Below are 144,179 nucleotides of genomic sequence, written 5' to 3' on the forward strand. Positions count from 1 at the left end.
CTTTGCGACCCCATGAATCGCGGCACGCCAGCCTCCCTGTCCATCACCATCTCCCAGAGTTCACACAGACTCACGTCCATCAAGTGTGTGATCCCATCCAGCCACCTCATCCTGGGTCGTCCCCTTCTCCTCCTGCCCCCAATCCCTCCCAGCATCACAGTCTTTTCCAGTGAGTCAACTCTTCACATGAGGTGGCCAAAGTACTGGAGCTTCAGCTTTAGCATCATTCCTTCCAAAGAAATCCCAAGGTTGATCTCATTCAGAATGGACTGGTTGGATCTCCTTGCAGTCCAAGGGACTCTCAAGAGTCTTCTCCAACACCACAGTTCAAAAGCATCAATTCTTCGGCACTCAGCCTTCTTCACAGTCCAACTCTCACATCCATACACGACCACTGGAAAAACCATAGCCTTGATTAGACGGATCTTAGTCAGCAAAGTAATGTCTCTGCTTTTGAATATACTATCTAGGTTGGTCATAACTTTTCTTCCAAGGAGTAAGCGTCTTTTAATTTCATGGCTGCACAGTCACCATCTGCAGTGATTTTGGAGCCCACAAAAATAAAGTCTGACCCTGTTTCCACTGTTTCCCCATCTATTTCCCATGAAGTGATGGGACCGGATGCCATGATCTTCATTTTCTGAATCTTGAGCTTTAAGCCAACTTTGTCACTCTTCTCTTTCACTTTCATCAAGAGGCTTTTTAGTTCCTCTTCACTTTCTACCATAAGGGTGGTGTCATCTGCATATCTGAGGTTACTGATATTTCTCCCAGCAATCTTGATTCCAGCTTGTGTTTCTTCCAGTCCAGCGTTTCGCATGATGTACTCTGCATATAAGTTTAAAAAGCAGGGTGACAATATACAGCCTTGACGGACTCCTTTTCCTATTTGGAACCAGTCTTTTGTTCCATGTCCAGTTCTAACTGTTGCTTCCTGACCTGCATACAGATTTCTCAAGAGGCAGGTTAGGTGGTCTGGTATTCTCATCAACATATTTTTTTAATTTATTTATTTTAATCAGAGGCTAATTACGTTACAATATTGTGGTGGTTTTTGCCATACATTCACGAGTCAGCCATGAGTGTAAGAAGAGGTGGCAAGAATACACAGAAGAACTGTACGAGAAAGATCTTCACGAACCAGATAATCACAATAGTGTGATCACTCATCTAGAGCCAGACATCCTGGAATGTGAAGTCAAGTGGGCCTTAGAAAGCATCACTACGAACAAAGCTAGTGCAAGTGATGGAATTCCAGTTGAGCTCTTTCAAATCCTGAAAGATGATGCTGTGAAAGTGCTGCACTCAATATGACAGCAAGTTTGGAAAACTGAGCAGTGGCCACAGGACTGGAAAAGGTCAATTTTCATTCCAATCCCAAAGAAAGGCAATGCCAAAGAATGCTCAAACTACTGCACAATTGCACTCATCTCACACGCTAGTAAAGTAATGCTCAAAATTCTCCAAGCCAGGCTTCAGCAATACGTGAACCGTGAACTTCCTGATGTTCAGGCTGGTTTTAGAAAAGGCAGAGGAACCAGAGATCAAATTGCCAACATCCACTGGGTCATGGAAAAAGCAAGAGAGTTCCAGAAAAACATCTATTACTGCTTTCTTGACTATGCCAAAGCCTTTGACTGTGTGGATCACAATAAACTGTGGAAAATTCTGAGAGAGATGGGAATACCAGACCACTTGACCTGCCTCTTGAGAAATCTGTATGCAGGTCAGGAAGCAACAGTTAGAACTGGACATGGAACAAAAGACTGGTTCCATATAAGAAAAGGAGTCCATCAAGGCTGTATATTGTCACCCTGCTTATTTAACTTACATGCAGAGTACATCATGAGAAATGCTGGACTGGAAGAAGCACAAGCTGGAATCAAGATGGCCGGGAAAATATCAAGAACCTCAGATATGCAGATGACACCACCCTTATGGCAGAAAGTGAAGAGGAACTAAAAAGTCTCTTGATGAAAGTAAAAGAGGAGGGTGACAAAGTTGGCTTAAAGCTCAAGATTCAGAAAATGAAGATCATGGCATCCGGTCCCATCACTTCATGGGAAATAGATGGGGAAACAGTGGAAACAGGGTCAGACTTTATTTTTGTGGGCTCCAAAATCACTGCAGATGGTGACTGCAGCCATGAAATTAAAAGACACTTACTCCTTGGAAGAAAAGTTATGACCAACCTAGATAGCATATTTGAAAGCAGAGACATTACTTTGCCGACCAAGGTCCGTCTAGTCAAGGCTATGGTTTTTCCAGTGGTCATGTATGGATGTGAGAGTTGGACTGTGAAGAAGGCTGAGTGCCGAAGAATTGATGCTTTTGAACTGTGGTGTTGGAGAAGACTCTTGAGAGTCCCTTGGACTGCAAGGAGATCCAACCAGTCCATTCTGAATGAGATCAGCCCTGGGATTTCTTTGGAAGGAATGATGCTAAAGCTGAAACTGTAGTACTTTGGCCACCTCATGTGAAGAGTTGACTCATTGGAAAAGACTGTGATGCTGGGAGGGATTGGGGGCAGGAGGAGAAGGGGACGACCCAGGATGAGGTGGCTGGATGGCATCACTGACTCGATGGACGTGAGTCTGAGTGAACTCCCGGAGTTGGTGATGGACAGGGAGGCCTGGCATGCTACGATTCATGGGGTCGCAAAGACTCGGACACGACTGAGCGACTGAACTGAACTGAACATGAGTGTATATGTGTTCCTCATTCTGAAACCCCCTCCAACCTCCCTCCCCATCCCATCCCTCAGGGTCATCCCAGTGCACCAGCCCTGAGCATCCTGTCCCATGTATCAAACCTGGACTGGTGATCTATTTCACATATGATAACATACACGTTTCAATGCTATTTTCTCAAATCATCCCACCCTCGCCTTCTCCCACAGAGTCCAAAAGTCTGTTCTTTACATCTGTGTTTCTTTTGCTGTCTCGCCTATAGGGTCATTGTTACCATCTTTCTAAATTCCATACATATGCGTTAATATATTGTATTGGTGTTTTTCTTTCTGACTTACTTCACTCTGTATAATAGGCTCCAGTTTCATCCAAAAATATGGAACACTTCATAAATTTGCGTGTCATCCTTGTGCAGGGGCCATACTAATTTTCTCTGTATCGTTCCAATTTTAGTATATATGCTGCTGAAGCGAGCACTCTACAACATATTTTTGTAATACATCTTATTTTGGGTTGGTCTTGATACCAACTGGAGTCTGAGGAATTGCAAATTTCTCCACAAGCCTAGTGGAAGATGTTTCTAATGGGTCCTAAAATATTTACTGTGAGTTTCAGCACTTGAATCATCTTCTGGGATTAAAACCTAAACCCATTATTTCTTCCTAACTGTACAGTTTTGTACAAATCAGTGAACCTGCCAAAACTTCTATTTTCTCATCTATGAACTGGTGATAATGTTAGTACTTGGCTCTTAGGCTTGTTATGAAAACTATGTTTTTATAAACTGCTTTGTAACCAGCCTTTGTACCGTCAGGTGGCTCAGACGGTAAAGCATCTGCCTACAATGTGGGAGACCCAGGTTTGATCCTTGGGTCGGGAAGATCCCCTGGAGAAGGAAATGGCAACCCACTCCAGTACTCTTGCCTGGAGAACCCCATGGATTGGAGGCGCCTGGAGGGCTATAGTCCATGGGGTCGCAAAAAGTCAGACACGACTGAGCAACTTCACTCACTTCACTTGTACCCAGCCTAGCACAGGACTAAGTTCCTAATAATTTACTGATTAATATTGTTTCTGTTATTTCTATGAAATCAGTGGAGGTTATGAGGAGGTGCCACTGGTACTTGAGAGGAGGGCCATTTAGTAGCTACTTGCCCAGAAATGAGACTTTGACTCTCCTTCCAACAGATGCAGCTTTATTTTATTTCTTTAGCATAAGGGAACTTTTTTTTTTTTACATTTATTTTTTATTTATTTATTTGACTGTGCCAGGTCTTACTTGCAATACATGAACCCTTAGTTGCAGCATGCAGGATCTAGTTCCCTAACCAGGGATGGACTCTGAGCCCCCTGCATTGGGACCATGCAATCTTAGCCACTGGACCACCAAGAAGTGCCCAGATTCAGATTTAATGGCCTTGCCAGGCATCCACACCTGGCCATTTTGGAGGGCACTTGACCTTCACCAGGATCACCTGGCAACCTAATGCCACAGTGCCAAAGCCTGTGTTAGCAGGAGACACTGAGCAAGCTGGCTGCCACATGGAACAGTGATGGGACTTCAAAGCCTCTCTCAGAGATGACTCTCACCCTGCCAATATAAGGGAAACAAATTGGTCCTTGGTGGCTGTGGCTGCCCCAGGTCCTTCCTCCTCAGGGGCTTCATGGTTGCTGAAACTGCAGAAAGCTCAGCCTCTTGATCCATTATCTGTCACCATTCTAATGATCTGGCAGGAAAAGATACCTGCCCTCAGTCCCCCTGGGACAGACGCACATTCATTTATGAGCCAGCAGAGCACCCCTTCCTCACAACTTAATATGTTTAACAGCTAATTGCATCTGTGTAGGGATTACACTTTACATTGTGCAGCTTTATGGAAACAAACTCCGGGCTTCCTCAGATTCCCCTAAACAACTCCTTATCTTGGAGAGTGAGATCCTTATCAGGGCCATATGTTAGAGGGCCTGGGCTGCTTCCAAATGACCCCAAGAGAGTCTGGGGCCTCATCAGGCTGCAGGGGACTGAATAGAGTCACAACCTGAACCAGCTCAGAGCCCCAAGCCAAGGGAGGAGCTTCTTCCCTGCCTTCTGTCCTGCATAAACCTGTCGAAGGCCACTCAGGACCGGGGTGGCCCACATCAGCTCCTCTCCCCAGGTGATTTCCTGTACTGTCAAAGTCTGGGGGATTCATGAGCACCTCATGCAAAAATCACAGTGAAGCCTCTGCCTGTTCCTGGGGTGCTGTGGAAGCACTAACACATGGCTTTTTAACTCACTTAGGAGCTAATCCCTCTAACCCGTGAGGAAACTAGTTAACACTAATGGCTTCCTTTTGCCAAGATGGCAAGGTGGGCTCCAACCAGAGAACCAACTTTTTTCACACAGTTATCACAAGTCTTGGGAGATTCCTGGCCTTGGCAGACACTAAAAACACTCCTTCCCCTGGGTTATAACAATTCAGTGAGAGACCTTGTCTTAAGGAACTCCTGGGGGAGGGGGGTCGGCAGAGCGCAAAGAGCAGGAAACGTCTCCCAGTGAGAGAAGCCTGGAGCCAGAGGGGCCCTGCTGGAGTTTTCCAGCCTGTGACTCACGGGGCTACTTCCCTACTTGACCTGGCCTGGACTCCTGCTCCTCGGCCAGTGTGTCTCAGAGCCTCTTCCTGTCTCCATTCCGCCCAGGCCCCTGAACAAAGCAGAAGTCTGGAATCCACAGCAAGGACTGAAGTGTTATGTATACAGTTGGGCGTCATCTGTGGAAGCAGCTCTTTTGAAAACAGAAAATAACTTCCCTACCCTGAGAAGAACTTGTTGAGCTCTTAGAAGTGTCTACTTTAACAGTTGGAGACTGAAACCTTGATTATCATCTCTTGAAAAAAGAAGACCTAGTACATTCTTTTTCATTGATTCACGGCAATAAGTAAGGCACTTGTTGAGCACTTAGGTGCCAGGCACTGTACTAAATGCTTTACATCTATTACTTTATTTAATACTCACCACAACCTTTTGAGGTCTGTACTGTTGTTATCTCCATTGCATGACTGAGGAAACGGAGGTTCAGAGAGCCTTGTACATGTACTTTTTACGTGATCATTTAGCTACTACATGGTGGAGCCAGGATACAAACACGGGTCTGTCTTATTCAAGCACTCAACTTCTTTGTCTGTAATATTCTGGGCAGAAAGGGAACTTGGAGACCAGCTGAGTCAATTGGTACTCTGATCCTCAACTCTTATAACTCCTTAACTCCTTTCCAACAACCTCACAGAACAGTCTCTGCTTACTACCCAAAAGGAAGACCCTGGGAGGCACAAAGGAAAGAGCATTAGACATCAGATGACCCAGGGTCTGCTGTTCTCATGGTTTTTATCCATTGGTCTAATTGCCATTTGGAAACACAGAAGAATGTCAGAATACTCTCCATGGACACCTCTTCATATATGAAAAGAGAGCCCTTGCTTAGCCCCTTCCGTCTTCTCCAGTCCAGCTTGTTCCAGTTTGCCAGCCGTTCTGTAAGTAAGGCCGGCGCAGGCACTGTCAAGTTAGAGTTAAGTTGGTCTCATCAACTTGGAGACAGTGGGAACCCTCCCTTCTTTATCTCCCCGTACTCACCTAGTTATACAACTTAAAATTTCCTCACCTCTTTGGAAACCCCAACATACCCTGAAAATGCAGTCAACAAAAGTCCTTAAGGTGTTTTGCTCTTGCTGATGCTTAGGAAAGCAAGCTAAAATGCCAAAACTCAATTTGCAGAGAGTCAATTGGCTAAAGTTCTATCTACCAAATGATAGATTTTATCATTGCATTCCACAGATACTGAGTACCTACCACTGTCTGGACATTGTTCTAAACACTGAAGATGAAGCAATGAACAAAATAGACAGAAATTCTTGTCCTGATGAAACTAACATTCTTACTATAATGGAATTGCTCCAGCCACCTTTAAGTTCTTCTGATTGCTTTGAAGGTCACTTCACAATACCTCAATGGGCATATGAGCATTCATCTAGTATTTCTAGCAGTCAAAAAGAAAAATTCAGCATTTCACATCAGTGTGATTAGTTTGGATTCCTTTACAGAATTTACATATAAATGGCAAATAAATATTATAATTTTATGCCAAAACTGATGAATTTGAATGAATCATTGAAAATGATTAAATGTATTCATGGGAAATGTAAGCCTATGTCCATCAATTTCTGAAAAATTGAAGTTTCCATAAAATTCTTTTATGAAGATAGAGTGAAAACCAATCCATTACAACTTCACAGAAATTGTCACTACAAATTGAGGTAAACTTTGTAGATAATTTTTTAAATTTGGGGGCTTGTTGATAATTTCTTTTCACTTTTTCAAGATTTTATTTTTTAGAACAGCTTTAGATTTACAGGAACACTGCAGAGAAAGAACAGAGTTCTTCTATACCCCATCCCCTGGTGCTATTTCTTCCATTATTATTTTTTTTAATTTTAAAATCTTTAATTCTTACATGCGTTCCCAAACATGAACCCCCCTCCCACCTCCCTCCCCATAACATCTCTCTGGGTCATCCCCATGCACCAGCCCCAAGCATGCTGTATGCTGCGTCAGACATAGACTGGCGATTCGATTCTTACATGATAGTATACATGTTAGAATGCCATTCTCCCAAATCATCCCTCCCTCTCCCTCTCCCTCTGAGTCCAAAAGTCCGTTATACACATCTGTGTCTTTTTTCCTGTCTTGCACACAGGGTCGTCATTGCCATCTTTCTAAATTCCATATATATGTGTTAGTATACTGTATTGGTGTTTTTCTTTCTGACTTACTTCACTCTGTATAATCGGCTCCAGTTTCATCCATCTCATCAGAACTGATTCAAATGAATTCTTTTTAATGGCTGAGTAATACTCCATTGTGTATATGTACCAATGCTGCTGATGGACATCTAGGTTGTTTCCATGTCCTGGCTATTATAAACAGTGCTGCGATGAACATGGGGGTACATGTGTCTCCATTATTTTTTAATAATTTTTTAACTTTTTATTTTTTACTGCAGTATAGCTGATTAACAAACAATTTTGTGATAGTTTCAAGTAAAGAGTGAAAGGACTCAGTCATACATATACATAGAACTTGATGAGTTAATTATTAGGTAAACCAAGTATCTGACAAACTGATTCTTAGCAAATTGATCACTGGTTAGCTGATTTGGGGCAAACTGATATTTGTAAACCAATGTAAAGTTATGCTAAACTGTGGTACCCCGTCCCAAAATATGTGCAGAAAAATAAAATTAATTTATTTGCGTCTCTGACCAGTGAGTTTTTCTGAATCCTGACTCTGTCACACTTTGGTCTTCCCAAGCACTTGTTATCCAGCAATTTGTTCCTCATGCTGAGTCCTTATGCCAGTCTTCAAATCCAGGGGACCAGGGATGGCAGAAAATTCCACTGGACGCTTCCATCTAGTTTGTCAATGGTAAGTTAATTAGCAATCTCTGAATCATTCAACATGCTATAAATTTAACTTCCCTATCGCCAGCATCATCATAGGAAAATAATTACCTTTATTAAACACTTTCCACTTATCAGGCAGTATGGTGGATGTCTTATATACATACATCATTTAATCCTCATCAGGCTGAGGAAAGGGAGACTCAAAGCAGTTAAGTAATTTGCATGAGACCATACAGCTAGTAAGTAACACACTTTCTTCCCTCTGGCAATCCGATGTTTATTGTTACACCAAGCTTTTACATTTAATCAAAATGGTTTTATTTTATAGATAAAGCTGCCTGAAAGATGGGAATCCTGAAGGCAACCATATATTAACTGAGACAGTCTTCTCCTGGTGGCTCAGTGGTAACAAATCCACCTGCCAATACAGCAGACACAGGTTCAATCTCTGGTCTAGGAAGATCCCACATGCTGCGGAGTAACTAAGCCTGTGCACCACAACCATTGAGCTGTGCTCTAGAGCTGGGAAATGCAACTACTGGAGCCCGCATGCCCAAGAGCCTGGCTCTGCAACAGAAGAAGCCACTACAATGAGAAGCTCAAGCACCTCAACTAGAGAAAAGCTCATGCAGCAACAAAGACCCAGCACAGTCAAACATAAGTAAAATTATATTAAAAAAAAACTAAGACACTTAAAGGTACCAGACTACCTTCACATGTATCTTTTCTTTGGTTTTGATTTATCAGAAGACAAGTCGGTGCACTGCCTTCCATCAGGATTCCATCCTGATTCCCATCCCAAATATGAGCATGTCCTCAGGATATAAGTAGACAAGATCTAATCCTGGCATGACCTTGCCTCCTGGGGCTTCAAATTTTAACTGCCAGTCTTCACTTGTAACCTGGTGATGATCGCACCTAACATAAGGGCCATGACAAGGATTTAATGAGATAGTATATGTGGAGTGAATAGTTCAATGCCTGGCATATGGTAGACAATCAACAATCAAGGTTATTTCTCTGTCTTTCAGGCTACTCAGGTCTGAGTGGCTGCAGAGCTAATTGAAATGTTTATCACCATGAAACAGAAACAATGAAATTGGAATCCCTAATATACGTTTATCTAAAAACTCTATTAAACTTGCTCTAATATATATATGTCATCCGAAATTAATACTTATTGGTACTTCCTTTTAAAGTGAACATTGCCAATTCTGTAAGTTCTGACTCAGGAATGGTTCCTGGCATGACATTTTTTTTTCTTGTTCATCAGTCAGAGAAGCAATAAGCTCTCCTGCAGTGCCGAAGACTACAAGAGTGAAAGCTGGGCAGAACACTGAAATTTACCGATAAATGAGGTGATAAGGGAAGAATGAGGATCTTTTTTTCTGTCTTCATGACAGGTCCTCAAGGCAATTTGCCAACCATATTAGACAGCAGAGGTGGGGGCGGGGGAGAAGGTATAGAAATGTATCATGATCTATTCAGAGTGATGAACTAAAAGAAAATTCTATTTCTCTTGACTTCAGGTATATGCTGCTTAAAAGATTCTCAAGTTGGTTTATACAGGAGCACACTTTGATTTGTAAAACAGATATATTTATGAAATGTTGTACCTTACCTGATAGCATTTTGAAATACCCAAGGGGAAGTCACTGTATACAGCAATCCCTACTGAAGAATTCCTAGTAAAACTAATGGCAGTGATGGAATTTACTCTTTCTGTACTTCGAATGTTCACTAACTGGAAAAGTTTAAAATGTGGAAGATTAGTATAAAGGTCAAACAATGTTAGTTATGACAAAACAAAAGATTCCTTCTGTGTTGCCATACAATGCCGGCCAACGTGGAATTCTTTCGAATGCATTATCAGAATCTCCTCTTGCTATATAAGTGAAATGCAAATTTTTCAACACGAGGTGAACCAGACCAAGAAAAGCCTCATTCTCCCAACTTGCTGTCAAAGAGCTTCTTACCTGATTTTTGCCATGAGCATTCTGACTCTAAAGTCAGGATAAGTTCCCCCACGGTAGAATCTATGTATTATAATACCTAGAAATGTCCTTGAATTCAGATCTTTGTTCAAAAATGACTGAAAGAAGAATGAGCCAATAATGAGAAATATGCTCAATTGGTTAAAGGGATACCACAAGAATATGTAGAGAATTCTGGGATAAGATTGAAATTCCTCCTTTCCAGGGTTCTGCTAATAACTTTTAACCCAAGCAGCTAAGAAGACAGTTCTGACCACTAACTGTTAAGGTGCCTGGCACATAGTAAGTCCCTAACAAACATTTGTAGAAACCATCAATGAGCTCCTTTAATGTCTCCTACATGGGCTTGCCGCCACGTCTACACTGTGATGCTTATATCTTGCTTTAGAGTCTCTATTAGTTAAATGGGTTAATATTAATAAACTCTTTTCAAAACAGCATCTGGCACAATGTAGCATTTTTAAAGTACAGTTAAATACAAACAAACCAATGTTACTTACTTATAATTGAGTATTAAAGGCTGAGTCTTTGGTCCTGATTTCTCTGGAAGGCCTGCTTTCCCACTGGTGGTGGTGATGAAGTCGCTCAGTCGTGTCCAACTCTTTATGACCCCATGGACTGTAACCTACTAGGCTTCTCCGTCCATGGGATTCTCCAGGCAAGAATACTGGAGTGGATTGCAATTTCCCTCTCCAGGGGATCTTCCCAACCCAGGGACCGAACCCAGGTCTCCCGCATTGTAGACAGACGCTTTAACCTCTGAGCCACCAGGGAAGCCCTACAGGCTGCCAGTTTTCTCGTTAGCTTAGGCAATGAATGTGGAATGCTGTTGCCCACTGTGCATCCAGCCTGAATTGTCAACATTGGGTCTGGGCTTTCATAAGCCCATTTCTGCTCTTTCTGTGGCAATGAACAGAATGTTTTCAATCCCCTTTGTCATGATAAGTCATTTTGGCTTAACGAGATTCCCTATGCAAAGCACCAGGCTCCCATGAAATCTCTCTTCCTAACAATGGCTCAGAGGGTTCTTGATGAGTCATTTCTTACCCCATAACCTGTGAAAGGCGCATGGGATCAGAGTCAGTCAGTGCTACTATCCTTCCCACTGAAGAACTCAACCCCCTTTCCTGTGTTTATTCCCCCCAAATATTACTCCTTGAAGAAGGGAGAGGACAAAGAGCAACGAATGGGACAGAACTGGAGCAGAGGTCAGCTTCTCATTCCCTGCCTTTTTCTTTTTGTAGTGCGTCTAAAAGTGGAGTCCTTCAAACAATCCAAGTATAGGGGTATGCTGTCGCCAGTTACTAGTAAGTATGCTGCCATAGGTTCTAAAGTATTTAGTGTAAACAAAACGTGAGACTAACATAAAAAGAAAAAACCGTAAGTTTTCATTCTTTTATTTTTAAACCAAAAACTATGAAACTACCTAATGTAATGCTGTTCTATAGGCATCAAGAAATTACAGAAAGGTCACATACTGTGCTGTAAAAAAAAAAACAAAAACCTAAGATACAATTTGATGTCTTCTCATTAACATTCACTCGTCACATATCTGTCACAGTTTACTGTAATCCTCGTCTTATCAATAGTCTTCCTTAGAATAAGTCTTCCCTAACTCAGAGCTCTTTCTTATCTCTGAGTCAGACCTCAGCTGAGTCTGTTATGCTCTACCACTTCAGCTCCAGAACTTCAGGCTAACTTGACTGTTATATTTCTCTCCAAGTTGCTACTTCAGATTTTTCTTCTTCTTTTCATTCTGATCAAAACCAGAGTAAATGTCTTTAGTTTACCTGTTTAACCTCTATTACGTAGAAGCATTCTGTAACTTTCCCCCAAAAACATCAGGCTTAAAATTACTTTCACAAAGACTGCGCAGATTTTTACTTATGTCTAAACCCTTTTGTGGGAGAGACTCATGTAGAAAACACAATTTTATAAAAACAGATTGGAAGTCCCTTTAATCTGTGCTCACTCCTTACCTGAAAGCCTGGGCACGATATGCCTACTACCCCTATGGGACAAGGGCACACAAATGTGAAAAGTTGTATATTAAGAGCTACTCTCTGATTATATGCCAATTAAAAAAAAATAGAGAAATTTGTTTTTTAAAGAGAGCTACTCTCTGAAAGGCATTAGCTTTGGGTTTGCTACATTTTACAATCAAGGTGATAAATATCTGAGTGAGACTTCTAAGACACACTAGGGCAGACAGGAAAACTGGGCTAACTACAAAGTGATGGGTTTTAGATTTTTACTTTTCTTCTTTCATTGAAACAAAGGAATATGCATTGATAAGAAAAGCTACTTTATGGGTAATGAACTTAAACCTCCCACCACTCTCCTCTCTCCTGTGGTGTGTTTGGGGAGAAAGGCTGCTGGTGGTGGGGGAGGTGGGAAGGTTGAGAGGAGAGGAAGTTTAGCGGAAAGAGAGAAACAGAAGGTGAAAGGACAGGGGTTTGAGAGGAGGGAGAAGAGCAAAGCAAGTCAATGGAGAAAATGAGAGCGGCCAGGAGCCAAGGGGAGACAGCGTGGCCTCACCTAAAACACACCAAACGTCTCCAGTGAAAATTTTGAAAATAAGGCCATGCAGGAAGCACTTTTAAACGCTACAAGGTTCTTTTCAATACAGGGGCAAATGAGGAGAGAAAACGAGCTAAGAACAAGGGGCATGGGAAACAGAAGAAGGAAGGGGAGGGCTAAACCTCCCCTCCGGATTATTCTGAGTTGCTGAAAGCATTTCTTTATCAAGTGTGAAGTTTCAACTGAATCCAAACCCCTGGCACTGAAACAGTGCCAGGGGCCGCTTATGAGAAACAAAATCTCTTTTTCTTAAAATGAAGAAAATTCTGTTTTTCTGTGAGGTCTTTTCCATCTTGAATAGCCTAGACTCTCCTTCCATTCATTTACTGGACAACATTGTAACAATAGGAAAGATAAGACCAGACCTGATCTACAGATTAGCATCTCTAAGAAGACCCTGCCTCCCTAACTCCAGCCAATGGCTCAACCTGTAAGTGCAGTGCCCAGGAGCCACACAAACCTGGAACTGCCCTCTTTTCCATCATAAAGTTGTACAGAACGTCTGAGTGAAATGATAGGGTATGAAAAATGTACAATGTGTATTTCCCCAACCACAGGGGAAAAGAGATATATTTAATAAATGACGCTGCTACAACTGCTTGAAGGAAACAAAGCTAGATCCCTACCTCAGTCCATTGTTGTTGCTGTTCAGTAGCTAAGTCAGGTCCAACTCTGTGACCCCATGGCTGGCAGCACGCCAGGCTCTCCTGTCCTTCATGTCTCCTGGAGCTTGCTCAACTTCATGTCCATTGAGTCGATGATGCTACCTAACCATCTCATCCTCACTCTCAAATCCCCAAAGGATTTCAATGTAATAAAAGAAAAAAGACAATTAAGAGTTGTGCATTATTTTAGAATTGGGAAGATCTTCCTCAATATGATTTTTAAAACTTAGAAGACATTTAAAAATATACATAGGCATATTTTTTGACTATATAAACATTTCAAAATCTTTTATGAAAAAAATCCCTTTGAATAGGACTACTCTTCAGTGGCAATAATCTTTAGATAACTCTACTCACTGAATTCAAGCGAAAGTAATCACTCAAAATGGCAATGTTGGATCAGAGGTTCTGACACTGTAAGGATGGTGTGTGTTAGTCACACTGTAGTGTCCGACTCTTTGTGACCCCATGGACTGTAGCCCACCAGTCTTCTCTGTCCGTGGAGTTTCCAGGCAAGAATACTGGAGAGGGTTGCCATTCCCTTCTCCAGGGGATCTTCCTGACCCAGGGATCAAATCTACGTCTCCTGCACTGCAGGCAGCTTTTTGCTGTCTGAGCCACCAGGGAAGCCCCGTAAGGAGAGAGTAAAGCGTTATTGAAAACTATAAAAACGCTCCAAGCTTCCCTGCACTGCTGGGTCTGGTCACCTTCCTCAGATATCTCGGTCCCTGATTTTCATGGTTGGCTGTTCTGAGAGGCACGGGGGTTACTAGAGAGCCAGAAATGCTGTTAGAGTACTTATCACGTATCTCTCAGTCCATGCTTTAAGAATCTCAAAAGTGCTCAGAATTTAACAAGAGTATGTGTGTGTGTGAATTATTTGTGCTATGGAGAAGAGGGGGAGAAGCAATTATACCTCAAGCCAGAAATATTCACCCTCAAGACAGCTGTGATGGTATTATACCATTGTATTTTTTTAAACTAAGAATACATTTGTTTATAAAGTATATAAGCATTTTATGAAAATATCCTTTATAAGAAGAGTAAGAGAACAAGCAAAAATAAAAAACAGCCACAGGAAACGCTGTCGGACTCTCCCTCTTCCATTTTAGAAGTGAGGGAAATGGTGGGTATAGTGATGCAACCTTGCAAAGGATTCCTTCAGGTTTTTCACTTTTTTTTTTTTTAATAAAATGGCATCAATTGCTAAAAGCATTATGACCTTTGTTATGCTACATAATACTGATACAAAATGTGAATAGTACAAAGTTCGTTATATATAATATAAGGTTTTAATATATTACATTTGTTTCTACATAAACAGACTATAAATATATGTGCCATAGCATGTTTTATAGTCATTGCTCCCAGCTTCTCATACTATGGTACCAAACAGAAAATACATCTTTTTTAAAAAGAAAAGAATAAGGGCAGAACCAGTAGAAAGAGCTTTACATGTTAAAAGTCTAAATAATACAATAGGTATTGTTATAACTTGAGCTACAAGGTAATTTTGAAATCTGGCTAAGAATTACTCAGAGAGTGAACAAACCAAATCATATTTTACTAGGACATACAGGTCAAATGACTAGAATACTGACTGGCTGGGAGCGGGCAGGTGGGGAAGGGACAGTCAGGAAAATACTGAAGGGAGGGGGGAAGACTCGGAGAGGGGAGAAGGCATAAGAGAGTAAAATCCTTCCTGAAGCTTTGACACCACAGCTCCACACCGAATCTACTGCATTCAGGCTCAGACATATCACATCAAGACAGATAGGTAGGTGTCCATCCAGAAGAAACCAGAAGCTGGTTCACACAGTCAGAAATCCTCAACGTGACACGGAGCCTCCGTCTGAGTGTCCTTTTCTGTGGCATCCTGAGTAAAGGATCAGTCTCGAGACAAGGAGCCAGAGCTGCCTCATTTCCTTCCTGGGCCTTGGCCAGGAGACACGTAAGAGAACGGAAGGATCTCTCATTAGGAGTCGGAAACAGCACAAGGAACTCTCATTTAGCCCAAATGGGAAGAGCACGCAACCTTCTAAAACCAGTCACCTTGTCTGAAGCCTTTACATTTCCTCACAAACCCTATGTCCACCACCTCCACACCAGAGCCAACACAAGGCATGCGCAGGTTCCAGGGCACTCCCAAAGCAAGTCAGCGTCTTCCTTTCCATCAGTCCAAACCCCACAGGCAAGACGTGGCTCCAACAAGCAAAGCTTCCTAGATGGATTTAGCTCTAAAGGTCTTTCACGTCTTCAACACCTAAAGCACTTCCATTGCCTGGTTTGTCTTCTAGTTTAATGAGGTGTCCGCTCCCCAGGCGCTGCCACTTCTGAGGGTGAAGTCGTTTCTTGAACTCCTTTTGCTGCAACCCTTGGGGCAACCCAGGGTAGGGTGCATCCACCATGCTTTTCAAATGAATGAAAAAAGAATGAGGCCAACATGGGGAGAAGACACAAACACATTCTTGGGTCGCAAGCATCTCAGGAAATGCCTAGGGGACCGGCTCCCTGCAGTCTGAGGTCCTTTTTTTGAAATGAAAATCAAATGTGGCTACTTCCTGGTGGTGGAAAGAACAACACTTGAAAATCGGAGCAGCACCTCTCGTGTGATTTCCAGGACTGGGGGACGCAGGTGCCTCCTTTTAAACTGGAGGAGAGCTCAGTGTGGTCCCAGAGTCAGGCTGGAGAATCGGAGCTGCACTGCCGACCTGCGGTCCAATCTCCATCAGCTTTAAAAGTTCAGCCTCCTCGCTGGAGTACACAGTGGTGTCCGTGTCATCAGAATGGTATCCCGACTGGTAGCCGCTCGTCTGGTTTGAGCCTTCGGATGCCACAGACTCCTTGCTTTTGCTGGGCATCAGTCCACTGTGGAAGAGATGGCAACCAAATAAGTTGGCAGAGAGAAGGCAGTTCTTGTGTATCTTATCCTAACCCCATCCCCTAACCCGTGTGGGCTGTCAGTTTCCTGGAGAAACAGCCCATCCCTCCCACTTGTTAATCAACATAGCAGGTTTACTCAGACAATGTCTATTTTCAGGTACTAGGATGAAATCTGAATTTCAGATAAGTCCTCTTATTCGGGTCCAAGTCTTTCAAGCCTGAGATGAGATGAAAGGCAGTTCTTTTGGATTATGCAAAGGCTCCAACCAATGGAACCTTTTTATGGCCTTGCAGACTGACAAGTTTGTGTACAAGAATAGGAGCCAAAGGGACTCTTTCATGACGTGGGAGGAAACTGGGATGTTCTGAAAGTCCAATGGTACTTGTCACACACTGCCAAGTAGGGGATCACAAGGCCCGTGTATGGTGTTAATAAAATTCTTGAGCAACTTTAAACTTTAGTAAGCTGAAGTGTGTGTGTACAATCAAGCTAGACATGTCAAAAAACTGCTTTTTACTCATCAAAACCACATTCTTTGGAAGCATGGAGGACTGGATCACTCAGCAGCAACCAGAAAATGTTTTCAATGGCGTGGAATTGTGACAGACGGTAATCATGTCAAAGCTTAGAAAAAAGCTTAAAAAGGCCTTTTGTAGCTGGGTGTAGGCTGTGTGGAGCTTAAGTCATTCTGAAGTATAGTGATTTCGCCCCTTACTAGGTGTTTTACCAATCTATGCATGTTACAAACCAAAAACAAAACAAAAAAAAAGGGTTTTATTAACTCTATGTTCATATATGGTTTAAAAGTTATTTCAAATAACTAGAAATGTATCTTTCCTTTCAATCCAACCTCAATACAATGGACTTAGTGTCTCAGACAATGGAATGGTACATAGTCATTGCTAAGCAAATAAAATACTTTGAATCGGTAAATAAAACATATAATTGGCTCTCACAATTTCTCATCATGGGCCTAGGGCAAATGATAAAATTGCACAATGGCACATTTTAATTTTTTTTTTCTTAACATGAGCATCACTCAATAATGCAAGGGGGCTCCCATTTTATCCAACAGGTAGATTATAGGTAGATCAAAATCTTCTCAATCATACCTAGAGTGAAACTGCCAGAAAATAAATAACCATTCTACATCCCACTATTGTTATAAATACAGAGTTTCTTATTTATTAAGTTAAAAGCAGGTGGAGGTGGTTTAGTCATTAAGTCATGTCCAGCTCTTGCAACCCCAAAGACTATAGCCTGCCAGGCTCTTCTGTCCATGAGATTTTCTAGGCAAGAATACGGGAGTGGATTGCCATTTCCTTCTCCAGGGTATCTTCCCGACCCAGGAATCGAACCCAGGTCTCCTGCACTGTAAGCAAATTTTTTACTGATTGAACTACCAGAGAAGCTACAGGAAGCCAGCTGTAAAAGCAGGTACATCTATTCAAAACAACTACAAATTCCTATAGAACCATGTGGAAGATATTATACTCAGAACCAAATTCACTGTTTTCCCCACAATTAAATACTCAATAATTCAGCCAATAGTATTTAAATAACTTAAGCAAGTAGACGATGGCTTACTTAAGGACAGGTGCACCATTTCTATTCAGGTTTGAAAATTCTTCACTGTAGACTCCACAAAGATTTTAACTGTCTCAAGAGTTTTATTAAAGATCAAGCCAATGACCTTTTTGTCACTTAGCCAATATCACACAAACCATTGACCACAGCAAATATGCTCAGAAATTCCTTAGTATACATAAAATCTGGTAAAAAGCAACCAAATCCTCTTATTTCAGATTCTTTTTAGACTTGCCAGATAATGTGTTTGTTTCTGTTCTTTATTAGTTAGGTTGATGCAAATTTGCCTAACCGATAAAGATATAAAAAAAGGAAAACTCTGCATTTATGCTCAAAGTCCTACGTTCCTTCCAAAAATTCCCTTTGAAATTTGTCTTTTCTATTTGGCTGAACCTTACCTAAAAGATGGGGCTAACTTGGTTCTGTCTTCCAGGGTTTTCAGCTCTTCAGATGCAAGAACCATACCACTGTCCGTCTGGCTGTCCTTTTTAAAAGACAATGAGATGGCACAGTTGATTGAGTGTAATATACTGACCAATCACTTAATCAAACTGATTTCCTAACCCATCTCTGAGACAGCATTTTCATGTTCTGCAGAGACAGGTAAAGGTATTACAGCCAGAAACTGTACTGGCTATGAGAGGAAGCAACTGCTTCCACAATCGACCCAGGCCTGGAAGAAGAGAGGAATTCAGAAAGAAGCTAAGGAGACCCGTTTCTATCCCTCTTTCCACAATAATATTATTTACATTTCAGTGGAATTGGGCATGAAGCTCAGTTGTCTTGAACCTTAACCAGGGGCTTCACTTATGGAAAAAACAAGGTGGCCCAATAATTTCCATCACTATAATGACCCCAAGACACATACCTACAAGGGCACCCTCATAATGAGGCTCCAAGACTCTAATGCTTAGGCTAATATTTATCTAGCTAATGTTTCATCTTTGGTATTATTTCTAAGACTATTTTTAAAAGATGTACTTACATCTGGGATGACTTTTACTTCTGGTTCTTCCAACGGGATATCTTCAAATGTTTTTACACTGACGGGCCGGCTCTTTCGCTTACTGTTCTGCAGATACTGACTGCAAAAGAACAAATATTTATATTTTAGTAGTGGTATAGTTGACTGCAGATTCCACAAGTGATACCTAAGTTCATTATCTTTGAACCACAAGTTTAATAGCGACCTTCAAAACATCCTCTGGAAAAAGAAAAACAAAACAAAAATCTCTGCTAGCACACACAGAAGGCTTAATTTCCTGTGAAAGTCCATTTAAAAGTATAATATAACGGAGGGGCCTAGATGAGCCCCTTTCCTTTGAATCTTACTTCTGAGGTCCAGGGCTGGACTGAAGACAATAACAGCAGACTCAGTGGTCTGCCTACTACTTGGCTTCCCGATTGCCTGCGATTCCTCCACTAAGCTCTCAGCATATTGCCGAGTGTTTCACATCTTTCTGGCCATCTCCTAGGCAAGTTAGCTAGACAACGTCCACAGAGCAACCATTCCATGAAAGATGGGCAGAGGAAACACTCCCAGATTTCACTGGGTTCAGTAAAAGATGCTGAACCCAGCAGACTCTGGAAACCACCTTCTCCTGCTATACGTAATAGAGGCTTAATGGGTAGATGGGAGCTGAATCTCACGATCTCCTGCTTTTGGCCCCCAGAACTGGGGCAGTAGTTTGAGAATCATGAGATATTTTGCCTATTTCCAAGTTTACCATGGATTACACAGACTTGGGAAAGCCATGAATATATTTCTATGTCCCTATTTCCCCATCTTTAAGATGTACCGGCCAAAGCTTTCCTTCCCTCACTCACAAAGATATCTGGAGGATGAATGAGGTGATCAGCGGTGGGCGGTAAAGGATCTTAGAAAGAGTAATGATCCATCAACCAAAGCTTGTTTTCCTCCTTCGAATTCCAAAGACTACCAGTTTCTTTCAAGAGTCCAGAGGACAGAACATGTCAGACAGCACATCACCTGTTCCTTAGGGGTGCTTTTTCCCCTACCACGTGACTTTGGGTGAGTCGGAGTGATTTTGTGAAAATCAGCCCAAGTGGAGAGAAGCAAAGTCTTACAGCAAATTCACTCTTCACCTGAATCCCACTGTACTTCCCATCCTAGCAGCCTTCCAGATACATTGCTTATTCCTTGTGTTTTCTGTGCCCAAGTAAAGAGAGGACTCATTTGGGCAAAGGAGGATAATGGAAACCAAGTCTTCCTCCCCTGCCCGAGGAGGTTGGTTTTTCCTCTACAAAGAGAGAATGAGGTTCACCAGTGACATCCTCACTCAGGAAACCCCACGGGAAAGAGGACACAATGTATTAAAAATAAGGAGACTGAAAACCCTACTTCTCTTAGATCCAGTCCCCCAAAGTGATAGTTCTACCAAATTACTGGTACCATAGTCAATCATTCATTCACTCACTCATTCAGGAACCCTCTATTGAGACTCCCATGTGCCAGGCACTGTGTCAAATGATCCTCAACCACTGCCTCATGGCATCTCCATGGTACTTCTCTAGGTGGGTATCATGAGCCCAGCGACAGATGCGGAACTAAGACAGAAAGGTCAAGGAACTTGTCCAAAATCACATAACTAGACAACCTGGATTATCATCCTGAGGGCAATGAGCAGCCACTGAAGAATTTTAAGCATGAGATTGACAAAGTCAGAAACACCTTTTAGAAAGATGACTCTGGGTTCAGGAAGGTAAGACCAAAAATCATGAGATCAATTAGGGAGCTGTTCCACTTATCTAGGAGGAGGAAGGGCAGCTTGACCAAAAGGTGATGCCCCCAGGTCTGGAGAAGTAGACAGATTCCAGAGGTATTTGAGTTGTAGCATCAAGTAGAGTTGGTGAGCTTGGACAGTAATGCAGCTGCCTTAGAAAGGCTACTTTCCTGATTTCTGAACCCAATAATTTCAAACATTGTTCAGCCAGTCCCAGTTGACAAGGCATTTTCATTGTTGCATCTGTTCTTAACAAATCTACACAGTAGGTTTTTCTTATTTCTTATTTGGAAAAGAGGAGGTGATGGCTTAGGGAGGAAATAACTAGAATTGGAGCTCAAACTTAGGTTTCTAGAGCCCATGCAGGGTTGCTTGTGTTTGTTTTTACCTCACTCCACATTGATGCCCTTGGAATAGCATTAGGAAGGAGAAGGGAGAAAAGGGTACTGGATATAATTGTTCAGTTCTTTGTTAAGCACCTGATGTGCGTGCAGCCCTGCTCCCTTCCATGTGTGCACTGAGCGTGCAGTGATATGGAGTGGAGGAGGGGGAATGTGGGCTGTGAGACAGACAAAAGGTGAAGAAAGGACAGGTTCATTTCAAGCAGTCTAATATCAGAGCCAAATTCAGGAACATCTAGCCAGCAGGCTGTCCCTGGCATCAATCTACAAGGAGCATTTAAATCATCACTAGCAATTAACCAAAATAAGAAAAAAAAAAAAGTATGTGCCAGAACCTTTCTCTGGGAGAGAACTGAAAAGAAGTCTTTGATAAGCTGCTTGGAGTGGGAGGTGAAACTCCCAGGGGAAACAGTGGAACAACCGCAGATGGTCCCCAAACTACCCTGTAAGGAAGATGAGCCCAATTAAGATGTGTTTTCTTGCAGGAAGCATGCAAACTGGGGGCCGGAGCTGATCCACAGGGAAATTAGAGACAAAGCAGAGTCTAGACATTAGTGGTCCTCCCTCGTCACCCTTCCCCTACATACCTCTCAGCCTCTTCTCTAAATAAATGCTGAACAAATATTTTTTAAAATAGTTAATGGGGCAAAAAATCAGGAGGTTGGCTCCCACAGGGATGCCTCTGTCCTGCTTATTTATAACACAATGAAATTGAAAATTATAAGCAGGAAGAAAGTGAGAAAGACACCTCGGCTCTCCTCTTTGACTGGCAACATGAAGATAATGGAACAAGTCCCCTGAGAGGCACCCCAACCTCTCCTCTTGCTCCTGAGGGAAGCAGAACCAAAAGAGAGCATCGCAATGAAGTGTGCTGTGTGTAGACGCCTGGACTTTGCCTCTCTTTTAACCTAAATGATTAAAATGTGACCGTGGTGTCTTATTTTTAGAAAAGGGAAAAAAGTGGAAGGGATTGAGTGGGGATGCAGACAAGAGATTCCAATTTCCATTTTATTTTTCAAATTATGGCTGGATAAAAGAGAAACTGGACTGCAAAGACCAATTCAAAAAGCACAGACAGCAAATAGCAGCCAGGCCTGCACTGGGAGTGTGGTGTCACGTTTGTCCACGCTTCTGGGGATAAACGTTAGCAGCCCTGCTTCAGATCCAGCATCGCATTTGGCACTTCCATCACACATACATGACTTCATCAACTCTCAGCACCATATGCAAAGCACCCAAGTGAGCCAAGAGGCTGCCGGCTGGGTCCTCACCCCACCTGGTCACAGAAAACCCAAGAAACACAGCTCATGATCAAATGGCTTTCTGATCAAGCAGAAGGCAACAGTGTGGCAGGAATAATTACCATACCAGAAGGCCAGTTAAACTTGAACTACGACTTTTTAAATATGAGGGTGGAACTATGGATTTTCAGATTTTCATTTCATTCCCCTTTCTATTTGAGGCCCCCTCCTTGGTATGGGAGAAAACAGCCCTGAATTAGATTTCAGAGGAATGGGATTCATCCCAGGGATGTGTTTTAAGCAGCTCACCTAATAGCTATTATTTATTGGGTATTCTCCAGGTACCAGGCAGTTAGAAACTCATGTCATGTAATTCTCAAAGTCATCATTTTTGTACACCAGTGTCCCAGCCTAGGTCACACTGAAAATTTGCCCTAGATCAGAGCTGCAAAGAGCAGACTTGGGAATCCAAATCAGTTATGAAGTCAAAGTGTTAGTCACTCAGTCATGTCCGACTCTTTGCAACCCCCTGGACTGTAGCCCTCCAGACTCTTCTGTCCATGGGGATTCTCCAGGCAAGAATACTGGAGGGGGTTGCCATGCCCTCCTCCCGGAAATCTTCCCAACCCAGGGATCGGACCCAGGCCTCCTACACTGTAGGCAGATTCTTTATCATCTGGGCCACTAGGGAAACCCAATTCTTCTGACTCTAAAATCTGGATCTTTAACCACAATATCATATTCTTCCAGGTAATTGTTCTGAGTCTCATATTCAACATTTACATCAAAAGATAATAGTATCTACTTTGCCTAACTCTGGCAAAACCTGGTAAGAAAAAGTTCTTTCAAAAATGCCAAAAGTTCTTGACACAGATGGAATGGACAGCTTACTAGCTGGCTTCTACCCACTCTGAGCTTTCCTGTCTCCCATGGCAGCACTCCTGCTGCCCTCCCTGTGCAAGTCCACAGGGCACGCTGACCAGGGTGCCTCCCCACCTGCCATCTGGCACCCTCGCCACAGGCTAGAGCTCCATTCCCCCCAAGCCCCCCACCCCCACCCCTGACCCTGAGCCTGAAGGCGCCCCCTGCAGCCTGTGCGCACTCAAGGGGGCAGGCTGGGCCTATATTGTCAGGGGTGCAGTTACAAGAGGAAAACATCCAAAGGGGTGGGAACGGGAACAAAGTGAAGTGAAGTAGTCCCAGGCTTATGAAAGGCAATTTTAATATCATATTGTAGAAACCGTATCAACTCTTTCCTTATGCGCAGGTGCTGGGAGAGAATAAAAAGAAAGCTGCCTTCAGAACCCTTCTACAAATCAGGAAAATACTGCAGCGCATGTGTTTTAAATAAGCCCAGAAGTCCCATTATGCAAATAAAATGCTGAAAATCAGACTTGGGAGGGGCTTCTGAAGATGTGCTGTCCAGTCTAATTCAGGATGCATCCCCACGGCAACTGTATCCCAGCCAGAGAGGCAAACGTGTGCTTTCATAAACGCATAGAACTCTTCCTTCCTGAATCTTTCCTAAGCTGTTTAATTCACATTAATAAAAGAGTACATGGGGATAATTTAAATACAGATGTCTTTGTAATATTGGTCTCTTTTTCTGGAGATTAACAAACTATGGCATTCCAGCTATTTGCAGCTGCAGGGCTTAGGATTCTGAAAGGAAGAGCTTCGGCCGCAATGTGGACCACAGATGGGAAGAGATTCACCTACCCAGGCGCCCTTCAAGGAGGACCTCTCAGGGCCAAGGGTGAACGTGCAAGTGAAATGCAGCAACTTCATACGATGTTCTTCCTCCACCCACCTCCCTAGGATGACCTTGAAGCCCCTTCCCCCCAGGGGATGTTGACCTTAGACCATACCTGATTCCTGCTGTGTTGTCATAATGGAATTTGGGGTCACATACTTCCTCTTCCTCCATACAGGAAACAGGTGAGGTAGGCAGAGAGAGTCCCGAATCCTCTTCCATGCTCAAAGTCTCTGATATGGGAAGAACAATGTAGTCTTTGCCATCCTGAAACAATAAACACAGAGTGCTATTGTTATGGCTTCAGTCCTTCAAGAGCCTTCACATGAAAAACAAAGCCCATGGGGGCTTCTTGTTTATGGGGAACGTGGCTTTCATATCTGAAGGTAAAACTTTAAGACAAATTTAAAAATGGCTGGTCAAAAACACAAGGGCACTTGAGAGGGATGTGTATATGAGAGTCTACTTAAGGAACTAACAAAACACGAGATGGGCAAAACACAGAGAAGTACGCAGGCTGTGGTTACAGCTGGAGCAACAGAACGGGCAGAGCTGCGCAGGGCTTAGAAATCACTTCTTCACAAAGTCCCATCTACACCAGCCGGGTCCTTTAAAGGGCATGTCATCCAATTTTAGCCTCTACACTTCAAGGCAACGGAAAAACTGATGACAGTCTAAAGAAAAGCAATATATGTGCAGGAAAACGGGTCTTCTGAGAAAAGGTTACACAACTTAACATTATTTCATCAGAGAGAAAGAAATAAAGGGCAATTTGATACTTCTCAGTGTTTGAGAGGTTTATTGATAATGACAGATTTGACACACTGTCCCCCAGCTGTTCAGAAGAAAAGCAGGAGGAAATTGGCTTCCATTCACTGTGGTAAGAGGTGTTGACTGGAGAGTAAATAACTTTCTAAGGGTAAAGACTACAATAAAATCCTGTGATGGAAGTTATGGGGGCCTGGAATTTCATGGAGGGGGGAAAAACAAAACATTTATTTTGCAGGATTCAGATATGTTTTTGCCTGAAGAATGTATTTAAAATTCCTTGAAATTCTGTCCACTGTTGATATTCACCCACTGTTGATATTCACTTAATCAACGAAGTTTTGTTTTTTTCAATTCTGGGGTTTCGTTTGTTGTCTTTGTTTGCTTTTTTCACTTCATAAGAGCACCCGAAGACACCAAAATATACCTCAGTAAAAATAAAACTGATCAGCTGCCAGGTTATGAATTAGGATCTCATCTGTTTAAAGGGGCAATTAAGGCTTTTAGAAAAGCATTTCTGCTCAGATCTGGAATGTGGCTCCTTATTCAGTGGCTGAGAGGACAGTGTGGTGGCCCTGAGAAGGCAGCAAGAGGGCCCTGGACAGCTAAGTACTCTCTGCAGAAGCTTCTTGCATGGAGGTCACAAACCTGTTGAGCATTAGCTTGTAACAGATTTCCCAGATGCTCCACCAGCTCTGAAAATGTGGGTCTCTGATTGGGATCCCCATGCCAGCAGTCAAGCATGGTCTGGTACCTAGGGAAGCAAAACACTGATGTCATCAACTGCCTCCTTCCTCCTGATCTGATGCTGAAAATAAGCACTTGAATGAGTAAACATTTATAAAGAGTCCACCATGAGCCAAGATGCTAAATAGGGATATGAAACTATGTAAGACATAGAGCCCTACACTTGGAGCATGAAGTGTGTATAGAAAAGGAAACGTCATAAATCAACATCTAGTAAAGACTGACTGGTTCGTACAGATAAACTGCTGTCATTTCAAGAAGGATGACTCTGTGGTTGAGATTATCAAGGAAGACTTCAAGGGAGAAGTAAGACATACACTGGGCCACAAAGGAGGTACACAGAATGGAAAGTCTTCTAGGCAGGGAGGATTTTTGTGAGTAAAGAAGGGGGATAGAGAAATAGTGTAAAATCTTACATTTCTGGTGTGGTGTAATCAGGGGCTCTCATTCTAGTTCCTTCTTTCAGTCGCCTACAAAATTCCTCATCAATCTTGACTCCAGGATACGGAGAAGCACCTGAAAGAAAACAGGAATGGGAAATCCCTGAGTCTAATTCACATATATATGAGCCTGACTCACACCTTCTTCACATGTGTATCTTTTCCCCCCTTTCTTTCTCTCTCTCTTTTTAAGATTTTTATAACCCAAAGCTTCCAAGTAAGTTTCATCCAGTGAAGGTGAGATACAGGAGTAACTGACTTTTATCATTTTCTCTGCAGCACAGATGGAGGAACAAGGAGAAGGGACTTACCTAAGGAAAATATTTCCCAGAGCAGGACACCAAAAGACCACACATCACTCTGAATTGTGTACACTCGGTCAAAAATCGTTTCTGGGGCCATCCACTTCAAAGGGAGGCGAGCCTGTAGGGGTAGAAGACGAAGAATGAAAACCCAACTTGGCAAAAACCTGAAGAAAAAACTTCCACTATGCCTGCACACAGCTTCTCAGGCTGGCCCAGGAGAGTTTGGATTCTGCAACTTAATAGATCGCAGGGTGCATCTTTGAAACTTACGTCTCCTTTTCGGACATAATCTGGGTCTTTATAAATATCCCGGGCCAAGCCAAAGTCACAGATTTTAACCACGTTCTTTTCCGACAAGAGGATGTTTCGCGCTGCCAGGTCCCTGTGGATACACTGCAAAAAGAATTGTGTGCATTAGAGTTCAGCCTAGCTGATCCCTTCGACATCTGTTGTGACCTCATGCTTTAAAAAAAAAAAAAAAACCCACATCAGAAAACCAACTGATTAACAAGCACTGGGTTAACATCTTTTATCAACACTTGGGAAAAAAGTCTGTGAGTTTCACTGAGACACACATCTGCTTATTCCATAACAGCCTCGGACTCTGGAACTAAATAATCAAATTATAGCATGCTGATGGAGTCATAAATAGACTTCTTTGGGCACAATTAAGAATGTGTTTCTGGTCACATCCACACATCCCTTTTGCCTGGCACCATATACGGTTAAAATGTGTTATTCCAAGGAGGCCCTAGAATGAATGAATGCATGGACTCAGAAACAAGGGGCTCTCCTTGGTTTGGGGCCATTTGTTGGTTTCTCCACTTCATATGTAACCGAAGCTGGACAAGCTCTGAGAAACAATTCTGAGTGGGGCTCATCCTGTTTTCAAAGTGCTGGCTTATCGCAGAAGCCAATGAAGGCACTCTCAGCCTCTCGCCCATCAGGGAGATTCTCTGATGCACACAAAAGGAAAAGCCAATTCTCCTTGGCTTTCTTTCTACTCTTTTCTGTCCCTCAGTTTCTCTCTTCTATGCATCTCCTAACTTCATCTAACTTCCTACACTAAGCAGTTCTATCTCTACTGGACAGATCTGTGACGGAACAAGAGCCTTGGGGAACATTTAGCAATGAATGAAAGCCTCAGATGAGAAACTCTTAGGTCTGTGGAACAGTGATGCGTGAGCCAAGCATGAGGGACCCCACACCTTGCATCTCTATAGCACTTTTCCTCTGAACAAGCAAGGCACAGGGATATATTTGTATAACACAGGGAATATAGCCAGTATTTTGTAATAACTATAAATGGAGAAAAAATTCTATGCAAATTTCAAAAAAGTTTTTTACAAAGCACATTTTATAGTATGATTAAGCAAGCCAGGAGACTCCAAAAAACACAGTCCTTCCTACTTCCTCCTCCACGCCCTACCAAAGATCTTCCTTTTTTGAAGCAACCAGGTGTTATTCAAGAATCAGCTGGTAGATGCAGGGAAATGAAAGAATCCTCACCTCCACCCCCCATTCCCTTCCCTGTGAAAGGAGCCCTGACTAAATGGCAGGCTCTGGCCTTTAAAACATGGTAAAATAAAATCATCAAGAAGGGCAGAAAGCCTTTCTCTTTGGGAAAATCCTCTAAGATTCCACTTCTCTCCCTTCTCCTTGGGAGCGAGAAGACAAGAGTTCCCAGGCAGAAACCTCTGGGATCCTGAGGCTCTGAAAGCTGTGACAAGCTTTAAACTCCAGAAAAAGACATGGCTGAGGGATTTCACCCTAATTTAGACACAAACAACAAAATAAAAATGTTAAGTCCTTCTTCTGCAAGTAGGCTGCAGCAAATGCATTCCGTCAAATGATCATTTTTCCTGAAACTTGATTTGAATTTGTCTTGTTTCATGTAAAACCAGCCACTTTACTCTTTTCAGGGTGGTGACTTCAACCTCACTCCCTCCACGATGTTTACAACCTTTGGAATGTTTGTGACTTGTCACGTACCCACCTCAGCCTTTGTTCAGCCTACTTTTCTAATTTTAGCTCTTTCAATTGCTCTCTCTAAAGTCTGTCCTTCCTGGTTTCTAATTATACTACTAACAAATACTTTCTGATGGATGGTGATGAATGTAAAAGAAAGGAAAAATAGGCTCTCTTACGCCAAGATATTTGCAAGGCTCAGCCCCTCACCTCTTCTAGGCCATTGCTCAAATTCCGTGTTTCCCTCAAGCCATGTCCACTCAGTTTAAAATCAGTGTTCAGACAGAGGCAGTTGTACATACAAACATATAGCTCCTACAGACTCTATAACTCTTTCTTGCTTGTTTTTCTACACAGCACCTATTCTCATCTAAACCACTAGGTATTTCACTTGTTTCTATTGTTCGTTTCACCCACTGGAACATAATCTCCATGCAGGTAGACAGTCTGTTTACTTGCCCACACAGTGTCCTTAGTGCTTAGAACCCAAACTTTCTGACACCAGGGATCACTTTCGGGGAAGACAATTTTTCCATGGACTGGGAGTTGGGGGATGGTCTGGGGATGATTCAAGTGCATTACATTTATTCTGTCTGCACTTTATTTCTATTACATCAGCTCCACCTCAGATCATTAGGCATTAGATCCCAGAGGGTGGGGACCCCTGGCCTAGGAGACTGCTGACACTTGGAAGCTATTTATCACATGAATTAATTTCATGAGCTCCTAATATCTCTTTAATGAGTAGAAATGGAACCTCCCCAATAGACTCTCTTAACAGTCCCAAGAGTGGTGAATGAATTACTGTTCCAGACAAACACAAAGGGCTGGCATTGGACATCTCATTTCTAAATCTGTGACGTAAAGAGATACTCTGTCTCACCTTCCGTGATGCCAAAAACTCCATGCCCTTAGCCACTTGGAAGCTGTAACAGATGAGATGCTCCAAGGTCAGGAAGTTCTTGTACAGATCTTCAGAAACTGTCAGAAGATACAGGAGCACAGAGATTGGTATTTCAGTCAGAAAGTATTTGTTTCTAAGCTTAATAGAGTAATCTTCATTTTTAAAGTTGGGAGTTAAATGTCAGGAATGCTTCTCTTTTCTGTAAATATGCTGAATCATGGTATATTATTAGCCCTCATCAAACCCTTTAGCAAAAATATTGGTTTTTTCCATTTTAGCCAAATTGGGCGAACAAATCCAGGAGGCAAAATGGAGGTAAAACTGGCATAGATAACAGGGAGGTAGAAGAGGGCTTTTACAAATTTGCTGTTTTAAACTTGTTTTTTTCACGTACCCAGAGGGATAAACAATAGCTTCATATCAAGAACTCTAAAAATAAAACAACAATCTCCAGGGTCATTGAATCTATTCTCTCTAAGCTTTGTCCTAGGATAAAGGCCAAAGGTCAAATTATAATCTACAACGGATAACTAAAAATACCAAAAATATATTTACTTCTCTCACTTTCAAGCTGAGAAAATGCTATAAACACATTAAATCAGGCCTGTGAGGATGCTTTTGTTTCCTTCAAGGATATGAACCAGAGATGACAGGAACATCGAAAGAAAGATAAATTTATATAAACTCATGTTATTTACTTCCGGGCAAGTGGTACAAATAAACACTAAGACATTACTGGGTGTTTCAACATGATCTCTTAACTTTGGTCAGATAAGATAAGGCATGGCTTCTCTCCTGGAGACAAATACCAGAGTAAATGAAAACTCAGATGTAATACTAGCCTTGTAAGTAATAAAAACACTTGAATCTTTTTCTCACTGACTTTCTATGTTTAGGGCTGGAGGCCTCTCCATGAAAAATTAGTGAAACCTCTTCTTTTTCCAAAAAGCTGAAGGCAAAATTCCAGGCCAACACCCCCTCTACTCCAATGGTCCCCTCAAGCTCTTGGGTTTCCCGCTTACTGGCCACCATTTTGTGAGAGAGAAGATGGGGCAGAGACTGCTGCACTCAGTGTGTGCTGGGTTATATGAGCTCTAGACAACCCCACCATGCTTTTCTAGACCACAGTCTACCTCACACCGCCTGCTTGGCTTCTATGGGAAAGAGGTTAGTTTAATGTTCTGTGGCCTAGTATCAAAGGGAAGAGAAGTGGGTTTCTTCCACTGTTTCATAACAGAACTACTCTATGCTCATGCCTCAAGAAGAGCCAGATGTCAAGAAGCCCAATCTCTTCCTCCATGGGGCTGTCTCTGCTCCTTCTGAGGGAAGCAGATATACAGGGTATCGTGAAGCTGGAAGAGGTTCTGGAAGTTAGGCTGGGAGCACAGCTCCACTCATATGGCAAGAATACACAGAACTGTACAAAAAAAATCTTCACGACCCAGATATTCACAATGTTGTGTGATCATTCATCTAGAGCCAGACATCCTGGAATGGGAAGTCAAGTGGGCCTTAGAAAGCATCACTACGAACAAAGATAGTGGAGGTAATGGAATTCCAGTTGAGCTGTTTCAAATCCTGAAAGATGATGCTGTGAAAGTGCTGCACTCAATATGCCAGCAAATTTGGAAAACTCAGCAGTGGCCACAGAACTGGAAAAGATCAGTTTTCATTCCAATCCCAAAGAAAGGCAATGCCAAAGAATGCTCAAACTACTGCACAATTGCACTCATCTCACATGCTAGTAAAGTAATGCTCAAAATTCTCCAAGCCAAGCTTCAGCAATACGTGAACCATGAACTTCCTGATGTTCAAGCTGGTTTTAGAAAAGGCAGAGGAACCAGAGATCAAATTGCCAACATCCGCTGGATCATCGAAAAAGCAAGAGAGTTCCAGAAAAACATCTATTTCTGCTTTATTGACTATGTCAAAGCCTTTGACTGTATGGATCACAATAAACTGTGGAAGATTCTGAGAGAGATGGGAATACCAGACCACCTGACCTGCCTCTTGAGAAACCGGTATGCAGGTCAGGAAGCAACAGTTAGAACTGGACATGGAACAAAAGACTGGTTCCAAATAGGAAAAGGAGTACGTCAAGGCTGTATATTTTCCCCCCGCTTATTTAACTTATATGCAGACTACATCATGAGAAACGTTGGACTGGAAGAAACACAAGCTGGAATCAAGATTTCCGGGAGAAACATCAATAACCTCAGATATGCAGATGACACCACCCTTATGGCAGCAAGTGAAGAGGAACTAAAAAGCCTCTTGATGAAAGTGAAAGAGGAGAGTGAAAAAGTTGGCTTAAAGCTCAACATTCAGAAAACGAAGATCATGGCATCCGGTCCCATCACTTCATGGGAAATAGATGGAGAAACACTGGAAACTGTCAGACTTTATTTTTTGGGCTCCAAAATCACTGCAGATGGTGACTGCAGCCATGAAATTAAAAGATGCTTACTCCTTGGAAGAAAAGTTATGATCAACCTAGACAGCATATTCAAAAGCAGAGACATTACTTTGCCTACTAACGTCCGTCTAGTCAAGGCTATGGTTTTTCCAGTAGTCATGTACAGATATGAGAGTTGGATTGTGAAGAAGGCTGAGTGCTGAAGAACTGATGCTTTTGAACTGTGGTGTTGGAGAAGACTGTTGAGAGTTCCTTGGACTGCAAGGAGATCCAACCAGTCCATTCTGAAGGAGATCAGTCCTGGGATTTCTTTGGAAGGAATGATGCTAAAGCTGAAACTGCAGTACTTTGGCCACCTCATGCGAAGAGTTGACTCATTGGAAAAGACTCTGATGCTGGGAGGGATTGAGGGCAGGAGGAGAAGGGGATGACAGAGGATGAGATGGCTGGATGGCATCACTGACTCAATGGACGTGAGTCTGAGTGAACTCTGGGAGTTGGTGATGGACAGGGAGGCCTGGCATGCTGCGATTCATGGGTCGCAAAGAGTCGGACACAACTGAGCGACTGAACTGACTGAAAATATCACTGGAAGCATAAGTGGATAAAGAAACAGGTATTTGCCAAGACTTCTCTGAAGAAGTATGGAAGACTTGATAAGCCACTTGGGATGGGGTAGAAACAATAGATGCCTACGCTGTCTTGGAAAAGGTTGGGTGTGAGTAACTGAAGGACTTCTGTTGTACTGCTAAAGCAAACAAGGTGGGGCTGAACCCCTGTGGACAATGGGGAGGCTGATCAGCCACCAGGGAGTCTCCTTTGCACTGAGCTTCTCCTGCTGACACATGTTGAACCAACTCTTGAAGAGCACTGGTTTGACTGTTGCCAATTGCCTAGCTCTCCCAGAAGACCAAGATTTCTCAGGCTAGCCACGCTCCACTCACAACCTAGCCCACTGCTTCTTTAAACCTTCCGCCCTTCACTTTTGGAGAAACTGAATGGAAGCCTTCTAGAAATTTAGGTCTCTTCCAAATATTAGGTGAGACTTTTCCAGGACAAAATTCTTTGTCACATCCCGTCACCTGGTCTGTTCTCACAAGAGCATGTATTCAGCATGCAGGAAGCAATGGCAGGTACCTTCCTCTTCCTCCACGTCACTGAGGGACTTCTCCTCAACAAACCCGGAGCTGGCTGAGCTCTGGCTGCTGGTGATGCTGTCCAAGCGGCGTTTAGGATCCATGGTGATCTCCCCAACGTATTCTTTCCCTTGCCGGAACTGTGCCCCTTTGGTCTATAAAGAAACAGATGAACAAACTCCTTAAATACCAGAAAATCTCTAAGATATAAACTTATAGAAGCAATTGTAACTATTAGAAGAAGATGAGGGACATCAATTTCAGGATCATGAAATCTCTGAGCTGAAGTTTTGGGCAGGTGTGCTACATAATATATTTTCTTCCATAAAGCCTGGTTCCTTTTTAACTTAGAGATAAAGGCCTTGCTTGCAGTTTCCCTCAGACACACTTCCAACATGAGGGCACTTTGACAGTGAGATTGATACTCGATAGGGCCAAATATGGCCAAGGAAGAGACATAATAATCCTGAGCTGTTCTCCCCTTCTCATTCTTTTTCCTTAGTCACCCACCTTCCCCTATTCAGCATAACCTATAATGGGTCAGTAGATTACACTCACAAAAACAAACACGAGATGTATCCTCCAGAAGGTAAAAGAGAAAAATACAACAGCCAAGAAAGTAACACGAAAAGATTCCTCACAAGTTCCTCGCAGGATTTTACCAAAACAATTCATCTGTACCATTTTGAGTTTTCCTCTGCTTTACAATGTGGCCACAGTCGAGGTTGAAAATGACATACCTTGTAGGGGACAAATTCATTTCTCTTGCTTCTTAAGTAAGTTGACAGGTTTCCAAACTTGCAGAATTCCACAATGACCATGAGTGGCCCTGCAGATAGCACAGCATGCCAAGAAAGAAAAATGTGTTTTCACTCATGTTTCTCACCAAGTGTTTTTAATACATCAATGAGTCAGAAAACATCATAGACAAGGCTACAACCTTTCCCTGGAAGCAGGATCACAGAAATCAGCTGCTTGCCATTCCCTTACATTGTAATTTTCTTCTTTTTCTAACAGGCAATTCCATAAAAGATTAGTCAAGATTTCAGAAGAAAATCCACCCACTTGCTTTTCCACACAATCACCTGAGCTGATTTCATTTTAGGGAGTACTACTCTTAAATTCCTTTGCTCTCAAATTTGGGAAGAAGTTTACTTTTCTCCTCTGAACACCTTTTACATAGGAAGCAAACTGTAATATAGTGATATGGCATTTTTTAATTCATAGGAAGTTCTAGAATAATCTATAGTTCCCATTAAATCTCCATGAAATATATTTATATCTAGGAATCTGCCAAAGTTTCCTAACTTAAGGAAACCAAGGCCATGGGAGTTGGGTGGTTCCCTCAAATACCAGCAGAAAAGTATATGCTGAAATCCCACAACCAGAGCCATCCATAGACACTCACCCCCTGGCTTGGTACAGGCACCAAGAAGATTGACCACGTTGAGATGGTGGCCAATATGAATAAGGATCTTGAGTTCAGACATGAGGGCTCGGTGTTCACTGTGTGTTGCTCCTTCTACAGACACAGAACAAAGATGGCAATCAAACATGAGGGCATTACCTTAGGAGGATGAATGCCACACTGCATGCATCTGTGCAACCCGCCCTCCAGGGATAATATAACTATGGGCCAATTTACAGACTAGCTACATTAAAAGACAAATATAAGTTATATTTTATAATTCTAGATCAGATTCTTTAAATGCACCCACAATGCTTGACATTTGAAGGAAGCCACTGTGAGGTCTTCTTGCAAAGTGGAGAAATATATCTGCAAATGAAATCATGCCCAGATTTTCTTCTTTTACAAAAGTGGATTTTCACATATCAGGTTTACCATGCTTCCTAGGGCCTGATTATTTCAGTGCTTCCTCATAAGGAAGCAACATCATGTATTAAATATCCTCATGTGTTATGGGCTCTGCTGAAGTTCCCATCAATCTGTGCTGAGCAGGAAACTTAACAAGGGCCAGCTGGCAAAGCCAGTTGGCACATGAGGCTGATGAGGCTAAGACTGTGAGTTTGATCCTGTCCAGACGGGTTACACTTCACTATGATTCACAGACATGGTCCACACCTCAGACCCTGATGAGCCACCTCAAAATTACACACCCCCTTGTCCACAAGGCAGAAAAGGCGAAAGGAGAGAGATGGCTTCAAAATGCACAAGATCTACTGGCAGAGGATCAGCAGCACTGTCTCTATCAGTGAAAGCACATCACAATTCTAGCACAGAGCTTTATAGGCATAACCTCCCCCAGTTAAAATGGGAAGACCAGAATACCATTACTATCAGGCTTAACAATTGTTTGCTGTTATTGTTTAGTTCCTAAGTCATGTCCAACTCTTTTGCAACCCCATGGACTGTAGCCCGCCAGGCTCCTCTGTCCATGGGATTTCCCAGGCAAGAATACTGGAGTGGATTCCCATTTCCTTCTCCAGGAGATCTTCCTGACCCAGGAATCAAACCCGTGTCTCCTGCATTAGCAGGTGGATCCTTTACCTCTAAGCTACCAGGGAAGCCCCCAACAACTGTTTATGAAACTTTTAATTCTTAAAATGTCACCCATAATCCTTTTTTCCCCAGCACAATCATTCTTCTGCATATTATCGTTTATATACTCCAGTTCTAGGGAACATGGCTACTATTTTTACTTCTTAGATCTCATTTCTCTTTCTGCTTCTTGATTGTCTATAGTTATCTTGTTAAGGCACCACAGTACACTAAAACACAACTTTGAAGTAACCAAGCTTTTATTTTCCTATGGCCTAGCAACTAAATATATACATAGTTGTAAAAGCCGTTTCTTGTACGGGGGCTCTCAGGCAAGGTGGGGCAGTAGTAGGGTAGCTGAAATGTATCCCAACTTTGCCTGCCAGGCCATGAACCCTAGCATGAGAGGAACTTTTCATCCAGTTTGCCCAAAGGCATTATATAGTCTGGCTGCAAGTTTGGCTAGTGGGGCCATCTAGCCACAAAGCCACTGATACAAGCCTTTCATCATGTTTAAAGGACGGGATGAAACAGATAGAGGGACATATCACCATATAGTTTTGCTTTTACCTTTCAACATTTTGACAGCCACTGTCTTGCAGGTTGCTGTCTTGTCAATTCCAAAGGCATCTGCTTCAATCACTTGTCCAAAGGCACCACGACCAAGAGGCTTACCTAGAGTTAACAACAAAACAGACGTGGACTTTATCACTACTGAAACCATAGGCAGAGATTCTGACTTGATGGGATGACCATACACCCTAGTTTCACGGACAGTCCTGTTGACCCCTCTGTCCTGGCTTAGTAATCTAATACCTCCCTCTTCCCTGGTGGCTCTGATGGTAAAGAATCTGCCTGCAATGTGGGAGACCTGGGTTCGATCCCTGGGTTGAGAAATTCCCCTGGAGAAGTGAATGGATACCCACTCCAGTATTCTGCCCTGGAGAATTCCATGGACAGAGTTGCCTAGCAGGCTACAGTCCATGTAGGGGGCACTGAGTCAGACACAACTGAGAGACTTTCACTTCACTGGGCTTCTCCCAGGTCCTCATTATCTTCACTCTCCAAATGTCCTGCTCTGAGCAATTATACAAAGAGCCTACTTCTCAGTGACTAAATGGATGATTACTCAAATTCGAGAGATGAAATGAATTTTCTAAACCAGAATCTAACACTTGAATAGACTAGATCTATCATCAGCCTAAATGAGGATGAGATGGCCTAGGAAACCCAATATCAAATCAATATAGATTGAAAACACACCTAGTTTCAGCCGGTCTCTGGGGAATTCCCATTTGCTGGCATCATAAGGCAGGCGTTCACAGTGCTCATCCAAGGGGAGTTCGTCTGGATCCATGACGATGGATAAGTAGCCCGTCTTCAGTTCCCCTCCATTGGCCTGGAAAGCATTACTCTTTCCAGTCACACACACTGTTGTTTGGCTGTTGTTTTGTGTGCTTGTTATTGTTGTTTTATAGAAGCCCCATTCTTGGTGTCTCATTTTCTAAATGGCTCATGGAGTGTGAGGGTTGTCCTAGTATAATTCTGTTCCCAGTGTCCCCTCAACCTGCAAATGAGCTCAGAGTTTAATTCTCAAATCTTAATTACACCAGACAGTCCAAGCCCATTTCTTCTCTAGTTGCTTCTATCAATTAAAGCCCAGTGGTCCAGCCAAAAGCAAGTGGGTAAGAACGTTATTGTATAGAAATAAAATTGTGCCTATTGAGCCAATAACAATGGAAAGAATCAACTCAAAGAACTCCAGTCAGCTTTCATTAATCATGAAAACTAATGTGAATGGGACAGAAGGAAAATTATTCTGTTACCCGCTTAACGGTCCGTAGAACGATGACAAGAAGTAGCCAGAAGAACATGGCAATCACTGCAGTGCCTACTAGAATAATGACTTCCAAGTTTGTCTTTTCCTGGGCACCTGGCAACACACAAATGAATGAACATCAACAACTGGAAACTCATACCTTTTGACATAAAACAACAAAGTTCAATCACTAAAGCAAAATTTCACTCTTATGAACTCAGAAAAATCCTAGGCATTAATAGGCACAATCTCTAACTTGGATGGAGCTTATAATATTCTTAATGGATAATTTAAAAGTTTGCAAAACATTGCTCATGAAAACTTCCAACAATAAAATTCTAAAGTAATTAAGGAGAGAAATATTAATATCTTAAAAGGCAAACAAAGTGTTTGTAAGAAGAGCAGACTTTGATGGAAAGAAAACAGATCATGTTCTGTAGAAAAGAAAAGTACCATATGTGGAGAAAATAAACGTCTGATTTTGTGCCGATAGTCTATATTTTGATCTGTATGGAGTTTGAGGAGGACTGTTTAAGAAAACAAGCAGGGAAATAAATGTATTCCTTTGGCCAGAGAACCATTGGTGACCACGCCATTGGTGACACCACTAGGTGCACATCACTTTAAATATGTCATGCCACTTAAGTCTTCTCAATAACCCTCGGTTTTCAGAGGGAGAAGACGCTCAGAGAGAATTAAGCCATTTCATCAAGGGCACACAACAAGTTGCTGGAATGGTCAAGAGTTAAACAAGGTCTGTTTAACACCAGCTAACATTATATTACCCCATCCTCATGTGGTAGTAGCCTCAGTGAGGAAAGAGAGAGAGCTGAAGTGAGTGCATGATTGCACAATCACTCATGAAAGGACAGAGAAGAGAAAAAGCTGAAGGTCAGCAAGGAAGCTGCAGATGCTCAGGACTCCAGAGGACAGCTCTGAGTGGGGGGAAAATTAAGCCCAGAGGAGGCTTTCAACTAAGAGTGATTAGCAAAGTGGTGATAAGGAAGCAATTATCACTTAGGGTCACCTGCCTGTTGGAGGAGTGCAATGTGAATCAAACCAGGCCACAAGCTGTGAGCCTGGCTCAGGCAGCCTCAAGAAGACAGGAAGACAAGTAATTAATTAGTTAGCAAAATAAGAGTTACAGTTGAGAGACAAGCATCAAGCCTGCTTGGAAGCAAGCAGACTTTGTTTCTCTGGTGGTCTTACTGAAGGATTTCTCCATTTATACATAGAGACTGAAACGTCTGTTTGTTCAGAGTAGGAGGTGCAAAGATACAACTGTCTATATAAGTTGGTGCATTAATACTCCCATATGAACATATGGGAAACTAGCAGGAGCGTTAAATACATACCTCATCCTTTCTTAATATTCTCTCCTGGTGAAAAGTAAACATAATCTCAGTGCCTCCCTGAAACCAGCTGCAGAAAGCTAATAGAGTTGAGGCAGGACATGGGAGAGAACTGGAAATCTCCCTTAGGATTTGCCCTAAAGCATAAAGCAGTTTGAATGTGACCAACCGCCATGCCACTTGAGATCTTTGTTTGCAAGTGCAGGTTATAAAATGGCAATAAGCCTACAGATTCAAAAAGAAGTCAAAGTATTGAGATGTAATACTTGGCAACATAGATTAGACAGATTAAAGGGACTAAAATCTAGACCTTGAGAGACCAATTAGGATGAGTTCATAGAAATCTGTCAATTCCTCCATCTATCAACACTCCTTTCCTTTCCCCCTGCATACCATTCCTTCACCCACATAATACAGTTTCATTGTCCCGCTCATGGGTTATTTTTTTTTTTTAAAGATAGGGACACACTTTTGAAGATAAAATATTCTGTCACAAATTACCGTTCCCATCTGAGAAAAATGCTAGATTTCACATTATTCCTGCATATTCATTTAGAAAAGAACCCCAAATTTTCCATTTCAGAGAAGCAATGGTCCATTGTTCACAATTGAATCTTAATTATCTCCAGTCCAATAAAAACTATGAACCTTTGTGACTATCTAGATAGCACTGATTTTCATGACTAGGCAGTAATTCTACCCAATAAATATAGGGGCTTAATTTTTATAACTAGTTAATTGAGCCAGACATATGAAGAAAGAATCAAGGAAAGAAAGACATTCTACCTGCCGGGCTAAGAATTTTTCTACAGTGAGAACTGCAGAGATAGAAAGGTGATGCAAGCAGAATTAAAATAACATTAATTATATTTTCTGGTTAAAATAAATATATATTTATAGTAGAAAACTTACAAAGTACAAAAAATATTACAAACCAGCCATAACCCTCCCACCCAAAGTACTTGAGTACAGATACAAGCTAATTTTTAAAAGCAATCTGATTGTCTATGAATTCCCACTGACCTTCTACTATGAAAAATGCCTCCACTTTTGCACACCCAAGAACACTGCACGCCTGGCAGGTGTACAGGCCTTCATCCTCCTTCCTCACTCTGCGGATAGTTAGGTTTCGGTTCCCATCTTTTAGCACAATGCCTGAGAAAGGGGGAAAATGCAGTTTTTGTTTTATTTTTAAATTTTTATTTGAATATAGTTGCATTATAATGTTGTGACAGCTTCTACTGTACAGCAAAGTGAATCAGCTATATGCATTCATTTATCTGCTCTTTTTCTGGATTTCTTTCACATTTAAGTCACCACAGAGCACTGCGTAGAGTTCCCTGGGCTGTACAACTGTTGTTGTTTAGATGCTAGAGTGTGCCCGATTCTTTTGCAGCCCCATGGACTGTAGCCAGCCAGGCTCCTCTGTCCATGGAGTTTCCCAGGCAAGAATTACTGGAGTGGATTGCCATTTCCTTCTCCAGGGGATCTTTGCAACTCAGGGTTCGAACCCATGTCTCCTAAATTGACAGACGGATTCTTTAACACTGAATCATCTGGGAAGCCATGCTATACAGTAGGGTTTTTATTTTATGATGTGGTCTGGTGGAGCTTTCCAGGAAAAAAAAAATTAATATACATATTTCCTTTTATCTTGGGCTAGTGTCTGACTCCAAGGAGTCAGGGTCAGTTGCTATCTCAGCACCCGTGGCTTCCATGAGAATTCAGCAGGCTCTGGATACTTGGGCTCTGAGTCTACAAAATGAGTCAGAGCCTGGACACTAATACTGCTTTTTGTTCTGCCTAAAACCAATCAATAAACAACATAGATGTTATACTGTATGACCCTTCTACGTGGAATCTAAAAAATAAAACAAGCTAGTGAACATAACAAATAAGAAGCAGACTCACAGATACAGAAAACAAACCAGTGATGACCAGTGGGAAGAGGGGAGCGGGCAGGGTAGGGGATTAAGAGGAACAAACTACTATGTATAAAATAAATAAGCTACGAGGATATATTGCATAGCACAGGGAATATAGCCCATATTATGCAATAATGATAAACAGAGTAATAATCTTGAAAAGTTGAGAATCACTATGTTGTCCACCTGAAACTTAAATAATATTGTACATCAACTATACCTTAATAAAAATAAATAAGTAAATAATTTTTTTAAAAAGATATATTTCAGAGAATGGCATTGAAACATGTATAATATCATATAAGAAATGAATCGCCAGTCTAGGTTCGATGCAGGATACAGGATGCTTGGCGCTGGTGCACTGGGATGACCCAGTGGGATGGTATGGGGAGGGAGGTGGGAGGGGGGTTCAGGACTGGGAACACATGTACACCTGTGGCAGATTCATGTTGATGTATGGCAAAACCAATACAATATTGTGAAGTAAAAAAATAAAAAATAGACAAATAAAAAGATATAATATGGACTTTAGTCAATATCTCTAGGAAAATTATGCAGTCAGAGTGAGATAGACATGCTCTGTTCACCTGAGTCCTCCACAAGCGTTTCATTATCTTTAAACCATGTAATCTGTGGAGAGGGATTCCCAGATGCTGTGCAGGAAACTTCGATGGTTTCACCAATACTTGTCGTCTGATTCTCCAGGTTTCCTGTGATCATGGGTGCCATGCGCTCTATGTACACGCACAACACACACACACACACACACACACAAAATCACAGGACATTTAGTTATGACTTTTGAAGTGGTTTTCACATTAGTAAACTATTAAACCATTTAGTAAACTATTAATTTACTAAGCTGAAAATACACAGAGGTGGACAACAGGAGTGTTGTTCACTGAGCAAAGTTAAATGGAACAAGTCAGTTCAGACAGATTACTGCATCTCTGAACATTCATACTAGTGATTTGACCTGGTAATCAACACAAAATTAAAGCTGTCATTCTTATGGACTTCCCTCCTATCAAACAGATAGATAGATAAATTCTAGCCACTGATACCCAAGAATTCTGCTATGTTTCTCTTGGAAAGTATATAACTTCAGTGCAATTCAACAAAGAACACCTTATATTTATTTAGTATTTTTTACAAAACTCATTTTCCTACTTCTACTGCTCACTGTCAACTCTATGATGGGAGTAATGGTCTTATTTTGAAGATTAAATGGGTTAAACAACTTGTCCAAGTCCCTGTAACTAAGTTAACAGCTGAATTCAGAATCTAGTTAGCCAAAAGGTTAGTTCAATACTATTTCCACTAAAACATAGACAAAACAATAATACTCTAACAAAAGTCAAAGATTTTTTTTTTTAATTAAGCCCATGGGTATTTGTTTAAATGTACAGGACAACTCTAGATTTAACCTTTCCTACAAATCAGCAAAATGCTATGGAAATAATTTGTCCAAACTAACTGAATATTGAAAGGAATTTTGTTGAAAGAATCCACTTCAACATTTGGCAAAACGACAGTACCTCAACAGTGAACTGCACTAGGGCTTAAGCAAATAGACTCGAGTCTATTTCCAAGAATAATTTTTGGAAAGCAATCTGGAAGTCCTTAGGGAAGCAAACCAGCGCACTGTGAGCAAGTGTTTCCTGGGCATGGCAAGCCGGGAGCCTCCTTTACATCTCTTTCTGAAGTTTTTCATTAGCTTGAAATCAGACCAGTCACCAAGATGAACAGAAAAACCATGCTCATATATGGGCTGTGATCTGAAGAGCCTTGGGATGACCACACTCTCTTCTTTCGACACCAGAATCTTAACACTAGCAAAATCTATCCTAGTTCCTTCCTGAAAATATGCCAAGGCCTTTGAAATGTTATTCGTCTGAAACTGCAGTATAAATTAACTTATCTGGGCAGTTCTCCTTAAAAAAACAGAATGTATGCATCCTAGAAACTAAGAAGGGACACTAAGGAGATGAGAAAATGAGGAGAGAGGGCACAAAGAGAAACTCTCTAAATCTGCCTGATTTCCCCAGAGACAGAGGAGACAGAGGCTGCACAGATTTTGTGCAAGGTGAAATGTTAGAGGAGGTGTAGGGAGTGGCTTCATGTGGAACTTACATAGCCTTTTGCTCATTAGAATGATCAACTCATGACCTTGAGCTACACCACCGAGGCACACACTGAGTGCAGCACCCTCCCAGGGGCTCTCACAGGTCTTAAAACAACCCCATCACCATACTCTCCAGGCAGCAAATGTCTTATCAAGCAGTATGTGCCACTCTGTTCTATGTTTGGAGCTCAGCAAGGAGTAAAGCAGGTAACAATCCCAGTCTTCATGGACACAGAGCATTCACTGGACTACGACAGGTTGTCTGTGTTCTCATCCTACCCACTGAGTCACCACTGTGACCTTCCAGAACCCTCCAAGCTCACAGTGGGCATTCACACATACATGTCTATTTAAATAAATGAATGCCCAAGAATGAGGCAGAAATGTCTCTGGTTTAGGGTAATCCCCTGAAGATAGCAGTGAGTGACCCCACCATCAGGGCTGGAAAGAATAGGATTATTTTCTCTTTTTAATACATCACTTCAGCATGATTAGCTTCCTTCTGGCTTGAGGAGTTTTGGTGAGTCAGATATGAGCTCATCTGTCTAACGTATAAGCACATAGAAGACAATCTTTTCATGGGCCCTGAAAGCATTACATTGAAGGCATCCCAACTGCCTCTGGATGGTCCAGAGTGACTGCCCTACCTAGGACTGTGAGCTGCCTGGCCACACAATGTCTTTTCTTAGTCTTCCTGTCCTGAGCAAAGCAGACATAGTCTCCTTGGTCCTGCAAGGATGCATTCTGCAGCTCCATGATCAAGATGTCATTAGTGCTGTTAGAGATCATGGTGGCATTCATTTTCCAAAGAGCATCCAAGTTCTTGCAGACAGGTGTGGGTAAATCGCCCATGTGGATGGGCAGGGCCTGTGGGCCGAGTTTGTACCACGTGAGGTTCTCAAACATAGTTCTGTCCGCGGAGCACCACAGAGACACACTCTCCTGCTCGGTGGGCTGGGTGCCGGGTTGCAATGTGATTTCAGGACCCCCTGAAATGTAAAACCCATGGTTAGAAGATAGTGATTTACCTTGGGCTTTCTGCTACTGCTTTCGTGTTGCCTTTAGTCTGCAATGAAGCACCAAGGAAAGTGAAGCCCTGGCATTCCCAGACAGCAGAATACAACGAGACCACCAAACTGGACAATGTGGTTTCAAAACGTATTGTTTTGCTAAAACACATTATTTGGAAATGTAAATGAATTCCTCAGATATTTATAAAATCTCCACTTGGAGTCTAAGTATGGTTTTAAGATTAAAAAATTCAAATTGAAAGAGGATAATTATACTATGAGATTTACAAACTTAATTCCTCATTGATATGTTACACTCACTGACAGGAAAGCTATGTTTATTACCATGAATTGGCCCAGACCGAAATATTTTATCCCAGTCAGCTAAAGCCAAACCATAAATTGAGATGAACAGACAAAATCGGCAGCATTGGGAGGGCACTGCTCCAGTGTCATTACAACTGTCTCCCCAAAACCCAACTTTGTCAAGTGTTCAACACCAAGCCCATAAATATTGATTGAATCTCGCTAAGCCAAGCACTGTGCTAAGACTCTGATGACAGAGACAAAACCATGGCACAGGACTTGAGGGTCAAAATCAACTGTTCTCTCCTGTGAAGTCAAATGCACTGACTCCCCATGAGTTCAGGAGCTACCTGAGGAGTTCTCATCTGTGAACAAAAGCATCGATAATCCACCCATGTTCCCTTCCTAAGCCATTGCCCCTCATGGGAACAGTCAGGACGACAGAGTATTTATCAGCCAGCCCAGCCCCTGGAGAGCACTTACTGGTCACGTGGAAGGAGATAACCCTCTCTCCTCTTCCAGCTTTGTTCACTGCTTCACATTTATACAAAGCGGACACATTGGCCGCTTGGATAACAAGAGTACTTACAGTCTGTGAAAAAAATAAATCCCAAGCCATAAACAACGGAGCCTATGTTTATGCACAAGCACTCAGACTAAAACTCAGTGTCCCCCCCACCGCTGCGACCTGCCTACTCCATTCATACTCCAGTACTGCCTGCACTCAAATCCGTGCAATTACAATTATGCTGATACTACTCACACGTCATACAAAATGAGCTTTGGAACCATAAAATTAAAAATGTTTCAATACAACATTACATACCTTTTCTCACTTTCATGTTTATGGAATCAGAATTACCATACAACTGATGCACAGAGTTAATGGCATATGTATTTTATGTTTCTCTGATACAGTAATAGCAAGTCAATAGTGCTTCTGAAAGTCAATGGTGTTTTCAAACTGACTTTATATGCTAGTATTTTATCATTCCACTTATCTGACAGTCAATCTCCAACATTCCTCACCTATTATTTTACCCTGCTTTCAGTCCATCCTTCCATAAAAGAGAGACAGATTTTTCAAATTCAAAAACTTAAGACTCACTTTGTTTCTTCCTTCAATTAGGGCAATCTGATTTTTGTTGACTTCGATTTTGTTTCCCCCCTGGAAGTCCTCCACGTTTCTCCATTCCTTACAAGTGTATGGGTTTGTCGTTAAGGCAGTGAGGCTGTAAGACAGAGGTAACAGGTGATGTCATGACTTAATCTTCCTTTAATTCAAATCAATATCAAGGAAAGGAGTCAGACTTTGGTTATTACATTCTTAGAAATAACTTCGAATGCACTCCACCGAGTTACAAGACTTGGCGCCAATTAAAAATAGGCCTCGGCAATGGAGGAAAAGGTTCTAGGTAGATTCATTCAGGATACAGGAGGGAAGCAGCTATTCTGGGAACAAACCTCCATTCATAAATCGGATCGACAAGACAATTCAAGTTAATTTAGTTCAAAGGAAGGCGAGGAAACTAAGAAGCCATTGGGCTTCTTAAAGTAATTTCCCTGGGACTGTAGCCTTGTGTAGGAAATGGTCAGCATCTGAGGAAGAAACTAGAGAGGCCATCTCAAAAACAACAACAGGAAGCGCACTGCTTAGGGTGGTGGTGGGCGACTTGTTGTTGCTGTTTTTCCTAAGGATGTCTGGACTTGTGTGTTAGGACCTGATAAGCCAGGCCTGAGACTCTGAGGTCTATCACTCCCTTGCAAACATCAGCACTTCCTCTGAGATGGACCTTCTCACAGATAAGGAGATTGGGGTATTCACTGGCTGACTGGCATAGGAAGAAAAACCAAGGCCTGGCAATTAACAAAGTGGCAAAGAAACTGCATTCAGAGAGGTAGACATAAGGGCTAATTAGACAGAGCTAATCTCACAGCAGGATACCCCAAGGAATGACATCTCCTAAGAACACAGCACAGAGAAAGATGGAAGGAGATGAAAAGTACTGCTTGAGGAATAACCTTAGAGATAGCCTTCTTGGTTTAGAATAGAATCGTACCATAGCATGGCTATGTCCACCAACAGCAGTGGATAAAGAAGTTGTGGTACATGTTTGCAACAGAGTACTACTCTGTCGTATAAAAGAGTGAAAGATGTCATTTGCAGCAACACGGTGGACCCAGAGATTAGCATGGTAAGTGAGGTAAGCCAGACAAAAACAAATACTGTCTGTTATCACTTATACATGGAATCTAAAGAAAGAACAAATAAATATATATATATATTTTTTAAAGTGCAGAACAGCAGGGGCACAGGGCATGGTCCTACTCACGTGGGCTGGTAGGTGCACTCTGTCTCCAGCTGCCAGTACCAGCGAATGTGACTTGGGGGAGGAACGGCATAGACGGTGCACGTCAGTGTCTGGGAAGTGCCGTACTGGTAAGAGTCCACGGGAGACAGCAGAGATTTCTCACCAATCTGAGGTGGGACTGGAGGTGAGAAAGACAACTTTTGAACTGTCAGTCAGCTTGGAGGTGTGGAAAGTTGCAGTTTTCAGCACCCAAAGCCTGTATTTTGCCAAGCATAGGATTTTTGCCCCCATTTGCTTTTCCAAGAACATTTAGACTTGGAAACAGGGCACCTGACTTCTCGTGATACTCATGATAATAATAATAAACTAGTAAGATGGGTGACTTTGTGCCAGTCTCACTGCCCTATGACTCGCTTTTCTCATCTGCATCAGCGGGAGAGCTCTCCTCGCTCTTCCAATTTCACAAGACTGGGCAAGCCTCCAGAAAGAAAATACTGTAGTTGTGAATAATACAGTAAGCAGACGTATTATGTGCTGAACATTGTTCTAAGTGCTTTACACCAATTTATTCATTTAATCCTCACAGCCACTATTATTGTTCTCCACTTTACACATGAGAAAAATTTAAAAGTGAAATGACTTGACAAGGTCACCTACACTGCCTCCTTCTCCATCTCTCCCTCCTTCTTCACCTTCCTGCCTTCCTTCCTCTCTCCTATCCCTTCTTATCTTCTTGCCTTCCTCCCTCCATTCCTTCCCTGCCTGACCTCCTTCTTTCCCTTTTTTCTGTTTTTGGCTCTAAAGTCATTAATGTGAAACTATCTTCTCATCACTTCCAACTTAAGGCCCAAGATTATACTTTCAAAACTTGACTTCATTTTAATGCTTGTTTTAGAGAGGAGGGTAAATGCTAGGGTGAATCAAATGTGAAATGACTTCCTGGATGAATGAGATGGTTATTCACTGTCCATTCTTACATCTTTCTTTCTTGTTCATTTCCTTCTTCCCATCCTTCCTACCAGCTTCTCAGCTTCTCTCTGCTCCCAAACCCCTATATCCAACTGGCTCCTAAATGACATTTCTGGAACCTGTTTTCTTTAAAATACTCCTTGAAGCTGATGTCCCAGCAAAGAAATGAAGCCAAGCTCAGTAGACATACAGAGCATGGCAGGATGTATAAGGAAGCACTTTAATATCACATGAGAAGATTCTGAAGTTTTAATCTGCTATGCCAGTAGAAAGCATAAAGGATTACAACAGACAGGTATTTCCCAACCTGTGTCTGGAGCAAGATATTAATGGATGTATGGGGGAGGGGTGCACTAGTCAAATGTTTGTGAAACCTCAGCTACTTTGTCTTCCTGCCCTCTCCCACTGGAAGATGGCAATATACCATGTCCATCAACTTAGCATCTCTTGCATTTGCTTAACCAGATGACCTTCTTCTCCCACCCAGAAGACTTATTATAAATAAGCATCATTCAGGTTGGAAAAAATAAAGTTCAAATTATCCTTAAATCCAAAATTTAATATCTCCCCTTTACAGCCTCAGAGTCAGGTCCCAGACTTCTGTTGAAAAAAAGACTAAAACACTTCCAAGAAATGTCCACCTAGAAAAGCTTTCTGCATTGAAGCTATATGTGCATCACTGATACATCAACCCCAAATCAAACTAGAAATTTCCCACAAAATTCAAGAAGAATCTTAAACATTTGCATGCCAGAAGCACAATTCAAAGGTTACTGCAATTGAGCCTGATGACTGTCCCTGCTAGCACTTTTATTTCACAGTATTTAGCCATGGGCTATACCATCTACTTAAGTCTCACATTTGACCAAGGTTCGATCACCTGGCCTCATAAGCAAACATGTCCAAAGCACACTGTTGCCACCTCGTTTCAAGCCACACTGTTCTGGATCATTTTTATACACAGGAGCCTACTCATGATGCCAGTGAGGCAGAGGTGCCCAGCTGCTCAGGAGGGCATCATCAAATTATTTACAGTAGAATTGGGGTAGAGAAGGAAAACTGAACGGACTTACCATTCACCACCAGAGATACCATGTGGCTCTGTTTCTCCTTTGATATGGGATTGGTAAGAATGACAGTGTAATTTCCTGTATCTTTTTCACTCACTTCCATAATAGTCAGCACATGCCCCACTTTAACTGTGTGATTGGACTCAATGGGTCTTCCATTTTTATACCTATGGGGAAAAAATTCCAGGAATTAGTCCAATCTGAGGATTTGCTTTCATGTGGCACAAGGCTCTGCATTTATGTCTAGTTGTTACCATTTTATTTCTGGAGGAGGGTAACCAAGGTACTTGACAGGGACTCTGACACGTTCCCCCACGGTGGCTTCCACCAAGGATTCCATGCCACTACCGAAAGCAACAAACGGCTTTTCTGGAAGAAAATAAAGATAATTTTTTCTCATAGATGGCAACTTCTTAGAAGTGGGCATTTCTAAGAAGAGTTTCAAGTGAAGAGTCAAAAACTGTGGGTCTGAGTCGCTGCGGTTCCCACACTCCTACAGGTCCCATTCCAGCTCCTCTCTCACCCCTGGTCTCTAGCTGTTGTCTCACCCTCAGTCTGCTCTGCAAGCCTACTGAGCACTCCAGTCTCACTTAGTCCAAGCATCTGCTTCTCTGCGAAGCTTTCTCTATGTCCCCCCGGAGCCCCTGGGTGCTCCTTCTCCTCTGGTCCCTTCACACCCTATACAGAACCCCATGTTCTGTATCCACCAGGACTCAGTCCTCAGACCTCTTCTCTCTATCGACACCTCCTCTTGTCAGTTACACTCCTCCTAAATTTGCATCTCCTGCCCCAACTTCTCTGGGATCTAGGTTAACATATTAAAGTTTCCACTTGGATATTTAATGGGCATCTCCAAATGAAGCCACCAAACCCTGGGTACCCAAATCTTACTCCCCTCCTTACCTTCCTTATCTCGGTTAAGAAAATTACCCTTCACTCAGTTGCTCACACTAAAAACTCAGAGGTCATCTTCTAATTCTTTTCTCTACATCCCACAGGCAGGGAATCAACATGCAGATGCTATTGGCTCTATCTTCAAAGTTATATCCAGAATCAGTTCACTTCTCACCACTTCCACTTCCACCAAACTTGTCCAGGCCACCCATCCATCTCTCACCTGGATGACTGCAATTAGCCTTCTAACTAGACTCTCTACTTCTGCCCTTACTTCCCTAAAGTATTTCACATTAGAAAAAAAAAAAAAACAAAAACGTATACAGTGATCCTATAAAAACATAAGCCAGAGTGTGTCTCTCTCTGCTCAAAACCTATCTTGCATTCCCATACTATAAAATCCAAACTCTTACGAAGGCTTGTAAGTTAGATGCCATACAAATTATCATCTAAACTGAGACATTTATGTGAGTGAAAGAGAATAAATGGGAAATTAAGTTATTTTCTCAAAGCCCCACAGAAACTAACTAAATATAGCTTTCACCAATTGCAAGGCTTATGCTTGCAATTCAAGGAAGCCTCTCAGCCTTGTAATTGAACAAAACTTGTAAAATGATCTTAGATAAAAACCCTCTGCTTACTACAGTGATAATAAGAATAGCAGCAACAACAAGTAATATTTAGTGAGCACTAACTACATCAGCTCATTTCCGCTCTAAAGCTGGGCTCTGAACCCAAGCTATGTTCTTGACCCTGAGGTCCTAGCAACAGCTCAAAAGCATCTTCTGACTGAACAAAATAGGATTCACTAGCTGACCCAAACGTATTTGAATTATCTCACTTTTCAAGGCAGAGCATAATTCTGAAGGCAATCTTCGCTTACCATGTACCCGGACGAACGTGCTGTTCTTCTTGGTCATCAGCCCACTGGAAGCTGCACAGATATACCACCCCTGGTCACTCCGGGTTACACCATCTATAGTCAAGGTGCTCAAAAACTTCTTCATTTCAGTCCCAGACTGGGTTTTTAGGTCCCGGTTTATAAGTTTTTTATGCTGATGCTGAAAAAGAGGTTACTGAACTTCCAAAGGCCAGTATAACATTCCCCAATAGCTTCTAGATACCAACAAAAGTCTTGGCCCTTGGTGAACACTATCTAATGCTAATAATAGAGACTTCTGAATTTTTAACATTATGCAGATGACAATTACATTTGGTTTCAGGAGAAATAAATAGAATCAACTGAATTAGGAATTTTAAAACCTCACATAACAGGAATGAGAGAAATATTAACTGCAGAAACACAAGGAAATATGACCACAGTCTAAGGAGAAGAATGTCTCATGCCACTTCCTGCAAAAAAATTTCCTTAAAGGGAAAATAGATCAAGGACTTTGGAGAACGGAGGAATAATGCAAACTGGAAAGACATAATCATCAAAAGAAAACTAATCTTCACAGCTTGGACAGAGTTCTTGATTTTGCCTCTTTCTTTCTATGGGTGCTGTATGTCCTGTAGTTCTTTCAAAATGAATGTGTATGCATGTGTGTGTTAGTGTGAGCTAAGGCCCTTCAACTTTACCTGGCCAAAGAGGTCCCTGTCTCTCTCAATCAAACTTCAGTGGAGCTCATTATCAAAGTATTTGGAGGTCTGGCTTTGAGTTGTTAGTGTTACCTTCAAAGAAGGGTATTCCCAGTGGAAGTCGATCCCCACATTTAGCTCAGTTCTTGCCGTACAGTTTAAGATGAGCTTCTCTCCAACAGACAGCTCGACTCCATGAGAGGGGCTCAGAACCACATCATAAATCTTGTACCCTGGAGCAAGCAAATTGGAAAAAGAGAAAGTGAGAGGGAAACCAAATCTATAACTTGGCTCACATTTTTTCAGAAATAAAGCAACTTCAAAATGTATCACATCATTTTCCCCTGAGGGCCTCCCCAAACCTTGGTAACTCCCAGGAAAAATGGCCTACAGAGATTCACAAAGCAGCTCTAGAGGGATTTCCAAAGTGTTGTAGCCCAGTGGACAGAAAAGCAGTAAAATCTGAGAAGTCAATAGTCACTGGGGCCAGCTTTAGAAAGCTACTGAACTTTCCATAAAATAGGTATACTTAAAAGAATTGATGCCAAGCAAAGCTCGGAACATTGAATTTTTCATAAAATATGCTCCTATAATAGAACTCTTATTCATCCTTGGTCCTGATAAGAAAGGAGAAAAATCTCAATTGCACATAGGTTTGGAGAAGGAAATGGCAACCCACTCCAGTGTTCTTGGCTGGAGAATCCCAGGGACCGGGGAGCCTGGTGGGCTGCCATCTATGGGGTCGGACAGAGTCGAACACAACTGAAGTGACTTAGCAGCAGCAGCACATAGGTTTACTGGATAGAGAAAGAGGGGATGTAATGAACTGCTTAGCACTAAATCTTGAATTAATATATTTCTCAATATCTTTTGTCTTCCAGGATCTTAATATAAGAAGCTAATTTTTATTATCTAATATTAAAGATTAAAAAGGAATTGTCCTCTTACCTATAACCACAATTATGTACATAATAGACTGGTAACTTTCATCATTGATTTTTGCTTCACAGAAGACCACGCCAGCATAACTGATCATATAGCTGGGAATACTGAAGCCTTTCTTGCTGTCCCAGGAAATTCTGTTACCATCAGGAACAAATCTTTTTTCTGGATACCTCTGGGTAGGAAAAGAAATATCAAATATTTAATCGTGTTATCCAAAAGTGAAAACCATGAACACTAAAGAATTCATCTTATTTTAAGATTACAAATTGGTTTTATTTATTGTCATATTGACCCTTTCTAAAGTTTCCTTTAAAATTCAGTGTTGATTTTAATGTTATATAATATATACAATATATAATATATATAATTACAATATAAACAGGCTAACCATCTTAATATTAGCTAAAAATTAAAGGTAAGAGATGATGGAAGAAGATGTAACTTACTGCACAAAGTGACACATTGAGGTCTGAAACAGTCCCCAAACATGGAATCACCACAGTTTTGTTTTTGTTCTCAGTGATGTACACAACTTCATGCTGGTCGCTAACAGAAGCAATAAACGGAGACCTGTAATCTAGATGAGAATGTCATTTCATTCGTTAATGGCATTTACTAGAAAAGCTGGTCATCTTTCAGGTTCATAAACCCTAACCAGAGAAATGAATGACTGGGAAAGATATTTCTCACTAGGCCAGGGAATCTGGAAGTAGGTCGTCTGGTAGAAACCTGGCAGATTGATCACTACAGTTTTTTCAAAGTGAAAGAGCGTATGTCTTTATTTTCATAAACATTTTCATATACGTTACACATCTCTCATATACATAAATTTTAAAATAAATTTAAAGTTAAATCTGTATAGTTTGCCTATCGAGTTTTATTAATATTTTTAAAAATTCACATTATTTCTCTTTAAGCAAATAATGTGTCATGAAATCAGATGAATGGCTCCCAAAGGATCTTTAAAATAAAGAAATAACTGACCATTTTTAATTCAATTCAAGAGAAAGCTTTACAATTGTGAAGAGTAAATATAAGATTCTGTATAAGGTAATGTTTAATAGTTATTGCTTTTAGCTTAAGATTCAGTAGTCATTAATATTTTCAGTGACCAAAACATGAAAAACCATCATGGCAAAGACTGAGAAAAAAAACAAAAGAGATTTTAATGCTGTTCAAACATGGATCATATGATGTTAATATGCTACTGGGAAACCACTCCTTTCCCCAGAGACAGAGTTGGGGTAAAGGCATGCTTGAAATCTCTGAGAGATAATGGGTCATACCAATACCTCCAACACACCTGACCAAGCATTTTCACAGCTCTTCAAGGTTGCTGGTCCAAGTGAAGAAAGAGTTAATTAAACCAAAGGGGGAAAAGCAGCTAATTCCCTGCAACAGCAGAAGTTTGATTTCCTTCCCAGCTGGAAAACACAGAAAGGCAGCCAATCCAGGCCACCACATGCCACAGCCATTATCTTACGAGGCCAAGACCCACTTCCTGGCTCCATCATTGCTGGAGGGAATGGGGTCAGAAGGCTAAGGAAGTAAGGTGGGGGCCACAGGGGATATTAAAGGACTATCCATAGGGAATACTTCAATGTTTTCTTTTCCATTGTTAAACTTCATGACCAAAATCTTGGACAACTCACCTCCTAGAACACTAGGCTTAGACAGGAAGTAGAATTTGATGGTATTCTCAAAGACAGGCAGTGTACAAATAAACAGGGCTGGAGATGGCTACATCTTAGTATTGCCTATCTTTCAGCTACATGCTATGAAATATTACATAGCTTGCTCATAGAGCAAGTCTTTGGAAGCTAAATTAACCCCTTGACGTAAGACTAAAGCTATTCAGTAAATCAATTCTATTTCAGTACCCCCCAAAAAGGAAATAAACAAAAGAAACCCAAACAACCACCCATCCTCTCAAAATAAAATATTTACTGGAACTCATGAAATGAATTTTCGCTTGTCTCCAGGTTTCCTGACTTGGGGAGAAGGAAATAACGAGATATTATGGGAGAGGTTCATCCTAGTAGTATTTCCAGACAGCCTGAAAGCAGGAAATCCTTGCAATCTTCTGAGAAAGCCTGATCTCCCAAGACTGCCAGATCAAAAGGAGCCAGAAATTCTCAAAGATCTGAGCCTTGTCTCTTTCAACTTCTGCAGAAGGGAGGACGACACGAATCTATCCTGGATTGTGCTTACCCTGCACAAAAGTAATTCTCAAATATTGTGCAATCCAGGAGTGACATACATTATTTGATGGTTCTCCACTGCACTGACCATATTGCACTACTGAAATGTAAATGGCAATATGTAAGTGTGCTTCCCAAAGCTGATGAAATCCCCGTTCTGTAAAAGATGCTTCTGGAAAAAAAGTCTAAGCCATCCTTACCTTCTTCAGATTCTCTGGGATGTACAGAGGTATACAAATGAATAAATAAAATTTAGCTCATCTTTACTGAAAAGAAAAATATTTAGTATATCTAAGCAAAATACTATACTATACAGTTAACACCACCAAAGTTACATGATTGGCATCTACTAGTTAAGTCAGTTTTCCCAGGAAAATTAAGTTAATATAAGATTTTTGAAACACAAAGCAAAGAATAATTCAGATTATAAATACTAAATACACGTGACATGTATTGTACCCTACGTGGATGGTAAGCTGGCCTCCACAGTGTAAATTCCAAATTGCAAGCTCTAGGATAACAGAGCACATCATCCAAGACCTTAGACCACACAAGCAAAGGAAAGAAATCCTGTCTTCAAAAGGCTCTTTGAGTCAGTGTCTTCATTTGCGTGAGTGTATGGAAACTTGTTTTTCATAAAGTGTAAGAGGGGGGAAAAAAAGCTCTTATGAACAAAAAAGCTCCAGAGCCCTTGGCTGATTCCCTGTGCATTCTTGGGGAAATCTCTGAATCTGCTGTAGATAACCTATCTCTCCACAGAAACTGCTCCATAATTCATCCCTGAATCTTCCTTTTCAAGGATTTCAGGGTTTTTCCCCCTCAAACATCAGAAGGCTTCTTATAAATCTCCATTGTCAGTTGCAAACATAGACTTCGCTTAGAAACAAAGATCAGAACCGAACTAATTGGGTAAAAGAGGTGTAACAGGGCCCAAGCTGCAGAACAAATCACTGCATCTTGTCCTCAGAGGAGGCCTTCGGAGAGAGGAATTCTGTGGATTCCTGTTGGCCGACAGCCTTCAGAGCGAGCCTTTGTTGTCCTCAATTCTTCTGTGCACCTATTGTGCTTTGTAACTGGTAAATCAACTTGAGAAGTGAACGGCATTTAAGCACTCACCTTGAACATACACATAAACAGTGGAGGCCATGTCAGTGTCCTGGTAGAAGCACTTGTAGGTTCCAGTATCATTTCCAATCACTTCTGAAATTGTGAGCATCTTACAGAAGAAGCCATCACTGCAATCTGTGACCTCCACTCTTTTCTCAGAGCTGCTCTGATTGTTGGGCCAGAGCCAGCGCAAGTCCCTCTGACCCCTGAAAAATTCATTCCAAGCAAGTATTTAAGTGAAATGCCTACGAGACTGTTTCTAAGAAAATAGAAGGTTTAGTTCTCTAACTTATACAAACTCCTCATATTATGGACAATATGACAAAAAGGCAGAGTCTTAATTTCAGAAATTAACTCATTCATTCATTCAACAAATATTTATTAAACATGAGCTATGTGCCAAACATTGGTAAAGACTGAGAATACAGCAGTGAACAAACCAAACCTCAATCAATGCCTTCATGGAACCTCAGTCTAACTGGAAGACACAGGCAAAAAAAAAAAAAAAAAAGTAAATAAACGTCAATGAAGCCAAAATGTTCAAAAAGTGAATAATATTATATAAAAGGTAGTGATAAGTACTATGAAGAAAATTTAGAAGATGCAAACAAACAAGTGAAGGGTTAGTTCTGGAGGGAGGTAACTTGGTGAAGTGGGCAGTATGTATCTTGAAGGGGACAGAGCTTCAGGCAAAGGGAACAGCAATGCCAAGGCCCTGGGGTGGATTCCTATCTATAGTGTTAGGAAAATGGCAGGTAATCCAGAGTAGCTACAGAAGAGAGGGCAGTCGGGAGAGTAAGAGGTGAGGTTAGGGTGGAAGGGAATGCAACTGTCACTGGCACATACAGTACTCTTGCCTAGAAAATCCCATGGAAGGAGGAGCCGGGTGGGCTGCAGGCCATGGGGTCGCTAAGAGTCGGACACGACTGAGCGACTTCCCTTTGACTTTTCACTTTCATGCATTGGAGAAGGAAATGGCAACCCACTCCAGTGGTCTTGCCTGGAGAATCCCACGGAGGGGGAGCCTGATGGTCTGCCGTCTATGGGGTCGCACAGAGTCGGACACGACAGAAGCGACTTAGCAGCAGCAGCAAGGGCCTCACAGGACGTTGAAAGGATAGCATTAAAACACAGACTACTTTCACTGCAGAATTTCTCTGCAAAGCCCCAAAGAAGACGGTCAACGTGAAGACAAATGTATCATCACTGACCCTTCTTTAGCAAACTTGACATCAAATTGCAGCAACATTAATGAAGTTACTTTTAACATACTCCATCATCTTTTTCACGACATAAAGGGAGTACAGAATCTCAGGGGGTTTAAATAACCTTTCTTGTCAAGGGTGGTTAAGAGGGAAATCTATGGAGAAATGTATCTTGAAATAGCAAAGATAGGCCAACAGCTCCTCTTCCTGTTTTTTCCCTAAGGGCTGGTTATTGGTGACCTACCCTTGATAGGGGGCTAGAGTATCCTTTACACTCGGCAAGCTAAAATAGATTGGTGTCACCGTGCTGAACACTTTGCATTCATCACGCTGAAACAATGACAACAAGCGCCCCAAGGTTCTTTGTGGACCCTCAGCACTCTTCTCAGAGGGCAAGGTCGCCTCCACCCATCATTTCTGCCAAAGCCACACTGATCCCAAGAAGCCTCTGGGTCTGACAAGCATAATCACTACATTAAACCCTAAGTTCTCTTACTTTTCTTCCTGCGGTAGGGGCTGGAAGGCAAAATTTAAAAGCCTCTTTTTCTTGTCAAGAAGACCTATTTCCCCAGTGAGCAAGAATCAAGAGCATGACTTCTTGCTAGCTGGTGAGTGACAGACATGTCAGAACCTCAAGCCAGAGCATGAGATTCACTCAGTAATATTAATGACTGAATATTAAATTGCTACTATAGTCAGAATTTTATCATAAAATGAAGTTCTTGAAAAATGTTAAACAGATGTCCAAGAGCCATGCTGAGAATAACAAATATGTCCCAAAACTTCTTTAACTCTAAGGGTACATCCTTGATTTCATTTATTTATTCAACATTGATAGAGTATATATAACATACCACATGCTAGGTGCTATCAATAATGGTTAGTAGGGTGTGTGTGTGTTGGTAAAGGATTATAGGGGAAAAAATATCAGTAAAATTGCACAGAATTTCGGGGAGAAGACCTTTCTCATGTTTTCATTATTACCTTAGTTCTTAGAAACCTCACTACTTATAAACAATTACAATGACTCTATTACAATTCTGCTGTATGAAAATTATTGCTTCTTTAATAAACAATGAGATATTTGACACAGGAAATCTGAATCTAAAAGGAATCCTTACCTGCAAGTAATCTGAAGCGTTGTGTTAGCCATAATTGTAACTATGTCTTTTTGGATGCTGAGCCTGGGTGGATCAAGGGAAACACTAGAAAAACCTAGAAACAAATTAAATAAATGAATGTAATTGCCACTGAGTCAGGGCCAATAGGAAACACCTTCCATAAACAATGCACACTCTATACTTTAAAAGGCCTCTTCAGCAGTTCATTGTGTAAAACTTGTGAATTTACTTTTCACCATTCCCAGTAAAAGTTCACAAGCTGTGTCATAACAGGAAGAATGGGCAGATGGTCATAAACCAACACAACAGTTCTGCAATTCATGGAGTGAGGGTGGAGTTCCTGTTTTCCTGCACTGCCAACTTCAAGGTCTTAGAAAAGGATATGGGACATTGAAACCAAATGAACCTTCATCTGATGACCTCACTCCTTTGGGAAAGGACCCACTGACATTTTTTATAAAACATAGGACGCACACATTTGACCAAACTGCTGATTACTGAGTACTACACAGAGCGACTTCTACATAGTTTATTGATGTACTTTGGTGGGAAATGTCCATGACCTTGTCTTATTTTTCTTTATCAATTTTCTAATGCACTTACTCTGGTAACTGAACTGCCAAGGTTGAACGATCGTACATTAAAACTAGGTGAGAGGAATTGAGAAAAGAAACATTTTCCAATGTCATATAATATGCATGTACTTTTCCTCAGAGAACAGGACTTTAAAAAGGATGATGCTAATGAATTGCAAGTGGGGAATCTCAACTTATTGATCAAAGTGTTGAGCTTGTGTTGACACCAAGCTTGGAACACAGGAAAAGTGTCTACCTAAATATACCACACAGTTTCCGTGCCATGGGTCACTCCACAGCAAGAAAACTGAGTTCAATGCCAACTAAACGCAAACAGCTACCAGGTGTTAAAAAAAGCATCAGAGAAAGAAAAACTGTCCACCATGCTAGGGTCTTAATTGATATCCAGATTTTCAAAACACCACCTTAAAAAGTGATTGATGCTAGGTAAGCACCCAAGCTTCATATGACCCTTAACTCACATCCATTAAGAACAAATGACTCTATAGGCCTAAACTGGGATTCACATCGTTGAGCAAATAAAAGAGTATTAGCAAATATGAAAATGTATGAATAAACAAGTACGAGCAAATATTTAGTGTAAATGTGCAGAGCACTGACTCTGGACCCCAGCGTGAACAGCTGCAGGCAAAACAAACAACTGATCACAGGTGTTCTTATACACTCATTCAAATGTGCAAAATACATTGTTAATAGATTTGTAGCTTAATATCAAATTTTATTTTAAAAACTGGAAATTGTTATATCAGTAAACCTCAGAAACTAACAGGCATTGGACCTGACATGTTTCGGGGGCAGCAGTCTTAACCTTTAGCATGTATCACAATATGACTAGGCCTACAAATCTGCCTTTTAACAAGCATTTCAGGTGAGGTAGGCATACATGGTCGATGGGCTACTCTTGGACAGCTGTGGTCTGGGGGGTCATGTTCAGTAATCAGCAGAGCACTTTTCAACATGAAGGAAATAACCACCCCCAAAGAAGACAAACAGTAAAGCAAAATGTTTAAAAACAAAAGAAAAGTCTTCCAATAACCGAGCCCTGCTGCATCTAAGGAAAGGAAAATGAAAACAATTCATCTGGATAAGCACAGATATCAAGTGTGGCTGAGAAACGCTCAGTTGAGAAATGTGTCAAAAACAGTAACTTAATACAATTCACACGATGACCCAAATGAGAAACAATCCATTATTTGTGCATATGCACAAGAGAAAAAAATGGTAGTAAAGACTAAGCTCTAAATAAGCTACGCTCCCACCATCACCAAAACAAAACATTCTTGAAAATCTCTCGTAAATCACCTCTACAGATTATCACACACTCTGGACACACTTTCCTATGTTTAAAAAACAAAAAGTTATCCATTCATAGAGAACCAAAACAACATCATACTATTCTAGAGACATATCTCCAACAAAAAACTATTCTACAAGGCTATCAATAATGATAACTTTAAATTCATACATGTAGACCAACGCTCAATTTCTTTTTGCACCAATAAGCTTCATTCATTTTCATTGGCAAGTCTGAGTTCTGTTTTTCAGAAAGTTCTAAAGAAATAACTCTAAGAAGTACATACACTGCTACTCAATAAAAAGCTCTTCTATGTTCAAATCCCATAACCAAAATTAATTCATTTGTGCACTATTACCCTTCCAGCTCAAAGACAGGAAGGAAAAACAACAGTGCCTCTGTCTCTAAAATTTGATGGCATCAATTATAGCCCAATCCAATTAAGCATGTCACACACTCCAAAAGGGCAACCTCATCATTATATTCAGGGCAACCAGATTACAGTTCCTACTGCTGTGCTATGGAACACCCTGGGCTTAAAAGCAACTCACATCTTTGGGGAATACAGAACAAACTACAAGTTCCAGAACTTCACTCTCTCCCCCTAAAGGGAGACAGAGAGAGGTCTTGTCAGGGACAAATGAGTGTCCCTGGTAGAGCTGGCATGGATGAACCAAGTCATTATTAAGAAAATTCAGTAACTACAGACAGATGATCCTGTTACTGTATATGCATGTGAGTGTCCTAAAAAAAAAAAAAAGACAGGTGATTCTTTAATTTATAAGGAATTTTAATTTTATAAGAATTTTCCCCTGAATTATGCTTTTTTTGTTGTTTTTTTGCTTTTTCACCCTCTTCCTTCTGGCCCTCGGAAAAGTGGAAATCTGGAAACCAGCAAACTGGCTACAGAGAGATGAGAGAGAAAGGCGGGGTAAAGGAAAGGGGGAGAAGGGAGAGAGAGAAAGGAAATTTATTGCAACAAGGGCATGTGTGTTCCTAATCTTAAAGGAGAGAAATTTTAGACGGCAAGGAGAGTGGCGAGTGGCACCCAATCTAGGTACCAAATCGCTCAGAGAGTTTTCAGAACGTGAACTTCTGACCATGTGCTTACCCGAAAGACCAAAGCGCTCTGAAAGACGTTAAACTGTTTTACAATAAGAAGGTGTCTATTACTTGGAGACACCTTCGGAAGCTGTCACAGCCCCGGTCCAAGGCCCCATTCCCCTTTCTCTCCGCGAAGAGAGTGCTGTCTTGCACCAGGAAGAAGAAAAGGTTTCGCTCTCCCCTGGACCCCACTTCATACAGTGGGTGTGTATAGATGAGCTCATACCAAAAAGGAACATCCGACCATCAGACCGGGGTCCCGCTTCGACTACTACAGAGCCAGAGCTGAGTGCACGGTGCCCACCGGCCAAGCTGGCTCCCGGCTCCCAGAGGGCTTCCTTCCCCGCGCTCGGGCGAGGATGGTGCGCGCAACCGGACAAGGCTTCACCGCCTGTTCCCGCCTGCGGGGGCACCTCCTGCCTGCCAGCCCGGGGCGCCTTCCCACTGCCGCCTCCCAAGAGCCGGAGGGTGTATCGGCTTCTGCAGGACACTCTCCAGCCCAGGTCCCTGTCAGAAAACAGTAGTGGAGGTGGAACTAGGCTCAAGAGACTTCCAACTTTCTGGGTGAACTTGGGTCAGTCACTGAGCTTCAGTTTCCTCTTTGGTAAATGAAAGAACACAAAGTGTCAAGTCACTTTCACCTCTCCAGCTCTATCAGTCCCGATTAGGTACAGCTTCCAGGTCCTCTCCTAATCCCTATCTCTCCGCCCGCACCCGATCTCTCCGTTTTCTCTCTAGGAAGTGGGCTCCTTACCCACAGAGGCAGCCCGGGTCTCCACGCAGAGCCACAGAGCAAGGGCCAGCAGCGCCTTGCTCTCCATCCCGCACCTCGCGCCGGGCGCAATGCCCAGAAATCAGGCGCCCGTTCTCTTTCTGGTCCTACTCCGCGAAAAAGGCGCGGAGATGGAACCTGCGCAGCCGCGCAGGGCTTCGGGGCGCTCGCTGCAGGAGCGTCTGCGGTGCCAGTCGGAGAGGATGATCCCGGCTGCCGGACAGCTCCTGGCTTTCCGTGGCGCGCAAGTGATGCCTCGCGCGGGCAGAGGAAACGCAACCATACACCTCCGGCTTTCTCGGAGTCCCAGGACTCAGTGCTGGGTTGGGGCCAGAGCCGAAACTCTAGAGCGCGGGGGCGGGGCTATGCAGGGCGGGGCTTCCCTTCGAGACCAGCCCCGCCTCTCAGCCGGGTTCGGTGCGTGGATTCGGTGCTTTCCCACGCCCACTCCATCTCTGCATCTCCCCCACTTGCCCACAACTGCGTCTGGCCAGTATGGCCCAAGGGAGAACGTCCCGGGTGCAACAACTCCATATCTGGCAGAAAGAAAATGTAGCCCGCAATGGGTTCTGAGGCACTCCAAGATTTAGTTGGCCGCTGCCTTCCCCAAACCCCCAAGATATTGGGGAGCAACACCGGGAGAGCGGCGAGGGACACTGCGCCGTCAGGAGGCGCGCCAAAGTTTAGGATAGTTTTGGCTCCGCGAGCGCCCGAAGCGGCTGGGGGACTGGCCGAGGCTCAGCGGCAGGTTGAAGCAACCCGGGAGAATCGGATACTGAGCCGAGGCGAACGCAGGATCGCAACATGGTGGTGACTCCAGCCAGACTCCAGAATGTTTTGCTTGGCCAGCACAGTTGTAGTTTAAAAATCTGAATCTGAATGCCTTTAGTCCGCATATTCACTTGCCCAGTTCTCCAAAGTTCCCACTATTTCCTCTTCCACCTGATGGCTTCGCACGTTGTTAAGTTACCTGTCTCGCCCCCTAAAGCATTTAAATCTGAGACCCTCCCGCTGTTATCTACCTTTCACCAAAAACCTATCTCGGGCCTCCCAGGAGCTGGAAGTACCCAGGGCTCTGGCGTACCTTGTTCGTGTGTGAGCGTCTCCTTGAAAAGGAGATTGTCCACCGTGTGGCCTGACCAGAAGTCCCTAGCGTGACACTTCCCGGGCCTTGTCAAGAGCACAGCTTCCAGACAGGATCCCCTTAGGCGGAGGGGAAGGAGGCCGGCAGCGGCGGGCTTCACTGGAGGGGCAATGAAGCAAAGCTCCCGACCCTGGGCACCCGGAACGGTCTGTGCCAAACCTCTCGACTTTCTCGGCAGGTGTAGACTCCTCGCGGCTCTGTTAGAGGAGAACTCGGCTTCCTTTCTAACCACATGTATTCTTTTCTCTCCATTTCTCCCCAAACCTGGGAAGTGACAGCTCATGTCCTCTAACTTCATTAAATAGGATCTTCTAGATCCCTCCATCTCTTACTTTCCAGGAGCTTTTTTTCTATTTTTTTCTATTAAAAAAATTTTTTTTTACAATATTGTGTTGGTTTCTGCCATACAACAATGCAAATCAGTCGTAATTACACACACATTGCCTCCCTCCCTAGCCTCCCTCCCCTCCCCTCATCACATCCCTCCAGGTCATCAGAGAGAGCTAAACTAGGCTCCCAGCGCTACAGAGCAACTTCTCACTTCCCTGGGGCTTTTAAATGACAACTTAAAGGACCATCTTTCAGGAAGATGGAGAGGTAGAAATATTTCATTTCTACATCTAATCCAAACTCCTCCTCCTGAAATACAAAATTAATGTAACATCTTCCTTTTCTTCTATTTTTTTTTTTTTATGCTTACTATATCTGTGCTGTGTTGTGCTTACTTGCTCAGTCATGTCCCACTCTTTGCGACACCAGGGACTGTAGTCCGCCAGGCTCCTCTGTCAATGGGGATTCTCCAGGCAAGAATACTGGAGTGGGTTGCCATGCCCTCCTCCATGGGATCTTCCCAACCCAGGGACCCAACTGAGCCACCAGGGAAGCCCTTCCTCTATCTACCCTTCTACTTCGCCAGGTTGACATTTGAAATACTTTAACTTTGAAATGTAATGCATGTATATGGTTAAAATTATTTTTCATACGGAAAGTTTTAGAATGAAAAGTCCTTCCTTCAGCAGAGGCAAGCATATTTTTTAAATTTTTATTTATTTTTTGGCAGCACTGGGTCTTGGCTGCTGAGCGTGGGCTTCCTCTAGTTGCGGTGAGCGGAGGGTAGAAAGACTGCTCTCTAGTTGCAGTGTGCGGGTTTCTCATTGCAGTGGCTTCCCTTGCTGCGGAGCACAGGCTCTAGGGCACAAAGGTTGCAGTAGTTGTGGCATGTGGGCTCAGTAGCTGTGGCTCCCTGGCTCTAGAACACAGCATCAGAAGTTGTGGCACACAGGCTTAGTTGCTCCAGGCATGTGGGATCTTCTTGGCCCAAGACTGAACCCTTGTCTCCTGCATTGGCAGGCGGATTCTTTACCACAGAGCCACCAGGGAAGTCCCAGAGGCAAGCATTTTTACCTTTCCTATTTTTCCAAGCAAATAAAGGTGTATCATGATCCTTCTTCCAAAGGGTAGCCTTGGTATAAATACCATTTGAGCGTTGGCTTTTTTCACTTAAAAAAAAAAAAAAAACTTGGAGACCATTCTACATCAAGCCTTAGGGCTCCATCTTGTTCTTTTTCATAGTGGCATGGTGTTTCACTATATAAATACACTAATATTTAATCTAGGAGCTATTTGTCAGGGCCAGGGGTATACTTAAACTCTTCTCTTCCTGCAAGTAAACTTAGCAAGGAAAACAGGATGCGCTCTGGCAAAGTTGGATAAGGGGGAGGGAGATGGAACCTGGTTTGGAGCAGGCAATTTTTCTCCATCTCCAAACAATTCTTCTCTCTCAACTTTATTTACAATTTGTGACACTTCCTTTTCCACGTCTCACTTAAGAAGATAGTGTCTCCTCTGAATGCAAACCAGAACCTGCAGGCCCATGGTAATAGCCCCCTTAGAAGTCTTAGAGGAAATGATGCGTCTTTGATGGCCACAAGACCAGAATTTGGCAGGATCTCAATGAAATCAGTCTACCACATTCCCTCCCACACAGCACAAAGAAGTGCCTTGTGTTCATGAAAAATGACAAAGTCTGTTTTTTTCTTTTTTAAGTTTGTTCCACGTGCAATACCCTCCCATTCTCTGGCACTGCTGCAAAGGAGTAATTTGTGAGTTAATCAGGCAGTACAGGTAAGATCACTACCTTTCAAAGTATGCAAGTGTGTTCAGCTTCCCATAAATGGTATTCAGATATCTTTAGGAACCAAGAGTGGTGCTAAGTACACACAGGCTACTAGCTGGGCTTACCTCCCAGGTCTGCCTCTTACTATTCACATGATCTTGACCAACTTACTGGGTGCATATCTAAGAAACTAAAAGATGATAATAGTACCTTTTGCCAAGGGTTTTTGCAGGAATTGAATGAGTTACTATACATAAAGCATGACTTAACAGCTGCTAAGTCCAAGCACCTACTATATAATAAGCACCTAATGCCCTTTGGAAAGCATTCTGCAAAGATTAATTACACTACAATGCCCAGTCTCTTTCATGTTGCCAAGATCTGAATGGCAAATCAGGCTCATTTCTTCAACAACAATTTCTCATCCCCTACTATGTGCTAGATACTACATGAGGAACTAGGGTATAGAAGGTAAAAATATAGACAACATGAACAGAAATGAGCAGTCCTCACACTAGCTCCACCCAGGGCAAATTTTACTTAATCACACCGTGCTCTGCATCTCCAGCTGTTTCACTGGGCTTCGTGCACAAAGAATATAAATGGTTCATATCACCAAAGCATAATGCATCAATTACATTCCATGGTGCCAACTTTGGTTCCATGACCACCAGTATTTTGGACTTTATGTCTTAAAAAGTATGAAGGCTAGCAAAAGATTAATAACTGTGGAAGCTGGATGATGACTAAAAAAGGGTTCATTTTACTATTCTCTACATTTACACGTTTATAATTTTCCATGATTTAAAAAAAATCTGTTTTAATTAACTATAATCAAAGAGCTGCCTGGTCTTGTACAATACCACAGTCAGTTATCTTGACATTACCTCTGGGAAAAGGTTGGAGCAGAGAAGCAGATGGATGGGAACTTGCACTTTTTAATTCATATATTTCTACAACATTTTGTCAAAATGAGAACGTGTGACTTGTACAAATAAAATATATAAATCAAGATCAACTCTCTCTTCTAGCAGCTGTTATATTTTTCAGCCATCGCCATTTGTTGATTACATATTTGCATGTCACTTTCCCCTGTTTACTTCACTTAATTTGTTTCCAATATTTGTTTTTGCTCTAACCTACCAGAGCCCTGACTACCTTGCCAGATGTTTGCTGGACTTCACAGCCCATTGTACTCATGACACTCATGCACTGGGGGATCACGAGCACACTTTATCTCTCCTTATCCATCTTCCTTACACACCCATGTGTATTTTACTCCCTGTGTGACTTATTTTTAACTTACATATTTGTATGTTCAAGAAAAAGAAGATTTTCACCACAAAGCCAGGCTTGCCTTGGATATTTCTATCAGTGTTTCGTTTCCTTCATAAAGTCCTCCATCCTTTTGGGGAGTTTGTGATATATTTATGAAACAGACTTCACTACTTGCCACCTGCATAGGAAAAATCTCAACTACTGTAAGTATGCATGCCTATGTGCCTTCCCCAAGCTCACCCATATAGTTTCTTGTTATATCACACAAGGATCAATATAACAATTTTTAAAAGTGGAAAGCACGCAGAGAACTTAAATAATCAACTGAAAATCCACATGGCACCAGAGAAGGATGTTAGAAAATTATAATAACAGCCAACATTCACTGAGTACAGTCTGTGAGCAGGCACTGTTGTGAATGCTTCACTGCATCTCTCACTTCATTGCTGCAACATCCCATGAAGGCAGCAGGCACTGTTAGCAATTCTCAATGAAGAAGAGTGACAAGAAATCACCATCCTTAAATAAATGTTCCTTTGCCTTCCTCAAAGTCTTCTAAACCGGAAGAGAAGTCATTTCATCTCTCTGCAAACAATCCATGCATAGTCTTCTTACAATTAGTTAATGATTGGCTAAAAGCCAAGAGACTCATTGCTTTTTAAAAATAAAAATAATAACAATAATAATAAGTCAATTTTTGGAGCACTTTATATGTGTCAGGTATTTTCCTTGAATTATGTTATTGTAATGTTTACAATAACTCAGAGGAGAAGATACTATAATTATTTTCATATGGAAGTGGGGGTAAGAGATTTGCATGTTTAAGAAATTTTCCAGCGTGGAGATTCCTTAAAAAATTGCAAATAGAACTACCTTATGACCCAGCAATCCCACTGCTGGGCATACACACCGAGGAAACCAGAATTGAAAGAGACACATGTACCCCAATGTTCATCGCAGCACTGTTTATAATAGCCAGGACATGGAAACAACCTAGATGTCCATCAGCAGATGAATGGATAAGAAAGCTGTGGTACATATACACAATGGAGTATTACTCAGCCGTTAAAAAGAATTCATTTGAATCAGTTCTGATGAGATGGATGAAACTGGAGCCGATTATACAGAGTGAAGTAAGCCAGAAAGAAAAACACCAATACAGTATACTAACACATATATATGGAATTTAGGAAGATGGCAATGACGACCCTGTATGCAAGACAGGAAAAAAGACACAGATGTGTATAACGGACTTTTGGACTCAGAGGGAGAGGGAGAGGGTGGGATGATTTGGGAGAATGGGAATTCTAACATGTATACTGTCATGTAAGAATTGAATCGCCAGTCCATGTCTGACGTAGGGTGCAGCTTGCTTGGGGCTGGTGCATGGGGATGACCCAGAGAGATGTTGTGGGGAGGGAGGTGGGAGGGGGGTTCATGTTTGGGAACGCATGTAAGAATTAAAGATTTTAAAATTTAGAAAATTAAAAAAAAAAAGAAAAAGAAAGTGAGAAAAAAAAAAAAAAAGAAATTTTCCAAAGTCCCACAACTCTAAGTGGTGGAATTAGGACTTCAAAGCAGAGAGGCAGTAAATACACAAGAAGCACTCTTCCAGATACATACAGTTTCTTGAAGGACTGGTCTCCTTCAGGGGATGAGGCTGAGTCAGTAGGTGTCATTGGCTTCCTCAGCCTCTCCATGATGATGGCTTCCGTTTTGCTGGGTGGATGGAAGGCCCAGGGTGACTAGGAGAATCACTCTGGGTGAACAATCAGAGCAGAATTAAGGACACATCACTAGATCTCTCCATCTCCCACTCCAGAACCCCATCCCAGTGGGATTTTCACTTTACCCTTCAAAGAAAAGCAGGTACTCCTGCATACATAATTACTTGTGTATTTGGAGCATTTGTTTTCTACCATGGTTTTAGAGGGGTTCTTTTAGTCTCCAGGACTTCTATTTGTCCTTCAATACCCAGTTCAAATGACCTTCGCAAGTAATGGTTTAGTTCTTTATTCAACTGCCTTCTTCAACTGAGATCTTCCTGAAAGAAATAGGCAGAGGTTAAATCTTACTTGAGCAGGTAGCTGAGTTTAGCAGGATGGTTATTAAGGTATAATAAGAATGATGAAATGCATGATGTTGATGCTTATTTAATAAAATGTACCCTGTACATTACATACTTATCATGTTATGTCTGATTAAATAGAACCATTGTCAAAAATACTGTGGGATTCAAATTATATGTGCTAGCTATATAAAATGTACCTTACAAATCATTTTTAAATTCACATTTATAAAATAGTCATATAAAAATATAAATATATCCAAAGCTATACTGAATTTATACTTTACCCTAGAACAAGTTAGTTTGGACTATTTTGTTATGCATAGAGCTAAGAAATTATTTTCTTTTTCTTATATACACATAGCACTTACACAATATATGATCATATGACTATGTTCATGTGACTGTTTCTCCCTCAAAAGCAGGAATCAATTCAAATCTATTTTGCGTTTTCAATGCCTAGCACAATCTCTGTGTATCCTTCCTTAATACACTGATGAATCTCAAACTATTTTTATTATTTTGTTTTCTGCTCTTCTTTGTTTCTTCGCTTTTTTTCCTCAGAATCAAGTGTCTCTTGGGTATCCATCACAATTACCTTTACAGAAGGCAACTTCCTAGAATAAATAGAACTAAACAACATCAACAGACACAGAGTGAAAAAGTTCTTAATTTATTAATCAGTGAATATCACAGTTTTGTTTTTTGAGTAACAAAAAAAGCATTATAAGATTTGCATGTGCTATACAAAAAAATGTGTGACCCAAATTTCATGTCTGTGTCCTTTGCAGATTGTAACAATTTTCCAGTGAATTAATGCCATCTCCCCTTAAAAGCTTATCAAGCTTTCAAAGAACTAAATAATGCAAAAACAATTGCTTTGTCTCCTAGAGAATAATTATCAGTCACTCATTCCTCACAGGAAGAATATACCCACTTCCAGGTTAGTTGTATTAGTTTTCAGTGCTTTTCACATTTCTACAGAATAAAGACAGCATTTCCCAGTAATGTTGCTTCACCAGCAATGAGAGCTAATCAATGAAAGCAGAAAAGTTTTACATTCTTTGTATATAAATTTAGTTTCCAGAGTTTCCAAAACACTGGTGAGGAATCCCTTGAGGCACAAATAAAAATTTTCTTTCCGTGTGTTTCTGAACATTCATTTCTCACATGTCACTGTTTGGTGTACGTAATAAAACCAAGTGGAACAACTCAGCAAGGAACACCTCACACAGAGGGAAAGTTTTAAATAAAATAAAAAGTATAACTTCAGATCTAACTGATAATCATCCCCAAATTGGTCAGGCTGATTATAGGCAGATGAAAGGCCATAAGGGAGTCATTTCACGCATCTGACCACATAATATAAATAGAAGTTCCAGATGTGGAGAAAATGAGTCTAGTAACAAAGCAACACATCGAAAATATTAGACAAAATGATCTTTGGATTGTTTACAAAAACACTTACATTTCCTTATCCTGAGGAATAAGGACCGTGACCTTGAGTCTCCCTAAGGCTACTTGGTTGTTGGATACTTTTACCTTTCCTCATCTACAAGTTCTGGAAAGAGAAAGGCCAGCCCTCATCCTCTCTTCTCAAACACCGTAGCTTCTTCTCAGACTTGACTCTGCCCACTGCCTGGTAGGCTGCCGTCCATGGGGTCGTGAAGAGTCAGACACCACTGAGCAACTTCACTTTCACTTTTCACTATCATGCACTGGAGAAGGAAATGGTGACCCACTCCAGCATTCTTGCCTGGAGAATCCCAGGGACGGCGGAGCCTGATGGGCTGCCATCTCTGGGGTCGTACAGAATCGGACACGACTGAAGTGACTTAGCAGCGGCAGCAGCACCTCGACCACATCTATCCATTGTCAAGCCCATCTTGAAGCTCTGTGTTTGCTTGAGTCTCATTACACTGTACATGCCTACCTCTCCAGCCAATGCCTTTCATCAGCTTAAGCTCCTTTGCTCAACTCTGAAGTGAAGTGTTAGTTGCTCAGTCGTGCCGGACTCTTTGCAACCCCATGGACTGCAGCCCAGCTGGCTCCTTTGTCCATGGGATTTTCCAGGCAAGGATGCTGGAGTGGGTTGCCATTTCCTTCTTCAGGGGATCTTCCCAACCCAGGGATTGAACCTGGGTCTCCTGCACTGCTGGCAGATTCTTTACTGACTGAGCTACAAGGGAAGCCCTTGCTCAACTCTAGACATACAGAATCCCCAAATCATTCTTGACCATCATCCCTTTTCCCCTCCCATGAATTTCTCAGGAATCTCATTTTCCCTTGTGCCGTCAACTCTCTTCTTTATGGGGATAACATGCAAAGTTGTGCTTTTCAGCTCTGACATCTACTCTAGCTCCAGACTCTAATTCCAATCTGTCCTGGATATATCCATGTGTATGTCCCACCGATCTTTAAAATTCAAAGTGTACAAAACTGAACACTTGTCTCTGCACTCCTGCACTGCCTTGTGCAGGCTTCTCAAGCGCAGAATCCATCTAAATGTTCGTACTCCATGCCTTGCAGCCTTGCTACCCCCTTGCCTTTTTCCTTCCACCCAAACCAATCTTGTCTACTTTCTTATATCTCTCATATCTAACCCCTATTTTGCTTCACAAACTGCCTTGATTCATGACCATTTGCCTTTGTTCTGGAATTTTCCAATCCATCCATCACTCTGCTGCCAAAGTTATCTTCCTAAAACACCAGGTTCATCTGTCCTTTATCTTTGACTGTTGGCACTTGCATACAACATAAAGTCCCAAATACTAAGCCTGGTGCTCAAAGCTTCATTCTTTGCCTGCTTCCTGTTTTTCCAGCTTATCTTCTAGTATACCATAGACATACTCTATATCCAACCATACAGAGTCCACTGATCACTTACAAAAAAATGCTTTATACTCTCTGGTCTCCAGGCTTTTGCCCAATGTTAGTTCTCTTTGCTTAGAATATACTTTATTTCAAAGTCTGCCTATAGGAGACTGGCCTCCCTTCAAAACCAGACACTAAGAAGTCTCCTCAACCCCTCCTGCTACGCCCCCATCCAACTGAATTATTCGTTCCCTTCTTGCAATAGTCAGAAGTCCTTGGATTGTATGTACATTGTTGTTGTTTAGTCGCTAAGTCGTGTCCAACTCTTTCCAATCCCGTGGATGTAGCCTACCAGGTCCCTCTGTCCATGAGATTTCCCAGGCAAGAATACTAGAGTCAGTTGCCTTTTCCTCCTCCAGAGGATCTTCTTGACCCAGGGATCGAACCCATGTCTCCTCTATTAGCAGGCGGATTCTTTATGGCTGAGCCCTCAGGGAAGCCTCCTTGGATTGTAAGCAATAGAAATAAACCAACTCAATCTGGATGAAATGTATTGGATCATGTTGCTATAAGTTATGGGCTGATTTCAGATAATTTTATCTAGAATCTCAGTGTGTCATCCTGCTATTTTTCTGTATAATTTGCTCAATTGCGCCATCAGGCTTTCCTTACTGTTAAAAAAAAAATTGCTGTACATCTCCATACCACAGTATACACAAAAAATTCTTTGCCAGGATCTCTTGAGAAAAAAAAAAAAATGAGAACGACTCTTTGTCTTCAGCAAAAATCTTCTTGCATCTCATCTGCTCATCCCTAAAGCAGTTACAAGGAGGCAGTATCTTAGTCCATTTGGATTTCTATAACATGACACCAAAGGCTGGGTAGCATTCCAACAACAGAAATTTGTTTCTTACAATTCTGGAGGCTAGAGGTCTGAGATAAGGGTGAGGACCCTTTTGGGGGTTGCAATTTTCTCACTGTATCCTCACAGGGCAGAAAAGTCTGGGGAGTTCTGTGAGGTTTCTTTTAAAAGAACACTAGATCTGCCTGGTGGCTCAGATGGTAAAGTGTCTGCCTACAATGTGGAGACCTGGGTTCATTACCTGGGTTGGGAAGATCTCCTGGAGAAGGAAATGGCAACCCATTCCAGTAATCTTGCCTGGAAAATCCCATGGATGGAGGAGCCTGGTAGGCTACAGTCTATGGAGTCAAAGAGTCGGACACGACTGAGCGACTTCACTTTCACTTTCAATGCCATTCATGAGGGCTTTACTCTCATGACCTAATCACCTATCAAAGGCTCCATCTACTCATACATCATCTTTGGGGGTTATGATTTCAAAATATTAATTTGGGGAGGGGGGACACAAACATTCAGACCAGGAAAGATGCCAATAGGGTGAAGTCAATCAGAGTCTGGTAGTGGTAGTGTGTTAGTCGCCCAGTCATGTCTGATTCTTTGCAACCCCAAGGACTGTAGCCCACAAAGCTCCTCTGTCCATGGAATTTTCCAGACAAGAATACTGGATTGGGTAACCATTCTCTTCTCCAGGGGATCTTCCCAATCCAGGAATCAAACCTGGGTTTCCTGCATTCCAGGCAGATTCTTTACTATCTGAGCCACCAGGGAAACCCATGCAATTAAGATTTGGGTCAATAACATCAAAACCGCAACACTGAAATGTGGTAGGGACTATTTCTCAAAGAGAAATCTAAAGGTTTTTGTAGAAAGTAAGGGGATATGAATGTTAAGGAGACAACCAACTAAGGACTACTATATTCTCCATACTCCAATTATTATTTATAATAATATAAAATTATTATATTTTCCATACTCCATTATTCTATATCTGTTGTAGCACATATGATACTCTGCTTTATATCATATTTATTGGGTCTGTATTTGTCTTCATTTAATTGTGAGTCTGAGGAAGTTTAACGTAGTTTTCATAGCTATTTTCTCTAACCTTCCAATTAATTGAAGACAAGCTTTTTTAATCCTCCTCTGAAATATTCCACTATCTTCCAATGTTATCATCAAAATGCATCATAAATATAACTAATTAAAATGTATTAAATCAGGTCTTCTTGTGTACACTTTATATGTGTTAACTCCCTTAATTGCCACTAGTGTCTTACAAAGTAGGTACTATTGTTATCTTCACTTCATAGATGTGGAAACTAAGACTCAGAGAGGTTAAGTAACTTGCCCATTGCCACATAGTTTGCATGTGGTGGAGCCAGGATATGAACCACGGCAGGATGAAGCTGTACTCTAAAGCAGATTCATGGGATGGTCCAGTGGTTAAGAATCTACTTTGCAGTGCAGTGGACTTGAGTTCGATCACTGTTTGGAAAATTGAGAACTAAGAACATGGAGAACTAAGCCATGGAGCAACTAAGTTTGAGCAGGCTGCAACTACCAAGGCTTCAAGCCACAACTCGAGAGCCCATGCACTGCAATGACCTGATGCAGCCAAATAAATAAATAAATAAATAAATAAATAAATATTTCTTCAAAAGTTAATAAAGCAGATTTGTGCTAGTTCATCTCTCAGTAAAATACACCTCTTGATAAAACAGTCACTAAAAAGCTACTTCTTGTCTTTCAGCCCTCCCATTCCAAGCATCACTCAATATTGCCAATTCTTCTTTCCTAACATATTGGTTCTTTCTAATTTACCCTTATATTGAGCTGACCATCGTCATATCTTGCCATCATCATATCTTTCTAATTTATTCTTATATTGAGCTGACCATCATCATATCTTGCCTCAACTTTTAGAATAATATATTTGAAAATCAATCTCGTATGCTGACCCCAAACTATCCTCCTAGTCTCTACATTCTTCTTTCTGACTTGATCTCCAATAACAAACAGCTAATGTTTTTCTCATTATCATGTAGCATGTAGTACCTCATAATCATGTAGGTAGCATGCTACCTCATAATCATGTAGCATGAGGAACTGATGCTGGGTTATATTTGGAGCTGCTTCTGACAATAATTCTTATGAGACTGCCTGCCAACTAACTCCTTGATGCTGTCCCTCCCATGAAATGGAACTCAGAATTATAGGGGCCCTTATTAGATTACTTAACTCAGTCTCCTGTCTTCAGTCCACAGCCATTAGCCACTAAAGACAGGTCTTGATGAGTTCCCTCTTGAAGAAGTATTGAAAAGACTCTCTATAACCACACTCAGCAGCACAGAACCTTTTCTATCGTGTGACAGTGACAGAGGCTTCCCAAGATGTCAACACCATAAGGTCTCACTTCACACTGTGTACCCAGAAACCCTCTTTAGTACCAGAGGTCTGCTCCTTGAGTACAGATGGCAGACTTCTGGGTAATCCCTATTCATTCAACAAATTATTCATTTCCTTTTTCATAGCAAGGGAATTATGACATATATATGCAAATACCAGGATTTTAGACTTTTTAAAAATAATTGAACTACATATACAGTTCATGTTTTTTATTGTATAGTTTTATTATATTGCATAGCTTTATTGTATAGTTTTTACTTTACTTTTGTTTTTAAATTAAATTATTTAAATTAAAGTTTTATTTATTAGAAAATTTATTTATTAACAACAAAACAGTGGTTCTCAATCCTGACTACATGTTAGAATATTCTGGGTCTGGGGAGCTTTGAAAAACTACCAGTACTTAGAATCATCTTAAATCAGTTCAGTCAGAATCTCTGGGAATAAAACCTGACCAACCGATATTTTGTGTGTTTTAATGTGATTCTAATATGTAACCAGAGTAGAGAAACATCATGTTAAACTCTTGTTCATGAGAATAGAAAAGATCCCCAAAACTTTGAAATTAACACATTATAGCTCCAGGACTATTTCATGCACTGGGTACTACAGTCATAGTGAGCTTTCCAAAGAGTACAAAAATTTGTGAGAAATTTTAAAAGTATAACTCATAAGAATGAAATTATTCTTAGCAAACTCAAAATTATTCAGACTTTTAAATATTTTTCAACCAAAAAAATCTAATGTGAGATGGCAGTACCTTTGAATGTATTTGCCATGATTCTAGGTGCATCTTCCAAAAGTAAGCTCATTTACAACATAAAGAGACCTTAAACCCTCCTTTGAAATAGAGTATTTCAAATTAGAATTCAGTATTTAGAGCTTGAAATGTTCTTATCTACTGCTGAAGAAAATATCAAGGAAGTAAAAGAGTCTGAAGTCAACAGTATGGTAACAACCATTCATTTTGATAGCTTTAAACAGAAGATAAGAGGTTTATGTTTATTGAGGCAATTCTTCCATTCTTTCTGAGTTATGTTTTTTGATAAATGGTATTTTGAGAGAAAGAACTGCTTGGGGGAGGTTGTAAAGGAGGAATACACTAAAATGGAGTTTCAAGAAAGATGAATCATCTAAATCACTTTCTCTGATCTAGAAACACTGTTGAACACAATGCAGTTTGTGTTGTCATTTTTCACTCTTCTTTAACTCCTAAAATCAAAAGCTAGATTCCAATGAACTGAAGTACTATGGAGCACTAGCTCTGATAACCAGTTACAAGAATTCTTCAGGGTCTAAAATGAGGACCCTGGACTACAAACATCTCTAAAATTCTTCAGGAGCTTCCAGTTCAGTTCACTCACTCAGTTGTGTCTGACTCTTTGTGACCCCATGGACTGTAGCACACCAGGCTTCCCTGTCCATCACCAACTCCCAAGCTTGCTCAAACTCATGTCCATCAAGTCAGTGATGTCATCCTACCATCTCTTTCTCTGTCATCCCCTTCTCCTCCCACCTTCAATCTTTCCCAGCATCAGGGTCTTTTCCAATGAGTCAACCCTTCGCATGAGGTGGCCAAAGTATTGGAGTTTCAGCTTCAGCATCAATCCTTCCAATGAATATTCAGGACTGATCTCCTTTAGGATGGACTGGTTGGATCTCCTTGCAGTCCAAGGGACTCTCAAGAGTCTTCTCCAACACCACAGTTCAAAAGCATCAATTCTTCGGTGCTCAACTTTCTTTATAGTCCAACTCTCACATCCATACATGACTACTGGAAAAACCATAGCTTTGAATAGATGGACCTTTGTCAGCAAAGTAACGACTCTGCTTTTTAATATGCTATCTAGGTTTGTCATAGCTTTTCTTCCAAGGAGCAAGCATCTTTTAATCATGGCTGCAGTCACCATCTGCTGTGATTTTGGAGCCCAAAAAAATAAAATCAGCCACTGTTTCCATTGTTTCCCCACCTATTTGTCATGAAGTGATGGGATCAAATGCCATGATCTTGGGTTTTCGAATGTTGAGTTTTAAGCCAGCTTTTTCACTCACCTCTTTCACTTTCATCAAGAGGATCTTTAGTTCCTCTTCCCTTTCTGCCATAAGGGTGGTGTTATCTCCATATCTGAGGTTATTGATAATTTTCCCTGCAATCTTGATTCCAGCTTGCACTTTAGGAGAACAACATTATTCTTAACAAGCTCAAAAAGTTGGAAAATGTATGTATGTGTTTGCATACAGAAAACAGACTGAAAACTTGAGTAACTTCTGAGTTTAACAGAGGTTATTCAACAAAAAATAAGGAGAACTTAAATGATCTTCAAGAATCACAGAGTACTTTTTACTCATATATGCAGAAAAGAAAACTGATGAAGGACACATATGAAACTTAAAAATAATTACTCCTGAGAACGAGGATGGGAATAGTAGATAGAAGCAGTTACATGTATTACTCTATCCTCTTTTGTAATTTTTAATATTTTGATTGATAATTTAGAATCATAATTTAAATAATAATAAACACAACAAGTGTTGGGTTCTTAGAAAGCTCTTAAAGGCAATCCTCATCCTCTGTAATTTGGAAGTGTCTTTGTTAACATCTCATTTGCCCAGGTGGATAAGGGGATGTGAACAGAAGTGCTTGCACTTCTCTCTCCTGTTTAGAGAGCATGGAGCAGTTCTCCTGGAATACTCCCTGCTTCCTCGTGGGTTTCATGGAGGTGCCAAAGCAGGAGCTTGATCTCAGAGAAGCCCTAACTTATCAATAATAATTCTTAAGAGCTCAAATGTATTAAGTACCTGCTATACAAAATGTTTCTTACACATTATCTCATTTTCTCTTCAAAACAATCCTATGAGACTCAGAAATTTTAGGTATCTTTGACAGCCCACACCACTAATGGAAGAGCCAGGATTTAAATCTCTATCTTTCTGGGCCTTCCTGGTGGCTCAGTGGTAAAGAATCTGCCTGCCAATGCAAGAGACATGAGTTTGATCCCTGGTCTGGGAAGATCCCACATGCTGTGAAGCAGCTAAGCCCACGCACCACAACTATTAAACCTGTGCTCTAGAGCCCGAGAACCACAACTACTGAAGCCCACACACCCTAGAGTCCATGCTCCGCAACAAGAGAAGCCACTGCAACGAGAAACCCACGCACTGCAACTAGAGAGTAGCCCCTGCTGTTCACAGCTACCGAAAAGCCTGTGCAGCAACAAAGACCCAGTGCAGCCAAAAAAAAAAGTGAATAAATAAATAACAAGTATAAATCTACATCTTTCTGGCTTCACAAACCAGTGTCCTAAAATGGAAAGAAATTAAAATTGTGAGACAACGAGGAAATTTGAACAGTAAGTGGATATCCACCTAAGTTGGTAACATTTCTGTTACTATAACCCTCCTTAAAAACTTTGTAGTTCTGCTACAACTCTTCCTGACTCCAGAGTCAAAGTCCACAATCTTTGAGGCATGTGTTTCTCTACCTTGGGCTTCTGCTGACATGGCTGGGGGACAACGGCCCCAAGTTTCTTAGAAACGCAACTGTTTGACTGAATAATCCTGAATATCTTCGGTCTTTCTGCTAAACTTGCTGCCTCCAGTGTTCAGTGATATTTTCCTTCTAGCCCTCACCAGCAGGCTTCTCAAATGTCATCATGCTTTTGCTAGCAACTTCAATATTATTTTTTACATATATAATTCCTCCCATACATATATATTGTAATAGTTAAAAACTTTTATTTTTTTGTAGAGAAGTTTCAAGATACTAGGTTTGGTCCATATTACTTTTTAAAAATTTTACATTGACTGATTGCAAGTTTTGATCCCTGTTCAATTCTTCAGCCTAGGTCCTTTCCTCATAATAAGCTCCTAAATAACGATCCTAATGACTGAAAAGGGGGAAATCCTTCAAAATACATCTCCCATAACTGTGAAGGGGGGAGACTCCTTAAAATACAATAGGTGATTTTTCATGAACATATATATAATATATATAATAATACCTTATGTGTAAAGGCTGCCATTGTTTCTTTTCATCAATTTCCTATGGAGTAACATACTGTATTTAGTTTCAAAGGGCTTGTTCTAAAGATATTTTCCTCTTCCAGTTTCCCATATTTGTTTGAAGGGGAAGTACAATGATGTAGTGGAGGAGTGGGAGCTTTGGCGCCAGATGAACCAAGATTCTAATCTCAGCTCTGCTACGTGAGCAGTTTTAACTGTGCTCAATCCCAATTTTCTTTTTAAAATTTTATTCTACTTTAAAAATGTCACTGTGGTAAGAACACTTAACGTGAGCTCTATCCTTTTCATAATAGAATATAGTACTATTACGTACAGGCACAATGTTGTACAGCAGATCTCTAGAATTTATTCATCTTGCATAACTTAAACTTAATTCTGCCAAACACTTACAGAAGCATTAACACTAAACTTTTCCCCAAAAGATGTAGAGGAGGGAACATTTTCAAACTTATTTTGTGAAGTCAGCCTAACTCTGATACCAAAGGCAGACAAAAAAAGAAAAGAAAACTGAAGGACCGTATCCCTGATGAACATTGATGCACAAATCCTCAACAAAATACTAGGAAACTCAACTCAACAGCACATCAAAAGGATCATACACCAGAACCAAATGGGATTTATCCCTCAGATGCATGGATGGCTCAACATATGAAAATCAATTAATGTGATACACCACATTAACAGAATGAAGGATGAAAATCACAAGATCATCTCTTCAATATCCCTTGTTATGCTGCTGAGTCACTTCAGTCATGTCCAACTCTGTGTGACCCCATAGATGGCAGCCCACCACGCTCCCCCATCCCTGGGATTCTCCAGGCAAGAACACTGGAGTGGGTTGCCATTTCCTTTTCCAAAGCATGAAAGTGAAAAGTGAAAGGAAAGTTGCTCAGTCGTGTCTGACTCTTAGTGACCCCGTGGACTGCAGCCTACCAGGCTCCTCTGTCCATGGGATTTTCCAGGCAAGAGTACTGGAGTGGGGTGCCATTCGGTTTTCACTAACAAGCTTCTCAAAATCCTGACAGCCTCTTCCAGCTGCGGCATTTGAAAGCCACTCCTACATTTTTAAATGTTTGTTGTGGCAACACCTCACTTCCAGGTACCAAGAGCTATGCGAGTTTTCTGTTACCACATAACCAATTATTCCAAAGCCTAATGGCTTCAAACAATAGGCATTTATTATTGCAGAGTTTTTGTGGTTCAGGAGCGTGGGAGCAATTTAGCTCAGTTGTTCTAGTTTCAGGTCGCTCATAAGGTTACAGGCAAGATGTCGGCCTGGGATGCACTCATGTGAAGGCTTGACTGGGGATAAAAAAATTCACATAACTACAGCGAAGGATTCAGATCCTCACTGAAAGTTGGGAGTCTCCATAGGGCTACTTGTGTCCTCAGACAAGGAGGTTGGCTTTCCTAGAGCAAGTGATCCAAGATAGCAAGGTGGAAGCCCCAGAGTCTACCATGACCTGGAACTGAAAGTCATACATGATCATGTCCACAATATTCTATTAAGCAGTTCAACCCGATTCACAGTCTGAGGCCATTAATACCCAGGGATTAAATACAGGAGACAGGGGTCACTGCGTATCATTAAGGATTTGGCTATAATTTCTCTTATTAGTGCTGCATCATTTTCAGCATTCAAATCTTGACCATATTTTAACAGATTTTCCCCAAAGCATTTCATATTCATTGATGCCATTTTAATTTCTATCTTCCAATCAGTTTTTGCCATTATATAAAAATACAATTAATTTTTTGTATTGTCCTAGTAACCTGTGCCCTTGCTAGACTCACACAGAAGTTCTAAGTAGCTTTTTGGTAGATTCTCTGGGATTTTCTTTTTCCATGTAGATAACATTTCTGTGAGTAAAAGCAATTTTGTGTTTTCCTTTTTAATCTGTATGCTTTTAATTTGTTGGCTTCTTCTATAGGCTAGAATCTCCAGTATACTGTCAAATAGAAGTGATGAGGGTAGACATCCTTGTCTCAAGTCCATGCTTGAGAAGAAAGCAAGCAGTCCCTCGCCATTGCTATGAAATTGTAAGTTTTGCATAGATTCCTTTCATCAAGCTGAAGAAGCTCTAGTCCTAATTTATTAGAAGTTAATATGAATGCTGAATGCTGTCAAATGCTTTTTCTGAATCTGTTGAGACAATCCTATGGTTAGTCTGGTAAATCGCATTTATGGATTTTTTTGGAGGTTGAACCAAACTTGCATTCCTTGGATAAAAATGCAATTCCTTGCATTCACTTGAACATGATGTGTTACCTTTTCCATATTTTACTAGATTTGGTTTGATAATAAGGATGTTTTAAAATCCATTTTTAGGAGGGATATTTGTCTATAGTTTACTTTGCTTGTAACGACAGTTTCTGAGTGCTTTTTGTTTTTTTAATCATGGTAATGGTAGCTTCATAAAATTAGTTGAAAAGCGTTCCCTTCTCTTCTATTTTTCTGGACCATATATATTTACAGGTGAAATGATACCATTATCTTGGATTTGCTTAAAAGTAATTTGGAAGGAAGGGAGGGATGACTGTGAATATGGATAAAGTGAGATAGGCCAGGAGTTGATAATTACTGAAGCTTAGCAATGGGTATGTAAGGATTTGTTAAACTTTGCTCCTCTGTACATGTTTGAAATTTTCAATAATAAAATATTTTCTCTTAGAAATGAATGTGTCCTTTCCACAGCTCTCCCCTACTTTCCAATGAGTATGCTAGACAAAACGGTGCCCCAAGTTTCAGCAAAGAGTGAAGCAGAAGCTCAGACACTGAGGGTTCCCAAGTGCTTTTAAAGACTACACTGATCACGAACACCCAAATGTGCACTAAGAGGAGAGTAGGATAAAATTACAGCGTCAGTTTAGACGTAGGATTTAAAAGTCTTAATTTCTTGGCTATTTCTCCCATTTAGCTTTGAAAAATTCTATCCTGTAATGCAACGGTTTCAAAATCTAATGTACATGAGGATCACCTAGAGGGCTTCTTAAAACACAGATTGTTTAAGGCAGTGAAACTATTCTATGTGATACTGTCCTGGTGGATCCATGTCATACATTTGTCAAAAACCGAGGAATGTACAGCACCAAGAATGAGAGTAATATAAACTAGGGACCTTGGGTGATAATGATGGTCAATGCAGTTTCATTGACTATAACACATGTACCACTCTGGTGGGGGCTTTTGATAGGAGAGTAGGCTGGGTAGAGAGGGATATATAACAACTCTCTGTACTTTCTGCCCAATTTTGTGGTGAACCTTAAAGTATAATTAAAAACCACCAACAAAAACACAGGTTGTTAGACTCTATCCTCAGAACTTTTCATGCAGTAGATGTGGGGGGGAGCCCCCAAATCTACATTTCTAACAAGTTCCCGCGTGATAATGATGATGTTGACCCAACAACCACAGGAGAACTTCTCCTTTAATATAAAACCTCAGATTTAAGAAATTCCAATTTTCTCACAGTTTAAACTCAGAGTCCAATCCAAGTAGAATATTATTTAGATCACAAACCTCAGTGACTCTAAATTTTGTTTGTTCCGTTTTGGCAAACTTTCAATATTAACCATGTACCAGGTCTTCTGCTAGCCTCTGGAAATACAAGGATACATATTAATGCATTGTCCCTGCCATTGAAATTTTATAGTCCAGTATCCTGGAATGTGAAGTCAAGTTGGCCTTAGAAAGCATCACTATGAACAAAGCTAGTGGAGGTGATGGAGTTCCAGTGGAGCTATTTCAAATCTTGAAAGATGATGCTGTGAAAGTGCTGCACTCAATATGCCAGCAAATCTGGAAAACTCAGCAGTGGCCACAGAACTGGGAAAGATCAGTTTTCATTCCAATCCCAAAGAAAGGCAATGCCAAAGAATGTTCAAACTACCGCACAATTGCACTCATCTCACACGCTAGTAAAGTAATGCTCAAAATTCTCCAAGCCAGGCTTCAGCAATACATGAACCGTGAACTTCCAGATGTTCAAGCTGGTTTTAGTAAAGGCAGAGGAACCAGAGATCAAATTGCCAACATCCGCTGGATCATCGAAAAAGCAAGAGAGTTCCAGAAAAACATCTATTTCTGCTTTGTTGACTATGCCAAAGACTGTGTGGATCACAATAAACTGTGGAAAATTCTGAAAGAGATGGGAATACCAGACCACCTGACTTGCCTCTTGAGAAATCTATATGCAGGTCAGGAAGCAACAGTTAGAACTGGACATGGAACAACAGACTGGTTCCAAATAGGAAAAGGAGTGTGTCAAGGCTGTATATTGTCACCCTGCTTATTTAACTTATATGCAGAGTACGTCATGAAAAACGCTGGGCTGGAGGAAGCACAAGCTGAAATCAAGATTGCCGGGAGAAATATCAATCACCTCAGATATGCAGATGACACCACCCTTATGGCAGAAAGTGAAGAGGAACTAAAAAGCCTCTTGATGAAGGTGAAAGAGGAGAGTGAAAAAGTTGGCTTAAAAGTCAACATTCAGAAAACGAAGATCATGGCATCTGGTCCCATCACTTCATGGGAAATAGATGGGAAAACAGTGTCAAACTTAATTTTTGGGGTTCCAAAATCACTGCAGCTGGTGACTGCAGCCATGAAATTAAAAGACGGTTACTCCTTGGAAGGAAAGTTATGACCAACCTAGATAGCATATTCAAAAGCAGAGACATTACTTTGCCAACAAAGGCCTGTATAGTCAAGGCTATGGTTTTTCCAGTAGTCATGTATGGATGTGAGAGTTAGACTGTGAAGAAAGCTGAGCACTGAAGAACTGATGCTTTTGAACTGTGGTGTTGAGAAAACTCTTGAGAGTTCCTTGGACTGCAAGGAGATCCAACCAGTTCATTCTGAAGGAGACCAGTCCTGGGTGTTCATTGGAAGGACTGATGCTGAAGCTGAAACTCCAATACTTTGGCCACATCATGCGAAGTGTTGACTCAGTGGAAAAGACTCTGATGCTGGGAGGGATTGGGGGCAGGAGGAGAAGGGGACGACAGAGGATGAGATGGCTGGATGGCATCACCGACTCAATGGACATGAGTTTGGGTAAACTCCAGGAGTTGGTGATGGACAGGGAAGCCTGGCGTGCTGTGATTCATGGGGTCGCAAAGAGCCAGACACGTCTGAGTGACTGAACTGACTGATCCTTATCTTTAATCCTGTTTATAAATTTTATAGACTATTTTGTTCAATTGTTACCTAAGCTTTTCATTTATAGTAGATTGTTTTTAAATTTATCTTGGTAAATTAAATTAACAATTAAGTTCAACTGGTAATATAAATTATTACAGTGTTTTTTTTCTATATCTTGGTTTCAGAGTCTAAGTCTTCCCAAGCTTCTTCCAGAAGAAACCTTAGAAATCTCATTCATTCACCACCTCCATTTCACAGCTGAACAAACAGAAAGTCCAGAAAAATGTGGCAACTTTCCCAAGGTCACTAAGCTAGTAAGTGATAGAACTAGAAAATCCAAGGCATTGGACTCCAAACATGGTGACCTTCCCAAGACATCTAGCCTCATGATTTAAATTCCAACATCAAGGAAAATTATAGATTCCTATATTTAGGAAATATTTCACGCATTTCAGTGGAATTTCATGATTACATTAAATTATTGACAGTCTTTGTGAATTAAAGGCGAAAAGGTGGACAGAAAAGATGAAAGACTGGAGTAGTGATGCCTGGCATCACAAAGTGTGCTGGTTACTGTGACTTTCTTAGAACATTCACTCTTCTCAATAACCCCACAAGATGGGTACAATTATTATACCCATTTTACAGATGAGGAAACTGAAGCACAAAGAAATTCAGTAATTTGTCCAAAGAGACATGGCTTTCGTGCTTGTTGGTGAAACATGTCTGACTCTGTGACCGCATAGACTGTAGCCCACCAGGCTCCTCTGTCCATGGGATTTCCCAGGCAAGAATACTGGAGTGAGCTGCCATTTCCTTCTCTAGGGAGTTTTACATTCCATCTAATGGCCTTGACTATAATGAATCCCCAACTATAATTAAATTCTGCTAGGAGGAAAATTTAAATAATATTTAATCATTGTGTAAAGTTGCATAGCTCTTCAAAGCCCCAAATCCTTTCTGGATAGCTTAACAAATCTCAGTGAGATAGTTGAAAACAAGGAAATTTGAAACTCTTTCATCTATGCTTGTTAGAAACCAATTTAAAAACTCTATTCTTCTGAACAAGTCAAATATTAAATCAAAATATTCTTTGAGTAATTGGAATTCATAAATGGGTCAATAGGCTTCATTGGAGTAGAGCACCAGGTACACACACAGACACAGACACGTACACACGCACACACCCTCATTCAATCACACTTATAAACAAACATTACCTTATACCCTTGGGAATTATTTTCAGCTATCTTTAGCCAAACTGGTTTCACTTGGCAAACTGTAACCACTACAGGTGGCACCTATTCTCTGTGAAGTGTTTCCTTTTCCCAGAACTGAGACATTGGCACCGCACACCTTCTTACCCTTTTCGACATCTGTTTCTGCTTATGTGCCAGCTGAGGCCACCTGACCCATGAAAGGAAACAAAACAAAGGTTCATGGTCATTGTCTACCGAAATGTCGTGTTTTGGTCCAACCAGACCTTGGAAACACAGATTGGGATATGAGATGCCAAGCACTGGGCCACCTTAGGAAGGGGCAGAGGAAAAAATATTTCCCTTACCCATCAGATGGTGTTGGATTAAAAAAATTAGGCAGGACTCTAGAGAAATCAATTTATAAACTGACTCTTCACTACCATTTTCGACACATTGCATTTTGCTTCAGAGGTGCTACAAGGGACCTAGAGAGGACCAAGCTTGCTTTGAAGGGGTTTATTAATAAATCTGTAAGGTTAAGTACATGAGCATGTCAAATTTACAAGACAAGCAGCAAATACCACAGGCATTTCTTGGAATAAAAGTTGAGAGTTGGAAAGGATAGGAAAACCTCAGTGATGGTAAGACTTGAAGAAGAAAAACAATTTATTTTGTGACAACTGAAATCACTTTCTTCTAAATAGTTTACTAGGATAAAAATTACCAAGTCACATCTCTCCTAAGAGTTGAACTAGATGACACCCAAGAAAATCCTTGTCCCTGTTTCATAAATATACTTTTCTGCTTCTATTCTTTTCCTATAGTCAGCTGCAATTATCTGTAGCAGTTGAGGATAGAGACCAAAGAGGATAAATCTAGGGACATGTCATACCGTTTATTTTTGCCTCCAGGCTCTCTTTCTAATTTTCAAAACTTTACTTTTGAAAACTTTGGTAATGAGTGCCAAAATGTAATGATTTGAAGACATATACACACAAATCTGCAAAGTTGCCTATAACAAGGATATTCACTGCAATGTTAGATGATTAAAAGATTTTGAAAACAACCTTAATATCCATCAACAAGGAGGATTTTAACATATTGCAAATCAAAAAGCTAGAGCATTAATGTCTCATATGATCCCATTTAGTTAAGACAAAAAAGGACACCTGTACCCCATGACTGCCCCTCATCCTCCAACCAATTCTAGGAGGCAATGTGAGACATTGTCAATGTGATAACTGTGACATCAGTAGCTGACTTTTGTTTTTATTTAATATTTTCTGTGCTGGTGAAGTTTCTTTTAAAAAAAAGTATCACAATTATACTTTTAAAATAGTTTAATTAATCTACATGTACATATATAATTTCGACATTTTTGTTTTTCAGATATTCTGCTTTGAAAACGAATGAGCTAGAGACATCCACTCAAAGTGAGGCAGAATATTAACAAAAGGATCCATAAAAATGAACCATCAGGCATGAAGAATGGTCACTACACACAGACTTTTCTAAATTTCAGTGTATTGGTCATTCCCTCACAGAAAATTATATCTTCCTCAAGTAAATCTGATGGATAGATGGATGAATATTTTGATTTTGGGGTGCTAATCAATAGTTCAAAGCCTCATAAGCTTGAATCCTGTAGCTGAAAAAGCACATGCTTTTTCAGAAAAGAACTAACCATAAATTATGAGAGGCTAACGTAAGGGTTTAAGAAGTGGGAAGCATGTGGCTATGATGCTGTCTTAGTTGATGCCATTCTGTGACAGCTGCCAGCCTTGAGCAAGACTGAAGACTTCCGGATATCCAAGTGGCCTTTCTCCTCCTTCGCCTGCTGGAACTCCAAGCAGGGCAGCTGGATGGCCATGAACTTTGTGCGTGAGATCAGGAGGTAAGTGGGAGAGGCTCAGCCCGTTCTGCTGATGCACCAGTTCAGAGAAAGTTAGATGACGCAGCCCTTTGCTTTCCTCTTGGCTTGAATAAAATCAGGAAAAGTGGTTTAAATTCAGTACTTTCTCTGCTCTCCTCAGGGTCCACATGTTTCCTGACCCTTGCCCCTTTTTTCTGTCCAGGGGCAGTCACCTGCACATGGGATTAGCTGACAATGACATCCTATTCATCTCCATGTTCTGGACCTATCATTCTGCTTCATCAGGTTGCCCATGTCCTCCGCAGAATAATTCACTTCAAATCCAGCCATCACCTGACCACATCATCACCTAACCACACCATCACCTAACCACCCCATCACCTAACCATATCACCAAGCTGGGATTTTTTGGTTTAGGAGGAACAAAACTTTTTGAAGGAGGTCTCTATAAACCTAACTAATTTACATAGTTAAACATAACCCTCAGGAAATTAATTGGAGATCCTTAATTTTTAAGGAGAGTATAATGGCCATACCTTTGAAACTGGGAATAAAGCATCACTCAACACTGGCTGTTCAGTTCTTTCTTTCCTTCTAGGGAAATTCATGGGATTCTCCAGGCAAGAATACTAGGAAACTTTCTCTAAGCTTTCTTTACTTCCTTTGAACCCCCTTTATTCCAACCTTATGGGGGAAAAAAGCCATCAGATGGAATGCCTCATCTCCCATTATTTACCATGTCAACCTACATGCATCTGTTCCTGTCTTATTTTTGTTTCTTTTGACCCCAAAATCATCTCTTCTTCTATGCTTTGTCACCCATCCTCTGCCACTTTCTTAGGACCCTAATACTAACAATTTGTTTTGCAGTAGCTCAGTTGTGTCTGACTCTTTCAACCCCATGGACTGCAGCACGCCAGGCTTCCCTGTCCTTCACTATCTCCTGGAGTTTGCTCAAATATGTCCACTGAGTCAATGATGCCATCCAACCACCTCATCCTCTGTTACCCCCTCTCTCCTCTTGTCCTCAATCTTGCCCAGCCTCAGGGTCTTTTCCAGCGAGTCAGTTTTTCACAACAGGTGGCCAAAGTATTGGAGCTTCAACTTCAGCATCAGTCCTTCCAATGAATATTCAGGGTTGATTTCCTTTAGGATAGACTGGTTTGATCTCCTTACTGTCCAAGAGACTCTCCAGCACCACAGTTCAAAAGCATCAATTCTACAGCACTAGAGAAGCTAAAAAACACAGGCCTCTGTGTGCTTCTTTATGGTTCAGCACTCACATCCATACATGACTACTGGAAAAATCATAGCTTTGACTATACAGACCTTTGTCGGCAAAGGTCTCTTTGTCTTTGCTTTTTAATATGCTGTCTATGTTTGTCGTGGTTTTCCTTCCAAGGAGCAAGCATCTTTTAATTTCATTAAAATGCAGTCACCATTCACAGTGATTTTGGAGCCTAAGAAAATAAACTCTGTCACTGTTTCCATTGTTTCCTCATCTATTTGCCATGAAGAGATGGGACTGGATGCCATGATCTTAGTTTTTTGAATGTTGAATTTTAAGCCAGCTTTTTCACTCTCCTCTTTCACCGTCATCAAGAGGCTCTTTACTCCCTCTTCACTTTCTGCCATAAGGGTGGTGTCATCTGCATATATGAGGTTATTGATAATTCTCTTGGCAATCTTGATTCCAGCTTGGGCTTCATCCAGCCCAGCATTTCGCATGATATACTCCGCATAGAAGTTAAATAAGCAGGGTGACGATATACAGCCTTGATGTATTCCTTTCCCAATTTGGAACTGGTCCATTGTTCCATGTCCGGTTCTAACTGTTGCTTCTTGACCTGCATACAGATTTCTCAGGAGGCAGGTAAGGTGGTCTGGTATTCCCATCTCTTTCAGAATTTTCCACAGTTTGTTGTGATTCACACAGTCAAAGGCTTTAGCATAGTCAATGAAGCAGATGTTTTTCTGGGATTCCCTTGCTTTTTCTATGATCCAACAGATGTTGGCAGTTTGATCTCTGATTCCTCTGCCTTTTCTAAACCCAGCTTGTACATCTGGAAGTTCTCGATTCACATACTGCTGAAGACTAGCTTGAAGGATTTTGAGAATTACCTTGATCTTACCCCTTCAGATGTTTCAGTGTCCACTCTGTTGCATTTAATACTTTCTGCCTGGCCCCTGAGGTCACTGAAGTTTATGATGCTCATCTTAAATTAATAGTACGGTGTATATCCTTCATACTTTTACACTTACATAATATAAATATATTTACTATATTTAAAGCTCTTAATATTGTTGTTCTACAAAATAAAAGGGATCATGGAGTTAAGATATTCTTTTTAGTAGCTGTATCATATTCTATGGGCTTCCCTGGTAGCTGACTGGTAAAGATACCATCTGCCAATGCACGAGATGCAGGCTCAGTCCCTGTGTGGGGAAAATTCCCTGGAGAAGGAAATGCAACCCACTCCAGTATTCTTACCTGGGAAATTCCATGGACAGGAGGAGCCTGGTGGGCTATAGTCGATGGGGTCACAGAAGAGTTACACATGAATTAACAACTAAACAATAACAATCATATTCTATTATGTGAATGTGCTAGAATTTATTCAGTTATTCCTTGATAGGCATTTGGGTTGTCTACAGCCTCTAGGTAAATAATTCTCCAATATATAACCTTGTCAGTAAATCCATACATCTGGTGTTTTGTTTCTTTGGGCTCAGTTCATAGGTGCATACTGCTAGGTCATAACTTATATCAACTTAAATTTTTAATGAGTACAGACATATTTTAACAATTCCTAGAAATTTCAGCAATTCTACTTACAATAATATATAAGGGTATCTTCCCTCCCCCCTCCCCAGATCTGGCCTATATTGGATGTTACCAATATTTTAAACTTTGACCAACTTAATGAGTTAAAAAAAAAAAAGAAAAAGGCCATTTCGTTATTATTTGCATGTCCTGAGTATTACAGAAGTTAAAACAAAGGCCTCTGGCAAGAAAATATACTAAAATGTTAATCAAAGCATTTTCCATGTTCTCTCACTGGTACCTTTGATCTGGACGGTTATTTTTCTATCACCCCACCCCCTAACACACTCTAAACTGAAACAAAGACTCCAAGATGCCTCAGGCCCCACTGCAGAACAGGAAGAGTTTAATGCCTGCTTTTCCTCTCCCAAAGGCTCTGGCATGAAGATGGAAATTGGAGGCAGAAGATCCATCCTAATTGGGGGCAGAGAAAGAGATGGAAAAGATTCCAGAACACAAAGTAGAAAGGAGAAATATCTTTTGCTAAGAGGACCGGGAAACAGGGCAGCAGGAAGTCACTGCCAGGTAGCTCTCAAGTGTTCGCTTTCCCACATCTCACTCCCCCGCTGCTGACACCCCTCCACCCAGCAGCCTTGGACTCTCTGAACAGAGAGGGTCAGGAGGAACTTTAACATCATGAGAGGTAATGGGGTGGAAGGTGGGGTGGTGGAGAAAAGAAGGTGGGGTGGGGAGGAAGACAAAGGAAAACCAAACAGAACAACTGAGATTTCCCTAAAAGCCTATTTACACCATACACGTTGTCACTGTTACCTATTTATTGTTCATTTGCATTTTATCTTCTGTGAATTGCCAGTATATATCCTATTCAAGCTGACTTTTTTTAAAAAAATGTCATTTTATAAAAGTTCATTGTATAATACAGATACAAATGCTTTTTCTGTCAAATGTATTGTAAATATATTTCCTCTTCAGTAAACACTGGACTTTTAATTTTACTTTTGATATCCTGTCAACAGGAAATTTTGGTTTTGTTTTTAATATTGTCAAATGAATGTTTTTCTTTATTTTTTTTTTTCTGGAATTTCTATCTTGCTTACAAAAGTCTCTCTAATAGAGACTAATTGTTCCTCTGGATTATCTTTTTACAGTGTAATGATGTTACAAAGATGCTCTTTTATACAGTTAAGACTTTTAATCCATCTGGAATGTCAGTTTTCATATTGTAGCATAAACCAGGTAATGATCTGATTTTATAGCCTGGGTTCAAATCCTGACTCTACCACACTCTATTAGCTGTGTGACTTTGGACCAGTTACTAAACACCTCTATGTTTATTTTTTTAAAAATTCAAGTAGGGATAAAAAACAGTCTCTACCTCAAAAGCTTGTATTGAGGACTGAGTTAATACATGAAAATATTATAGACTAGTATCTGGCACATAGTAAGTGCTCACTAAACACTAGCTGTTAACTGATTCAGTTGAAAAATCCTGCCACCATCTACTAAACAATTTTTTTCAATCAAAAAAGCCCATTTTAGCAATATGAAGTAAACATATACTCTTGAGTCTGTTCCAGACTCTCTGTGCTCCATCAATTATATATGAATACTATATTGTTTCATTATTACCTTTACAGCAAATTTTTTAATTTGGTGGTGCAAGTCCCTCTCCCTAATCTTCTTTTTCAAAACTTTCTCAGTGATTTTCCATAGTATTTATCTATATAAACTTTAAAACAATATTATCCTCTAATAGTCATCTATGAAAATTTAAACATTTTAAAAATAATTTTGGACAGAAGAACAGAACTAAGATACCAGCTTCACCCTGTCTGAAAAAGAACTAGTATGAAACTAGTACAAAACTATTACCAAGAGTGGAGATCAAGTCTATCTACTTCTACTTGAAGGCACCCACAACTTTTGGCATGGAATGCAAACTCCAGAAATTGTTGGGGAAAGAAGAGCTATCCCATTCATTCAAACAAATTTCGTAATTTTGCTATGCATCGCTACATTATGGAAATCCAAAAATTTACACCCACAGGAGGACACACAGGCAAAACAAGTCATTTAGAGACAACTGTCACACCAAATTATCCTTAATCTGAAGAAGTGCTAGCTTCTCCCAACACCCTACCCATGGGGCGCAACATAAGGCTTCTTATGTGTTTACTTTAAACTTTGTTTGGCATTCATGCTTTCTAGGATAAAATAGTTTATCTGGATTTGCAAAATCATTTCCTGTCGTTCCAAGATCAAGCACCATCTTGACTGTAAACATGTACTCTTCTGTCTGCCCGAGCAACTTAGAGGGCACCAATTCAGGTTTCCCTTCCGATCGTGACCAGGAAGAGGCCCAATAAATATTTCAAACATGAAAGGATTGTTATAACAAAGGGGTCTTAAAATCCTCCTGGGTTATCTGAACAGCTTTCCGTTTCATTTTGTTTTCACCTCTACCCCACTGAAATTGGAAGAGATTTTTTTTCCCCCTCAGGATGAAACAAAAGTTTATGTATAGAAAGGTTGAGATTAGAAAATAAAATGAACAACAAAGGCAACAAAAGTAAAAGAATAGATATGAAGGCGGAGAGCAAGCTATGTGAAGACGATGATCTGACCACAGGCCAGCCTTGGTAATTCCCAATCAGGATGTACCTCCTGATAGCAAACAATTCCTGCCTCAATGACAACTCCATGTATTTGTGTCATAAACACAATCCCATCAAAGCAAGTCTTACACATACCTTACTGTCACATGGCAGATGCTGCCTGGCTTCTAAGATAAGCTTTATGGAGAGTGAAGAGGAAGGGACAAGAGAAACAGGTGAGAAGCCTAGGGAAAACACTTCCCTTAATCCTTTGATGTTACCAAAGTGATCAGTGATGAAAGAAGCATCATTCTTACTCCTCCCCGCCACTTCCTTAGACTGCAACCAGAGGCCAAATATCATCCAACATGGTTCCCTTTAAGGAGATGACTTTCTAAGATCATCAAACCAAAACCCAAAGCAAAGGACAGTGGATGTGTTACCTGGGCAAGGTTGCAAGGCGTTTCTCCAGCTTTATTTCTTCAAAGTTGCTCATAATGAGTGCCATTCTGAACCAAAAGACTTTATTTTCTTAATCTTCTCTAGATTAAAAAGGGAAAATGATAACCACCTTGGTATTGTTACAGAAGCCTGACAGCCCAAGATAATTGATGAGAGGTTTAACTTTACAAAAAGTATACATTGACAATGGAGGATTTAGCTCAATTAGAGATAACAATATCTGGCCCGATAGAAACAAATCACAGTATAACAAAAGCATCTGGATAATTAAATGAGTTGAAGATATATATATTGGTTGTTGTTATTGTTTAGTTGCTCAGTCATGTCTGACTGCTTTACAGCCCCATGGACTATAGCTCACCAAGCTCCTCTGTCCATGGGATCCTCCAGGCAAGAATACTAGAGTGGATTGCCATTTCCTTCTCCAGGGGATCTTCCCAACCCAGGGATAGAATCCAAGTCTCTTTTGTCTCCTGCATTGGCAGGTGTCTTCTTTACCAGTAGCACCATCTGGGAAGCCCATATATATATATATTCAGTTCAGTTCAGTTGCTCAATCCTGTCCAACTCTTTGCAACCCCATGGACTGCAGCACACCAGGCTTCTCCATTCATCACCAACTCCTGGAGCCTACTCAAATGTGTCCATGGTGATGTCCATGGATGGTGGACATCATGTCCACTACATCGGTCATGCCATCCAACCATCTCATCCTCCATCGTCCCCTTCTTCTCCTGTCTTCAATCTTTCCCAGCATCAGGCTCTTTTCTGATGAGTCGGTTCTTCGCGTCGGGTGGCCAGAGTACTGGAGTTTCAGCTTCAGCATCAGTCTTTCCAGTGAATATTCAGGACTGATCTCCTTTAGGATGGATTGGTTGGATATCCTTGCAGTTCAAGGGATTCTCTAGAATCTTCTCCAGCACTACAGTTCAAAAGCATCAATTCTTCGGCGCTCAGCTTTCTTCACAGTCCAACTCTCACATCCATACATGACTACTGGAAAAATCATAGCTTTGACTAGATGGACCTTTGTTGGTAAAGTAATGTCTCTGCTTTTTAATAAGCTGTCTAGGTTGGTCATAGCTTTTCTTCCAAGGAGCAAGCATCTTTTAATTTCATGGCTGCAGTCACCATCTGCAATGATTTCGGAGCCCAAGAAAATAAAGTCTCTCACTTTTTCCACTGTTTCCCCATCTATTTGTCATGAAGTGATTGGACCAGATGCCATGATCTTAGAAAAATGGAGTAGCCCTCATAGTCAACAAAAGAGTCTGAAATGCAGTTCTTGGGTGCAATCTCAAAAAGACAGAATAATCTCTGTTCGTTTCCAAGGCAGACCATTCAATATCAGTAATGCAAGTCTATGTCCCAACCAGTAATGCTGAAGAAGCTGAAGTTGAATAGTTCTATGAAGACCTACAAGACCTTCTAGAACTAACACCTAAAAAAGATGTCCTTTTCATTATAAGGGACTGGAATGCAAAAGTAGGAAGTCAAGAGCTACCTGGAGTGACAGGCAAATCTGACCTTGGAGTACAAAACAAAGCAGGTCAAAGGCTAACAGAGTTTTGCCAAGAGAACACACTGGTCATAGCAAACACCCTCTTCCAACAACACAAGAGAAGACTCTACACACGGACATCACCAGATAGTCAATACCAAAATCAGATTGATTATATTCTTTGCAGCCTAAGATGCAAAAGCTCTAACAGTCAGCAGAAACAAGACTGGGAGCTGACTGTGGCTCGGATCATGAACTCCTTACTGCCAAATTCAGACTTAAGAAATGGATATATTACAAAATTATTTTAGGCTTAGTTCTGTGAAGGACACGGAGGGGAGGGGCATAAGAAAGATGTACACAATCTCTCTGCTTTAAGGACAGACCTTCCTGTTAGAATAATGCTTAGGCAATAAAATGAAGTAATACAAGGCAATATATGATTACACTTTTAAAACAATGCAGAAACAATACACACAATTAGACTTCCCTCAGGGAGAAAATAGTTCTTTGGATTTAATCGCCATGAGATTATCATGTAGAACTCAACCTACAGGCTCAGTTCTTTAAATTATAAATTATTCTAGTTAAAGTATACTTCTTTGTCTTAAAATACAACTTTGGGCTTTTTCCCTCCTCCAAACTGTTATTTAGTTGTTTGGGGAAGGTTTTCTTTTTCTCTCTCTGTAGAGTTTTCAAGTACATATTTAATATATTTAATTTTATTCAACTATTTGAAAATAATCTAACCTGAAATAACATCAATAATAAAATTGTATTCTCCCCCTTGAACAAAGTCAGTTTGAGCTTAACTGTGAAGCCCCACATTAAACCATTTAATAATGTTTAATTATAGTTCTAAATAAGGTTAAATTAGATATAGGAAATAATATGGAAACAAAGCCAATTATTCATCATTCTAACAGCCATTTTCTACAGAAAAAATGGAAGGTCAACAAGCAATCATGGAGAAAATGAACTGAACAGTTGAAGATGACGTGTTAGTAATATATACCCAACCCTCCCAAAAGTCACTGACGCAATCATAAAAGAGGCTCATGTTATTCAGACCAGCTGTCCACACTGATCAAATCCTACAGACAGCTCCTTACAACAGGAGTCATTCAATAAATATTTATGAAATTGAGCTGAATATTCAACTCTCCACTTTAAGCAGTTATACCCTAAATCATGAGATGAATCAGACAGCACACGGAGGAGTGCATTTGAAATTCACTTAATAATAGCTAAGGTTTATACAAACAATAGTTGATTATTATGAACTTTCACTCAGAAATTGACTCACTTGCCCCTACAGAACCCTGTGAGGTGATTAAGAGGTCATTACCGCCTCACATTAATGAAGAAGAAACTTGAGTCTCAGGAAAGTTAAATGGCTGCTCACCTGAGGTCACCCCAATGTAAACGGGCTGGCTGGCACCGCCACCCATGCTTGCTGAGCTGCAAAAGCCGCCCTGCCTGTGCCCGTGTAACTCAATTCATCAGAAGCACACATACATGAAATGTTTCTAACTTTTCCAAATAACTGCCACCAACTGCTCTGCGGACAACTACCCCCACCCCCTTTTCCAGCCATAAAGTATCTCCTTTAATCACATCTCAGTCCAGTTCCCTAACGTCTCACCCCCTTTCAGTTAATAAAGTCTCATTTCGGCTAGCTCCCTTCCTTCCTAGAACAGGCAGTTAAGGGTGAGCCAGGGCTTGGAGTTGGGGTGCAAAGGGCAGCCCTGCCCATGCATGGTGAGGTGGCCATCCCCTTTCGTGGGCCAGCAGGGTGGCAGGTTGCTAGGACCTTGTGGAGGCCTCAATGGGAGGTGCCAAGGGCAAGTTCTGCCAGGGGTACCCACGCAGGTGTGCTAAAGCCTGGCCTGATCTTGGCAGAGAGTGCCACTGCGGGCCAGGAAACGCACCTCTCCCACATGGCTTTTGCGATGCCCAGTCAGCTGGCAGCCCAGGCTTGGAGGACTGGACCCTGTGGCCCTTGTCAGAGATGAAAACTCCTTCACTGGCCTAGTCTCCCAGCCACCCCATCACTCCACTTCTCCTGGGGCTCTTGCTCGAGTTCCCAGCCAGGACAGATGTCAGTCTTGCCTACTTTCAGACATCCACAAAATTCAGATCAAAATCTTTTGAAGTCTGCGTTACTTCAGGACTCACTACTGATCTTTATCCCCTGAACACCAGCACTGCCAGGTAACCTCTGAGGGTAGAAAAGGAGCTCAGGAATGCCCCCAAGGTGACCATATGCTAGTGTGTGTGGACATGGACGTCAGATTGAAAAAGAAGTGTTTACCTTTCCGTATTTATTGTTTTAGCTTCGCTTCTAGGCTTCATCATGTGCATTGCACAAAACAGGCTCTCAACAAACTATTTTTTTCAAAGCTATGTGACTCTTACCTAGATGAGTTTGGAAAACCTGCTTTTCAAGAATTTGACATAATTGCCTTCATTTTTTATACTCTACATTTTTATCTTTTCACTGTGGATTTGAAGTGGCCTTTACAATAGTAAGTAAAACTTTGCAGCTCTTTAAGTTAAAAATAATTGTATCAGGTGTTATTAAAGTTAGCATAGTGTAAACCACAAGTTCCAGTTTATGTATACAGTCTTACTCAAATGACAGTTATGAGCTGTTAAAACTTCATTGTAATCACAGTATCGTAAACTTTCACTCCCACAGCCCTTACTGTGTGTCAGACTCTATTCTAAGTGTTTCAGCAATGCTAACCCAGTTGTAAGTGTCACATCATGTAATCCTCAGAAGCTGTGGAGATAGACAACCTTATATCTCCATTTTACAGATGAGAAAACTGAGGCTAAAGGTTCATGGCTAGAAAGAGAGCAAGATTTGACTCCAGGGGTTGTACCACTCTTAACCACCACACAATATTGTCTCTCTGACTTTATGTTTCTGGAGAATACAAAACATCTTACTTTAATTTCTATCAGCTCTAGTCATAGAATTGCTAGCATATATGAAAGCTTTACACTTTTACAAAACTACTGCGTAAGAGCTTTAAGAGTGTCATGTCACTTAACCTCAAAGTCTGCATTCCCCAAGCCTACCCACAAGCTACATGCAACCCCACTTTACAAATGTGGAAACCGAATCCCTAAGATGTTAAATTCCTTGGCTAAGTTCATGATATTAGTAAGTGTCAAAGTGAGGCCACAAACCTATGTCAGCCAACACCAGATTCTGTGCTCTAAACCATGACACTTTGGGTTCTATTCAAAGTGAACTAAATTAGGTTTAAACACAACTCAACTCCCAGTCACCTGGAACTGTCACCTATGTTATTATCAAGTCAGTGGTTACAAACGGATGACTCTGGGTTCCAGGCCCTCTGGTGAAGCATATGAGATCCAGCAGCACAGAGCCCATGCTGCACATGCTCATGGCCCTCCAATGGAGCTGAATAGTGACAGTTTCCTCGAATCATGCAAGCAAGTACTCAGGTCCCACCCAGTCCACTTCACCCAACTCTTCCAGCTGCCTGGCACCTGTAGGCATTTGAGTTCCCAATCCTTAACCTAGAGATGCTCAGGCCAGTACCAGTCTCATGGTACTACTGACCATTGCAAACTGATGCAGAATATAAGCTGACTCATTGGAAAAGAACTGATGCTGGGAAAGACTGAAGACAAAAGGAGACGAGGGCACTAGACGATGATACGGTTAGATAGCATCACCAACTTGATGGACGTGAATTTGAGCAAACTCCGGGAGACAGTGGAGGGCAGAGAAGCCTGGCATGCTACCGTCAGTGAGGTCACAAAGGTTGGGCATGACTTAGCGACTGAACAGCAACAAGCAGAATATGAAATACATACTTACCAATTGAGCATAGTTTCCTGCTATATAAAGCAGACATGGAGTGAGGAAGTTCCAATTTCTGTGCCCCTTTGCCATTAGGCCAACTCTGTTTTACAATCCCACATCAAGAGTCTAGGAGATGGCTCCTGGCAACAGATGCACGGCACTAACTCTGCTCTCTGGGGAAAAGTATTCCTTTAACATAGAGCTAAAGTCAACCTGCTTTTGCAAGTGTGGGCTCAGCAGTCTTATTTCTCTCTCTGTAGACTGTCATCATACAGCTACATAAGCCTTCCAGGCCTTCTCTTTTCCTCAGACTGGGAGGGGTAAGGCTATTCTATACTGTCAGCATGATTCATGTGTTAACGTGGGGAGGTGTTCATCTGAAAAGAGAAACTTGGCTTCCACCTTCCACAGAGCTCCAGATAAGACCTAGGATGTGTTGAGTAAAGACAAAAGAGGGAGAAGGGACACCTAGTCTCTGCAAAACAGAGATCCGCTAAGCATGATAAGGCTGGACAGACAGGGGATTTCTACACGAATGCTGGCTATCTGAATATCATGTGCCTGTCAGAAACAGATTTGGGAGCCAGAAAAAAAATAATATGATTCCTCATCCTGACACATTTTGGAAACAAGCCAATAGGGAAACAGTCTTATCATCGAGATATTTTCCTTTTTTCAACACCATGAAAATTAACAGAATATTCTGACACTTCATTTCTCTAGGCTATAAATTTGTATATTGGTAGTCTTCCTTTCCGGGTATAGCATCCTTAGAATTCAAGTTGTTACTGACTTGGACAACAACAGAAGACTTTTTGTTTGTTCATATAACAAACATCCAAGTAGTTCTGGCTTTAAGTACAGCTGGATCCAGATACTCGTATGGTGTCATCAGGAATCAGTATCCGTCCATCCCTGGCTCTGCTCTCCTTTATGTTGGATGTCTTCTCTGGCAGGCTCTCCTCCCGTGGTAGCAAGATGACTTCCAGCAGCTCTGGGCGTGCATGCCGCCAGCTTAGCAATCCCAGCAGAGAGAAATGATCTCTCTCCCAAGCATCTTAGTGAGAGGTTCAGGGCTGTCTCTGTTTGCTCTGGCATCAGTCAAGGGTCAAACTCAGCATTAGTTACTGTGGCCGGAGGATGCAGTGTTCTCATTGGTTGGATCTGAGTTCCCACCAAAGCCAGAGGGTTGTGTCCTTTCCATCCAAACCATAAGAGCAGGGTCGGGGACATGTGATTTCCTTGAAGAAGGAGATGGACCCCCTGAAGAAAAAGGGCACTGGGCAGGCAGACCACAGATGGTCTCTATAACATTCAGGGCTTGGAGAGGCTTCATTAATTCATTTTTCCTCTGGTCCCTTTTTCAAGTTTTGAGTTCCTTAGCTTCTTACTCCAACCCACAAATAAACCAGAAAAGTAAAAATTATTATTTTCATTAGATCACTACACCAAATATAATAAAATAAGGGCCAATATATCAACCAAAGAACTCTTTGCATAAGATTTCCTGGCTAGTCTTACAAACCCCAAAGTTATCTCCAGGTAATAATAAGCATCAAACATTATTCACCCAAACTCCCACATATTAATTCTGAGGCTTCCACATTACTCATACAGAGCCAACTCTTTATTACTAAATGCATAGAATATGAAAAACCATGGATAAAACCCAACGTCCTGTTTTAGCCAACAGCCTCAGCCTCTTTCCCAGATGGACCTTCACCTCAGCTGCAGGGAGCAACCGCACTGACTAATTTGACTTTCGCATCTGGTGGAACTGCTCCCACACATACCTAGATAAGTCATACACTCCTCGACACACTTCACAGAGTTTGATTAATTCCTATCAACTTACCCCCAATGCAAAAGGAGAGCATTTTATCATTTTGGCAAAAAGACTCAATTAACTGAGACTCAAAAAGCCAATAGTGAAAATCAAGTCCAAAGGGTAACATTTTAAACTGAATTCCTTCCTGCCCTACCCCCAGCTCCTACATTCCCAAGCCTCTTTCCTCCCATCCTCATAATATAAAATCACTCCTTTCTCCTCTGTCCTTATTCTCTAAGTTTCTGTAACCACCAAAGCATAAACTGATCATTGGGGAGAGGCAGTAGATGAGAAATGGCAAAGGTGGAAGAGAGAACCTTGAAGGCAGGAGGATGCAGAGGAGCCAACTGTCCAGAGATGCTGGATGGGATGTGAATGGGATTTTCCAATGGAAGGCAACATAGAAAGGATTGCCTGTGGCATCCCATTTAGTGGTTAGTGTTATTTCACATTAAGATTCTCCTTACCCCATTCACTCCAAGAGCCAGACAACCTTGTTTTAATCATGTAGAGGCCTTCTCCATGCTCTCTTTTGGAAGCCTTCGTACATGGAACCGATTTAATTGCTAACAAAATGTTCAGTCTCCATCCTGGTCTGTGCTGCTGCCACTGCTCCCTGCTAATACTGATTCAGGCCTCCAGTGTGCCAGGCACAGTGTCAAATGCTGGGCATGAATTCTTTGGTTTGATTCTCACAATAATTCCACAGAATGGGATAGTTTTGTTATCCCCATTTTCCAGATGAGGAAATTTTCTTAACTTGCTCAAGGTTAATCTATTAACAAATGAGAGGGCAATGACAATACACAAAAATGGAGAGAAGGAAGAAGAAACCTAGAAAATCTGTGTATTGCCTAATCGGTTCTTCCATGATCAGACTGTGATTATATTTTTAAGTACTGCTATGATCTTCTTTTTAGAATGTCCACTAAGCAAATACTTGATAAAATATTGTATAGATTGTATTCTTTGATGTAAGGCTTGTTAAAACATTAGGAATAATTAAAACTATAGGGGGGATTAGATAAAGGTGGTCAAAAGGTAAAAACTCCCAGTTTTAAGATAAATAAATACTAGGGCTGTAATGCACAATGTGGTTAATATAATTAACACTGCTCTATATTACATACTAAAGTCTTAGGTGAGAAAATCCTCAAAGTTTTCATCATGAGGAAAAAATTGTTATTCTTTTATTTTGTATCCATCATCTATATGGTACTATACAGGTAGTAATCACTAAACAGGCAGTAATCATTTCATGATATATGTAAGTCAAATCATTATGCTGTACATCTTAAACTTATAGACTGCTGTATGTTACTTATATCTCAATAAAACTAGAAGGGTTTCCCTGGTAGCTCAATGGTAAAGAATTCACCTGCCAATGCAGGAGACATAGGTTTGATCCTTGCGTTGGGAAGATCCCCTGGAGCAGGAAATGGCACCCCACTCCAGCATTTTTGCCTTGGAAATCCCATGGACAGAGGACCCTGGCGGGCTGTAGTCCACGGGGTCACAAAAGAGTCAGACACAACTTAGTGACTAAACAGCAAAAACTAGAAGAAAAAATCCTATAGGAATCATTTTTCAGGATCAGCATATTCTCGTTACACTGAATTCCAATGAAATACTTGTTTTTTTCCTAGGAGCACAAATCCCTCTCTTATCTGAGACAGAAAGAGACCCTATAACAGTGACTGGCTTGGTGATTTAGGCTTAAATTCTGACTCCCAAGAAGAAACCACGTGTACACACAAAGCCATTGCAATTACACACTAAAAGTTAGTGTACAGTGGGCTTCATACAAGATATGGATTCAGGAATTTCATGTATTGATTAGCCATGGGACTCAGGACACATCTCCTAACGTTTACTGTTATGAGGACAACCATGATACCCATGCATGAGGTTGCTGTAAAGTTTCAGTATGATGGTGAAAGGGAAAATATGCTATCAAAACTACTAGGTGCTCAGAAAATAAATTTAACTGAACTCTGACATACACTATTCTTTGACCCAGCAATCCCACTTGTAGGAGATAAACTTCAGACAGAAAAGCAAAAGGACATAAAACGTAGGTTCATAAAGATGAACATAGAAGTGTTCATTAAGTGTTGAAATTACTAAGAAGAAAAAAATTGGAAAGGCTGACAAATCATGGCCCATCTATGGCACAGTGGCTGCAAGTTGAGCGGGGGACTGAGCTGTATCAGTGATGGAGCTGACTTGCCTGAGCTAGAGTCCTGGATGCACTAATGTTTACGAACCTGGACATGTCACACAGCTTCTCAAGGCCTCAGACTCCTCCCTCCATAAAATGGGAATAAGAAAAGTGGTTACCTCAGAGGTGGTTGTGAGGATTATAGTTAATTCTTGAAAATGCTTAGGAAAACAAATAATAATAAACCAATAAATAAACAATAAAATTTGCTAAATGTCATTTTCGGAGAAGGCAATGGCACCCCACTCCAGTACTCTTGCCTGGAAAGTCCCATGGACGGAGGAGCCTGGTAGGCTACAGTCCATGGGGTCGCTAAGAGTCGGACACAACTGAGCGACTTCACTTTCACTTTTCACTTTCATGCGTTGGAGAAGGAAATGGCAACCCACTCCAGTATTCTTGCCTGGAGAATCCCAGGGACAGGGGAGCCTGGTGGGCTGCCGTCTATGGGGTCGCACAGAGTCGGACACAACTGAAGCGACTTGGCAGCAGCAACTTAGCAGCAGCAAATGTCATTTTGTAACCTTTTATTTTTTTAAAAAAAGAGAATAATTCTAAGTCCTGGTGTAGAAAATCAAGTTTAAAAAAGCAAACTATATCCTGTTCTGTTTAAGAAAGTAGGTGAGTGTGTGTGTGTGTAACTGCACAGTTAACAAAACAAATGAGAAGAATATACAACTTTTTTCTTGACAGTGTTACCCCAGGGACATGGAATGAGAGAGCTGAAGACGACATTTTTCTCACACAATTTGTTTAAGTGGTCAGAATATGCATAATTTTTTAAGCATCTTTAAATATTTTTCAAAGAAATAAAACCATTAATGTGACCTGAATTTATTGCTCCATTGGAAAGGAACTTCCTCCTTTCATAGGAACACTGCAAAACAGATGCTAAGGCTTCTGGTTCTTTGAAGGGTCTGAGGAGCTAAGAAGAGGGGCTCCAAGGGCTTGGTCAAACACGTCACAAAGTCCAGGAAAAATTACGCATCTGTCAGTAAGAAGGCAGCTTACTACAGCTTTGCATTGTGGGTCTCTGCTTCTGCCCCAAATTACATTAATTCAGCGTGATAACACTGATTACATCAGGCTGATGAGATATTCCGAGGGGTAGTTTTATTCTTTACAAATCATGATTAATTATAAAAACAACTCTTGGCTGAATAAATGTTGCTAGTCATACAAAGTCTTTCCAAACACAGAATTCAGAGGATTGAAAGATGGAAGACCAACAGGCCAACAGACCTTAGCTGTCTGCTACCATTTTTAAGACGTTTCAAAAACCTCCAGGATGTTTCCTTTACTGAAGCGTATGAAAGTAGTCTCTCCTGGCTGTCCCTGTCTGATACTAAGAACTCCTTAAAGGCTTCAAGTCAGGCAGCAGTTTTCGCCAATTAACAACTTGATGGTCTCCAGGTCCAATGTAACTGCCCTAATCGCTCACTTATTTTCACCAGATAGGGAATAGTTAGTAATACCCTTCAGCTGAACTGTCCATCTCTCCTAAGTCACCTCTGGCCCCTCTTTCCACCGTGGCCATGGCCTCGCCTCTGCCGGGTAAGCCCAAAGTGTCTGAACGTTTAGTCATCACTTCAGAGCCACTCTTCCAGGAAAAGGCTATTGTTCCTGTACTTCCTGATCACTTACTTCCTGTCATTTTTTTTTCAGAAGGGAAAGAATAAAGCCTTTTCTAAAATCAGAGGATTCTGCTCAATTTCATAATTGTAGTTCATTGAATTATAACTATTTACTTGATTTGGCCATCTAAACACGCCAATACTAGCCTACCCTAATCAACAGTGTCTCTGAGCCACGGTCAACTGCTACATGAATGCTCAATACAAGTATCACCTTTTCAAAAATTCACAAGACCATGTGGCTTACAACTGATTTTGCTCCAAGACATCAAAGAAAGCTTGCAAGAGACTCCACCTTATCAATACTACCCCCTGACCCATTTGATGAGGAAGATAATCAGGTACAGAAAGGGTCAACCTCTCCCTTGGCTGAAAAGGAGGTGGCAGGCACATGAAAACCTGGAAATGCCTCCCCGCCTCTCCGCTCTTGCCCTTCCCCCGACTCACATGAAGATAATAACTGGGTCGTAAAACTAAGTCTCACTGTCCAGAGGGACTGAGTCACTGGGAGGGGAAAAATGAAGAGGTAGGGGCTCAGGAAACCAAGAACCTGGGTTTGAATCCTGGCATGCACACACACACACAAACATACATATAGACATATGCACACAAACACACACTTGATTAAGGACGAGATATATACCATCCCAAATAATTTTGACACCCCCCCTCATACGGTAGGTATTTTTATTCTCCCAACTTTACATATTAACACACTTGTCTAAGTTCACACAGTAAAGCAGTTGACTCACACTTGTCTGATAGCAAAGTTGCACCATTAACCTCTCTATTTGCCGTGTGACTTCTGTGAGTCACCCAACCATGCTGAACCTCAGCATCCGCATCTGTAAAATGGGAATAATAAGGCATACAAAATCTGTCTCCATATTGAGTTGAGAATTAAATGAATTTATGTACATAAAGCATTCACCATACACAGAGGTGCATTTCTCCTTACCTCTGCTTTAGTTTGTGTGCATGCTGCAGTCATGTCCGACTCTGCCCCTCTATGGACTGTGGCCCACCATGCTTCTCTGTTCATGGGATTCTCCAGGCAAGAATGCTGGAGTGGGTTGCCTTGCCCTCCTCCAGGGGATCTTCCTGACCCAGGGATCAAACCTACATCTCCTGTGTCTCCTGCATTGCAGGCAGATTCTTTACTACTGAGCCACTGGGAAAGCTCCCAACTTTAGTTTGCTTCTATGTAAAAGGCTTACATCACCAGGTTATTGTAAGATTTTAATGAGAAAATATACAAAAGTGCCTTGGAAATGATAACTTGCTATATAACATTAGTAATTATTATTCTTAGATATATTTTAAACAAAGATACTTGACCAGGTAGTCTAATCTAATCATGTAGTTTGCCAATTATCAGACTGGCAAAGAACCGAATGCTTACACTACATATATTAGGGAGGTAAGGAGCATGAGCAAGTTTATGGGTGTATAAATAGTCACATTATAAGGAGACAAATGACATTTGTCAAAATTAAAAATGCAAATAAAGATGCCTTGATCTAGCTTATCCAATTGCATCAGTGTGGTAATATGATTATTATGGCATCACCTGTAGACACTAGGGGAAAAAACCTGAAACAACCCAAGTGTCCACCACTTTAGGGCTGAAATATAATAAGCTGCAAATGTGAGCCACATATTAATTTAAAATTTTCTAGTTGCTACAAAGTAAAAAGAAACAGGTAAAATGCACTTAAGAATATCCAAAATATGATCATTTCAATATGCACTCAATACAAAATTTATATATGAGATATTTTGCATTGCTCTCTTTTTAAGTCTCTAAACCATGGTGTGTGTTGTACCCTTAAACATATGGACTAGCTACCTTTTCTGCACTCAGCACAGCTACATACACATTGACCCATACAGCAGCATGTCCTTATTGGACATTGCCGGTACAGTTACCTCCAATAACAACAGTTACCTCCGGAAAGAAGAACCTCTCTGGGAATGGGGGTGAAAGGGAAAATTAATTTTCACTCTATGCCTTTTCATGTTTTCTTAATTTCATGCCTTGGGCATGTATGGCTTTTTCAGAATAAAACTAATAAAACAATTTTTACAGTAATTCTTTACAGTAACTTTTTAATCACCCTGGCTTACAGTTAGGGACAGATGATTCATACGACATGAAGACAATCATTAGTGATGACTGACTCCCCTATTCCTTCTACTCCTGTCATTATTTAGTAATTTAAAGAATCTGTCAGAGAGGTGACAGGAGAGCCTTGGTCTGCTACTAACAGAATGGTGTCAGGCTGGGAAATATTTTTAAAGTGAGTCAAATTAGAAAGGGGGGTTTATTACTAATTTACTGCCTAGTAAGCGAAATTCACAATGATCCTACCTGGTGGGGATTCTCTCAGACAAGCCCACTATGAGCTCAGAGAAACCTCATGGCAGGTCACAGAGCAGGAAATAGTGGGGGGTACATGAAGGGAAAGACAGGAAGAAGGGAACAGGAAGGACAGGTGAAGAAAGATGAGGTTTCCATAAACAGGAAACAACCGTATGGCCTCTTTACCTCTTAAATCTTATGTGGAGACAAGCCGAGAACCCCACTCCCAATCAGGAGAGAGGACTCGACTTCTTCCATCTGGCTTAGCCTGCTAAACACTCAACTAGATTCAAGTGAGGTGAATAAAACTCCTTCAGTTCCTTCACTGTGGGGCAAGGTGGGGTTCTCGGGGGAGAGACAGAGTAGGGTGGATTGGTGGGTTGAAGGGAAAGGGACAATGGATGTGCCATGGGGATTTCACACAAGTCAGAAGGACATGGGTTCCAGGAAAGCAGTAACCCAGAAGACAGCTATGGCTGTTCTCTTAGACTTAGCCACCAGGACATTTACCAAGGCTTTGTTCATGACCCAGAGACACACCCCAGTATTTTCATATGGGGATTACTTGTGGTATAATTTAGGCGGAAAGCAAATTATAGAATAGGACATTGTAATTCCACTCAAAAATAATTCTACATGCACAGATATATACACCTACACGCACGCATGTGACCAGACTGGACAGATATTTATTAAAATAAAAAGGGAAGAGGTGGGACCCTAGATGTTAATTTTCCCTTTTAGATCATTTGTATTTTCCATATATTTCAATAATGAGGACACATTCATTAACAATATAAAGCAGGGTCAGAAATGTACCTCACAGCCTTTAGATATACAGAGAAGAGGTAATTTCCTTATTTGATCTGTAACTAATTCTTTAACCACTTATTAGAAGAGAAACACTACCTTTTCATCCTTTTTACTTTAAAATATAGTTCATTCAGTACATTAAATAGCCTCTCCAATATACTCATTGTCCAGTATGGTAGTCACTAGCCATGGGTGGCTGCATAATTTTAAGTGTTAATTAACTCTTATTTAAAATTCAGTTACCCACACCACTGTATGATTTGATTTCCTTTTTAATTCTTTAAAATAATTCTCACAAAACTACAAGATAAGGTTTATTTTCATTGCCCTTGACTCAGAAATATTTTGGCTTTCTTCCCAGACATCCTTAGAGATAAAATAATTAAAAGCTGATTTTTATCTTGTATGTGTTCAATGATTTTTAAAATGTAAAACTAGATATATTGTTGTTTAGTCGCTAAGTTGTTTCTCTTTTACAACCCCATGGACTGTAGACTGCCAGGCTCCTCTGTCCATGAGATTTCCAGGCAAAAATACTGGAGTGGGTTGCCATTTCCTTCTCCAGAGGACTTTCCTGACTCAGGAATCGAACTCTTGTCTCCTGCATTTCAGGTGGAGTCTTCACTGCTAAGCCACCAGGGAAGCCGAAAAAATAAATAAACTAAATAATAAATATTCAAGGATTATATACAAATAATTTTATGTTAGGGTAGAGTTGGACTCTGAAGAAGGCTGAGCGCAGAAGAATTGATGCTTTTGAACTATGGTGTTGGAGAAGACTCTGGAGAGTCCCTTGGACAGCAAGGAGATCCAACCAGTCCATTCTAAAGGAGATTTGTCCTGGGTGTTCATTGGAAGGACTGATGCTGAAGCTGAAACTCCAATACTGTGGCCACCTCATGCGAAGAGTTGACTCACTGGAAAAAACTCTGATGCTGGGAGGGATTGGGGGCAGGAGGAGAAGGGGACGACAGAGGATGAGATGGCTGGATGGCATCACCGACTCGATGGACGTGAGTCTGAGTGAACTCCGGGAGTTGGTGATGGACAGGGAGGCCTGGCGTGCTGCGATTCATGGGGTTGCAAAGAGTTGGACACGACTGAGCAACTGAACTGAACTGAACTGAATAAGGATTTTAAGTCATATTGCTACCTATTTTAAGTTCTCCATTTATATTGTTGGTTTTTTTAACAAAAATAATGGTTAAAATTGAAAAAAAATTCATTTCCTCAGAGTCTCTAGCCACACTTTAATAGCCACATGTGGCTCATGGCGACCATACTGGACATTTAGAACATCTGCATCATTGCAGAATGTTCTATTGAACGGTGCCACTCCAGATAATGTTCAGGCTCAGATTTCTCAGTCATTCAGCTCCTCCCTGACTGGACAGGGTCTAGGTGAGGTCTCAAGGTGGTCTGCGTGTATGGAGAAAGGGGTGTGACTTCCCCTCCTCCAGCCCTATGACCTGGGGCTGGTCTTCAGTGAGCTCAGGCTGTGTCGAATTTGGGGTCCCTCAGCAGCCGTCAAATAAATGCTCATACAAACATCCCCCCAACTCAGCTTCCTGATTTCAGAGTCTTATGGAGGCCGAGTCTCTGTTGCTTCCACTGACACGATCCTCCAGTCCATGAGGAGGCCTGAGAGGGGTCAGGAGGAAGTCCGCTAGCCTCGCTCAGTTAACTACCTTCTGTGACCTACTCTGCAGTCTCAGTTCAGTCGCTCAGTCGTGTCCAACTCTTCGTAACCCCATGAATCGCAGCACACCAGGCTTCCCTGTCCATCACCAGCTACCGGAGTTCACTCAGACTCACGTCCATCGAGTCAGTGATGCCATCCAGCCATCTCATCCTCCGTCATCCCCTTCTCCTCCTGCCCCCAATCCCTCCCAGCATCAGAGTCTTTTCCAATGAGTCAACTCTTCGCATGAGGTGGCCAAAGTACTGGAGTTTTAGCTTCAGCATCATTCTAGGTCCATGGAATTGTCTGGACTTCCCACCACTCCAGCCTCAGTGGGAGCCCTGTTCCACCAGAGTCTCCCCCAATCTTAAGTCCGAAGGCTGCCCAGGTTTTCCAGAGTCTGGCACCAAGGGAGATGAAACTGTAGTTTCTCTCTACAAACTCTCTCTCTCGGTAGACTACAGTGGTCCCAGACTGCACTCACAAAGCATGGCAGGGCCCCAGCCCTCAGACGCCCTAAAACTCCTCTGGCTGAATTTAACATATATCCTCCCACAGAAGTTTCAACCCAGAGTGGGACAGGCTCCCGTTTCTCTCCTCTCTACTCTCTTCCTTTTCTCTCCGCCCATTTCTCTTCTTCCTGTCACTCCTTGGGGCTGGAAAAGAGTGAGATATTCATTTACAATCCAGTGTCCTGTGGCAGGGGCATTCCGGGTAGCATTAGTGGTAAAGAACTCACCTACCCATGCAGAAGACGCAAGATGTGGGTCCAATCCCTGGGTCGGGAAGATCCCCTATTGGAGGGAGGACGTGGCAACCCACTCCAGTATTCTTGCCTGGAGAATCCCATGGACAGAGGGCTACAGTCCTTAGGGTTGCAAAGAGTTGGACATGACTGAAGCAATTTAGCATGAATGCATGTTGTATGGCAGAGTTACTAACCAGGCTTCCTCATCCCTAGTCAAGAAAGCAAGGCCTTTTCCTTTGAGTATTTTAGGGGGAAATGAAATTTAGAAAAGCCCTCCTGAAAACAACAGCTCTCTTTTATTTGCAACCTCAGGAGGGATTGCTACTTGCACCTTTGTCTTTACATTTTTTTATGTAAGATTTCTAATCCACACCCTCTCCTGGTGTTTTTCCACCCCATCCACCAAGGCAGATGAATGTCCTGCTTGTCCCACCAGGGTCAAGGTTATTTCCTCAGAAAGATGAGCATTAAAAAGCATATAAAGAAGTTCCCAATCATCATACCAGCTATGAGGAGGAGGAAAAATGTTAATTAAAATGTTTTATTACAATTGCTGGCTTAGACTAATCAGAAACTGTCTTTAGAGAGAAGGTAATTACCAAGGCCACATTTCTGGATGTAACTGGGAAGAGGTCAAAGATGCTTTAAAAAATGGATGTTAAAGGGTTGACACCCTAAGTCTTCACCACACTCCTAGCTCTGTGACACTGAGCAAGTTGCTTTACCTCTCTTAGCCTCAGTTTCCTCATCCATAAAATGGAAATAATAATCATGCTATCGTGCATTATTGTGAAAATTCAGTGAGACTGCATTTGTAAAATATGATGTCTACAGCATAGCAGTTGTTCAGGAAATACCCCCACAATAATACTACAGCCAGAGAGAGTAACAAAGCAACATCAGCAGAGGAAATCTTGTAATAGGGAGTAATATTATTAGCCTAAATCCTGCTTTGGGGCCCAGAGTTATGGTTTAAAAAGGTTTTAAGCATAACCATTAAAGTAAAGCTTGTTTATCTCCAGAGAAGGGGAACTTGCTACTCCCAAAGGCAACTGATGTTCTTTTTTCAAGTTCTGATGATTCTAATCCTCTTCCTTACATTATGCATTACTTCCTCTCATTACAACTTTTCCCTCATTTGTTCTTTAAAAAAAAAAATTCACGATAATTCAAACAACACAGCAGTCTGTAATATAAAACATTACAAAAGTTTATAAAGAAAAACTCCCCCACTACACTCTGCCAAATCTACTCTCCAGAAATATATCCTCTTAACAATGCTTTTTCCATTCTACTTACTCAGACATTGTCTGTGTATACACAGTTATATAGGTACGCATTTTTACATAAATGAGATCAAACTCTATACATATTTCTACCACCAGCTTTTTAAAAAGTCAGCAGTGTACTGTAGATGTAGTCCCATATCCTGACACAAGAATTGACAGCACTGTGTGGACAGGTCATGATTAATCTAATCGATTTCTCATCGGTGGGCCTCTCCCTGGCCCTTCTTTGGCCTTCTGGTGCCACTTGGAAGAGTCTTAGTGGTTTTAAAGCACTTAAAGCCAGATATCACAGGACAGCTTTCTCTAAGCTAAGCAGCCCAAGTGCCTAATGGTGCTCCCCATAGAACACAGTTCTAGAAACCTCCAAATATTCTGGAGCTTCTGTGAACCTCAGAAAACCAGACAGCATGTCCAGGACAGCTGCTGGGCTGGTACAGAGTACAGGAAGTCATGCCTCACTTCCTGCCAGGGAGCTTAGGAGCCCACTCATGTGCCAGACGGCCAGGTTCACTCATCATTCACAGTTCTGTGACTTTCTCTTCTAAACCTGAACACTTTTGAGAGTGCAAAGTACACTAACTTGATGAGATAAGGAGAAACAAGACTATCTAAGGTGAAATAGAGAACTCTTCATACAAAAGTTTGTCAGTTAAAATATTATGGTTTTTCTCTGTCATGACAACTGCTTTTAAGCTAAGCTCCAAAGCCACAATTTCTCTAACAGAGACAAACTGGCCTCCATGGGAAGTAGGTTTGATTTTTAAATCTAATCCCTTTTTACAGATGAATAATAAGGCCCAGAGAGGTTATGAAACCTATTTAAGGTCATTTATTTAATTAATGACATGTTTTTTAAGGGAAAAAAAGATGTGGGGAAATAGGACCAAAATTCTAACCAGCACCTCCTATATGCCACTCACCACACTATGATTTTTTTTCCAGGTTTCCTGAGATATAATTGACATTATTGTTGTTGTTTTAGTCACTAAGTCGTGTCTGACTATTTTGTGACCCCATGGACTGTAGCCCACCAGACTTCCTTATCCATGGGATTTCCCATGCAAGAATACTGCAGTGGGTTGCCATTTCCTTCTCCAGGGGATCTTCCTGACCCAGGGACCAAGCCTGAGTTTTCTACAATGGCAGGTGGATTCTTTACTATCACTGTACAAATTTAAGGAATAGAGCATAATGATTTGATTTATATATCATGAAATGATTACCATGAATAAGTTTAGTGGACATCCATCAGCTCATAAGATACACCATTAAAAAAATAGAAAAAAAATTTTGTTCCTTGTGATGAAAAGTATTAGGATTTACTCTTAATAACTTTCACATATAATGTACAGCAGTGTTAATTATTTTATTATGTTGTACATTACATTCTTAATAATTATTCATCTTATAACTGAAAGTTTGTACTTTTTGACTATGTTCATCTAATTCCCCTCTCCCCACCCTCCGCCTCTGATCTCTTTTTGTACGAGTTGCTTATTTTTGAAGTATAATTAACCTACAACACTATGTTAGCTCCTAGTATACAATATAGTGATTCAATATTTTTATACATTTCAAAATTATCACTATGCTAAATCTCGCTATCATTTGTCACCATAGAAAGGTATTACATAATCATAGACTATACTCCCCACACTGTATATTTCACACTTGTGACTTTTATTTTGTAATTAAAGCTTTGTGCCTTGATCTCCCTCACCTGTTTCTCTCTTCCTCCCATCCCCCTCTCTGGCAACCACTTATTTGTTCTCTGCATTTATAACTCTGTTTGCACTTAATTATATTTGTTCATTTGTTTTGTTTTTTAGATTCCACGTATAAGTAAAATCACACAGTATTTGTCATTCTCTGTCTGACTTATTTCACTTAGCTTAAACTCTCTAGGCCCACCTATGTTGTTGCAAATGGTAAGATTTCATTCCTTTTATGGCCAAGTAATATTCCATTATGTGTATAGATATATACCACATCTTCATTATCAATCCATCAGTTGATGGGTACTCAGCTGCTTCCATACCTTGGCTAATGTAAATAATGCTGCCATGAACATAGGGCTCCAAGTATTTTTTCAAGTTAGCATTATTGTTTTCTTCAGATAAATACCCAGAAGTGGAACTGCTGGATCATATGATAGTTCTATTTTTAATTTTTTGAGGAATCTCCACACTGTTTTCCACAGGAACTGTACAAATTGCATTCCCACCAACAGTGCACAACAGTTCCCTTTTCTCCACACACACTAGGATTTTTAAAATACATTTTTATTCAGTTAATATTGATTGAATATTTACTGCATGTCAGCCACTGTGTTATTTGCTTGGGAGGCAATCTCTGTCCTGTGCCACTCCAGGATCTATGGTGATACATAGGCAGAAGATACACGGGCAGAAATGGAGGCTCAGAAAAGTGAACATATTTTCCCAAAGTCACAAAACGAGTAAGTGGGTGAGCAGGATTCCAACTCCCTGCCTTGCATCCAGGAATCACACAATAACTGCTCTTCCCGAGGTGAGAGTTCGGCATTGGGAAGCCTTTCTTACTGTTGCCTTGGAGGTGATTTAAACGACAAGGGCATGTTCCATGCACAGATCTCAGGCTGAGTCACATCACTGTAAGCTGGCCGACTGACTACTCAGGTTTCCTTTCCTTGGTGTTTTCTTATCTGTCTCCTACCAATGGCTTAGCTTCTATGGGTGAGTGGGGTCAGGAAGTGGCACAGAGCCTCTGTTTTTATTCTCTGTGTGGAAATTTTCTAATTATAGGTCACACCGAGAATTTCCATTCTCCCCCATGCACTTCACTCTGTTTATGTAACTTAATAAGCAAAGACCCAGAGCTTTTTTTTTTTTTTAAGACTTAAACCATGAAGCTTTTAATGAGGAATCAAACTCATTCCCTTATCTTTCTGATTAGTAAATAGCCATCATCTGTTATCTGCTTAGTCTGTAGCTGAAATTACGATCTCTCCTCTGGTCAGGATTTTATAGCCTGATTATTCCTTAAGCTTCCTGTGTAAGCCATCAGGGGAAGTAGAAACACTAACTACTCCCACCTCCACCACCAAGAAATAGATTCAAATACAGTCCTTTAAAACACCAGCCTTTACAGAATAAAGAGATGATATAATACAGTATCAAGAAACAAGAGCTCAGGATGGTAGATAGAGCATGGCATTTGATGCAACTGAAGGTCCCCATTTAGAGCATAAAAGGGAGTGAGATTTCAGACAATCATGCTTTGGAGGACACAAACTAAAGACCAACACTTGAATTGCTTTATTTTAATTATATGGCTATTTTTCCCCTAACTTAACTGCCTAAAAATAATTCTAAGTTTGTCATCTCAGTCTAGGATCAACTGGATATCCTATTCAGTAATGGTAACTTGTAGGCAAAACTTGTTCAATAGCAACAAATCAGTTCCATAAAACAAAATGAAAAAGAAGATCCCACAAAAACAAATGTTTAAGCCAAATTTTTTAAAGTCAAAAAACAACAACCTAGGAAAGATTCTGCTCTCTCCCTGCCAGCACTGTGTAAACAGAAATCTTTTTTGCAGAACCTCTTGACAAATGGAAGCTGAAAAAGAAATAAAAAAGAAGTGGGATTTTGGTAGAAGATTCTGACCTTGAAGAGCTACACTAATATTAACTATCATAAAATTAACTTTTTAATTATCCTCTAGAGGCTTTAGAATACACTATAATGAAGGGAAACAAATCTATGAAAAAGGCTGCCAAGTAGGAAAAAGGAAGGTGCTTGCTATTCAGGAAGCAAACAGCACCAAAGCAGGCAAGCAGGGCCCAGAAAGACAAGAGTAACTGACCCCAGGAAAGTCACTGAGCTTGGCTGAAATATCAAAAGTAGCAGGCTTACCACGAAAACATTTTTACCTTCCTCCTTGACAAGGTAGGGAGTAAACGAAGTGTGGTATGTCCCTGGCACAGAATCTGGCACAAAAATCAATGTCATAACTGTTATGGCTGTTGCTATATTTTTGGGATTTCCCAAGCAATGTCCTTTAGAAGATAATTGAAACCAGATAAGCAGATATTTTCCAATCTCTGGGTTTTGGGGTTTTGTGTTTTTTTTTTTTTTTTTTGCCAATTTTCTTTTAATCATGTTCCATTTCGATAAATGGAAAAAATATTACCTTGCTGACTCAACTAGAGTGTAGTATGTTCCCCTCTAAGGGAATAACCCTAAGAATTCCTAAAGAGCCTATCTATCTTCCAGGCAGGAAAATTTTGTTGAGGTTTACTTTTTTGTTGATTATATAATAAAAAGAATCCACATTTTCTATTGTTCAATATAACACAGAATATTTCATGTATACAGTCTTACACTGCTTAATATATTACCTAATATATTTTCAAACTGAATATGATTTTCCCAAGCATACATAGCTATTTTCTTCTCTCCCTAATGCCCCTCACTAAGTCCTTCATAAAAATCACTGCTTTAGAACTCAGACTAGGAGAATTATTCCATTTCTAATACATATTGAAGAGTGGTTTTCTGAAACCAGTAGGGCTTCAGGAGCTTGCTAAATTCCTGTGAACTGAAGGCAGGAAATATCCAGAAACATACGGCTAATGTGGAAATAAGTTGGAGGAAAGGGGGAAGAGGGTTAGATTAGTTATATGGACAGGTAAAAAAATACATAGGCTGCTCTTTATCCCCTCAACAAAATGAAAGTGTTCACCTAAGCCACCAGAGTCTTCATAATGGGTGAATCCAAGTATATTTTAATGTAATTCTCAGGTCCACTACCAGCCCACACAGTGCCTTTAGACAAATTAGGAGAGCACATCCCTTCCTAAAAGCACTTTACTTTCATATTCTGAAAAATCATTGTACTATACTGATTTTTTTTTAAAAGAAAGAAACAACTCCCATCTACCTAAAAAGTATCGTGTAAATTTGCACAAATTACTATGTCTAGGATGTGAATGATGCTCCACAGAAGGCACTTTTTTCAGTCTACAACTCAAGTTCAGTGACACACAGCTTCCCTGGGAATCACTTGTTTAATGTCCATCACCCTAACCATGAGGAGCTGTGTCTGTTTTTTGTATGGCTTCATCTAGCTCAGTTCCTGGTACATAATAGGTTCTTAATATTGAATTGAATGACTTGATATCCATTGAATGATTGAATGAATGAATGAGTAAATGAAAGGTCCCCCTTTAACACAAGAATCTACTAAAAAAGTAAACACTAAGGAAAATGTAAAATGCACATTGTAATGTGCAGCTGCTGTGGAAAACAATATGGAGCTTTCTTAAAGAACTAAAAGTAGAACTACCATATGACCCAGAAATTCCACTCCTGGAAAAAAAAAAAAATTCACTCCAAAAAAACCACTAATTCAAAAAGATATATGCACTCCAATATTCATAACTGCACTATTTATAATAGCTATGATATGGAAGCAACCTAAGTGTCCATCAACAGATGAATGGGTAAAGAAGATACGGCATATTCACACAATGGAATACTACTTAACCATTAAGAAGAATGAAGTTTTGCCAACTGCAACAACATGGATGGATGTGGAGGGTACTGTGCTAAATGAAATAAGTCAGAAAAAAGATAAATACATATAACTTATAGGTAAAACCTAAAAGATAAAAAAAAAAAAAACTAGTGACTATAACCAAAAAGTAGACTCACAGATACAGAGAACAAACTAGTGGTGACCAGTGGGGAGAAAGAAGGAGGAGGGGCAAGATAGGGGTGGGAATTAAGAGGTACAAACTATTATATATAAAATAAATAAGGATATATTCATACATATATTTGTACAACACAGGGGATACAACCAATATTTTATAATAACCACAAATACTCATAACCTTTAAAAATTATGAATCACTACATTATACATCTGTAATCAGTTATACCGCAATTAAAAAAATATTATAACCAACTATACCTCAATTTAAAAAATCAAAAAACTGAAACTAGCTAATATTGACTGAGCTAATATTGACTGAGCATGGCTAATATTGACTGAGCACCTTCTATGCATCAGGCCCTACACTAAGCACAGACGTGTGTTCCTAGGAGAACCCTGTGAGGTAGGTACTATTTCCCTCCACAGCCCTAGAAGCTTAAAGAGGTTAAGTAACTTACTGATGTCATTCTGCTTATGAGTCACAGATCACATAACCACCATAATCACATTTCTCACCACTTCACTAGCAAGTCAGTCTGGAGTCTGCATGCTGCAAGAGGCTGCTACACCTGTGGGAAACAGAGCTCCCTTATACGGCCAGTCCAAGGAAAAGAAGGCACCAGAGGCTCCAAGCTCTGATTTCCTTTGCTGTCTATAGAGACAAAACTATCCTCTAGATGCAATTCAGGCAAGCAATGAGGTCACACAGTGTTCCCAGTTCTTGTGTGCATGCCCAAGACTCACCTTTGAAAGCAGTTAGCAGCAACTCATTCAGCTTCAGAATAACAGGAGGCTCTTTTGTCAGCTATGGGTGCAACACTCAAGCCCACTGCATATTCTGAAATGTCCTGGCCGCTAGATGGCACTGAAGCTCAAATGTCACAAAACTGGAATCCTTCTCCAGCCATATTTTAATTAAGATAATGACAACACAGTAGCAGCATTGTTAAGCACTTACTATGTACAAGGGCTTCCCAGGTAGCACTAGCGGTAAAGAACCCCTGCCTTCCAATGCAGGAGACGTGGGTCCAATCAACCCACTCCCATATTCTTGCCTGGAGAATCCCATGGACAGAGGAGTGGGGGGTCGATCCCTTGCACTCTAGGGACCTACCTAACCTACCTGCCTGGCTTGGATTCGAACTCCTGACCTACGGACCCTAGCCTGCTTGCCTACCTGCCCGCCTAACCGCTACACTACCGAGGCTTGCTGGTTCTGACACGGCTCCTAGGCACTCAAGCCTCGGCCCGCCAGGGCAGGCTGATAGAGAACTATGGGCCCTATAGGCACTCACTTTAACCCGTAACCCTAACGCTAATGCGAACCCTAACGCTAACCGGAACCCTGACCCTGACCTGAACCCGAACCCTGAACCCTAACCCTAACAATAAAACTAAAATAAAAATAAACTTTTCTGGTCTAAGCCCCGCCTCTTCCGGTCCCCCGCCCCCTAAAAGCAAAAGGGGGTGGGTCCCGTCCATAGGGTCTCAAAGAGTCAGACCAGACTGAAGTGACTTAGCACAGAACAGCACACGCTTCTACAAGCATTATCTCATTTAATCCTCTGAGCAACTTCATGAGGTCGATCCTTTATTAATTCCATGTTACAGATGAAGAAACAGCTTTAGAGAGGCGACTCTCTTGACCAAGGTCTCATGGCTAGATAGAAGCAGAGCAGGGATTTTTATCAAAGCACGCAGACTCTCCACAACCTAACATTCTTACCACTGTTCTGCTTCCTCCCACGCTGTCGTCATCCGGTCGCTCAGCTGCTGAGCACAGGTTCAATACGACCACATGTTATATTTGAAACTCCTCTTGGGAAATCCTCTCTCAAAGAGGAAGAAGAAAAACCCCATTCAGGCCACATAAGCATGTCAGGCACAAGTGAAGATTCAGATGGACTTGAGCTGTTTATTCAAGGGCAACAGCCTCAAAAGGGTATCAACCTGGTGACGGGAAAAAAGGAGACATGGCCTGCAGTGCAGTAAAGCAAAGTGGGCTAGATGTGGCTACAGGGTCTCACATGCTAGAGGAGCCCCAACAGTTGGCCTGAAGGTGAGCCCTGTCTCCCCCTTACCCATCACGGGATCTAGAACAGGTCCTTAGCTTCTCCAGCTTCTGATAGTAAAAGGGGTAAATAATGCATGCCTTGTCTTCTTTGTTGGGTAAAAATAGAATGTGTGAAAGTTTTCATTGTTAATGTAGCCTTTGTTCAGTTCACTAACTCGTGTCTGACTCTGCAACCCCATGAGCTGCAGCACACCAGGCTTCTCTGTCTTCCACTATCTTCTGGAGTTTGCTCAAACTAGTCCATCGAGTGGGTGAGGCCATCTAACCATCTCATCCTCTGTCATCCCCTTCTCCTCCTACTTTCAGTCTTTTCCAGTATCAGGGTCTTTTCCAATGAGTCAGCTCTTCGCATCAGGTGGCCAAACTATTGGAGCTTCAGCTTGAACCCATGTCTCCTGCGTCTCATGCACTGTGAGCGGATTCTTACCCCTCAACCATAGGGAAGCCTCGTTGATGTGGCTTAACAGTAGGTAAAATATAATATCATTATAAGCCTTCTTGCTTTCTTTTCACTTAAACGACCTCCTGTTTGATCTTTCTTAAGGCAGTCTTCTCTTTTCACAACCCAAATCTGTTTCCAGAAAACTATTCTTAAAGAAGAGGTCTTACCAGATCCACTCTTCCCACTCCCAGCTATTCTACCTCCAATTTCAAGCATAGTGACTCAGGCCTTGCACTGACCACTTCCAATCAGCCTCTCCTTCCTCAACTCTTCCACCTTCAGTCCCTCCTTGACCTGATGCTCCCAATAAGCCAGATTCTCTGCAATGCTCAAACATGTTCTTTATTCCCTGACCTCTGCATCTCAGCCATTCCATCCACCTGTCTGTGGTTTGTGCCACCCAACTTCTGAGCCATTGGCCTTTTTATTTTTCTTTTTAATTAGAGGAAAATTGCTTTACAATGTTGTGTTGTTTTCTGTAATACATCAACATAAATCAGCCATAGGTATACGTATGTCCCCTCCCTCTTGAACCTCCCTTCCACCCTTCACTTCATCAGACCCCTCTAGGCTGTCAAAGAGTACTGGGTTGAGCTCCCTGCATCTTTGAATAGAGCTCAGAGCTCACGATCTTCCTTTAAGGAATGACTCCCCTGGCATTGCACTGGCCAAGAGATGGACACATGATCCAAGTCATACCTACTAGGCCTTGTTACCTTGAAATTTGTACCTTAAGAGGAGTGACTCAATCCAACGGTGTTGGAGGTGACTCATCATATAGACCATGCTCAAAAAAAACACATCAGCCACCAATCTCCACACATCATCCCACAATGCCTGTTTCCTTATTTTATTTTATTTTTCATCTTAATTCAGAAGCTACTCCACAGTCTCCAACAGATTCCCCTCTTTTCCTTCCCCACTTCCCTTTTCAACTAGCCACAGTCCGTCTCTGCTGCTTGCAGCCGCTAAACAAACCTTTAATATTCGGTTCAAATGGCAACGCCTTCAGAAAGCCTCATTTCAAACATACTATCAGTCATTTGTATACATTTTTATTTCCCCTCTAGATGATTCACTCAAATTCAAGAAATGGGTCTTGTTCATTTTCATATCCCCAACAGCCCCTATGCCTAGCACATGGGCATTTCTTGATAAACAGTACTTGCAGACTTGGCTAGCAAGCCATTTAAGGAGCAGAGTTTAAAGCAACCAATAGGATTCTGTGAAATTTTAATTCTGTGTTCTGTAATGTTCAGACATGTTGTTAGGTAACTGAATTTGTTTTACTCTAGGAATCATCTATCCAAATTCTACAACCATTACCACATTTTTAAGAAATTTAAAAGTGTCACTCAGACCCAGAGATTTCTGACTTTATTGTCCTGCTTCTGTCCCTGTTGAAGTGTCAAGGCTTCAGCAGCTGCCACCATTAGCTCCCAAACAAGCATGTGAATAACAATGGGAAGTGTGACAATTCCCTAGGTTTTGGGTTTGTGTCTTTTTTAAGCCTTCACAGGAAGAGCTTGACTATGGAGGAATCTATGTTTAGACTGTTGTCTTTTATATTTAGTTTAGTAAACTGAATTTCAAGGCCCCTAGGATGCAAGTTATACTCATTATATGCAAAAACAGTTTCCCCTTCAACATGATTTTCATATCAGAATGATAAAGGGTAACAAAAAAGTAATAACCATTGCAGTATAAAACAGACCCACAGTTAATATAACTTCCCTGGTAGCTCAGATGGTAAAGCATCTGGCTACAGTGCGGGAGACCTGGGTTCGATCCCTGGGTCAGGAAGATCCTCTGGAGAAGGAAATGGCAACCCACTCCAGTACTCTTGCCTGGAAAAGTCCATGAACTGAGGAGCGTAGTAGGCTACAGTCCATGGGGTCGCAAAGAGTCAGACATGACTGAGCGACTTCACTTCACTTCACAGTTAATATAAGACCTTAAATGAATACAATTAAACTGTTGAAATATACGTGTACTATAAAGCAAAGTGTGATTGTTGTTATCTCTACCATGAAATGGTGTTTCTTCTCTCTTTCCAGATGTGAGATCATTTTGAAGCAAAGGAAGAAAGAGCGAAAAAAAGAAGTTGACAGCAAGGTTTCTGAGCCTACTTCTTCCCCTTCCTACCAAGAAGTCAACTATTTAGGAAAAGTCCTGATGGCTGCTGAAGCCAAAGCTCCAATTCTTTAGCCACCGGATGCAAAGAGCTGACTCATTGGAAAAGACCTTGATGCTGGGAAAGATTGAAGGCAAAAGGATAAGGGAGTGGCAGAAGATGAGATGATTAGTTAGCATCACCAACTCAACAGACATGGATTTGTGCAAACTCCGGGAGACAGCGGAGGACAGAGGAGCCTGGAGCGCTACAATCCATGAGTCAGACACAGCTTAGCGACAACAACCCGATGGCAGCAGCCATCTAGCAGAAGTATAGGAAAGGGCTTAGATCTACTGTAAATATTAGATCACCCCTGCCCTAAGTTATGTCTTATTTGCTTTCATTAATTTCTTACTACACATCCATAATAATAATGAAAAATCATCACCAAACCCAATTTTCAACACCCCCATATTTCAAAAGTTGTCCTGTAATACAGAAAAGAATAAGGTTGAACTTGACCTAAAGGTCAGTAAAATCCAAGGACATTATTCATACAAAAGCAAAATGCAAAGTCTGGGAAGATGGAGTAGAAATACTTTCCCCTACTCTTCCCATAAATTATATCTAAAAATTCAGAAATTATGTAGAAAACAGATATTACAAGAGTCTGAAAGGTGGGTAGAAGGCAGATTGAGAGAAAGGAAGGAAATAATAAAGTTAAGAGTATTAGTCAATGGGGAGGAATAAAAAGAGCAAAAGTCAATGAAACTGAAAATGAAAAAAAAACAGCAGAGAAAAGAAAACAGAACTAATGCTTTGAAAATATCAGTAATGGCAAACCTCTAGAAAGACTAACAAAGAAAAAAGAACCCTAAAATGCCAATATAAGGATCAGAAATGATAAAGGTTATCACTACAAAATCTGCAGACACCTAAAGGAGAATAAGGGAAGACTGCAAAAAACCCTGGTGGCTCAGAAGGTAAAGTGTCTGCCTGTGATGCGGAAGACCTGGGTTCAATCCCTGGATCAGGAAGATCCCCTGGAGAAGGCAATGGCACCCCACTCCAGTATTCTTGCCTGGAAAATCCCATGGATGGAGGAGCCTGGTGGGCTGCACTCCATGGGGTCATAAGAGTCGGACACGACTGAGTGACTTCACTTTCACTTTTCACTTTCATGCACTGGAGAAGGACATGGCAACCACTCCAGTGTTCTTGCCTGGAGAATCCCAGGGACGGGGGAGCCTGGTGGGCTGCCGTCTATGGGGTCGCAAAGAGTCGGACACGACTGAAGCAACTTAGCAGCAGTAGCAGCAGCACGTCAAGATCTCAATTTTCTCCAAATTGATATACCTTCTTAATTAAATTCCTAGCAAAATCCCATCAAGATTGATTTGCATATAAAGATTATATCAGGCTCCTCTGTCCATGGGATTTTCCAGGCAAGAGTGCTGGAGTGGATTGCCATTTCTTTCTCCAGGGGATCTTCCCCACCCAGGAATTGAACCCGGGTCTCCCGCATTCCAGGCAGACGATTTACCGTCTGAGCCACCAAGGAAGCCCATGGAAAAGCAAAGGAACAAGAATAGCTAAAACAGTTTGAAAAAGAATAAAGTGGGAGGTACGCATATGTAGTTCATTCAGTCGTATCCAGCTCTGCGACCCCACCAGTTTCCTCTGTCCATGGAATTTTCCAGACAAGAATACGGAAGTGGATTGCCATTTCCTATTCCAGGGGATCTTCCTGACTCAAGGATCAAACCTCTGTCTCCTGCATCGCCTATACTGGCAGTCAGATCCTTTACCACTGAGCCACCTGGAAAATCTAAGGTGAGGGGCTTCTGCCCATGTGCTCTGGCAGTCGCCACAGTGATTACTGCACACTTGGGAGGGCCAGCCAAGGGAGAGGTATACTTTACTCAATTTCAAGACATGATATAGCTATTGTAATAAAAACTGCGAGATACCGTCAGAGAGACAGACATATAGATCAACATAACAGAATAAAGAACTCAGAGATCTACATTAATATCATCAATTGGCTTTTGATAAAGGTGCAAAACTAGTCAATTGAGGAAAGATAACCTTTTCAAGATGCAGGATAAATTGGACATCTCAATGAAGGACAGGAAGATAAGAGGGAGGAAGGGAAGGAAGGAGAGGGAAAAGAGGGGAGGGGAGAGAAGGGAAGGGGGAAGGGAGAAAGGGAGGAAGAAAGAAAAGAAAGGAAAAGAAAGAAAAAAGAAAAGAAAAAGATCTTGACCTAAGTCTCCTGCTGCTAAGTCACTTCAGTCATGTCCAACTCTGTGTGATCCCATAGATGGCAGCCCACCAGGCTCCCACGTCCCTGGGATTCTCCAGGCAAGAACACTGGAGTGGGTTGCCATTTCCTTCTCCAATGCATGAAAGTGAAAAGTGAAAGTGAAGTCACTCAGTCGTGTCTGACTCTTAGCGACCCCAGGGAGTGCAGCCCACCAGGCTCCTCCATCCATGGGATTTTCCAGGCAAGAGTACTGAAGTGGGGTCCCATTGCCTTCTAACTTTTATCAAAAAACAACTCAAAATCGATCACAGACTTACATGTAAAACATAAAACTTAGAAGAAAAGGGAAGAATCTGGTACCCAAAAAGTTGACACATAAAATTAACCACTACATTGGCATAATGAAGTAATACAGCTGCTGAAACTCAGCCATCATGCCTCATTCCAAGAAGCAGGAAAGAGGAAGTGGGCAAGGACAAAGGAAGTGTGACAGTTTCTGATTTTATTAAGGAATTTTTCTGGCAATCCTAATCAACACCTTTTGCTTACATCGCAGGTGGAAACTGTAATATTTTAGCTGGGAAAACAAGCAGAGTGCCAGCGTAACTAATTCTGATAAGCTAGGCCCCAGAGTGAAACTTTATATTTATCCTGCTTGGGGTCCATAGAACTCCTGTAACAGTAGCTTGACATCTTCCATCTGTTTTAGGAACTCTGATTATTATTTAAATATTGAGCTTGCTCTATTCTCTCTTTCCTCACCTGACCAGTGAACCAGTGAAGTTGCTCAGTTGTATCCAACTCTGCGACCCCATGGACTGTAGCCTACCAGGCTCCTTCACCCACGGAATTTTCCAGGCAAGAGTACTGGAGTGGCTTGCCATTTCCTTCTCTAGGGGATTTCCCGACCCAGGGATCAAACCCAGGTCTCCCACATTGTAGGCAGATGCTTTACTGTCTGAGCCACCAAGGAAGTCCTCCCCTGACAGTTCAATCATATACATGTTTTCTCTTTTCATTATATCTCTGTACTTCTGTATTATACATGTATATGTATAATCATAAACATGTTATCTCTTTTCATTATTTCTTTGTATTTCTAGGGTGGTTCCCTGGTGGCTCAGGCAAAAAAGAATCTGCCTGCAATGCAGGATACCTGGTTTGATTGCTTGGTCAGGAAGATCCCCTGGAGAAGGGAATGATAACCCACTCCAGTATTCTTTCCTGGAGAATTCCATGGACACAGGAGCCTTGTGGTCTACAGCCCATGGGGTCACAAAGAGTCAGATGGGACTGAGCAACTAACACTTTATTTCCTTGGTAGCTCAGACAGTAAAGAACCTGCCTGAAATGTGGGAGACCCAAGTTTGATTCCTGGATTGGGAAGATCCCCTGGAGAAAGGAATGGCTACCCACTCCAATATTCTTGCCTGGAAAATCCCATGGACAGAGGAACCTTGCTGGCTACAGTCCATGGGGTAACAAAGAGTTGGACATAACTGAGCAACAAACACAACACTGTATTTCTTACATCCAATTTTGTATTTTCCATTATTTCTTCTTTAGATTCCTTAATCCATTATTTTCTTCTGATCTGTTTTTTCTTGCTCTGTCTAATGTACTTTTAAACACATCTATTGAATTCTTAATTTCAATTATTGACATTTCAGTTGTAAAACTACTGTATAGCTTTCTCTCACAGTTTCCAGTTCTCTGTGGAAATTTTCCACCTTTTCATCTAATGTATTTAACATATTATTTTAAACCCTTTGTCTGCTACTTCAACTATCAAGAAATTTTTTCAGTCTATATCTATTGTCTGGGGTTTATTCCCCTTGATTTTTGATGATTGGTTTTGTCTGCTAGTATGCCTGGTAAATTGCCAGAAATTGGAGATAAGCTATAGAGATAATTTGAGGCTCTGGGTGATATCACAGTCCTCCAGAGATTATTTACTTTTGCTTCTACCAGACATTCTGAATAAGAACAGATTATTTTAACCCACTTGAGCTGGCATGATAAAGGATTTTGCTTTTTGTGAAGGTTGCCTACTTCTATTTCATCCTTGCTGCTAGGATACAATCTTTTAGGGATCCTTTGAAAGCCTGGACTATTTCGTTCACAAGAGTCCTACCTTCTTGATAGGCCAATATTGTTTCTTCAGCTATAAAACTGGTAGAAATTTAGCCTCTTAGCCACCATTTTCCATTCAGCTTTTTCATGTTTCATCCTCCATTTATGAATCACCCAATGTCTTGCCACCCAACTGGCAACAACAGTTGGGTTCATTTTTGTGTTTCTTTCCTTTCTAGCATCTTGGCCCCTCAATCTCAGTCTTGGTAACTCTCAGATGCCTTTGAATATGTATTTTTAAAATTTTTATCCATCATTTATAATTGTTGTCATTTGAAGAATTAAACTGCAATTGAGTTTACCAGCAGCATCCTGACTGATGAATTCTGAATGATTGACCCCTTAAGGGCAGGAATTCTGACTTTTCACTGTCAGCCTCAGCTAAAGGTCTACAACACAGCAAACTGTTAAATGAATGAGGTCTTTTAAATTTATACAACTGGTCAAGACAATAAATGCTCTAGGAATTCACAGAAAGACATAAAAATTTGAACTGAAATCATTATGTAAAAACATCATGAAGATGCAGGTTGATGTAAACCTCTGTTTTAACATTTGAGCCAGAGTGGATAGAACTTAGGTAGTCTGTGATATGGAGTAGGATGCTGCAATAGTCTCTATGCTGTGCTGTGCTTAGTCACTCAGCTGTGTCCAACTCTTTGTGACCTCATGGACTGTACCCACCAGGCTCCTCTGTCCATGGGATTCTCCAGGCAAGGATACTGGAGTGGGTTGCCATGCCCTCCTCCAGGGGATCTTTCCAACCCAGGGATCGAACCCAGGTCTCCTGCATTGCAGGAAGATTCTATGCCATCTGAGCCATCAGGGAAGCCATATAAGTCTCTAGATGCTGCTGAAATCAATTGCCACAAACCTAGCAGCTTAAAACAACACAAATTTCTTAATATTATAGCTCTGAGGTCAGAAGTCTGAGATGAGTCTTACAGGGCTAAAATAATTATTTTGGCAGAGATTTGTTCTTTATATAGCCTCCAAGAGAGAATGTTTCCTTGCCATTTTCATCTTCAAAAGGTCACCTGAATTCCATGGTTTGTGGCCCCTTCCTTCACCTTCAAAATGCACCTCTTGAACTTTTGCTTCTTTCATCAGTTCAGTTCAGTTCAGTTCAGTTCAGTCGCTCAGTCATGTCCGACTCTGCGACCCCATGAACCACAGCACACCAGGCCTCCCCGTCCATCACCAACTCCCGGAGTTCACCCAAACTCATGTCCATTGAGTCAGTGATGCCATCCATCCATCTCATCCTCTGTCGTCCCCTTCTCCTCCTGCCCCCAGTCCTTCCCAGCATCAGGTTCTTTTCCAATGAGTCAACTCTTCGCATGAGGTGGCCAAAGTATTGGAGTTTCAGCCTCAGCATCAGTCCTTCCAATGGACACCCAGGACTGATATCCTTTAGAATGGACTGGTTCAAAGGCAGAAAAAGGAGATTTGATGAAAGAAGCATGCTTCTTCTGCCTTTTTCTGCCTTTGATCCTCTTGCTTCCATCTTACAAGGACTGCTGTGATTATGCTGTGCACAGCTGAATAATCCAGTATCATCCCCCCGTTTTAAGAGCCTTAACCACAGCTGTAAAGTCCCTTTTGTTGTGTGTTTGTTGTTGTTCAGTCAGTAGATGTGTCTGACTCTTTGAGACCCCATGGATAGCAGCACACCAGGCTTCCCTGTCCTTCACCATCTCCCAGAGCTTTTGTTGTGTAACCTAACATATTCGCAGGCTCTGGGATGTAGACATACTCAGAAGTCCATTATTCTGTACCACAGATGTTTTAGCAAAGGTTTAATGAAGTGGCCTAGAACCAACAGCATCAGTATCAGCTGGTAATTTGTTAGAAACACAAATTCTCAGCCCTTATCCCAGATCTACTGGATCAAAAACTCTGGTGAGGCCCAGCAATCTATGTTATAGCAAGCCCTCCAGGTAATTCTGATGTATATTAAACCATTTGTGAGATACTGTCCAAGAGTGTGGGAAAAGGCAAAGCAGGTGCAAAGGATTCATGAGTAGACAGACTTCATGAGGATAAAGAATTTCTAGAGCGTAACAACACAGATGGAATCAAGAGCATGGATAGCCTGCAGTGAAGTGTTATATCACAGGCAAACTTTTGTCTCCAAATATGAATTTGCTGGGTTTCTTACATATTTCAAAGAATAAAATACTTAACTGAACATCCCCATTGATTTCATGAGGCATAAAATTAATCTTTTAAAATATACAATCTAACAGATTGACCTAGAAAAATAATTTTTTTATTTTTAAAAATAAAAATCAAAAATTTATTCTAAGAATTTGCAGACTAAAGACATAATTTCTTACACACTTGAAAATTTTTTTTTTAAATACAGAAATATTCAAAGGGTTAATTAATAATATTTTCATTCCAGAACATCTTGCTCAAATTAGCTATAACAATAGCTGTAATATATCAGCAATTTTACTATTTTAATTTTTTCTTCTAACAAGCAGCAAGTGAGGAATTCTTAACAACAGTGTTATCTCTAGAAGACTACAGCCTCCAAAGAATCACAGGTGACTTCCCAAGAGGGTTGATTAACAGCAGAGGACAATTGCCTTTCCAAAGGCAGTGAACTGGGGCCATTTCAAATTGTGCTCTCCTAGAGGCAAACAGGAAACAGGAAGCTCTCTGCCAGCCATTCTTACCCTGCCCCAGAGCAGGAAAAGCAATGGGAGGAGCCTTATCAGTTACGTTGACTCAGCCCAGGGAACAAGATGGCTTGTTCTGCAGGCCTGGGCTGCTAGGTAGCAGACACCTGCAATCCATTATAACTCTCCCTGACAGCCAAAAACTATCCATTCAGTTTTAATACTGGGGAAATGAAAATGAATGTTACTCAAAGCACATTTACTAGGCTTTAAACAAAAGGGAAGATAGTTTTGTCAAGTGGCAATGAACAAGCAAAAGATAAGCTACCTTCCATCAGCAGAAGTCTTTTGCTGGGCCCCAAACTGCTCTGGTGGCTCAGTCAGTAAAGAATCTGCCTGCAATTCGGGAGACCTGGATTCAATCCCCGGGTTGGGAAGATCCCTGGAGGACAGCATGGCGACCCACTCCAGTATTCTTGCCTGGAAAATCTCCATGGACAGAGGAGCCTGGCGGGCTACAGTCCGTGAGGTCACAAAGAGTTGGACATGACTAAGCGACCAAGCATGCACAGGACAAACTCCTCTGGGAGAACATCACCATAGCACTCAGCTACAAAAACTCAAAATGAGAAGAAACAGTAAGACAAGTTATAGTGTCCCCTAGCAAATATAACAGTAATAAGAGAATACGGGAGTAGGTAGCCGTTTTCTCCTCCAGGGGATCTCCCCAACACACCGATTGAACCCGTGTCTCCTGAAGCTCCTGCATTGGCAGATAGATTCTTTTACCACTGAGTCACTTGAGAAATTAGTCCATGCTTCCACACGAATTCCTGTACTGTAGCCTCCTGGACTTGGTACAGTAATGCACCCACAGCTTATTCTGTTTGCATTTCTTTGCAAAATTTAACATACTCTCAAACAAGCCTGAGTTTAGAAGCAGAAGAGACCTAAGTGCTGCTGCTGCTGCTGCTGCTGCTGCTGCTGCTGCTGCTGCTGAGTCACTTCAGTCGTGTCCGACTCTGTGTGATCCCAGATACAGCAGCCCACCAGGCTCCCCCGTCCCTGGGATTCTCCAGGCAAGAACACTGGAGTGGGTTGCCATTTCCTTCTCCAGTGCATGAAAGTGAAAAGTGAAAGTGAAGTCGCTCAGTCGTGTCTGACTCTTAGCGACCCCATGGACTGCAGCCTACCAGGCTCCTCCATCCATGGGATTTTCCAGGCAAGAGTACTGGAGTGGAGCTAAGTGCTGAATGTGCCAAAATATACCAATTTATGAGTATCACCATGATTAAATATTTTAAGACTTCTCTTCAGGTTACTGAGAAGGATCTACAAAGGATCTACATCACACAGATATAGTGTAAGGGATCCATGCTTTGAGATTATATTTGTAGAAGAAAAAAGGAGAAGAATTTGAATTCATATAACAGGTGCTATTAATTAACTCAAATGTTGGTTCTGACTGGGGCCAAGTCAAACCAACTGGTCATATGATTGAAGATACTTCCAAATATGTTTTTTTCTCCAACCTTTCTCTGTTAGCAATGGCATCGGCAACCAGATACCCAAAGGAGAACACACTGAGCCATTCTTATCTTTACCCTCTCCTTTACCATCTCCCCACCCACTTCATACACATATGTAGTTTTAATCACTTGAGACCCTTTCTCATTCCACCTCTGAAATACCCTTATTTCTGTCTCTCTCCATTCCCAGTGCCCAACTTTTGGCTCCAATCATCTTTCTCTCTGGACTACAAACACTGCCTCTTGACCCATGTCCAAATCCTTGAAACCTTGACCAGAGGGCCAAACACCCTCAACATAGTAGGTCAAATGTCCCTCACATGTGCATCTCATTCCCTCAGGAAAAGTCAATGGTCCCCTCATCAATGCTTTCACATCACTCTCTTCTGAATTTAACACAATCATTCTATAAAATTATTTTATTGAGATACAACTTGTAAACAACAAAGGACACCAATCTTAAGTGTATAGCTTGACTAATTTTTACGGATGTGTATGACCTGTATCCACCACCCAGATCAAGACATCAAACATGCCAGCAACTCCTCAAAATTCTCTTTACCCTGCTTCCAGTCAACACGTTGCCACCCAAAGGTGACCACTATTCTAACCTCAAATCACTAGACTAAGTTGCCTACTTTTAAGTTGTATATAAATGGAATCAAGAAGTATGCACTCTTCTATGTGGTATTCTATTTTATGAGTTTATCCATTCTGTGAACAAATATTTGGGATGCTTCAATTTGGAGGCAATTATAAAGCTGTCATGTCATATTATCATACATATTTTTGTGGACATATACACTATTTCTGTGGAGAAGGCAATGGCACCCCACTCCAGTACTCTTGTCTGGAAAATCCCATGGATGGAGGAGCCTGGTAGGCTGCAGTCTGTGGGGTCACTAAGAGTCGGACATGACTGAGCGACTTCACTTTCACTTTTCATTTTCATGCATTGGAGAAGGAAATGGCAATCCACTCCAGTGTTCTTGCCTGGAGAATCCCAGGGGTGGGGGAGCCTGGTGGGCTGACGTCTATAGGGTCACACAGAGTCGGACACGACTGAAGTGACTTAGCAGCAGCACACTACTTCTGTTGGGTGTGTACCCAGAAGTGGAATTGTTAAGTCATAAGATATATATATATGTATGTATATATATGCATGTATGTATGTATGTATGTATTATATATATGCAGGGTGACACATACCTATCCTAGCTTTGTCAACACCTCACTCAGCCAAAGCAACGTGGAATATTCAAATCAGTTCCCTATATCCCTTGGTCCCCACAGAGTTGCCCAAAAGCTCATTTTTATCTATCTGCCTGGTACTACTGGGTTTTAAACTTGCTGATATGTATTTTGTCCTCAATTAAACTGCTGGAAAATTTAACGGGCTAGAAAACCTCAACTGTTCAACTCTTTTTATTCCCTGTAACTTTGTGCAGATTTATTCTGAAATGTGCTAAGGAAACCATGCTCATTAACTAGCCATTCTGCTTTTAAGGTGGAATCAATTAGTGCCAAAGTTCTCCACCTCAACCCAGAGATAGAAAAGGCCTCCCGGAGAAACACCCCCAAAAGATGCATGTCCCTTGATCTGTTTGCGCAGATGGCAGGTATTAGTTACACAAACACATGGAGAGAAGATAGGATTACGGTAGGAAGTCCTCCAAAGTCCTCCAGCTCTCCCTGAAACTGAATTTCTTGCTCTTCCTGTTTTTGCTTCTGAGCCTTAAATTTTCACTGCTCTTGTATTTCTGTGAGTGTCATAGCATGAACCACTTTCTACTCCTTCTCACAGAGATGATTCTCTGCATTTTGATGTCACTTTTAATAAAACATTGGTTCCAGACCGTTTCAGCTACTGCATCCAAAAGAAGCCCTTTGCAAACCTGAAACTGTAACCCTCCCTGAGCTAAAAGTAGAACAAAAGTCCCAAAGATAAAGTTTCATAAAGCTATGCAAAATGGGAAGATATATATTGTTATTATTTTCTTTTATCCTGAGAAGTATTAATAAAATTTAAATGTCCTTTTGATTTTAAATAAAGATCTTTTAACTGAGAGAAACTCAATGTGTCTGAGTTACTCGCTTGTTGCTACCCTATTCAGGAGGAGAGGTTTCATGAAAAAATTCTGATCTGGCAGCAGGCAGCCATTCTGTGCAATTAGGCACCTCATTCTTCTTTCTTAAGAGATGCTTCTAAAATGAGTTCAACAAATAAGTATTTCTGAACACCCTCAGGTAAAATTAACCAGCCTGCACCTCTCACTTCCCCTTCTCAAAATCACAGTAAAATGACAGCTATTAATTCACTGAAACCTGGCAAATACCACGATTCACCCTGGGCAACAGGTCAAGTTAACACTGCTGGAGCAGGATGGACAGTGTAATAATCTGGCTACTTCTTTAGGAAAACCTCAAGAGGTTTAAATAAAGTCATTTATCCTGTGACATTTTTCTTGATTTTACAAATGTCCCACCCAATCCTCTCTGCCAAATGGTGATGCCACTTACCCCTCGGGATTCCTGATAGAGATGGCATATAATACAACCTCAAATACCAACTCAAATATCACCTTTTTATTTAAATATCCAAAAAAAATGGTGTCAAAAGAAATATAGACATTGAGATGCTTCATTTATTGTTTAAAACAAGATATGAGGAAGGACACTACATAATGATCAAGGGATCAATTCAAGAGGAAGACATAACAATTGCAAATATCTATGCTCCCAACATAGGAGAACCTCAATAGATAAGACAAACACTGCTGCTGCTAAGTCGCTTCAGTCGTCTCTGACTTTGTGTGACCCATAGATGGAAGCCCACCAAGCTCCCCCATCCCTGGGATTTTCCAGGCAAGAACACTGGAGTGGGTTGCCATTTCCTTCTCCAAAGCATTAAAGTGAAAAGTGAAAGAGAAGTTGCTCAGTCATGTCTGACTCTTAGCGACCCCATGGACTGCAGCCTACCAGGCTCCGCTGTTCATGGGATTTTCCAGGCAAGAGTACTGGAGTGGGGTGCCATTGCCTTCTCCGAAGACAAACACTAACAGACATAAAAGGAGAAATTGACAGTAACACAATAATAGTAGGAGACTTTAACACCCCACCCACACCTATGAACAGATGATCAAAACAGAAAATTAATAAGGAAACAAAAGTCTTAAATGATACATTAGATGAGATGGATCTCATTGATATCTTCAGGACATTCCATTCAAATGCAGAAGAATCCACCTTCTTCTCAAGTGCACATGGAACATTCTCCATGATACACCACATCTTGGGTCACAAATCAAACCTCAGTAAATTTAAGAAAATTGAAATCATATTAAGCATCTTCTCCAACCACAATGCTATGAGACTAGATGTCAATTACAAGAAAAAAACTAAAAAACACAAACACATGGAGATTAAACAATACATTTCTAAATAACCAACAGGTTACTAAAGAAATCAAAAGGGAAATCGAAAAATGTCTAGAAACAAATGACAATGAAAACATAACAACTCAAAACCTAGGGGATGCTGTGAAAGCAGTTCTAAGAGGGAAGTTTATAGCAATACAATCTTACCTCAAAGAAACAAGAAAAACACCGAAGAGACAACCTAACTTTACATCTAAAACAACTGAAAAGAAAGAAAGAGAAAAACAAAATGAGTAGAAGGAAGTAAATCATAAAGCTCAGAGCAGAAATAACTGAAAAAGAAATGAAACAAACAATAGTAAACGTTGATAAAACTAAAAGCTGGTTCTTTGAGAAGATAAACAAAACTGACAAACCTTTAGCCAGACTCATCAGAAAAAAAGAAAGAAGAATCAGGAAATGAAAAAGGAGAGGTTATAAGAGACAATGCAGAAACACAAAGGATTATAAAAGACTATTATGAACAACTATATGGCAATAAAATGGATAACCCAGAAGAAATGGACAGATTCTTAGAAAAGTTCAATCTTCCAAGACTGAACCAGGAAGAAAGAGAAATTATTAACAACCCAATTACAAGCACTGAAATTGAAGCTGTGATCAAAAATCTCCCAAAAAAAAAACAAAAGGCCAGGACCAGATGGCTTCACAGGAGAATTCTATCAAACATTTAGAGAAGAGTTAATGCCTATTCTTTTAAAACTTCTTCAAAAAATTGCAGAGGAAGGAACACTTCCAAATTCATCCTACAAGACCACTATCACCCTGATACCAAAACCAGACTGTTCAGTTCAGTTCAGTCGCTCAGTCGTGTCCAACTCTGCAACCCCATGAATTGCAGCACACCAGGCCTCCCTGTCCATCACCAACTCCCGGAGTCTACCCAAATCCATGTCCATCGAGTTGGTGATGCCATCCAGCCATCTCATCCTCTGTCGTCCCCCTTTCCCTCCTGCCCCCAATCTTTCCCAGCATCAGGGTCTTTTCCAGTGAGTGAACTCTTTGCATGATGTGGCCAGTTTCAGCTTCAACATCAGTCCTTCCAATGAACACCCAGGACTGACCTAGTTTAGGATGGACTGGTTGGATCTTCCAGACAAAGACAACACAAAAAAAGAAAAGTACAAGCCAATATCACTGATGAACATAGATGCAAAAATCCTCAACAAAATTTTAGCAAACAAAATTCAGCAACACATCAAAAATCTCATACACCATGATCAAGTTGGGTTTATTCCAGGGATGCAAAGATTCTTCAATATATGCAAATCAATCACCATATTTATTAAACACCATATTAACAAATTTAAAGATAAAAACCATATGATCATCTCAATAGACGCAGAAAAAGCCTGTGACAAAATTCAACACCCATTTATACTTAAAACTATTCAAACAAATTGGCATAGAAGGAACCTACCTCAACATGGTAAAGGCCATATATAATAAGCCTACAGCAAACATTATTTTCAATGGTGAAAACCTGAAAGCATTCCTCCTAAAATCAGGAACAAGACAAGAGTGTTCACTTTCACCACTATTATTCAACATAGTTCTGCAAGTCCTAGCTACAGCAATCAGAGAAGTGAAAGAAATAAAAGGAATCCAGATTGGAAAAGAAGTAAAGCTCTCACTGTTTGCAGATGACGTGATACTGGACATAGAAAACCCTAAAGATAGTAACAGAAGATTACTAGAGCTAATCAGTGAATTTAACAAAGTTGCAGGATATAAAATCAATACAAATAAATCATTTGCACGTCTATATACTAACAATGAAAACTCAGAAAGAAATTAAGGAATCAATCCTATTCATCATTGCAACAAAAATGAACCAAATATCTAGGAATAAACTTACCTAAGGAGACAAAAGAACTGTACACAGAGAATTATAAGACACTAATGAAAAAAATCAAAGATGACACAAACAGATGGAGAGATACTCCATGCTCCTGGGTAGGAAGAACCAATATTGTGAAAATGACTATACTACCAAGAGCAGTCTATAGATTCAATGTAATCCTTATCAAATTACCAATGGCATTTTTCACAAAACTAGAACAAAAAAGTTTACAATTCACATGGAAACACAAAAGACCCCGAATAGCCAAAGCAGTTTTGAGAAAGAAGAAAGGAGCTTGAGGAATCAACCTTCCTGAGTTCAGATGATACTACAAAGCTACAGTCATCTAGACAGTATGGTACTGGCACAAAAACAGAAATATAGACCAATAGAACAAGATAGAAAGTCCAAAAATAAACCCATGCACCTATGGGTACCTTACTTTTGACAAAGGAGGCAAGAGTATACATTGGGGCAAAGACAGCCTCTTCAATAAATGGTGCTGGAAAAACTGGACAAATACATGTAAAAGAATGAAATTAGAACACTGCCTAACACCATACACAAAGATAAACTCAAAATGGATGAAAGACCTAAATATAAGACCAGAAACTATAAAACTCTTAGAGAAAACATAGGCAGAACACTCAATAACATAAATCAAAGCAAAATCCTCTATGACTCACCTACTAGAGTAATGGAAATATAAACAAAAGTAAACAAGTAGGACCTGATTAAACTTAAAAGCTTTTCAACAGCAAAGGAAACTATAAGCAACGTGAAAAGACAACCCTCAGAATGGGAGAAAATAATAGCAAATGAAACAACTGACAAAGGATTAGTTTCCAAAATATACAAGCAGCTCATACAACTCAATACCAGAAAAACAAACAACCCAATCAAAAAGTGGGGAAAAGACCAAAACAGACATTTCTCCAAAGAAGACATACAGATGGCTAACAAATGAAAAAAGATGCTCAACATCGCTCATTATTAGAGAAATGTAAATAAAAACTACAATGAGATATCACCTCACACCACTCAGAACTGGCTATCATCAAGAAGTCTACAAACAATAAATGCTGGAGAGGGTGTGGAGAAAAGGGAACACTCTTGCACTGTTGGTGGGAATGTAAATTAGTACAGTCACCATGGAAGACAGTATGGAGATGCCTTTAAAAACTAGGAATAAAACTACCATATGACCCAGCAATCCCGCTCCTAGGCATATACCCTGAGGAAACAAAAATTGAAAAAGACACATGTATTCCATTGTTCATTGCAGCAGTGTTTACAATAGCTAGAACATGGAAGCAAAGTAGATGTCCATCGACAGATGAATGGATAAGGAATTTGTGGTACATATGCACAATGAAATATCACTCAGCCGTAAAAGGGAATACAATTAAGTCAGTTCTAATGAAATGGATGAACCTTGAAACTATTATACAGAGAGAAGTAAGTCAGAAAGAGAAAGATAAATATCATATTCTAATGCATATATATAGAATCTAGAAAAATGGTACTGAAAAATTTATTTACAGGGTAGCAGTGGAGAAACGTGGAACAGCAGACTGGTTTCAAATAGGAAAAGGAGTACATCAAGGCTGTATATTGTCACCCTGCTTATTTAACTTATATGCAGAGTACATTATGAGGAATACTGGGCTGGATGAAGCACAGGCTGGAATCAAGGTTGCCGGGAGAAATATCAATCACCTCAGATATGCAGATGACACCACCCTTATGGCAGAAAGTGAAGAGGAACTCAAAAACCTCTTGATGAAAGTGAAAGAGGAGAGCGAAGAAGTTGGCTTAAAGCTCAACATTCAGAAAACGAAGATCATGGCATCTGGTCCCATCATTTCATGAGAAATAGATGGGGAAAGAGTGGAAACAGTATCAGACTTTATTTTTTTAGGCTACAAAATCACTGCAGATGGTGACTGCAGCCATGAAATTAAAAGGTACTTGCTGCTTGGAAGGAAAGTTATGACCAATCTAGACAGCATATTGAAAAGCAGAGATATTACTTTGCCAACAAAGGTCAGTCTAGTCAAGGCTATGGTATTTCCGGTGGTCATGTATGGATGTGAGAGTTGGACTATGAAGAAAGCTGAGCACCGAAGAACTGATGCTTTTGAACTGTGGTGTTGGAGAAGACTCTTGAGAGTCCCTTGGACTGCAAGGAGATCCAACCAGTCCATCCTAAAGGAGATCAGTCCTGGGTGTTCATTGGAAGGACTGATGCTGAAGCTGAAACTCCAATACTTTGGCCACCTCATGCGAAGGGTTGACTCATTGGAAAAGACCCTGATGCTGGGAGGGATTGGGGGCAGGAGGAGAAGGGGACAACAGAGGATGAGATGGTTGGATGGCATCACCGACTCGATGGACATGAGTTTGGGTGAACTCCGGGAGTTGGTGATGGACAGGGAGGCCTGGCGTGCTGCGATTCATGGGGTGGCAAAGAGCCGGACACGACTGAGCAACTGAACTGAGGGGAGAAACAGACATAGAGAATAGACTTATGGACATGGGGAGAGGGGAGGAGAGGGTGGGATGTGTGGAAAGAGTAACATGGAAACTTACATTGCTGTATGTAAAATAGATAGCCAATGGGAATTTGCTGTATGGCTCAGGAAACTCAAACAGGGGCTCTGTATCATAGAGGGGTGGGATGGGGAGGGAGTAGGGAGGGAGGTTCAAAAGGGAGGGGATATATGAGTACATATGGAGAAGGCAATGGCCACCCACTCCAGTACTCTTGCCTGGAAAATCCCATGGATGGAGGAGTCTGGAGGGCTGCAGTTCATGGGATCGCAAAGAGTCAGACACGACTGAGCAACTTCACTTTTCACTTTTCACTTTCATGCATTGGAGAAGGAAATGGCAACCCAGTCCAGTGTTCTTGCCTGGAGGATCCTAGGACAGGGGAGCTTGGTGGGCTGCCGTCTATGGGATCGCACAGAGTCGGACACTACTGAAGTGACTTAGCAGCAGTAGCAGCAGCATGGCTGATTCATGTAGGTTTGACAGAAAACAAAGCAATTATCCTTCATTTAAAATAATTGATTACTTAATTAAAAAAAAAACAAGATATGTAATTCATAGCTGTCTGTTTTCTACAAATTCCAGCTAAAGTAACTTTCTCCTCTTTAACTTCTTCTCTCTTAGGTCTCACTTCCCTCACTTGTTACTTTTGCACCTACCTCTATCTTTTCTTCTCCCTCCTTTCCCACAACACGCATACACACACACACACAAGTGTACTTTTCTGCATTGCAATGCTTGCCCCCACATCACCACGACACCACATCTAACTGATGCTGTTGATCTTAACAACATCAGCCTATATAACTGTTCAAACTAACCCAGCACATTGGTCTCTTGTGAGTACCACCCTGTACCAAGCAAGTACCCCCTCTACACATCCCTTCCAGGTCCAAGCTCCAAGGAGATGGCAGAGTACACACTGTTATCTGACAACTCAACCATGGAATAATTACAATTCAAGCAGGCACCATGTTTTTAGAAACAAATTTGACACAGAAAGATTAAAGTAACAACAGCAACACTAATATTAAGTGTAATAATGATGATTATAATAAACCCTACCCCACTAATTCTAATTTTATTTTGCATATTTAATTTTACAAAATTGAATACACTGCTGCTGTTGCTGCTGCTGCCGCTGCTAAGTCGTTTCAGTCATGTCTGACTCTCCGCGACCCCATAGATGGCAGCCCACCAGGCTTCCCCCGTCCCTGGGATTCTCCAGGCAAGAACACTGGAGTGGGCTGCCATTTCCTTCTCCAAGGCATGAAAGTGAAAAGTGAAAGTGAAGTTGCTCAGTCATGTCCGACCCTCAGCGACCCCATGGATGCAGCCTTCCAGGCTCTTCCATCCATGGGAAGAATACACTGCACATACACATTAATTTTACTTTTGTCTTTTTCCACTTAAAACTATGCTAAACATTTTCACATATTTCCACATAGTGTTAACATTTCATTTTTATGCTGACTGCACAATACTTTTACCTAAAATTCATCTAATTTTGTCATCAGTAATGTTAGCTGTATATCTTATCTATTCTAAGACTATGCTGCTTAATTGCTTAAGTTAATATACAATAAAGATAAATATGTTGTTAGTCATTCGGTTGTGTCTGACTATTTGTGACCCCTAGACTACAGCCCACCAGGCTCCTCTGTCCTGGAATTCTCCAAGAAGAATACTGGAGTGGGTTTCCATTCCTTTCTCCAGGGGATCTTCCCAACCCACAGATCAAACTTGGGTCTCCTGTATTGCAAACAGATTCTTTACCATCTGAGCCACCAGGAAAGCCCAAAGATAAATAAAATATATCAAAATATTAATAAATAGCTGTTCTAGGGGATAGGACACTGGGTGATTTTTCTTTCTGTTTTTGTACTTCCTAAATTTTCTATAATATGCAATAGAAAGTTTTTATTTTAAAACTTTATTTAATAATAATATCACATCAAGTATTTACTATATAGCAGGCACTCTTCTAAATCAATATGTAATATTCCACCTTCTAATGTTTAATCCTATAAACTTTATCTTAAAAATACTAAAAATAAAAACTTCTGAAAAACAGATACTATTACTACCACCATTTTACAAATGAGAAACTAAGGCACAGAGCAATTAAGGAAATTGCAAAATGTTGCAGAGCCAATAGGCAGAGTAGCAAGAATTTTAACTCAGTTCAACCCCAGAGTCTCACTCTTGCCCTATATGCTGTATTTTTTTTTAATGAGTATGCTTTCTAAATATATTTAAGGCTTAACCATTTTTAAATAGCCCACTAACTAGCTTCATGTTGCAATGGGACTTCGTTATGTCTTTGCCACTTTGAGATTGCGAAGTGCCCAATGTAGAACCATCTTTATCATCTTCACCACCACCACTACCATCATCATCGCTATCAGTTGTAATACCACCATCGGTTAAAGCCCTTTATTAAGCTTTTAGCATGTGCAGAATACTATATAAAGCACTTGGGGAAATACAAAGTATGTAAAACACATGTTCATTACTCTTGAGAATACCAGAGCTAGTCTGAAAACAGCTTCAAAATCAAAAGGAAGGAAGGAAGGATCCCTGAAATATGAATTGAGAATTTACATACATATCTGGAACTTATAGGCAATGGCAACCCACTCCAGTACTCTCGCCTGGACAATCCCATGGATGGAAGAGCCTGGTAGGCTGCATTCCATGGGGTCGAGAAGAGTCAGACACGACTGAGCGACTTCACTTTCACTTTTCATTTTCATGCCTTGGAGAAGGAAATGGCAACCCACTCCAGTGTTCTTGCCTGGAGAATCCCAGGGATGAGGGAGCCTGGTGGGCTGCCATCTATGGGGTCACACAGAGTTGGACACGACTAAAGCGAGTTAGCAGCAGCAGCAGGCAAATGAAATTTTCTTCTACCTAAAATATGAAAATAATTTAAGATAATGAATGAATAATGAAGTGTTTTATTTATTTAGGATAATTGCCTCAGATTCCCATTCCATCTTACATATATAAAGTTTTACAAAAGAAAAAAATGAAGGTCAAAGTCAGCTGCATATATCACACCATTCCTTTTGGATATTTTCACCCTGGATCACAATATTCCCTAGTTGTATGCCAAATTAAAAACAACTGTTTTCATATGCAATATGTAATTGTATACAACAAGTTTAATGAAATAAGATTCTGACCCTTTATCTTCCAAAATATTCTAAATATCATTAGCAAAAGGAAGTTTCTAGTTCTGATCAGTAGGTTGCAAGTCTAAAGTTGAGTAATGGCTCTGCCAATCTATTCAAATGAATGTGCTTGGCTTGCATAACCTTTCTGGCATTTTTGAAACTCACCTGCTTATTTGATATAATACACTAAAGTGTGTTAGTCACTCAGTCATGCCCAACTCTTTGCAACCCCATGGACTATGGCCCCTCAGACTCCTCTGTCATGGGATTTTCTTCAGGCAAGAATCCTGGAGTAGGTTGCCATGCCCTCCTCCAAGGTGTCTTCCAGACCCAGGGATCAAACCCAGGTCTCCTGCATTGCAAGCAGATTCTTTACAGTCTGAGCCACCAGGTAGCCTCCCTGCTAAAAGTAAATGTATATTTTGAAGAAAAGCCTTCTACTTTGTACAAACTAATATTTTTAAAGATTTTATATATGTACATTTACCAGGTGGCTCAGGTGGAAAAGAATCTGCCTGAAGTGCAGAAGACCCAGGTTCAATCCATGGGTCAGGAACATCCCTTTGAGAAGGGCATGGCAACCCACTCAGTATTCTTGCCTGGAGAATTCCTTGGACAGAGGAGCCTGGAGGGTTACAGTTGATGGGGTCACAGAGTCAGACACAACTAACTAACAAATACTTTCACTTTTCACCTTCAAATAAATACTAAAGCCAAACTAAAATAAGGCTTAGAAGATGACCTTAGGAAACTATTTTAGCAAATAATAAAAATAATCTGTTGGCAGTATATAAATTGTACATAAAATGTTTTTCTGAAACACTTGGAGGTGCTTAATTATGATTTGTAGTCTCAAGCACTTTAAATATCTTCATGACATCTTGTTTAGACTATTAAGTTATTTGGCAATCCTTCTATCATAAATACAAAAGTAAATTTCACGAATTTGGAACCCACAGCATCCAATTAAATTAAATGTCTTCAGATTAGAGTAAAATTTCAATCACATGAGACTTCTTCATCATTCTCAACTCTGACTGTGTAGGTATCCTTGACCTTGGTTCTAGTGAAACCTCCTTAAGTGGAGTAGATTTATTTTCCTTTTATATCTGCTAAGCATTCCTTTTGATTTTTCCTGACAATTTGTTTTTTACTGTGACTTTAATCTTCATCAGTCCATTCAGCCAGTTTCTTATTTATTCTATTTATAAATTCCAACAAAATAATGTCTTTCATGTTTTTTAAATATTAAAATTTAGTGATGCTCTTAATTTAACAAGTTTCCTTTCTGTGAAAAACTGAAGGTTTTTAGAGAAATATTCAACCTTACATACTCACTTATTTTTTAATAATTTTTAAAAAGTGGGGAAGGCTTCCCAGGTGGCTCAGTGGTAGAGAATCCACCTGCCAATGCAGAAGACATGGGTTCGACCCCTGGTCCAGGAAGATTCCACATGCTGCAGAGCAACTAGGCCCGTGTACCACAACTACTGAACCTGTGCTCTAGACCCTGGGAGCCACATCTACTGAGTTCACTCTCCATAACGACTGCAGCGTGCATGCTCTAGAGCCCATGCTCTGCAACAAGAGAAGCCGCTGCAATGGGAAGTCCATGCACCGCAACTAGAGAGCAGCCCCTGCTCACTGCAGCTAGAGAAAGCCCACACAGTAATGAAGACCCAGTACAACCAAAAATAAATAAATCAAATTCCTTTTGTTCAAGTCTGTTGGCCTCCATTAAGTCTGGGAAACATGACTTATCATACGAGAATAAAGTTGAAAAATAAAAACAAAAGAAGTTCAGGGTTCACAATTACCCTTTAGATAAAGTCTTAGTATTTCGTTTAGTATTTAGAGTCCATAAACTGGCCCCTGATCTCTCTTCCTAATCTTACCTTCCACTCAATCTCAAAACAGTACTCTCTTCAGGGTTTAAGTTCAAGCCATTATTCCAGGATCCTCAACTGTGAAACAGGTTAATAATCTTTATTTTTGCTAGTTGTAGAATTTAAAGTAAATTAAGCATGAACCTTAGCAGCAAGCACGAACCTACCTAGCGTGGAAGCAAAGAGCTGTCACACTGAGTTGGGCCTAAATCTCAGAATACTGCTTATGGTAACATTAATCTCCAAGCCTCAGTTCCCTCATCTGTAAAACAGAATTATACCACTAAATAGGGTTCAACATAAAGCACTTAGCACAGAAGCTGGGACAGGCTAAACGTAGACACACATTATACATGAAAAAATGAATGCTGCTATCCTCCACATAAAGCAAGAGAAACAGACAGAGGCTTCCAGGGAGTCACTTTAAATCCACTGAGATGAGCTCACCTCTCCCACAGAGAAAACAGGCTCTTAGAAGGCAGAGGCAAAGCGACTTCACTGGAATTGAAGTTTCAAAATTTATTCCGGAGCTCAGCTTTGCACAGAATAGCTGATCTGAAATCTGGCTGCTGTGTGTACTGGGTTTAGGCACAGTTAAACCTGAACAGTCAGGTACCTTGGTCAAAGATGGCCTGGCCAATTACATGAAACAATACTCAGATACAGATTAAACCATTTAGAAAATTGACGAGGGCAATTCTTATCTATACCAGACCTCCTACCCCAGGTCACCTCTCCATAGAGAATGAGAAATGACAAAAGTAAGTAAAGTAAAAGGTACCTCCTTGTTTGCTTGAAATAAATAAGAAACATTAAACTCGCCAGTTTTTATGTTTAGAATAAAAAACTTCAGAGTTTCTGTGGTAAACACAATGTACTCTTAAAATGGGAAATTCTTTCCCTGTTAAAGTCCCAGGAGATAGACACTGGGTATCAAGAAGCCCAAGAATAAATAGGCAGCTGGTCAACTGAGGGAGGAAAGAGTCCGAGGAAAAGAAAGCATCCAAGGGGAGGAGAAAGAGGGACCAGAAGAGGAAAAAGGGAGACGAAATGACCGTGGAAGAAATAATAAGTTCATCTGAGAAAGAGGTGAACTGCTGATGCTGAGGAATCAGGTCCAACAGAGAAAGGAAAGAAAATAAAGTACCCAGGGTCCAGACCTGAGCACGTTCACATCTGTAATTATGACTCACATATCTCGGATGAGGAAAACAAACAGGGACTAAATAAACTCTGCAGAGTGATTAGCCCCCAAATTCGGCCAAGTCTCCCATAATGTAAGAGAAAAGAAGGCAAAGACAATAACCCACTACATTATGTCATTTGACCCTCACTCGGTCTTTATCTCATCCGCAATATGTCACTGAGAAGGGTTTGAATCAAATACGGTTGTGGGAGGACGCACCTCAGCCTCATGCAGGCAGACAGGATCATTCCTTGTTCATCTTTGTCCTCTTGAGCAGCAGCTTACACATAATAGCTACCTCATGAAGGTTAGTTGAATTTAATTGAATAAACTACGTATTACTAAAGAGTGTCCATATTCAATTTTTTTTTAATCACAAAAAAGGCTTTAGATATGGCAAACTCTCACCTTCCAATCAAGGACCCCAGAAAACATCCAACCACCTCTCCTGCCTCTGGCATCCAGCCATGACTTGCTGATGCCATCAGAATAAATAAAATTAACAGAATTCTTCTTATTAATAAAACAGATGCAGGGAAACCATGCTCTATTTTCTAAACCCTTAACTATATGTGATGCTTTATATACTTGATTATTTTCATATGATTCTATGTCTGGTTCTTCAATGTGACTTGTGGTTTTTTAAGTCTTTTTTTCCTTTCATGTATCCCCTAGGCAGACTTGCAAACTCTAGGGGTTCAATAAGTGTGTCTAGATAGTAACAGCCTAACATAGAATTTAGAAATGTGTTCTCGCTGTTTGCTTTTTTTAAAGTTATATTATTACCCTCATTCTGCAAGTGTTTCTGGCAATTAACCACTTTTAAACTACAGGAAAGAATTGAGTAGATGAGGTTGGTAAATAGTCGAGTCTTTTTATTGTCCTTGTTTAGGCTCTCCTTATCTCTTGTTTGGATAAGCTCCTTACCTGGTTCCTCTGCCCACGGCATCTTCCCTTCAACTCATCCTTTACACTGCTGCCAGGATGGTATCTGTAAAACAACTTAGTTCAGGCCACTGTCCTCCTCAGAAAACTTTAATGGGTTTCTCTCACCTGCAGAATAAAAGCTCCAATGACCTTGTATATGGCATTCAAGATATTCCAAAGCTCCACACTGCCCTTGTTTCCCTACCTCTTAACTCTATACATCTGCCCCAAATTCCCAGCTCAAGTGACCAAGAGCCAAGTATATTGCATTTTCAAGCCTCATTACCACGTTCATTCCATTTTTTCAACCTAGGTTGCCCTCTTTGTTCTTCATCTACCAAAATCCAACTTATCCTCTAAGACTCAAGCTAAGTCTCACCTCTCTGTAAGACAACCACAGAGATCCCCAAGTACAATTAATTATTCTTCTGCTGAGGTCCCAGTGTATTCAGTTCAGTCACTCAGTCATGTCCGACTCTGCGACCCCATGAATCACAGCACGCCAGGCCTCCCTGTCTATCACCAACTCCCAGAGTTCACTCAGATTCACATCCTTCGAGTCAGTGATGTCATCCAGCCATCTCATCCTCTGTCATCCCCTTCTCCCCCTGTCCCCAATCCCTCCCAGCATCAGTCTTTTCCAATGAGTCAACTCTTTGCATGAGGTGGCCAAAGTACTGGAGTTTCAGTTTTAACACCATTCCTTCCAAAGAAATCCCAGGGC

At 41.0% G+C, this 144,179-nt stretch overlaps 1 protein-coding gene and 1 long non-coding RNA gene across 2 annotated transcripts; both read right to left on the bottom strand.

The window, feature by feature from the left end:
* On the bottom strand, positions 11,501-13,858 carry LOC106502205. Its single transcript, XR_001295797.2, has 2 exons — positions 13,096-13,858; positions 11,501-13,064 (listed from the first exon to the last, which is right to left on the bottom strand). It is a non-coding gene; the product is annotated as an uncharacterized LOC106502205 (long non-coding RNA).
* KDR (kinase insert domain receptor) lies at positions 14,249-61,178 on the bottom strand. Its single transcript, XM_005681629.3, has 30 exons — positions 60,849-61,178; positions 57,101-57,194; positions 54,784-54,980; positions 51,913-52,043; positions 51,470-51,638; positions 50,615-50,754; positions 49,824-50,001; positions 48,301-48,415; positions 48,050-48,213; positions 46,029-46,185; positions 44,804-44,927; positions 44,179-44,287; positions 43,027-43,368; positions 40,842-40,988; positions 39,353-39,484; positions 36,985-37,091; positions 36,422-36,557; positions 35,729-35,833; positions 34,067-34,180; positions 33,399-33,487; positions 32,660-32,813; positions 29,086-29,183; positions 26,505-26,627; positions 26,241-26,352; positions 25,906-26,005; positions 25,391-25,496; positions 24,090-24,241; positions 18,821-18,920; positions 18,234-18,319; positions 14,249-16,232 (listed from the first exon to the last, which is right to left on the bottom strand). The coding sequence occupies exons 1-30, from the start codon at positions 60,913-60,915 to the stop codon at positions 16,010-16,012; spliced, it is 4,071 nt and encodes a 1,356-aa protein (XP_005681686.2). The 5' UTR covers positions 60,916-61,178; the 3' UTR covers positions 14,249-16,009.

This window comes from Capra hircus, chromosome 6, assembly GCF_001704415.2.
Source record: "Capra hircus breed San Clemente chromosome 6, ASM170441v1, whole genome shotgun sequence".
NCBI classification, from domain to species: domain Eukaryota; kingdom Metazoa; phylum Chordata; class Mammalia; order Artiodactyla; family Bovidae; genus Capra; species Capra hircus.

What these genes read in the sequence shown, in the direction of transcription:
- KDR (XM_005681629.3), bottom strand. Translation starts at nt 60,915, where the DNA reads ATGGAGAGCAAGGCGCTGCTGGCCCTTGCTCTGTGGCTCTGCGTGGAG. An exon ending in TTCTACGGACCGTTAAGCGG is followed by an intron (nt 36,558 to 36,984) that starts GTAACAGAATAA and finishes AATGCTTTCCAG; the next exon opens with GCCAATGGAGGGGAACTGAA. An exon ending in TACAAGCTAATGCTCAACAG is followed by an intron (nt 24,242 to 25,390) that starts GTTTGTGACCTC and finishes TTATTGTTTCAG; the next exon opens with GATGGCAAAGACTACATTGT.